Source organism: Cnephaeus nilssonii (genome assembly GCF_951640355.1).
Source record: "Cnephaeus nilssonii genome assembly, chromosome: 20".
Taxonomy (NCBI): Eukaryota; Metazoa; Chordata; class Mammalia; order Chiroptera; family Vespertilionidae; genus Cnephaeus; species Cnephaeus nilssonii.
Genome location: NC_137091.1, coordinates 37,258,300 through 37,397,218, shown reverse-complemented (window position 1 = coordinate 37,397,218; position 138,919 = coordinate 37,258,300). Strand labels below are relative to the sequence as shown.

The 138,919-nt window shown below is 49.4% G+C and overlaps 7 protein-coding genes and 2 pseudogenes across 25 annotated transcripts; 6 read left to right on the top strand and 3 right to left on the bottom strand.

Moving 5' to 3' along the window:
• Positions 1-17,439: 17,439 nt before the first annotated feature.
• On the top strand, positions 17,440-20,098 carry LOC307092666 (nucleolin-like; annotated as a pseudogene). The gene is made up of 3 exons: positions 17,440-17,608; positions 18,053-18,765; positions 18,981-20,098. The product of its transcript is annotated as a nucleolin-like (transcript).
• A 1,292-nt stretch (positions 20,099-21,390) lies between these two features.
• LOC307092500 (sphingomyelin synthase-related protein 1-like) lies at positions 21,391-22,189 on the bottom strand (annotated as a pseudogene). The gene is made up of 2 exons: positions 22,007-22,189; positions 21,391-21,786 (listed from the first exon to the last, which is right to left on the bottom strand). The product of its transcript is annotated as a sphingomyelin synthase-related protein 1-like (transcript).
• A 27,545-nt stretch (positions 22,190-49,734) lies between these two features.
• On the top strand, positions 49,735-84,114 carry FBXO17 (F-box protein 17). 8 transcript variants are annotated; one of them, XM_079760087.1, is made up of 8 exons: positions 50,066-50,127; positions 70,627-70,722; positions 73,324-73,689; positions 74,234-74,345; positions 79,945-79,977; positions 80,300-80,395; positions 81,292-81,427; positions 82,695-84,114. In XM_079760087.1, the coding sequence occupies exons 3-8, from the start codon at positions 73,341-73,343 to the stop codon at positions 82,836-82,838; spliced, it is 870 nt and encodes a 289-aa protein (XP_079616213.1). In that variant the 5' UTR covers positions 50,066-50,127; positions 70,627-70,722; positions 73,324-73,340; the 3' UTR covers positions 82,839-84,114. The 8 variants fall into 8 exon arrangements, with proteins under 8 accessions (XP_079616218.1, XP_079616215.1, XP_079616213.1 ...); XM_079760085.1 differs by having other exon boundaries at positions 50,075-50,205; XM_079760086.1 differs by lacking the exon at positions 50,066-50,127 and adding an exon at positions 50,143-50,189.
• Positions 84,115-84,403: 289 nt separating this feature from the next.
• Positions 84,404-87,740, bottom strand: MRPS12 (mitochondrial ribosomal protein S12). 2 transcript variants are annotated; one of them, XM_079760094.1, is made up of 4 exons: positions 87,592-87,740; positions 87,291-87,358; positions 85,171-85,195; positions 84,427-85,140 (listed from the first exon to the last, which is right to left on the bottom strand). In XM_079760094.1, exons 2-4 carry the CDS (start codon positions 87,337-87,339, stop codon positions 84,795-84,797), a joined length of 420 nt encoding a protein of 139 aa, XP_079616220.1. In that variant the 5' UTR covers positions 87,340-87,358; positions 87,592-87,740; the 3' UTR covers positions 84,427-84,794. The 2 variants fall into 2 exon arrangements, with proteins under 2 accessions (XP_079616219.1, XP_079616220.1); XM_079760093.1 differs by having other exon boundaries at positions 84,404-85,195.
• Positions 87,741-87,882: 142 nt separating this feature from the next.
• On the top strand, positions 87,883-100,680 carry SARS2 (seryl-tRNA synthetase 2, mitochondrial; the record flags this gene model as incomplete). The annotated part of the gene is made up of 16 exons (XM_079760076.1): positions 87,883-88,149; positions 92,903-92,998; positions 94,987-95,016; positions 95,603-95,743; positions 95,824-95,878; positions 96,356-96,419; positions 96,656-96,761; positions 97,459-97,506; positions 97,749-97,857; positions 98,166-98,211; positions 98,295-98,382; positions 98,464-98,573; positions 99,261-99,354; positions 99,448-99,540; positions 99,635-99,700; positions 100,010-100,680. The coding sequence occupies 16 exons, from the start codon at positions 87,883-87,885 to the stop codon at positions 100,151-100,153; spliced, it is 1,557 nt and encodes a 518-aa protein (XP_079616202.1). The 3' UTR covers positions 100,154-100,680.
• A 1,186-nt stretch (positions 100,681-101,866) lies between these two features.
• Positions 101,867-105,011, top strand: CCER2 (coiled-coil glutamate rich protein 2). 4 transcript variants are annotated; one of them, XM_079760080.1, is made up of 6 exons: positions 101,867-102,473; positions 102,727-102,767; positions 102,904-102,991; positions 103,390-103,991; positions 104,484-104,529; positions 104,644-104,773. In XM_079760080.1, the coding sequence occupies exons 1-5, from the start codon at positions 102,410-102,412 to the stop codon at positions 104,487-104,489; spliced, it is 801 nt and encodes a 266-aa protein (XP_079616206.1). In that variant the 5' UTR covers positions 101,867-102,409; the 3' UTR covers positions 104,490-104,529; positions 104,644-104,773. The 4 variants fall into 4 exon arrangements, with proteins under 4 accessions (XP_079616206.1, XP_079616204.1, XP_079616207.1 ...); XM_079760078.1 differs by lacking the exon at positions 104,484-104,529 and having other exon boundaries at positions 104,644-105,011; XM_079760081.1 differs by lacking the exon at positions 104,484-104,529 and having other exon boundaries at positions 101,867-102,080; positions 104,644-105,009.
• Positions 105,012-111,889, bottom strand: NFKBIB (NFKB inhibitor beta). Its single transcript, XM_079760077.1, has 6 exons — positions 111,645-111,889; positions 107,676-107,781; positions 107,262-107,595; positions 106,239-106,327; positions 105,889-106,149; positions 105,012-105,218 (listed from the first exon to the last, which is right to left on the bottom strand). The coding sequence occupies exons 1-6, from the start codon at positions 111,821-111,823 to the stop codon at positions 105,123-105,125; spliced, it is 1,065 nt and encodes a 354-aa protein (XP_079616203.1). The 5' UTR covers positions 111,824-111,889; the 3' UTR covers positions 105,012-105,122.
• A 204-nt stretch (positions 111,890-112,093) lies between these two features.
• Positions 112,094-130,641, top strand: SIRT2 (sirtuin 2). Of its 3 annotated transcripts, XM_079759641.1 has the most exons (16): positions 112,094-112,558; positions 113,415-113,461; positions 116,234-116,282; positions 116,554-116,667; positions 120,188-120,229; positions 120,382-120,488; positions 120,605-120,661; positions 121,419-121,487; positions 126,037-126,166; positions 128,156-128,215; positions 128,508-128,563; positions 128,746-128,822; positions 128,905-128,956; positions 129,546-129,616; positions 129,759-129,825; positions 129,941-130,641. In XM_079759641.1, the coding sequence occupies exons 1-16, from the start codon at positions 112,543-112,545 to the stop codon at positions 130,094-130,096; spliced, it is 1,170 nt and encodes a 389-aa protein (XP_079615767.1). In that variant the 5' UTR covers positions 112,094-112,542; the 3' UTR covers positions 130,097-130,641. The 3 variants fall into 3 exon arrangements, with proteins under 3 accessions (XP_079615767.1, XP_079615768.1, XP_079615769.1); XM_079759642.1 differs by lacking the exon at positions 113,415-113,461 and having other exon boundaries at positions 112,096-112,558; positions 129,941-130,103; XM_079759643.1 differs by lacking the exons at positions 112,094-112,558; positions 113,415-113,461 and adding an exon at positions 115,712-115,775 and having other exon boundaries at positions 129,941-130,103.
• Positions 130,642-130,836: 195 nt separating this feature from the next.
• RINL (Ras and Rab interactor like) lies at positions 130,837-138,662 on the top strand (the record flags this gene model as incomplete). Of its 4 annotated transcripts, none has more annotated exons than XM_079759640.1 (12): positions 130,837-130,999; positions 132,093-132,181; positions 132,396-132,539; positions 134,145-134,247; positions 135,200-135,272; positions 135,357-135,421; positions 135,698-135,844; positions 135,928-136,326; positions 136,708-137,025; positions 137,260-137,418; positions 137,578-137,741; positions 137,824-138,662. In XM_079759640.1, 8 exons carry the CDS (start codon positions 135,229-135,231, stop codon positions 137,878-137,880), a joined length of 1,353 nt encoding a protein of 450 aa, XP_079615766.1. In that variant the 3' UTR covers positions 137,881-138,662. The 4 variants fall into 4 exon arrangements, with proteins under 4 accessions (XP_079615766.1, XP_079615765.1, XP_079615764.1 ...); XM_079759639.1 differs by having other exon boundaries at positions 130,928-130,999; positions 132,380-132,539; XM_079759638.1 differs by lacking the exon at positions 130,837-130,999 and having other exon boundaries at positions 132,045-132,181; positions 132,380-132,539; positions 137,287-137,418.
• Between the last annotated feature and the right edge of the window lie 257 nt (positions 138,663-138,919).

Genomic DNA, 138,919 nt, shown 5'->3' with positions numbered 1-138,919 from the left:
CCTACAACCAAGATCACGCTACCCAGCAAAGCTCTCTTTTAGAATTGAGGATCAGCTAAAGGGCTTCACAAACAAGAAAAAGCTAAATGAGTTCACCACCACCAAGCCAATATTACATGAAATGTTAAAGGTTATTCTTTAAGAAGAGGAAGAAGAATAGGAAGAAGGAGAGATAAAAAATATGAGCAATAAAATGGCAACAAACACATATCTATCAACAATTGAATCTAAAAATCAAAATAAACAAGAAATGTAATGAACAAAATAAACTGGTGAATAAAATAGAATCAGAGGCATGGAACAGACTGATGAATCTCTGAGGGGAATGGGGCGTGGGGAGGAATGTGAAGAGATTAACCAAAGATCTTACCTATGGACACAGACAGTAGGGTGATGAAGGCCTGGTGTGGGTTGGGAACCATGTGGAGAGGTGTAATGGGGGGTTTGGGGGATGGGGAAGGGAAACATCTGTAATACTCTCAACAATAAAGATTTTTTAAAAGTCAGTGATGAGAGAGAATCATTGATAGGCTGCCTCTTGCATGGCCCCTATGGGGATTGAGCTCACAACCCAGGCATGTGCCCTGACTGGGAATCGAACTATGACCTCCTGGTTCATAGGTCGACGCTCAACCACTGAGTCACACCAGCTGGGCCTAATGGCATTTTTTAATCCAGAGAAGGTCTTAACTTTATCATAGTCCAATTTTTCAAATTTTTCCTAAAGGATAGTTACTTTTACATAATATTTAAGAAATATTAATAGCTTTTTAAAAATTGATTTTTAAAGAGTCTCCGGAGAGGGAGAGAGAGAAACATCAATGAGAGCAAGACATCCATTGGCTGCCTCGTGCATGCCCCCTACTGGGGATGGAGCCCACAACCCAAGCATCTGCCCTGACCAGGAATGAAACCGGCAACCTTTCTATGCATGGGACAACACCCAACCAACTGAGCCACACAAACCAGGGCATAAGAAATATATCCATACCTCCAAAATATGCTGATATTCTCTTACGTTATTTTCCAAAAGCATTATCACTTTGCATGACATTTAAATTGGCAATCTATCTGGAATTGTGTATGGTGTGAGGTAGGGCTTTAAATTTCATCCAAGGAACATACATGGCTAATAAAATAAAGATAAATGAGACTACTTTCTTAAGGAAATTTCTTTTTAAAAAGTATTTTTTCATGATGAAAGTAATTTTTTTTTCTTATTACTGAAAAAATAAGAAAGTAGGAAAAGTCAAAGAGATTAATGGTCCAGGGAACTGACAAGCCTGGATTAAAATGCTGGCTTTGCCACTTCTTGGTTGGGGAACCTGGGCTGGGCCCCGCACTTCACTTAGCCTCAGTGTCTTAATACCTCAAATGGGTATAGCAGTGCCTACCTCCCAAGTGCTTGGAAAGATACAGCATGTAAAACCTGTAAAACAGGGTGGGGCCCAAAAAGAGAGCTCAATTAGTAGCAGCTACCATTATTAACAAAGGATTTCATTTAATCATTCAGTGTCCATTTACCCCTAAGCTACCTCTAGTAACAGCGAGTGCCCCTCCTTGGAGTATTGTTTTTTTCCTTAGACATAGGATCTGGGTTGAATCATGATCATACCATAGCCCAGTGTTATTTTTTACTGGACTCTTATAAACATTCTCCTATACTGGCTGCATGATAATCCATTGTGGGCATCCTTCACCCATTCTGAGAAGAGAATGGCATTAGGGACAAAAGTCAAGGCTTTGGAGCCAGATGGCCCAAGTTCAAACCCAACTCCAGTCTTTAGTAGCTCTAAGTCCTTTGCTTCTCTGTGCCTCAATTTTCCTCATCTACAAAATGGGGATAAAATACCACACTGCATACTTGATATGTTTCAGAGAGCCACTCTGAGAATTAGATGAATAAAAGGATGTAAAGATCTAAGAACAGTGCTAAAAACAGTGCTTAGTGTAAACTGAGTCTTCAAAGTCTTAATAAAAATATTTCAGGATGAAATTCATCATAAAAAGATACAATGGACTGATGGATAAATAGAGGGATGAACGGATGGGTGGAGAAAGCAGAAGTAGTAAAATGTTAATGGTAGGATCCAGGAGGTAGGTATATGTGTGTGCTCCTTGTAAAATCTTTCAGTTTTCCTGTGTGTTTGAAATTTTTCACAAAATGTTGGGGACGTGTTTAAGGAGGTCAATGTAGCTGTTGTCGTTGATGGTCATGGTGAAAACAGAGCAGCTACTGATTCCTGAGAACTTGGTGTTCGCCAGGAGCTCTGAATACGAAATGGTTCATCTAATGGCCCTGACTATCTGTACTGCAGATTTTACAAAGCCCATTTTACAGATGAGAGAACTGAGGCTCAGCAAGGCTTAGCACCATCAGACCCTTGACTTGGCAGAGGAGGAGTGTGAAAGCCAGATGAGATGAGTGGGGGAGGGACAGCTCCCATACACTTCAGGGCCAGTGACCTGGATCAACCTGGAGAATGATCCTCATTATCACAGCAGCCTTGTGGGGAGCACTCCCCGTGTGCCAGGTCACATACTAAGTGCTGTGCATGAATGATCCCACTGATATTACACCCCAGTTGTTTACCCCATTTTATAGATGAGGAAATTACCCAAGATTACACAGCTGGAATGTAGCCAAGCTGGGATGAGAACCCGGGTGTGTCCGATTTGAAAGCCTGGAATGTGGGCACTTTTAGGAAGGACTTTTCCCCAGTTTGGATCACTGTCAGCTCCACCTTCAAATCTACCGAGAATCTGCCCACTTCCCTCGTTGCCCCAGCCTCTACTCATCGTCTCCCTCTGGCCAATTTCAGCAGCCCCTCCCCAGTCACCCTGATCTAGTCCTGCCCCCAGAGTCTGTCCCCCACATGCAACCAGTGAGGCTTGCTAACACCGGAGTCAGATCATGGCCCTCCCCTGCCCTGAGCCCCCCGTGGCTCCATCTTACTCAGGGGGAAGCCTAAGTCCTCCCCACGGCCCACCCCACATGATCTGTCCCTGTCACCGTCTGTCTTTATGTCCCACTACTCACCCCCTGCTCACTCTGCTCCAGGCACAGAGGCTACTGCACTGTTTCTTGAACAGGGTGGACACATACTACTACCTCAGGGCCTTGCACTGGCTGTTCCCTCTACCTGGAATATTCTTTCCCCTGATGCATACATAGCTCTCTCCCGCCCTCCTTCAGGCTTTACCCAAACATCACTTTCTCAGTAAGGCTATTCTTAACGTTCTAATATAAAACTGCAATCCACCTCCACATACCATTCACAGTCCCCCAAGCCAGAGAGAGATCTGCAAACTTTTTCTATGAAAGACAAGATATTAAATAGTTTAGACTTTGTGAGTTATATCTGGTCTCTGCCACAGCCACTGAACTCTGTGGTTATAACACAAAACCAGCCACAGACAAGTATGTAACCCAATAAGCTTGGCTGTTTTCCAATAAAACTTTATTTATGGACACTGACATGTGAATTTCATGTACATTTTGTGTGTCATGAAATCTTTTTCTCTTGACTTCCCAAACATTAAAAAAAAACGTAAAAACCATTCTTAGCTTGGGAACTGTACAGAAACAAATGATGGCCTGGACTCGACCGGCAGGCCACAGGTTGCCGACCGCTGCCCTGAGCTTATCCTGCCCAGTATTTTCACGTGCGATCATTACCTCCCAACTGACTATACTATTTACTTATGTGTTATGTTTGTTGTCTAACTTCCCCCACTAGACTGTCAACATTAGGAAGTCAGGGAGCTGGTCTGTCTGGCACATGTAGGTGCACAATAAAGATTTGTTGAACTATTGGATGAGTCCTACAGACTACCGAAAGCATGAACCTAATCTTAACTTCCAGACCACCTGCCTGAGGTTACACAGCAGTGCCCACCCCTGAGGGCCCCACTGCTTCGGAAGGAACCCAGCTAAATGCTGGGTCCAAGCATTTGAGGTTGAGAGGAAGAGGCAAGCAGAGAACCATTTCCTCTCATCCCAACATTTGTGCTCCATGACTTCATTCTGACTGTGATGTCACATGTCAGGGGACCTGTGAGCCACCAAAGGTGAGGGGCATGCCCAGGGCACAGCTCACCTCCTGAGGGATTCCACCCTGCCTCAAATTGTCGCAGGAAGGAAAGGTGACTCACCATCTTGGATATGGAAGCTTCCTGTGACCGACCCAGGGCAGCCCCCCTGAACACTCACGGCGACAGCCAGTTAGCCACTCACTCTGTGTCAGGTACCATGAGTGTGACTGGGGATTCCATACACCTCCCCTCATACCCTCACTTTCTAGAAGAGGAAATTGAGCTCACCTACCTGAGATCACACTTAATAAGAGCTGAGATTCATCCCCAGGGCCCTGTGCCTCCAGCCTTAACCACTGGGCTCCACTGTCTCCAGTTCACCCCTCTGCCCGAGACATTGGCTATCCTCGGTTTCAGGCCTCAAGTGCAGCAGCATCTCCTAACACTGTGCAACCATGGGGTGGGAGTGATGACTCCACAAGATCCAGAATTGAGACCTGGGACAGAATATACCCTCAACAAATGAGAGCTCTCATCGGTATTTGCCCAACTATTTATTATCCCGTTGTTTGGCTACATTTTCTGTTGGAGTCGCGTTGAGGAGTCAGGGAGGATTTTATGTCACTACTAGTGGCCCGGTGCACGAATTTGTGCACATTGAAAGGAAATTAATTAGAAGAAATATTTTAATATCGCTATTTGCCCTGTCTCTATAATAGAAGTGTCAACCAAATTCACGATCAACAATGACAGATGGAAACACACGCGTGCGATTGGTGCCAGAGAGAGCTTTATATATATAGATAAACTTGCTTAATTAGACCTGCTTTCTGACTTAGCTAAACCTTTTCCAGCCCAGTGAAGCATCCCAACTTCTCTTTCAGGCAATTGTCAGCAACACAGCAATAAATATCAACATGAAGCAGGTTATTATTGTAGATCACACAGGGAGAACAAAGGGTAAAATATTTAACTGTAGCAGTGTTTGACTATATTCTGCACGGTGAGAAAACAAAGTCATTTTCAAGGTCCACCATTTCTTACTTCTTTTCAGTCGGGTCAAGTTTCTAAACTTTGTAAATCTCCATTTTCCGGCTAATGAAAAGAAAATAGGATTCTATCGAGTCTCCTATCTACCTACTCCAGGACTTCTGTGAGGATCAAATGAGATGAGGCATGGGAAAATGCTTCACAGACATTTGGTTAAAGTGTAAAACGTTTCCACCTGGTTATAAAGCAAGTCGTGTTCCTGGGCTGAAGAAACTCCAAGGAGGCTAGTCATTAGGGAGAGGAAGCCAGGCGTTGCTACGTGACGTCATTACCCGGAGCCCACAGCGACCATTTCCGGGCTGGACTGGGCTGTGGGCCACATTTTGTGCCATGGGGTCTTGGTAGCATTGGCTGCAATTTGGTGGGGTGTTGCTCCGGTGTGATGGCGGGGCCTGTGTCCCACTTGGGGGAAGCCGAATGTTGGTTTGTCAGTGCCAGGTCCGTGGTGCCGGCCAGTGCACATCACGGCAGCTCCTGCATTGAGCACCTACCCCCTGGTGGTCGGTGCGCATCATAGCAAACGGTCAGACAGTGGGAGGGACACATAGCATATTAGCCTTTTATATATATAGATGGTACATTTGGAAAAAGTAACAAATTTATGTTGGTATAATATTATTTTTTAAAGTCAGGTTTATTAAAATAATTTACAAAACACAATCCCCTTTTTTAAATGTACAGTTTGATGAGTTTTGATAAATGTATACAGTAAGTGTAATCATCAAATTCAAGATGGTATAATATTATTAATTAGACTACATACTATTTAGATTTTACCTGATTTCCACTATATGGTTGAGTTTTTAGGCTGTCCACTCTTAAATAGAAGTCACTGGGAGAGGATGAGCTGGACCATATCCAGGTCAAAATCTGGTGTCAACTTACCTTGAGAGTCTAGCAAACCCTTTCTGGCGCACTGAGTGGGCAAGGACATGAGTGAATCCTAGAAAGCACATGGCTAACCACAAATGAGAGTAGCTGTCAGGGCTGAAATGTGGGCCATGTTCTGCATGGCCAGCAGGAATGTATTCAGCTCTGTGTTTTCCACTTCTGAGAACACTCCAGCCTCCCACAAGCTCTCACAAGTGGGAGCCAAGCAGCACATTCGGTGGTGGAGAAGTGAGCATCCTCAGTGGATCCGGAGGGAGAACGGTGTCTCCATCATGGTCAGGACAAGGCAAGTAGAGAGAAGAATGTAGTTTGCCTTCCCTAGCCATTATCTCTTCAGGTTAAAAATCAAAACAGAACAGTACAATGGCGGTTGGCTTGCTGGTGATGACAGCCCTCAACATGACTGTCTGTTGAGTCACCTGGGCCTATTTGGACTGGTTGACCTCTAACCTTGATACCCAGCTGGCACACTGGAATTTCCATCACCCTGGGGACTCCCCTCACTTCTGTGCTGTGTTGGGAACCCCAGTCCTTCCTCTTTCTTGGTGATGCTGTCATTTTGGTGGGGCACATCCTTTAGCTTCTTAAGGAAGGTTTCTCAGGAGGTCAGTTTTTGAGAGTTTGCACATCGGAAAATGTCGTCAACTTCCTTGATTGATGGTCTGGCTGGCTAAGGAATTCAGGAACAGAAAGAAATTTCCTTCAGAATTTTGAAGGCATTGCTCTCCTTGTCTTCTTCTTGAAAGCTCTAAACCCATTCTGTTTTTTGATCCTTTGTTGTTGTTGATAATGATGATGATGATCTGTCACCTTCTCCCCAACACACATCCCAAAGCTTGTTAAATCTTTTTGTCCCCAGAATTCTGAATTTTTACTGTGATATGTCCTGGGAAGGGTCTATTTTTATCAACTCAGGTGGACACAAGAAAGAGACAGATAGAAGCAGGGAGACCAATGAGGAGGCTGCTGAGATGATACAGGCAGGAGGCAACAATGGACAGAACCAAGTATGGCGAGAGGATGGAGGTGGTGAAATGTGATCAGACTTTGAGTAGATTTTGAAGGTGGAATTGACAGAATTTGATGTCAGATTGGATAGAGAATGGAAGAGAAACAAAAGAATAAAAGACAACCCCAAGGTTTTTGGCATGAGCAACTGGAAGGATGAGTCGCCTTTCACTAAGGGCAGAGAGAAAAGATTTGGGCAAGAAAATCAGGAATTCGGTTTTCAATGTGTTCATCTGGAGATGCCTATTAGTCATCCAAATGAGGATGCCAAACAGGCAGTTGGATGAGGAGTCTGGAGTGGAGGGGAGAGATCAGGCTGGGGAGAGAAATTTAAAAGTCAAGAGCTTACCAATGGTATTTAAGGCCATGAGACTATCCGTGAGCACCAATGGGAAGAGGTCAGGACCAAGAACCAAGTCTTAAGAGACTGAGAAGGTGAAATAGGAATTTTTAGGGGTGAAATAGGCAGATTTAGGGAATGTTTAAATTAAGGGGGTCCATGGAAAAACACAGGGCTACAGAGTTGCAAAAGGGCACATTTCCATATGACAAGGGAGCAGGGAGCCAGCAGAAGTTACATTCCCATAAGATAAGGGAACTGGGAGTAGCCAAAGGTCTGTATTTACAAAGTAAAGAAGGAGGGCCTCACATGTCTCCTGTGAGGTTTTACCTTTGAGCTCAGGAGTTACTATAGTGACCAAATCAAAGGGGAACAGTGGCCAATCAGAGGGGATATCGAGGCACAAAAACTGCAGTCTTTATAAACCAGGGAAAAAGGAACTCGGTGGGACGCTTCCCCCTCCCCATGCGGGAGTCTGTGTTGAGATTTATTTTCCCTCCCCATGTGGGAGTCTGTACTTGTTCTTCAATAAACTTCCACCTTTGCTATACCATCTTCCGTCCGTGGTTTCATTCTTTGACTCCGACAGACAAAGAATCAGGGGAAGCCCAGGGGAACACCACGTGTTTCAGTCCAAAAATCCCGTATCAAAGGAACATCCAACAGGCGTACTATTCTGAAAGCCAAACAAAAAAAAGAAGGATGGATTGCTCAACCATGCCATATGCTGCTTGTGGCCCAGCCAGTGTGGCTCAGTGGTTGAGCATCGACCTATGAACCAGAAGGTCACAGTTTGATTCCCAGTCAGGGCCCATGCTAGGGTTGCGGGCTGGATCCCAGTGTGGGGCACGCAGGAGGCAGCCGATCAATGATTCTCTGTCATATTTTTAAAAATGCTGCTGATGGACCAAGGTGATTGAAAGAATTGAACTCTGGATTTAGCAACACAGAGGTCATTGGTGACAGTGAGGAACTATTGGTAGATTTGTTTTTCATGACTTCACATCATGCTGTGTTGGGAGAACCATGACTTATGTAACCAATTCCCTACTGAGAGAAATTTAGGTTGTTCCCTATCTTTTGCTGTTTCAGAGTATTGTAATGACGAACCTCATGCACGTGTCTTTTTGTACTCTGCATGTGCCATTCTCCTACACATGAATTTCTGGGTCAGAGAGTAGGTGCATTTCTAATGCTGTCGCAAGCTGTCTACCAGTTGACCCTCTCACCAACAATGTGTGCTCTTTCCCACCCCACCCCCCACGGGATCTTGCCAATACAGGCGTTGCCAACCTTTTTGTGCTTACCAATTTGTTTTATTAAACAATGATATCTCAGTATTGTTTCAATCTGTATTTACTTTACTTCACGTCATGTCTTTTATCTTCTCATATAGTGAAGAGCCGCATTTATTTCCTTTTCCAGGAACTATCTGTTCATATTCTCTGTGCATTTTTCCCCCCATGGAATTGTGCCTTCTTGATTGTGGGAAATTTATATACATATTAGAAAAATTGGCCCTTAGTGTGTGATATAATTTATATTCTCCCCATTTTGGTAGTATTAATTCTGAATTGATCAAATTTAGACTTTCTCTATAAAAGATGAAGATTTAGCCATGGCTTGTGTGACTCGGTTGGGCGTCACCCGGTTCACCAGGAGGTTGCCAGTCCAAATCCTGGTCAAGGGCACGTGCCCAGGTTGCAGGCCCCATGCCCAGTAGGGGGAGTACAGGAGGCAGCTGATCAATGTTTCTCTCTCACATTAATGTTTCTCTCGCTCCCTCTCCCATCCTCTCTCTAAAAGTCAATAAAATATTCTTTAAAGAAAAAAAAGATCAAGGTTTAAATTTCTTAGCCCACCCCCCTTTCTCTCCCTCCCCTGTAATTCCTGTTATGAGAACTTAAGCTACCGCATTTAATTATCTTGGAAACACAAGCTCCTCATCGGCAGGCTTCTTGGGTAAAGCTGGAGTAATGTGGTCACATTCAATAATGTCGTCATCATTGTAGAAGAATCAGGAATCATCAAGAAGACTATGTGACAGGCACCATTTGAAACCTTTGCCCTGAGTGGGTATTATGTAAAAAGATTGCGGATCAGCCAAAACCGGTTTGGCTCAGTGGATGGAGCGTCGGCCTGCGGACTGAAGGGTCCCAGGTTTGATTCCGGTCAAGGGCATGTACCTTGGTTGCGGGCACATCCCCAGTGGGGGGAGTGCAGGAGGCAGCTGATCGATGTTTCTAGCTCTCTGTCCTTCTCCCTTCCTCTCTGTAAAAAATCAATAAAATATATTAAAAAAAAAAAAGATTGCTGATCATTTTGAACATCCAGTGACTCCTATTTTAGAGTGTGGTCTCCAAACTTCCTTGCTTACGGTTCAGAATCAGAAAAGTATTTACATGACAACTCAGCACACACGCATCTCTGCATCTATTACTGAGCTGAAAGTTTTATGTATCTTATGCAGGATGCCCAGCCCAGCATTGTCCACAGCAGTGCTGGCGGAGGCAGGCTGTTCTGTTCTTTCTCACTTTTGTGTTAAGTGCCGGTTCAAATCCACTTCATTAACTTCAAGGCCTTAGCAGCCCCAGAGCCTCCTTTCTATAACAAATACGTATTTTAAAATGTTTCTATTCACATATTTCAAAAATTTATGTTTTGTATTCCATTTGAGTGAGGTATAATTTACATTACTATGACAATGAAATACACCCCCTATAAATATGCAGTTGGATGAGTTTTGACAATTGTATACCACCCAGTCAAGGTAGAGGACATTTCTATCACCCCAGAAAGTTTTGTGCCCCTTTATTGTCAGTCCTCTCATCACCCACCCTCACACCCGGGGATAACAGCTGTCCTGATATTTATCGTCATAGATTAGTGTTATAATAAATGTTTTTATAGGCTCTTTTTACTACACTGTAATGAAATTTATGGATAATGTAACCTACCCACATACAAAAAAATTTACTCAAGATAATGTTCTCATTGCAATACAAAGGAAGAATAAGAGTAAAGTTATTTGTAATACAATTATGAAAGGCTCAGTCTGATTAAACTGCAAAACATAATTATGGCGTTTAGGGTCTGTACTAGGGGCAGAATCTTCGAGAATGCTATCTGGAGTACCTACCACAAATGAAAACAGACCCAGGCACACTGTATTTGATTCAAAGAACAAAACGGTAAACAATGCACAAACCTTCCTTGGTTTCTTTAATCCTCAGCTGAGGACATTTTTTCCCATTGATTTTTAGAGAGAATAGAAGGGAGGGAGGGAAGGGGGAGAGAGAGAAACATGGCCGTGAGACACATTGATTGGTTGCCTCCCGGAGCCGATGTGGGGTGGGGGATGGGGGTGGGGCTGGGATTGAACCTGCAACCAAGGTATTTGCCCTTGACTGGTAATCAAACCCAAGACCCTTTGGTCCCCAGGCCAACGCTCCAACCACTGAGCAACTGGCTAAAGATTAAACCCCCCTTTGTTTTAACCAGTATTTGCATTCTAGAAAATTGTAAATGTTGTTGATGAGTAAAATGGAGCTCAGTACTGAGTCTGGGTAACTAGAAATAGGTTATTTACCTCCAATGTCTCATGGGACTGACTATCTGGGACACTATGGGCCACCTCGTGGGACATTTGGCCTCCTCGTGCTCTCCCTAATCCCTGTAACAAAAACCCAAGCACCCCTGGGGAGCAGCAGCCACTCCAGGAATGGGTCTCTCTACCACCATTCCTAAAGCATTGCTGTAGAAAAGAGCCTCATTATTTCGGGGGTCCTGGGTTCAAATGTTGGGCTGCCTGGGCTTTGTGCTGTGGAGGAGCAGGAAGGTAGAGAGCAGCCAGTTAGCCAGCGAAGCCCCTGATTTCCTGTCTCCCTCCCACGTCCCACCTGGCCTCACCTTGCTCGTCCTGCAGGCCCATTTCTGTAGGCCGTGGCCCAGGGTCCCCTCTCACCGTTCCAGAGGCAGTGGCTTCCCAAACAAGTTCCTTCCTCGCGAAATTTGTTGACATGTCTATCCCTTTGCCTGGTCTTCCTTTCCCTTTGGGGATTTGCCCTCTTTGATTCCAAGGCCTTTCAGTGGAATCCCCGGATGTTCTCAGCATGTGGACTGCAAGTCCCTGAGCCAAGGCCAGCCCACAGTCATGTTACTCTGACCCAGACGGTGGGCCCTAGTGCAGTGGCCAACTTGAAAGGAGACATTTGAAGCAGAAACACAAGGACTTAAGAACTCCACCACTTAGTAGCTGGGTGACTTTGGGCGCATCTCTTAACTCCTCTGGACCTCCATTTCCTCAAATAAAAAAATGAGGGTAATGGCCAGCCAGTGTGGCTTGATCCCCAGTGCTCACGTTGGGGGCTTGATCCCCAGTGCGGGGCATGCAGGAGGCAGCCGATCAATGATTTCTATCTCATCATTGGTGTGTTTAGCTCTCCCTCTCCTTCTCCCTCTCCACTTCTCTCTGAAATCAATAAAAATATTTTTTAAAATGAGGATCATGAAAATACTTGTGCAGAAAAGAATTAACTCAGCACACCTGAGTTGCTCAAATCCTGCACATTCTCAAGAAGGGCCTGTTGTCATGACTGGGCCTTGGCCAGCACCTGGGAATTAGGCTCTCTAAATGTCCTGATAAGTGTCTTGCATGCTTGGGTCTTAAACCACACCAACCATCTGTCTAGATAGTTTGTGCAAACAAGGTCCTTTGTGGTTGAACACCTGCTTTCCTTCTGGGGATCTGGAGTTCCAGTTGCTGTGGCCAGGCACTCGAGCCCTGTGTGCCTGAGTGGCAGACCACGGCAACAACTCTGGACTCCTGGGTCCCCAGGCAGACAGCACTTTGCATGTGTTGCCACACGCCATTGCTGAGGGACTTGTGTACATCCAGTGTGACTGCATTGGGAAAGGACTCTTGAAAGCTTGTGCCTGGTTTCTTTTGAATTTCTCCCCCTTTTCCCCTTTGCTGATTTTACTTTGGACCCTTTTACTGTAACAACCTATAACAAACTGTGCACCTAACGAATGACCAAACCCAAAGGTGGTCTTGGAGAGCCCCAACATGATGCCCAAGATGATCTGGGATGAGGCAAAAGGAAATCCAATTCCAAAAGGCTCTGAAGATAAGGACATCAACCCTCAGAACTAGGAGGGTTGAGACAGGGCTACACCCGGTTAGTGCAGTGGCTCAGTGATGGCAGCAAGGGGCATCTCTGGCCATTTTTCTCTTTCCTCCCCCTCAGCATGGTGGCATCCATCCTGGGACCAGCCTCCTCGTTGTCCCAAGATGACTCCAGTGCTTCTTGCGTGACTGTATCTTCACTCAACTCTGCCACATGCACACGGAAAAGTACATAACTATACAGCATAAATGAATTACTATAGTGCAGACACCCATGTAACCACCAAGAAATAGAGTATTGCCTTATCCCAAAGTCCCCCTCATCATGCCCCTCCCAATCTCAGAACCCCTCCAACTCAAGGGGGTGTATATACCTCAGTTTTTATCAAGCAGGAGGAACTCCCCAAAGCCCACCCCCTTCATTCTTCCCACAGACCTGGACATCCCAACCTCAAATGAAAACAATTCCCTGAGAATATTGCTGACTGGTACCTGAAAAAAATGGGGCTCTCTAAGGCAGGGGTAAGGGGCTTGGCTGTGGGGCGGGCAACATGTCCATTAGTTCAGCAGGGAGATCCACGATCAATAGAAACTTTGAGCATCAAGTGGAGTCCCATCTCTTCTGAACACCCCCCTCCCCCCAGTGGGTTTCCAGCCCTGCCTTGGGTCAGTAGAATCCATTGTCACAATGGGTGTTTTGACTGACAAAACCTTTTTTACTAAAAAGTTTCAAACATACAGAAAAATGAGAGAGTAGTATTATAAACACCACCTATTACCTCCATCTAGATTTAATAATAATTATTGTTTTTTAAATATATTTTATTGATTTTTCACAGAGAGGAAGGGAGAGGGACAGAGAGCTAGAAACATCGATGAGAGAGAAACATCGACCAGCTGCCTCCTGCACACCCCCCACCGGGGGATGTGCCCGCAACCAATGTACATGCCCTTGACCGGAATCGAACCTGGGACCTTCCAGTCCGCAGACCGATGCTCTATCCACTGAGCCAAACCGGTTTCGGCTAGATTTAATAATTATTAATAATTTGCCCTGTTTGCTTTGTTCTTGTTTTTTTGTTTTTGTTTTTGTTTTTTGTTTTTTTCTGAGCCATTTGAGAGTAAGTTGCAGATATGATGACTGTTCACCCTAAATACTTAAGCACACATCTAAGAATCGGGTCATTCTCTGACTCGAGTACTGCCATCATCCCACCTAAGTCCATATTACCTTCTACTTGGTCCATCTCAAATTTCCCTAATGGCCTCAAGATTGTCTTTTATACTGGGTTTTATTTCCCTTACCTCCCTCCCTCCATCCCCCTTCCTTTCTAAGTTTTCCCAATCACCATTCAATCAAGATTCAGACATGGCCTTGGTTGTCATGTGCCAGTATTCCCTTTGAGTTTAGAACAGTTTCCCACATAGACATACATTTATTTATGTTCTCTGATGGTGACTTTTTGAAAAAGTCCAGGATGGGTGCTCTTTACATTGTCCCACATTCCAATTATTTCCTCCTGGAGTCACCTAACTTGTCTCTCTATCCTCCCTTATTGATTTCAAGCACTCAAAACATTGTATATGCCTTATCTCATTGAGTGCTCACAGCAGAGGAAATATGTTTCCTTATTAGTCATTTCCACTTTACAGATGAGGAAACTGAGGTCAGAGAGATTAAGTAGTTTGCTCATATCACATAACTAGTCAGTGGTAAAGCCTGGACCTGAACTCTGGTGTCTTGCATTCCACAGCTTAACCCAGTACTCCATAGCCACCACCCCCACCCCCAGGCTTCCACGGGCATTAAGAAACATGACTGTGAGCATTACCTGCAGGTGCTACTTCACCAGAAGTTTTCTGAGTTGCAGCTGACTTTGAATCATCCTATATAATAAAGAGGTAATATGTAAATTAACCATCACTCCAACACACAAGATGGCTGCCCCATGTGGTCCAAGATGGCCACCCCTATGTGGACACAAGATGGCCGGCACAAGATGACCAGCAGGGGAGGGCAGTTGTGGGCAATCAGGCCAGCAGGGGAGGACAGTTGGGGGTGACCAGGCCTGAAGTGGAGGGAAGTTAGGGGTGACCGGGCCAGCAGGGGAGGGCAGTTGGGGGCAACCAGGCCTGCAGGGGAGAGAAGTTAGGGGTGACCAGGCCTGCAGGGGAGGGCAGTTGGGGGCGACCAGGCCTGAGAGGAGGACAGTTAGGGACAATCGTGTCAGCAGGGGAGCAGTTAGGCGTCGATCAGGCTGACAGGGGAGTGGTTAGGAGGTGATCAGGCTGGCAGGCAGAAGTGGTTAGGGGCAATCAGGCAGGCAGGCAGGCAAGCAGTTGGGAGCCAGAAGTCCTGGATTGTCCTAAACCGTCAGTCAGACATCCCTCGAGGGATCCCATATTGGAGAGGGTGCCGGCTGGGCTGAGGGACACCCCCCTCTGTGCACAAATTTCATGCACTGGGCCTCTAGTCTATATATTAAAGAGCCAAGGTCCTAACTACCATTACTACCGAAGGCTCAACCAGGCCGGAAGTCAGTGCTGCATTGCCATGGGGACCCAGCACTGACTGGGGCCACTGTAGGTGCCCCAACCCAGCACTGACTGCCTAGGGGGCTGTGGATCAGGCCCGGAGAGAAGCCTGCAGAGAGAGAGAGAGGCAGAGTCTGATCTGTAGCCTCTGTGGCAGCCGTTGATCAGAACTTGCCTCTCTTTCTCTCCCCGCCTGGCCAACAGCCAAGCCTCCATTTCTCTCCAGGCCTCCATGGGGGCTGCTAAGCAGCCCCGCCTTTCTGATCAGGTCCCATTGATAGGCCCAGAGACGCTGACCAGCATAGAAACTGACCAGTCAGAACCAAATCTGGGTCAACTGTGAGGAGCCAATGGCTGCCTAGGAGACGAAGCTTTTGATGCTGACTGGCATAGAAACTGACCAATCAGAACCAAATTGACCGACAGGGGAAGGCATTTGGGGCAAGATTAGGCTGGCCAGGGAGGGCAGTTAGGGGCGATCAGGCCAGGCAGAGGCAATTAGGGGCGATCAGGCAGGCAGGCAGGTGAGTAGTTAGGAGCCAGCAGTCCCAGATTATGAAAGGGGTGTCCAACTGCTGGTTGGACATCCCTTAAGGGGTCCCCAATTGGAGTGGGTGCAGGCTGGGCTGAGGGATCCCCCATGCACAAATTTTGTGCACTGGACCTCTAGTCTATAATAATAGAAGTGTAATATGCTAATTAGACAAGATTGCTTCCGGATGAAGCTGGGGCTGTGAGGGAAGCCCAGGTTCCGGGTGCCAGAGGGAAGCTGGTGCTGGCAGCAGGGGGAAGGAAGACCTACTCTTGCACATCAGGCCTTTAGTGTAAATATAATCTCTTTGATGCTTCTCACAGAGATGTCTGGCTGGTTGGTGACCACTATAAACCCTCATTTGGGCCAGCTAGGTGTTGGACACCCATACATATGAAGAGAAGACCCAAGAAAGAAAGAGGGTAAATCTCTGCACTGTTTCCCCAGGTGGTAGCCCCAGTTTGTGTCCAAACCACACAAATTGGGGCTATCACCTGGGGAAACATAGTGCAGAGTTTCTCTAAGGCCAAGTGTCCCAAACCTCAGTAGATCAGGTACCATTTGGGGTTTTTAGCCATATTTGAGGACTACTTCAACTATTATTTACTTACTCTTCTTCTTTAAATCAATTTTAGACTTAATTTAGTTAAAGGGTAACTTTATATCACTCCTTAACTTTTTTTATTTGAAAAAAATAAATGTTCCCTTTTTTGTATCACCTAAGATCTCACTAGTGTGTTCCACTCTTTGGGAGATGCTGTTCTGGGAGGAAATAGGTGACAATTTCCAGAGAGATTGTTTTGTTGAAGGTGGGAAACTGGCCTAGAGATATAGAAGAGAAGACAGGAATGATTGTCTGGGTGTCTGAGGAGAGGTAATAAAGTCAGAGAACCTCCGGGGTTGGAGACAGAAGAGTTTGCTGCTGTGTTAAAGGTACTGGGGAGATGGGGTACCAGGCGCCTCTGAGCACTTTTGAACAACAACATCCTGGTTACCCATCAATCAGACTGTTGGACTGGGCTTCCCAGACACCTGTAGCATGGGGTGGTGAAAGAGGCCTGTCTGGGAGAATACGCCCGTAGGTGGCTTAGAGTGGGCCAGGGGCCAAATAAAAACACTAGTAAAAACAGCTCATGTTCAGAACTCTCAGAACCCACCAGTGTTTCAGGGAAAATGTTTACAAATACGCACACTCACTCATACTTGTACACCCACGTACACACACAACTTCCATCAATGAATGCTTTGGGCTGCAAATAAACATACAGAGATCTGATGGTCTGTCCAGATGCTCAGTGATGTCATTGGCAGCCCAGGTTTGTGTTCCCTACTCTGCGGCCCCTAGCTTCAGCTTCATCCTCACATTGTTGTTGGAAGGCTGCCAACACCAATACAACATGACTCCTTGTTTGAGTTCAGCAGGAGAGAGGGAGAAAGACAGACAAGGAGAGAGAGAGAGAGAGAGAGAGAGAGAGAGAGAGAGAGAGAGAGAGAGAACCTTGTCTTCCTGAGGGACCTTCCCCCAAGAGTGAGAAGGATGCTGCTCAGGTGTTCAGAAGAAGCAATTAGTAATGACACTGATTAACACTTACCTGGCACTTTCTGTGCTATAGGCTCTGTTCTTAGCCTTTTCATGCACCCTATCTCATCAACTCTAAGATACCTTGCTTATAAGAGGCATCTTAGAAAAAACACAGCTAATTAGCCCTGGCTGGGTAGTTCACTTGGTTAGAACATCATCCCGATACCCCAAGGTTGCATGTTCAATCCCCAGTCAGGGCACATACAAGACTCAACCAATGAAGTCTCGAGCTCTAGCTGGTAGCGAAACGTACGCACTCCGGTTCTTCAATACCAGTGGCCGCCATCGACTCCCTTTGATTCCTCTGGGCACACACTCCACCGCCATAAGCCACCGTCATGGTGAAGCTCACAAAGGCTGGTAAAAATCAAGGTGACCCCAAGAAAATGGCTCCTCCTCCAAAGGAGGTAGAAGATAGTGAAGATGAGGAAATGTCAGATGAAGAAGATGAAAGCAGTGGAGAAGAGGTTATCATTCCTCAGAAAAAAGGCAAGAAGGCTACCACAGGTACATCTACACAATGGAATTCTACACTGCTGTAAAAATCCATTTGTAACAGCATGGATGGAACTGGAGAGCATTATGCTAAGCGAAATAAGCCAGTCAGAGAAAGATAAATATCACATGATCTCACTCATTTGTGGAATATAATGAACAACATAAACTGATGAACAAAAATAGAATCAGAGACATAGAAGCATTGAACAGACTGTACGACCTATGAGGGAAGGCGGGAGGTGAGGGGTAAGAGATCAACCAAAGGACTTGTATGCATGCATATGAGCAAAACCAATGGACACAGACAGTAGGGGTGGGGGGGAGGGCTTGTGCTTGGGGGTGGGGTGGCCGGGGAGAGGTCAATGTGGGGGGGGGGGGGGGAAAGGAGACTCATCTAATACTTTAAACAATAAAGAATTTAAATTTAAAAAAAAAAGGCTACCACAACTCCAGGAATGAAAGTGATGGTTTCCCCAACAAAAGAGATTGCAGTTGCCATACCAGGCAAGAAAGCGGTTGTCACCCCTGGCAAAAGGCAGTGGCTGTGCCAACCCTTGGCAAAAAGGCAGTAATTACAGCCAAAGCGTTAGCAACCTCTGGTAAGAAGGGAGCAGCCACTCAGTCAAGGGAGCAAAGCACGGCAAGAATGCCAAGAAGGAAGACAGTGATGAGGAAGATGATGATGACAGTGAAGAGGAGGAGGACGACGAGGAGGAGGATGAGGATGAAGATGAGGATGAATTTGAGCCAGCAGTGATGAAAGCTATTGCTGCTGCTCCTGCCTCAGATAATGAGGAGGAGGATGAAGATGGTGATGAAGATGAGGATGAAGAAGAAGATGACTCTGAAGAAGAACCTATGGAGATTGCACCAGCCAAAGGCAAGAAAGCTCCCGTAAAAGCTGTTCCTGTGAAGGCTAAGAGCACAGCTGAGGATGAAGATGAAGAGGAGGAAGATGAAGTTGATGAAGACGATAATGAGGAAGAGGAAGAGGAAGAGCTTTCAAAGAAGCACCTGGAAAACGAAAGAAGGAAATGGCCAAACAGAAAGCTGCTCCTGAGGCCAAGAAACAGAAAGTGGGAGCCACAGAACCAACTACGGCTTTCAGTCTCTTGGTTGGAAACCTGAACTTCAGCAAGACTGCTCCTGATTAAAAACGGGTGTCAGTGCCGAAGCCGGTTTGGCTTAGAGGATAGAGCATCAGACTGCAGACTGAAAGGTCCCAGGTTCGATTCCGGTCAAGGGCATGTACCTTGGTTGCGGGCACATCCCCAGTAGGGGGTGTGCAAGAGGCAGCTGATCGATGTTTCTAACTCTCTATCCCTCTCTCTTCTTCTCTGTAAAAAATCAATAAAATATTTTTTTTTTAAATGGGTATCAGTGATGTTTTTGCTAAAAATATCTTGCTGCTGTGGATGTCAGAATTGGTGTGTCCAGGAAGTTTGGCCATGTGGGTTTTGAATCTGCTGAGGACCTGGAAAAAGCCTTAGAACTCACTGTTTTAAAAGTGTTTGGCAGTGAAATTAAACTAGAAAAACCAAAGGGAAAAGACAGTAAAAAAGATTGAGATGCAAGAACACTTTTGGCAAAAAAAAAAAAAAAAATCTGCCTTATATGGTCAAGTTGCTCAGGATGAATTAGAAGAAGTGTTTGAAGATGCTATGGGCATCAGATTAATCAGCAAGGATGGGAAGAGTAAAGGGATTACTTATATTGAATCTAAGACAGAAGCTGACACAAGGAAAACCTTGGAAGAAAAGCAGGGAACAGAAATAGATGGGCGATCCATTTCTCTGTACTATGCTGAGAGAAAGGTCAAAATCAAGACCACGGAAGTGGAAAGAACAGCACTTGGAGTGGTGAATCAAAAACTCTGGTTTTAAGCAACCTTTCCTACAGTGCAACAGAAGACATTCTTCAGGAAGTATTTGAGAAGGCAACTTTTATCCAAGTGCCCCAGAGCCAAAATGGCACATCCAAAGGGTATGCATTTATAGAATTTGCTTCATTTGAAGATGCTAAAGAAGCTTTAAATTCCTGAAATAAAAGAGAAATCGAGGGCAGAGCAATCAGGCTGGAATTGCCATGACCCAGAGGATCACCTAATGCAAGCCAGCCATCCAAAACTCTGTTTGCCAAAGGTCTGTCTGAGGAGACTACGGAAGAGACGTTGAAGGAGTCATTTGATGGCTCTGCCCGGGCCAGGATAGTCACTGACGGGGAGATGGGCTCTTCCAAAGGGTTTGGTTTTGTAGACTCCAACAGTGAGGAAGGTGCCAAAGCCGCCAAAGAGGCATGGAAGATGGTGAAATTGATGGAAACCAAGTTACTTGGGACTGGGCCAAGCCTAAGGGTGAAGGTGGCTTTGGGGGTCATGGTGGAGGCAGAGGAGGCCGAGGTGGATTTGGTGGCAGAGGCTGGGGAGGTTTTGGCAATCGAGGAGGCAGAGGAGGAGGAGGAGACCATAAGCCACAAGGAAAGAAGACGAAGTTTGAATAGTTTCTTCTATCTCTGTCTTTCCCTCTTCCATTTGAAAGAAAGGACTCTGGTGTTTTCACTCTGTTAGCTGATCAATGACAGAGCCTTCTAAGGACATTCCAAGATGGTATCCAGTCCTGTGGTCTACTTGGAAATCCATTTAGGTAACATTTCAAAGGAGATACCCTGTTGGTTTTGTCTGGATATTCGTATAAACGTTTTAAAGAGATGAGTGGTAGAGCTAACCCTTATCAGTAAGTTTTGAATTTATATTGTTTCTTCCCATGTACAAAACTATTTTTTTCCCTACAAATAGTTTTCTTGTGTCTGTGTTGGGGTATAAAGGAAAGCAGAATGTTTTATCATAATTTTGCTTCAGCAGCTACGGGACAAATTAAAAGTCCTAAACTCTGGGGGGTAAAAAAAAAAGAATCAACTAATGAATGCTTAAATAAATGGGACAACAAATTGATATTTCTCACACTCTCTCTCCCTCCCTCTCTCTCTCTCTCTCTCTCTCTCTCTCTCTCTCTCTCTCTCTCTCTCTCTTTCTTCTTCTTCTTCTTCTTCTTCTTCTTCTTCTTCTTCTTCTTCTTCTCCTCCTCCTCCTCCTCCTCCTCCTCCTCCTCCTCCTCCTCCTCCTCCTTCTTCTTCTTCTTCTTCTTCTTCTTCTTCTTCTTCTTCTTCTTCTTCTTCTTCTTCTTCTGTCTCTGTAAAATCAATCAATAAAACTTTTTTTTTAATTTGTGATAATCCCAATTTATTTGGTGATACAGGAGACCTCCCCATATTTTTGGAAAAGCAGAACCCTGGTCATCATTTAAAAAAATAAAAGTAGCCAAATTTCATTTATTACAAATATTGTAGAAAACCCTTTAAAATCTGAAGTGCCCAGGGAGCTATAATATAGTTATAGAAAAATAAATTAAATAGTGGTCTCTCTCACTCATCTAGGATTAAGGTCTGGTTTACTCTAAGAGAAAGAGGTAATTTCAAAGCATATCTTTCTATACTATCAGATAAAGCAAATGAAAAGTATATATCAATCAAAAGAACAACAACAGTTATTATAAATACTAGAGGCCCTATGCAAGAAATTCGTGCAGGAGTAGGCCTTCACAGCCCCAGCCTGGCGGCTGCCTTGGCCCTCGCAACCCCAGCTTCATCCAGAAGGCCGTCCAGAAGGATGTCCAGACGTTCATTCCACTGTTCGGCCATTCGGTCGATTTGCATATTGCGCTTTTATTATTATAGATGCTCTTATCATTGCTATTATAGAATTAGTCTACAAATTTGGCAACTAGAAACAAAAATTACCTGTCTAAGAATACATCTGGGAGTGGTGGATAGGTCTGCATGTCAGGCACTAGCTCATGTCAGGCACTAGCTCATGAAAGATGTAAATCCAAATACTATAAAAACATATATACAACTCAGTATGGTCTCCCAGTACTCTGGCTCCGATCCTCTAACAGAATGTTTGTTTTTACCCTTCATGTACTGGTACTGATCAGAATTCAAACCAGCGATGGGTCCAGCACCGTCGTGTGAAGGCTCCCCATTACAGAGCCACTCTGCGCTCTGAGGAACGCTGACGAAAGGGGTCGTGGAACTCACGGGACCGTCACTGTTGTATCCCATCTCTTCTAAAACATCGATATGTACTTCCTGCAATTTTCACACAGAAAGCATTAACCTTTTAATGTCCCCTAAGACCAGTGATGGCAAACCTATGACACGCGTGTCAGCACTTACACGCGTAGCCATTTCTGATGACATGCGGCCGCATGCCGAGGATGAAACATTTGCTGCTCCTGAGGATGAAACATTTGCGAAATAATGTTTTTTCCTCAAAGTGACACACTACCTGAGTTATGCTCAGTTTTTTGGCGAAGTTTGACACACCAAGCTCAAAAGGTTGCCCATCACTGCCTAAGACTTTGATTTCCAGAGGAGGAGACCGGTGATCATATTCAGGCAATGTTAGCAACATGATTCCATCAAGTCAGTGCTTATTGCCTAATATGTCCACATATTCAAAGAAGCCTTCAGCCAAACAGCTACATGCCTGGTTGTCCAGTAGCAAATGCAGAGTTGATTAGGACCAGCCATTTCCTCCTCCACTGTCCTGGGTTCCAGCGAAGGGATGGTGGCTCAGAGCAAACCGGAGTCATACAGAGAGAAACTGAGTGGGGTGGCTTTGGGAACAGGGCTAGAGGGGGACACCCACCACTGTCCCTGTGCTGAACCCCTCTCCCACATTGCCCACTGATGCCAAATGCCATCTTTTCCTGGGTCGAGCACTCTACTCCATTAGGCATCAGTCCAATGAAAATGTTTTTAAAGATTTAAAAAAACAAAACAGGGCTAATTAAACCAAAACAGAGCATCTATTTTAACACCTATCCTAATCCCTTAGATCAATGAAATACCTTAAGTTAGATCATTTACTCCTCACCACAACCCTAACAGGTAGGTAGCATTCGCTCCCCCAATTTTTTACATGGGAGAACTGAGGTCACAGAGACTGACTAGCATGAATAACCAGCTGGCCCCCAGGAAGAAAGATGTAGAGGCAGGCTTTGAACAGGCAGTCTGGCTGCAGACGACTAGTTCTAAGCTACGCACCCCTGCCTCTTGCTTCCAATGAAGCCAGTTGAGAAGTCGACTCAGAAATCACAGACAGAGATTCAAAGTTCTGCTTGTTGGTAAGGCTTAAGCGGGTGATCACAGTGGGCTTCCCAACCCCCCAAAATTGAACTTACTCTCTGAAATGGAAGCTTCTCTCTGGCAGGATTAGAAGCACAAGGGTGAGCTCCAATGAGCCATCCTTCCTCCTCCCGGGGAAATCGTGAAGGGCAGAAACAAGCTGGAGCCGTTCTTCCTCTGCTTCTCCCTCCTGGTGAGAGGAATGGGAAACCTCTCCCTTATTTGTTTGGGAACATGATGAGTGTTACCTTGCAAAGTGCAAGGGAGGGGAAAATCTTTTCTTTTACCCACCTGAGGTTCTCCAGCTGGGGCCCTGTAAATTACACTGGCCAAATACAGACTAACAAGAGTAAAATGAATGGAAGTGTTGGGATTTTGGGCCAGTGATGCGGGCTGTGAAAGAATTCACAACCGGGAGAAGAGATCAGATGTAGATAGAGGGAGTTTGTTTTACTTTCCCCAGAGGGAGAGGGCCAGTGCATTGCTAATCAGTAGGAAAGCAAAGAACAAAAAACTGCTCCCCCTTTTAAAATTTTGGCTGCTGTTAACAAGGAAAGTAAGGGGATTTGGGGGCTGAAATTGAGCAGACATCAGGGGGTTGTAGTTTGTTAATTCTTCGGGAGACAATCCGGGCAAATGTCCTAGGGAATTGTCTTATCAGAATTTTCCAAAGCCTGTAAAATATTCTTAGAGCAAAAGTTATGAAGAGTTCAAAAGAGTCTTGTTTGAAGAGGAGCAGGGAAGGGAACTTTCTACTAATTATCCCTGGGTTGTAAACCAACAGGAAGGAGGTATACGCAAGAATGTAGCCTTGAGAGTAACTTACCTTGTCTTGCAGTTTGAACAGAGGGGCTGTTTGAATCAGAGGCGCTAAAACAATCTTGGGATTTAATTTCCAGGTGCTTCTCATAAACTGTGGAAGGCTACAGCAAAGGGAAAGAAAGGCCCTTTTTCCATTCTAACAAGAAGTTTCGTAACACGTGCATCACACGTGCACACGGATGTACCCATTGCTGAGTAAGCCAAAGGAGTAGTTACAACTCAAGTTACTATATCATCCAGGCTAAAACAAAGGAAAAAGAGTTTGGAGCTTTGGGGGAGAGGGAGGCAAGTTAAGGGAAGTTGTCCGGGAAAAGTTTGGTAAAAAAAGGTTGTTTAATAAGGTCTGTTATACAGCTTGAGGTCCTGTATTCTTCATTGATGAGAGCTGTTAAGAGTCCTCCTGTTCCTGGTAAGGATAGGGAAACCTACAAGTGAAAATTTCCTTTATAAATGTATATTTTCTTTTGTTGACCTAAATAATAAAATAATCAGTTACTTTACCAGCAAAAACTGATTTATTCAGGAACAGTAAAGAATTACATTTTGGGACATGCAAGCTGTGGCAAAACCATAGGCAAGTCTGGAGAACAAAGGAGACTAATGTTCTTCTATGGAGGAAAGGAGGGAGATGGGAAGGTTGGTACAAACAATGAGTCCATTGGAGGAACTGGGAGTTTGAAGTATAGTGGCTTTTTGGTGGCTGAGTGTGACAGTCTCCCATTGACTGCGCTGCTTCCTGACAAGGAGAAAATCTTCCTCCTGCCTGGGGTAGCAAAGTAGAAAACAGCTTCCTGTTAGATATGCAAGGTAAGTCTTTTCCTGTTTGTGATCATTGATCATGAGTGGTAGGGCATGAGAGCTTCTCTTCTGGCCTCCCAACTCTATCTTAGCAAGGTTTTCCTTATTAAATTTTACACTTTACAAAAGGAAAACTTGTGCCCTGTTTTATTTATTTTTTAAAAAAAATGTATTTTCATTGATTTCAGAGAGGAAGGGAGAGATAGAAACATCAAGGACAAGAGAGAATCATCCACTGGCTGCTTCCTGGTTGTGCCCTGTTTTAGAGCTTCTCCTGTGTCTGCTGGTTCTCAATGGCATATTTTGGGGTGGCATATTCTGGTGCCTCTCAAACGGCAGGTCAAAGAAGAGATCAGCTGCCTTAGTAGATGAATCTACATGTTGTGTAGACTGTCTTTTAGAGAAAATCTAAGATCTCAGTCCACATGATAGATTCCTGTGTTTTCTTCATCGTGGACCAATACTATGATCCCCTCAAGAGTATGTCATCAGAACCTTTGCAGACAGCTCTAAAAACAGTGGCGAAAAATAAATAAATAAAAATAAGTAAATAAAAAATGAAAACAGGTGCTAATCTATGACTTGATTGCCAACTCAGCAGCCCACACTATTTCCCAACAGTGTAAGGTTCTACCAGACCAACTGGCCCCATGATTTATGGTCCTAACAGAAATCCATTGTCTTTTACTTCCTTCTTTCATGGCTGTCAATCTACACCTCTCAAGGAATGGGAATGTGGCAGTCATCCAACTTGTAGGTGTCCCTTGTCATTCCTTCCATGTCGTTCTAGTAAACCACAAAGCCTTTGAGATCTGTGATCCCTTTTTTCTACGTTTTCTAATGCCTTGACCATCTCCTGTAGTCACAGCTGGGCCTGGCAGGGGAACCGTGGACACCTTGGCCTCCAGGGGCTGGCCAGCCCAGGTCCCCTCTCTGGAGCCCCAACCCGAAGAAGGACTGGACCTGGGCCAACTGCCACCTATAAGAAATAGGCCTCTGTGATCCATCTTTAATATAGTCAACTTCTAGAGAAGACTAACAGCGTGTGGCTGGAGGGTTGCCAAAGAAGGAGCACACGAGACCAAAGTGGTAAGGGATTATAAGTTTATTAGGTCATCTGGATAGCAGATGGGTTGAGTCCCAAAATGGCACCAGCCCCCGAAGATGGGGAGTCAGAGGTTTTTAAAGGACTCTGGGTGGGTTTTTTTCTGGGTAGAGAATTTTCTGGGCAGGTCTGGATCCTGGGAAGGTCCTGATGAGGGGGAATATAAGACAATTGGGGGGGCTAGCAATCTGAATCTGTGCCAGTAACCAGCATTCTGATGCACATTCTTGCTAGTATAATTAAGCCCCATTCTTATCTGTAAAGCTTGTCCAGCCTTGCAGAACCTGTGTCCAAGCATAATCCCATTTTACAGAGGCCATAAACCATGAACCATACACAACCCACGGAGGGGTTGGCAGCCCGGGGCCAGCCAAGTCAGGCCTTTGGGTGTAATCTCACTTCCCCCACCCCAACCCACGGGGGTGCTGCAAAGCCCACGAAAGTCTGGTCCATATTTGGGGGACAAAGAAACTAAGGGGATAAAAGGAAAGCTTCCTCCATATTCATCACTCGGGCTTTGGAGAATGACTCCCCTGAGTCACCGCACTAGTGCATTTGCAAATAAAGAGTTTTTCCTGAATCTTCCGAGTACCTGCTGTGTGTTTTCTGGTCACCTGGTAATTTCTGAAACACGGAGGGAAAGGATAGTGGTCTTAGCAAGGGAAATGTAGTCCAAGTGAAAGGGAATGTCCGTTGTGAAGTGGTCTAAAGGTCAGTTCCCAGGGGAGGGGCATCAATTCAATTCTTTGATCAAATCTAACATTCTAGCCTTTTTGTTTTATGGAATAGGGACGAAGGTCATATCTTTCATAGTTACTTCCTGCTGAAGGGGGACATAGAGATCACAGGGGGATGGACTTTGATTGTAGCCGGCTGGAACACTGTATAGATTCCTCATGGTTGGAGCGAGGGGTTGCAGCAGCATGATTTCTCCGAGAGACTGGTTGGTGAAAGCTCAGAAAGCAGTCCTGAAGGAAAGATGCAAAATGGCGCAGAATACATGGGCCAAAAATGAGGATGGGGAATAAGAATGTTAATGGTCCTATGAAGGGAGGTAGCCAGGTATACCAATTTATATTCTTTAACCAGTAGTCCCATGAATTTTCAAAATATATTAGAGCAGTGGTTAAGCCCCCTATGCCAGTTCTAACCCCTGCTGTGATGCCAAGGGTTATAAGGAGAGGGATTATCTGGACTGCCCTTTTGTGTCAGATATGGTGGCTTACAGGGACAGGTAAAGGCTGGTTATTGGGGGCTACACTTACATTGGGTGAGAGAGAGATGAGAGTACAGGTTCTTGTGCAGTTGGTCAGTATGTGTTTTCCCCACAGAGGAAGAAAAATCCCTGATCATGGAGACAAGCTAAAAGGTGTAGGGAGAAGAGGTGGACTAAGAGGTATAAGGTTCCTTTTCCCGGTTCTATGCTCCAAACCCAGAGGTGCTACCAATAAGGGGTGACAGATGAGTGAGTGCTTGAGATTCTATTACAGTGAAAGTGGGCAGGAACTCTAGGATGGGCTCTCATCCAAGGGCAAAGGGAAAAGGAAGGAAAGGAGCAGTTGAAGACTTGGGACTGGATGGTTGGATAAGAAGTAAAACAGACCAGCTGTAGAAAATAACCATTGGCTTCTGGGGAGACCTGGCAGTCAACCCGTTGGGACCAATGGTTGTTTGGTAGTTCTAGATTAACTATGGTGTTGCAAGCTGATGATGGGAGATGGCCTATTGCTATACTGCCCTGTGACCTTGTAAAGCATAAAGGGGCTTGGGTGATTAGTGGGGTGTGTGGTGTGATAGGACCTGTGACCGGGAAGGAGGAAGGAGCTACCTTAGTAAGAAATAGAATATAAGTACGGAAAAGAAGGGAGGCTTGATTCGCTTGGGCTGTAGGATAATTACCTGAAAGGGTGTCTGCCTTTTCAAGAAATATAGTTCCTTTTTCTTTTTTATAAGCTAGAGTGATTGTTGCCTGATTCCATCTCTTGATTGGTATAGGGATGATGGTATATGCCGAAAAGGAGAGGGAAGACAGTTCCAGTAATTCCTGGCTAAGGTTGGATTGGTCTGGTTTAGAAGAGAATTGGTAAGGTTAAGTGTTCGTTCGAGATGAGTGGAGGTGAGAAAGTTTCTTACAGGTGTAGGAGAGGAGGGTTGGGATAGGATGAGAAGGAAAGTTAATCCCCATTTCCAGGGTCAGGATTATCCCAAGGGGGGAAAGGGTATGTTCAGGATCTAGAAAGAAGGAAATCTCATCCCATGGGTAATTGAAGTCCTCTTGTAGAAGGGAGTCCCATAGAAATGTGAGAATCCTGTTGCAAAGGGAGAGGGGACAGTAGCTAGGACCTGGAGGATTTGTACTGGAAGAGGAGGTAGGCTTTCAAGGAGGTCAGGGTCGGTATGATCAGTACATAGGGGGCACGTGCAGGGATGCTCACTCATCCGTCCTCTTCTTCTGGGATGTAGGTAAGATGGAGTCTGGTGGGCCCGATCTGGTGGCTGTAATACTTAGGGGACTCCGGCTCATGTGATGGAGGTGTTTTGGGGATGGGTTTTAATCTGGAAAGATGGAACCATGGGGTATGCCCCAATAGTTTAGCTGCAATTGGGGTAGTTAGGAGTATCTGATAAGGGCCTTGCCATCGGGGCTGTGAATTATTTGATGGATGGATTTCCTTTAGGAGGACCCAGTGCCCTGGCTGTAGAGGAGTAGGGGGTGTCTCCCATAAAAGGTTTTGGGAGGACCTAATCAGCATGTTCTCCCAGTAATTGTTGGACGAGATTTAAAATGGGAACATAGTCTCCTAGAGGGGTCTCTGTGGAAGGGAAGTTCCCTAATAAGAAGGGCCTTTCATACATTAGTTCAAAGGGACTAAGAAAAGAGGGTGCATGGGGCGGGGGGGGGGGGGAGGGGGCGTGGTGTAGAGATGAGAGAGTAGTCCAAGCTTATTTGGATTCAAGAATTAATTTAGTTAGGTGAGACTGAATTAAGGACTTTGCCTTTTCTACCTTGCCTGAAGATTGGGGCCCGGTAGGGGGGGGGGGGGGTGTAAGTTCCACTGGATGTTCAGAGCGTAGGAGACCCATTGAGTTATTTGAGATATGAAAGCTGGTCCATTATCTGATTGTAATGGGGTGGGGAGGCCAAATCTGGGAAGGAAATGCTGAATGAGAGTTTGTGTGACCTCAGAGGACTTTTCAGATGTAGTGAGGAATCCTTCTACCCAGCCTGAGAAGGTGTCTATGAGTGTTAAGAGATCTTTGGTTCTTTTAATAGGGGGCATGTGAGTGAAGTCAATTTGCCAGTCTTGTCCAGGGATTTGGCCCCTTGCCTGATGAGTGGGAAAAGAAGGAGGTCTAACCTGTCCTTGGGGAGACACTGAGGAACAAGTAGAACAGGTTTTGGTGATACCTTGCAGAAGGGAGGCTAGGCTAGGACATGTGATGAGGGGTTTTAGGAGCTGTAAAAGTGGTCTGTGTCCTATATATATAGGGACTTGTGACTAGCCTGTAAGATATCACAGGCCTGTCCCTGAGGAAGGATATATTTTCCCTAAAATTTTAACGATGGATCTTCTTGAGTGGCCCCAAGAGCTAATGGGGACTGACGTTCCTCTGGAGTGTATTAGGGTGTTATATGAGGTATAGCTAAGAGTTGGGGAGATGGAGGCTTCCTCTGAGCCACTGCCTTGGCTTCCTGCGATCACCTCTGTCTGGGAGAAAGCCACCCCAAGTTCCTGCCCTGATGCCAGACAATCCAGTTTCTCCTCGTATGTGTCTGGGTCCCCCAGAGATTTGCCCTGGCACTGGAGCTCAGAAGAAGCAAGACCTTGTACATTCAGTTCATGTGCTGGCCCTTTAAGAGGATCACCTGGGTCTCCAGCAGTCTCTGTGTCTCTCAGCCCCAATCCCTGCTGGTTTTTACCTCCAGTTGTTATGGGGACTTCTTTTCCCAGCTCTGGGAGCCCAGGCTTCTCACAGGCAGCCTCCACAGAGACAATCTCCCTCTCAATTTAAAAATGCCACTCGTGGGTGTAGGACCAGCTCCGTTCCCTGCCTCCGCCCCTCCTACCAGTCTCAGTGTGCTTTTTCTTTACTTCTCCAGTTGTATAACTTCATTCAGCCAGCTTTTGGGTGGTTCTGGATGATGGTTGTTCTGTATTTTAGTTGTGATTTTGATGTGGTTATGAGAGGCGCAAGTACAGGCATTTACCTACGCTGCCATCTTGGTTCTCCCAATTATTTCCCTGTAATTGTGAATTTCTCCCTTTATGTCCATTGATATTTGCTTTATATATTTAGGTGCTCCTTTGTTGGGTGTTTTGATATTCCAATTGTTATAGTCTCTCTAGTATTGACCTCTTTATAATTATGTAATATCTATCTTTGTCTTTTCTTTTTTTTACATTTTTTGTTTTAAAGTCTATTTTGTCTGAGTGTTGCTACTCCAATTTTCTTTTCTATTTGCCTGGAATATCCTTTTCTATCCCTTCACTTTCTGTCTTTCAATTTGAAGTTAGTCTCTTATAAGCAGCATATAGATGTGTCATGTTTTTACATACATCCAGCCATTCTAATGTATCTTTATTAGAACATTTAGTCCATTTACATTTAAAGTAATTATTAAATATGTGCTTATTGCCATGTTGTTAATTATGTTTTGGTTGTTTTTGTAGTACTTCTCTGTTTCTTTCTTCTCTTGATCGCTTGCCTTGTGATTTGCTGGTTTTTGTGTTTTTGTGAGCTTCTTTCGCTTTACTCTTTGTGTATCTTTTATACATTTTTGATCTATGGTTACTATGAGTTTTATGGATGTCATTCTCTATCTATAGCAGCCTATTTTAAGCTGATAGGTGTTTAAGTTTTAATATATTCTAAAAGGATTGCATTTTTATTCCTCCTTCCATGCTTTATGCTATTGATGTCATATTTTATTTATTTTTAAATGTATATTTTTATTGATTTCAGAGAGGAAGGGAAAGGGAGAGAGAGATAGAAATGTCAATGATGAGAGAAAATTATTGATCGGCTGCCTCCTGCACACCCCACACTAGGGATGGAGCTTGCAACCTGGGCATGTGCCTTGACAGGAAATAGAACTGTGACCTCTTGGTTCATAGGCCAACACTCAACCACTGAGCCACGCTGGCCAGGCTCAGGTTTCTTTTATATGTAACTAGTTGTTTCCCTCTTGCCACCTTCAAAATTGTCTCTAACTTTTGCAATTTTAATTACAATAGGTCCTGGTGTGGGTCATCTTGTTTGGAACTTTCTGTTCTTTCTGGATCTCAATGTCTGTCTCCTTTCCCACATTATTTCTTCAAATAAAGTTTCTGTACCATTTTTTCCCCTCCTTCTTGGATTCCTATTATATGAATGCTTGTGTGTTTGTTCCAGCGGTCCCTGAAACTATCCTCTTTTTTAAGCTTGTTTGTTTTTGTTTTTGTTTTTTTTTTTTGTTCTGATTAGTTGATTTCCATAGTCTTATCTTCCAGGTTGCTGACCTGTTCTTCTGTATTAACTCATCTGCAGTTAATTCCTTCTAATGTATTTTTCATTTCACTTATTGCATTGTGAAATTTTGATGTGCAAAATTAGATTATGCAATCTAACTTTTTGTCAAAGTTTTAAGTTCCTCTATTCCACTTTTAAGCTTGGTGAGGAGCCTTATGATTTTCTTTGAATTCTTTATCTGGCAAATTACTTATCTCTATTTCCTTAGGTGTTGTTTTTTTTGAGACTTTTCTTGCTTCTTTATTTGAAAAAATATTCTTCTATCTTTTCATTTTGTTTTACTTTTTGTTGTTGTTGTTGTTGTTGTTGTTGTTGTTGTTGTTGTTAATCCTCACCCAAGAATATTTTTCCATTGATTTTTAGGGAGAGTAGAAGAGAGAGGGAAAGACAGAGAGAAACATCGATGTGAGAGAAACACATTAATTGGTTGCCCCCTGCACGAGCCTGGACCAAGACCCAGGCCCAGGGAGGAGCCTGTTACCAACGTTCCCTTGACCAGAATCAAACCTGGGACACTTTGGTCTGCAAGCTGACACTCTATTCACTGAGCCAAACCAGCTAGGGCTTGTTTGACTTTCTATGTTTGTTTATATTAATTAGACAAAGAGATATCTCTTCCAGTCTTGAAAAAGTGGCCTGATATAGAAACAACCACTGTGTAGGCTTTATGCCAGGTGGTTTTGACTGGCTAGTAGGAGCTGAACAGGTGCCTAAGGCATCCAGGGCAATAGTCCACCCAGCTGGGGGGCTCCAGGTGTAGAGGTCAGGTGTATGTAGTAATGCCCTGTTAATCCTGCTTATTTCCTTTGTTTGAAAGCGAAAGGCTTTTTGGTAAGGTAGCTGGGAATGTGCTGTGGTGATCTTGCAGATAGATCAAAGCACCCTGGTAGAGCTCTCACTTTTCCTGTTGAAATAGAGGGGGACATAAACAATGGTGCTCACAAGCTCCTCCGGCCCAGAGAGTTACCGAAGCTCCCTGAGGGCTCCCGTGGCTTCTCTATTTGGTCAGAAGCTGTCCACGCAGCCCTCAGTTGGCTCACAGGAGTAGTTTTCTCTATATGCATGTGTATTTGAGTTTGCTCATGGGAGGGGATGAGTTCAGTGCCCTCTTGCGACACTGGCAACCTGGACTTCCCTACCAAATGTACTTTTGAAGATATAATTTCCCTCCCCCCCACCTTATTCATAAATATGTTCACTCTAAATTTTTAATTTAGTCATTGTTGGTCAAACTATTGTAACATTTGTGTTGTTTTGTGCACCATTTGATTGTAATAAGCAATGATCTCCCAATTTTGCTGCCTCCCTCCCAGGAATTTTTAAAAGTTCAGCAGCTCCGGTCATACTTCATACCAATTAAATCAGAGTGCCTGAGAATAAGAACCAGGCATCAATATCTGTGAGAAGTTTAGAGCCAACTACAAAGTTAGAGGGCACAATCCCCAAGAACCTCCTTACTTCTAGCACTATAAGTTTGAGGGATTCCCAAAACCACCCTCAATTCAGTGATTTGCTAGAAGAACTCACAGAACTCATTGAAAACTATTATCTGCCCGGCTGGTGTGGGTCAGTGGTTGAGCGTCAATCCATGAACCAGGAAATCACTGTTAGATTCCTGGTCAAGGCACATGCCCAGGTTGTGGGCTCCATCCCCAGTAGGGAGCATGCAGGAGGCAGCCAATCAATGATTCTCTTTCATCATTCATGTTTCTATCTCTCTCTACCTCTCCCTTCCTTTCTGAAATCAATTTTTTTTTAATTTTTAATAAAGGAGTTCACCAGTTCAGTTCCTGGTTGGGGTACATGCCTGGGTTACGGCCATGATCCCCTGTAGGGGGCATGCAGGAGGCAGCTGATCAATGTTTCTCTCTCATTGATATTTCTATCTCCCTAGCCTTCTCCCTTCCTTTCTCTCTGAAATCAATAAAAACATATTTTTAAAAAACAAAACTATTATCTGATTCACAGTACACGTGGAATATTGCCAACCAGGGAAGTCCCCTGAGCTTCAGTGTCCAGAGTTTTCATTAGGGCTTCATCACACAGTTAATCTCAGTCTCCAGGTCCAATGATGCTGCATGATCTAGAACCTTCACTCTAAGTCACACTGGTCTCTCTTGGGTGGCCACCCCAACCAAACCGCATTGGTAGACTATCCAGTATGACCTAAGGTCCGCAGGCAAACAAATATGTTCCTATCAGGCAGAAAAATTCCAAGGCCCACAGATTATTTCCCCGAATCTGAAGGCAAAGGCCAGACCTTGGGCTCAGGCTAAATTCTTTTCCACACATTATCCTTTAAACATTCTAAGATGATTCCATTTTACAGCAGAGTTTGGGAACCACTAGTGGGTAATAATTCAACCCAAAAGAAAATAATGTTAACACTTAGAGCTTTATGGTCACAGGACAAGTTTTAAATTTCTGTTTATTTTTGTGGTTGGCTCAGCAGTATGAAAGGGTAATTGATAAGTCTTCTGAACATAAAAATCTATTCATGTTACATTAGGACAAAATTCTATGGGAGTATGGGCATCTAATTCTAAGAAGCAGAGTGATGTGAAATCTCTCTGAAAGAAGGCAGTTGCTCCTGTATTTTTACAGCCCATTACTCTTAAGTTTCTAAGTTTTAACTTCTAACATCAGAAGTGCCAATGCAGCCTTGGCTGGTGCTGCTCAGTGGACAGAACGGCAGCCTGCACTGAAGGGTCACATGTTCAATTCCCGGTTAAGGGAACGTACTTGGGTTGCAGGTTAGATCCCCAGCCTCTGTTGAGGCATGTGTAGGAGGCAATCAATTAATGTGTCTCTCTCAAATCAATGTTTTTCTCTCTCTCTCCTCCCCCACCCCCTTCTTTCAAGTCTCTCTCTAAAAAAAAAAAAAAAATCAAGGGAAAAAATATCCCTGGACCCACTCAGTGTGGCTCAGTGGTTGAACATCAGCCTATGAACCAGGAGGTCACGGTTTGATTCCCCATCAGGACACATGCCCAGGTTTGGGGACTCAATCCCCAGTGGGGAGCGTGCAGGAGGCAGCCGATCAATGATTCTCTCTCATCATTGATATTTCTATTTTTCCCTCTCCCTTCCTCTCTGAAATCAACAAAAATAATTTTTTAAAAATATCCTTAGGTGGGGATTAACAAAAACAACAAAGTGCCAACACAATTGTCATAAAGTGAACACATTCACGTTACCAGCCCCCTGGTTGGGAACAGAATGTTGCCAGCAAAAACCCCACCCCAGCACGCCTCATGCCCCTTTCCCAATACTACCCACCCAACCATTGATTCGTTTTTGTCCATTTTTATACTTTATGCATACATGCATACACATATATCTGTATCTGGCTCCTCTCATCAATAGCATGTTTGTAGAGTCATCTATGATTGTATGCAGCTGTGCTTGGTTTCATTGCTATATAGTATTGCATTATGTGAACATACCATAATTTATCCATTAATCATGGATGGGCATTGCACTTTTTTAATGTTGCTGGGTCTTTATCACCAATTCATTTAGATTCCCCTGGATCCTTTTAAATGACTGAAAATTATGTTTAAAACATCAACATTGTACACATTGGAAATGACATCTTTTGCCACCATTTAAACATAGAATGAAAAATTTAAATTGTCACCTTAACAGTGTGGGAGGAGGTACCTGGGAAAGCACTGCTCTAGGTCATTGCTTCTGAATGAATGTGCATGCCTCTAGGGAGCCTGTGGATGCAGAGTCTGATTTATTGGGTATGCTGTGGGGCCAGGCTCTCAGGCGATACTGAGGGTGCTAGTCTGAGGATCACATTTAGGATTTGTACACACGGCAAACCCATTCGGTGCAGGCAGATACCCAAAGAGATGGAGGGGGTAACTCCAGCTTTTAAGGCCCCCCTCCGCCGACAGGTGGGCAGCTTGACCCCACAGTAGCTGTATATATCAAATCCCTGTCCAACTTGTGGATGCCGCCCAGACCATCCTGGCTGAATTATCTGATATACCTTATCCCATCTGGTGGTGTAACTACAATGCCTGCCATCAGGGAGTCTTTCACAGGGTGTAGGCCTGTCATGGTTCTCTATTGCTGCCTAAGAAATCACCCCAAAACTTCGTGGCTTAACATCAACAGCAGTCACTCTATTACCTCTCCGGGTTTCTACGCGGAGGGCTCTACTGGGTGCTCCTGGTTCCAGTTGCTCTTGTGGTTGCATGCAGGTAATGGCTGGAGCTGAAGGGCAGGCCAGGGTGTGTGTGTGTGTGTGTGTGTGTGTGTGTGTGTGTGTGTGTGTGTAGCAGTTGGTAACTGGCCCAGCATCCCTCTGCCTTTGGCCTCCGGGCTGCACTGTGGGATGTCTGCTGGGGCGGGTTAGGGCTTCCTCATGGCCCGGCCCCAGGGCACTCACACTGCTTACTGTGGCTCAGGGTTCCACCAGGAGGGTCCAGAGCCACCTGCGGAAGCTGCTTGCCTTTTCTGACCTGGCCTTGGAAGTCACTTGGCGCAAGTCACCGGCATGATTCCTGCCGCACTCTTGGTTACAAGCAGACCCACTCAAATTCAAGGGGGTGGGGATTAGAGACACCACTGGATGAGTGCCAAGATTCTAGAACAACTTGCGGAACTGGAGGCGCTGTTGCAGCGTCTGTAGAAAACGCCATCAGCCGGAAGGACCCAAACTCAACTTCTGAGGACAGGGCCTTGGCACAGCCGTGCTGATCTCTTCCTCTACCTCCAGGTCACCCGTGTCTCAGACACTCCGGCCGCTTGTGGGCTGGAGCCCATGTGATTGTGTGGTCTCTCCCTCCTAGTCAAAGGCACTCCTTGCACAACAACCCAACTCTGCCTCCAGGAGCTGAGACCATTGGGCTTGCACCTCCCTGGCATCCTGAGAACTCCGGGGTCCAGTCAAGGGTCCTGCTATACACTGTCTTCAAGTTCTGGAAACTACTAGAAAAAGTTCCACCCTAGCCAGTTTGGCTCAGAGGATAGATCATCGGTCTGTGGACTGAAGGGTCCCAGGTTCGATTCTTGTCAAGGGCGCATGCCTGGGTTGCAGGCTCGATCCCCAGTAGGGGAGTGCAGGAGGCAGCTGATCAATGACTCTCTCTTATCATTGGTGTTCTATCTCTTTCTTTCTCTTTCTCTCTCTCTCCCTCCCTTCTTCTCTAAAATCAATAAAAATATATTTAAAAAGGAAAAGTTCCTCCGTCAGATCTACCTAGTGCTGCTGCTCTGCTACAGTAGCTGTACTACTGAGGGGAGACTCACGGGGGAGCACAGGGGAGTGCTGGTCCCCGAGAGGGCTCCTCGTCACCCCTCCTAGGCCCTCTGGTTCAGCCCCAGTCCCTTGGCCCACCTCCTGTTTCAAGGACTTCATTGGTCCCTTCAGGGAAGCCCTCTGCTCATCTCGGAACTGGAATCTCATCCCAGGGCTGAGTGGTGAACTTAACCTCTTGAGGCTGGAACTGGGTCTCCCAAATTAAAGCCAACTGCCTCAAAAATGTATGGTCCTGCCCACTCCAGTTTCTCTGAAAAACGAGGTAGTTCCCTAAACTCAACTCTGATCCTCAAGGACCCCTGCGTTTGTGCAGTGTATAAAATTATTATTTTTATTTTATTTTATTTTATTTTATTTTATTTTATTTTATTTTATTTTATTTTATTTTATTTTATTTTACAGAGAGGAAGGGAGAGAGATAGAGAGTCAGAAACATCGATCAGCTGCCTCCTGCACACCACCTACTGGGGATGTGCCCACAACCAAGGTACATGCCCCTGACCGGAATCGAACCTGGGACCCTTCAGTCCGCAGGCCGATGCTCTATCCACTGAACCACACCAGTTAGGGCTAAAATTATTTTATTTTGACATTTTTTCAACCGTGAGGGAATAATATATCAGCAACATCTAACTGCCAACCATATGTAATTTTATTATTTTGCCAAAAGTGCCTCATCTTTTTTTTTTCTTTTTTTTTTTTATAGTTTCACTGATTTCAGAGGGAAAGGGAGAGGGAGAGAGAGAACCATTGATTGGCTGCCTCCTGCACGCTCCCCTGCTGGGGATGGAGCCTGCAACCCAGGCTCATGCTCTGACAGGGAATCGAACCATGACCTCCTGGTAAATAGGTTGATGCTCAACCACTGAGCCACACCGACGAAGCAACTCAGATCTTTTTAGTAGAAACAGTGTTACTGCCTTCGTTACTAGATGGTTCAGAGTAACAAGCTGCCCCTTGAAGAGGGGGAATTCTAAAGAAACCACCAGTAGAAGGTGTTTTACAGTAGGAACAATGGAAGGGTTAGAACAGTATTTCCCGAGCCATAAGGAAATTATCGATTCCGACCAAGATTGTCAATCATGGTTCAAGCCTCAGGCAGATGGTGGCCATGGGGGCAGTGCCACAGTGACACAACACTTGGAACTTTCTAATCATTGCGCCGGGCAATGGCAGGGTCAGGCTGTCCTCACCCCGATCCGGGGACATGGCTAGCCTCACTGGTGCACCAGTGAGGTGTTCTGGGTGTCCTGATGGGATGCCAATGAAGTCTCCTACTGCTTTCTTTCTTTTTAAATAAAGGTGTTTTTTTGTTTGTTTGTTTGTTTGTTTTTAATTTCTTTATTGATTAAGGTATCACATATTTGTCCTCATCCCCCCATTCCCATCCCACACCCCTCCCCACACATGCCCCCACCCCCCTGTTGTCCTTAACCACTGGTTAGGCTCATATAAAGGTTTTTTTTTTAATATATATTTTATTGATTTTTTACAGAGAGGAAGAGAGAGGGAGAGAGAGTTAGAAACATTGATGAGAGAGAAACATCAATCAGCTGCCTCCTGCACATCCCCCTGCCCGCAACCAAGGTACATGCCCTTGACCGGAATCGAACCTGGGACCCTTCAGTCCGCAGGCCAACGCTCTATACACTGAGCCAAACCGGTTTCGGCATCCTACTGCTTTCGATGTATTCCTCCCTGAACTGCCTTGTGGGACAGGCCTGCCCTCAAACCCCACCCTGCAGTACATGGGAGAAGGGAGGGAGAGGAGAGGGAGGGGAGAGGGAGAGGGGAGGGAAAGGGGAGGGAGAGGGGAGGGGAGAGGGAGAGGGGAGGGAGAGGGGAGGGAGGGCAGGCCAACGCCAGCAAAGCAGCAGCCAGACACACCCAGAGGTGGCGAGTTTTGCCGGTTTCATCAAAAGGGGATTGTGACAGGTTGAAACATACCTAAGTCATGACCATATGTGGTATGTGGTCCTGCAGTAGATCCTGGTTTGTGGTTTGCACAATTCAGCACTAGAGGGCACTTTGGGGTCAACTGGGGAAATTTAGATATGAGGAATGTGGGACTAACATTTATAGGAAGGGAAAGGTGGAAACCCTGGAAAAAAACAGCAGTATATTTTTTGGCATGTTATTGTATATATACATATGTGTGTGTGTATAGATATGTCAAAATTAAATTATACTGCTTTATATTTATATTTATATTTATATTTATATTTATATTTATATTTATATCCTGGATCACCTTCTGCATACATGGATTAAAGACAATGAACATTAGGACTTGTGTGCATGCATATGAGCCTAACCAGCGGTTAAGGACAACAGGGGAGTGGGGGCATCTGTGGGGAGGAGTGTGGGATGGGAATGGGGGGATGAGGACAAATATGTGATACCTTAATCAATAAAGAAATTTTAAAAAAACAATTAGAAAGATACCCCAACTTTTCAGCACCATGAGCAAGGTAAAGGAAATTCACAAGTCTGAAATATACTAGCCCAGAAATTTCCTTTTTGTATACCTTCTACACAGTTATTTTCCATAGTTTTTTATAATATTGCCCTTACTCTAAGCTAAAAGATTTGAACAAAACATACCTTTATCAATGATTTTTAACATTTTTTTTGAAACACAAATAAAGGCAATATTTTAAGAGGTACCAGGAACACTCTTAGAAAGGGTGTAACATCCACTGCCTTTGGCTTGAAGTGATGATGTTCTTGTCACTATGTCCTCCTACATGATGAACACTTGGAGAAAATAGGCCAGATTTTATTCCAGCGTCTTTAACAGTAGTGTTGACAATATTTTGTAACCATATTATGCATGGAAATTTCTTAGCAAATTTTTATTAAACACCAAAGACCTATCGTATCATGCATCATCTTCAGTGTGAAATATATACATACAACCTGAAACACCCATTTTAAGGGTACAATTTGATGAGTTTGACAAATGGATATGCCCTGTAACCACTATAACAATTACGATATAGAGTATTTCTTTTACAGCTGAGAATTTTCCTCTGCCCCTTCCTAATCACCCCATGGTCTCTCAGCCCCAGGGAACTTCTAAATTGCTATCACTTTAGAAGTAATTTGATTTTTTAGAGTTGTACATGAGTAGAAATATGCAGTGTGTACCCGTTTATGTCTGGGGACTTATGATGTTTTTAAGAATCAGCTATGATGTCATTATCTTTTTATCAGTTTGTTTCTTTTTAATTCTCAGAACTATCTCTTTCTATAAATACACCACTATTTGTTTACTCATTCATCTATAATGGGTATTGGCTTATTTCAGTTTTTATCTAATGCAAATACAGCTTCTATGAACATTCAAAAAAAATAAATAAAGACAATGAACATTAGTTTGCAGTTGCTCCCTACGTATATGTTCAGAAGAATAAGAATGTGAACTAAGATGTTGCAAAATCACTGCATTGGTGATCTCTGGATGGTGGTGGTTTTTGTATTTACTGCTTCTGCTTATCTGTATCTCATTTCCTATTATGTGTGTATAGAAATACAAAAATACAATTTTACAGCAACCCAGACATTTTCCTTTAATAAATCGGTGGTACAAATAAGAAAAAACACGCACAATGTTACAGATAAATAAAACATCCTCCCCTTCTAGAAATAAGCACATTTAGAGGGCATGTTTGCTGACAGGGTTTGTGTCTGTTTTATTTTGTTGTGAAGAAGAGTCTTATAACCTCCATGTATCGATTACTCAGCCACATTAATCAAGTCGGGGCCAGTCCTTAGTCCACACCCCCATTGATTCTCTTTCATGTTATTTCAAAATTTCGTATTTTGAAACAATCTCAAACCTACCAAGAGGTGGTAGGTATAGGTATGGCACAAAGAGCTTCTTTCCCCGTAACATTTAGTGTATTTCCACCTCGATGTGCCATTAACATCACAGCCAAGTTCTTTAATGTGTATTTCTGCAGATGAGGACATTTTGCTACAGAGCTACATACAGCCCACAAAATCATGATAACCACGTGGATTCAAGAACCGCCCGTGCAGGAGAGGGTTCGTGCAGGCGGCTCTTGGCAGGCAGGTGGGAAGTTCAGCTTCGGAAGTCTCCTCACCCGTCCTGACTGATGCGGAGGGTTCCCTGTGCCGAGCAGGCGGTCTGCACACACTGCCTCCAGTGTGGGGACTATTGCTCACTGCTGCTATGAATGTTCTCATACGTGCTTCTGGGGTCATGGGCAGAGTGTCTCTAGAGCAGGGTTTCTCAGCACTATTGGCATCCTGGCCTGGATAAACCTTGGCTATGATGGGCTGTCCTGGGGACTGTAGCATGTTTAGCAGCATCCCTGGCCTCTATGCACTAAATGCCAGTAGCATCCCTCCCCCCAGTTGTGACCACCGAGAGTGTCTCCAGATACTGCCCAATCCTCTCACTTGAGAACCAATGCCTTAGGCCAGTGATGGCGAACCTATGACCCGCGTGTCAGCACCGACACGCGTAGCCATTTCTGATGACACGCGGCCGCTGAGGCGGCCGCATGCCGAGGATGAAACATTTGCTGCTCCTGAGGATGAAACATTTGCGAAATAATGTTTTTTCCTCAAAGTGACACACTACCCGAGTTATGCTCAGTTTTTTGGCGAAGTTTGACACACCAAGCTCAAAAGGTTGCCCATCACTGCCCTAGGCAAACCACTTAATTTCTAAGAGCTTCTCCTCTACATAATGATGCCAGTAACTCTATTTACTTGTTATACCGTATCTACACAGTGTACTGTTAGAATCGACAGCAGCCCTAGCTGCTTTGGCTCAGTGGATAGAGCATCGGCCTGAGGACTGAAGGGTCTGAGTTTGATGCTGATCAAGGTCACATGCCCGGGTTCCAGGCTCGATCCCCAGTGGGGGCGTGCAGGAGGCAGCCCATCAATGATTCTCTCCCATCATTGATGTTTCTATCTCTCTCTCCTCCTCACTTCATCTCTGAAATCAATAAAAATAAAAAATATAAAAGAGACAGCAGGCCCCAAATGGAATCCTTATGCTAATCTCATGTCACCAAATCAAGACTTAATTCCTAACTTAATTGCAATTTCAGCCTCTCCCAAGAATGCAATCTTTAACCAGTCCGTCTAGAATGACTTGTCAGCACTAGTGAAATAATCCATCTGATAGAGCACTTCCATCCCCAAAGGAAGGTTGATCTTGCCACAAACAATCCATTCTTTGCTAGAGAATTCCTTATTCTGCCTCCTTCTGCCTATAAAAATCTTCTATTTTGTACAGTTCCTGGGAGCTCCAAACTACCTGCTGGATGGGATGCTGCCTGGTTCATGAATTGTTGAATAAAGTCCGTTAAAGTTCCTCAGTTGAATTTTGTTTTGGGCTATATCTACCCATAAGTTAATCTGAGTGTTAATATGTGTGATGTGCTCAGAACAAGGCCTGGCACTGAGCACAACTGTTAGTGGTGGTGGTGGTGGTGGTTGTTATATGTGAAGTAGAGGCACATGTTTAGTGCTAAGAAGCTTCCATATCTCCTCGCAGGCATCTTGAATTGGTTCCCCTCTTTGAGCCTGTTCTTCATGTGAAAATGATGATGTTTGCCTGGCTGGTGTGGCTCAGTGGTTGAGTGTCAACCTATGAACCAAGAGGTCCCTGGTTTAATTCCTGGTCAAGGGCACATGCTCGATTGAGGACTCAATCCCCTGTAGGGAGTGTGCAGGAGGCAGCCGATCAATGATTCTCTCTCATCATTGATGTTTCTATCTCTCTCTCCTTCTCCCTTTCTATCTGAAATCAATAAAAATATATTTTTTTAAAAAGATTGTAAAGTCAGCCCTAGCTGGTTTTTCTCAGTGGTTAGAGCATCAGCCCTCAGACTGAAGGGTCCCGGGTTCTATTCTGCTCAAGGGCACATACCTTGGTTGTAGGCTCGATTCCTGGCCCAGTAGGGGGCGTGCAGGAGGCAGCTGATCGATGTTTCTCTCTCATCGATGTTTCTAACTCTCTATCCCTCTCCCTTCCTCTCTGTAAAAAATCAATAAAATAAAATAATTAAAAAAAAGAAGCAACAAACGAATACATAAATAAGTGGGACAACAAATCAATGTTTCTCTCTCTCTCTCTCTCTCTCTCTCTCTCTCTCTCTCTCTCTGTCAAATCAATTTTAAAAATACAATAAAGCCCTAGCTGGGGCCTAAATTGGTTGGAGCCTGGTCCCATACACCACAAGGTCCTGGGTTCAATGCCCCGGGACATGTACAGGAGTCAACCAATTGATGTTTTTCTCTTTCTCTCTAAAGCCAATAAATAAACATATCCTCAAAAAAAAAAAAGAAATTTTAAAAATTGGTTTATCAGAGTACACTGTACATAGATCAGGTAAATATGGCTGCACGATATTCTGTCTCCTTACATGTGTAGTGATTGTCATGGAAAGGGTATTCTTTGCTCAAATTAGGGCTACAGCATTTAGGAAGACATTGTGCCTTGAAGTTCCCAGCACCTGCCCAGGAAGAACTGATGCCACGCCTCTCCAAACCACTTCCTCAGGCCATCTTCAGGAAAAGACCCCTTAACCAGTCACTCAGATCTTGGCCTTGTCCTGGCTCCTCTCTCTTCCTCTCTGTCGCACCACATCCAATCCCACAGCAACTCCTATTTCTTTCCTTAAAAATATATGCAGAATCTGCCCCACTTCTGCTGCCACGGAGTTCTGGTCCCAGGCAGGATCCCCTCTCATCCTGGCTGACTTGCTTAGCTCCACAAGAGCAGGACCGAGCGAGGAAGAGAGCCTGGCACGTAGTAGGTGCTGCACGCAGTAGGGCTGACTCTATCTGAGCAAAACTGTCCCAGTGGAGGACCTGAACTGCCTCCCTGGGTTCCTGTCTGTGCAGGTGAAAGGGGCAGGTCTGGGTCTCAGCCCCTCCCACACCACCACCAGCAGAACCTGTAATCTGATCCCCCCCCCCCCCCCAGTGGCCCCTCACAGCCCCTCCTCCAGGACACAGGGCCTCCTCTGGGGTATTTAAGAAGTTGAGCCCAGCTCCCCTACACCTGCTGCCCAGGCTGGTCAGTTCCAGGCTTGCTGTACCCTGCCGGATTTCCACTGACACAGTCCATCCCAGGGACAATCTCCAGACCCCCGATGCCCCAGGGACTGTCTGAGACCTCCTTGCTCCTCGTTGGGTCACAGCCTGACTTCAGCCCGGCTGGGAGCAGAGGCAAAGGGGTGAGGCGCGGAGCCATGGACACACTGGGCGTCATTGAACAGTCTCCAGGGGTTGTGGGCAGGCCAGGCGGCAAGACCCAAGGAAGAAGGCAGAACAGAGCTGCGCAGTCCACAGACCAGCTGACGCCAAGCCAGCTGTGAGCCAGCCGGGTAGTCCCGCAGGCTTCCTCTGATTTCACTGGCTGTGAAAGGGTACACCGGTGAGGTAATGCTTCCCCAGACCTGGGACTCGGGCCAGACGACTGAGATATTGTAGCCGTGAAGCCCCTTTGTCATGGTAGCTATTGTAAAAGGACTCTTGTTTCATAACTAGAAAGTCAGAGCTCCCTTCCAATCCCAAACCCCAGGCCAAGAATTAACCTCGCCTCACTGGTAAAATTCTCCTAGAGAGTGTCTTTGGAGGCCCAGTTGTAAGAGAGAAAGGCATACAATTAAATAGAGAGAGAAAGTCAACCAAACCCACAAAAGAATTAATATTTTTGTGTTATATTTAAGACATTTGGGATATTGGTATGTAAAGCACTATTTGCAATGTTTAAGAAAATTTGGCAAAGGAGAAAATGTGACAAATTTGTTCATCCTTACCTCGGGTTACAAAAAAAAATAAAAAATAAAAAAACCTCTGCAAGAACATGTCAGAATGGAGGCAAAAGCTGGGGTAGCTGAGGGCAGTGGTGGAAGAGTAATTAGCCCTGGACACCTTTTTCATATTTAAAATTTTTTTTAATATTATAATCGATTTTTAGAGAGAAAGAAACATTGATGTAACATGGATTGGCTCCCTCTCGCTCGCCCTCCTCCAAGGATCGAGCCCAAAACCCTGGCACACGCTCTGACTGGGAATCAAACTCTTCAATGTACAGGACAACACCCAACCAACTGAGCCACACCAGCCAGGGCCATCATACTTTTACATTTTTATCCAATGTATATATAGTATCTGATTCAAAATAAATACAGAGAGAAATTTAAAACACTGAAAGCTAAACAGGACATATCTGTGATATAAGCTGGAGGCTGCCGGGCCCTGACTTCTGCATTGCCAATTTGACCCTCACTCAGTATAAAAGATTAAACAGAGGGCCGGAGACCGTGGGATACCAGGACACAGGCTTTATTGGAGATCACCCTGCCGGGACGTCTTCCAGAAGGGAAAAGGGACAGGCCGGGGGTGAGAGCACCTTTTGAGGGGAGGAAGGAGGGGACGGGGCTTAGGGTACTCAGCCCACGCTGATTGGTGGTTTCACGTGAGGTACATGGTTAGGGGCCTAGGGATTTAGGAATTGGGGGCTTAGGGTATACGGCAGGTGCTGATTGGTAGTTCAATGTACAGTCCATATAAGGTGTTCAGGAATGTCCGGCTGCAGGTGGAGTTTACGTCATGCTCCGTCCATCAGTTGGGGGAAGGGAGGATCTATCATTCCAGGCTTTTGCTAATATTAAAAAAAATTGAGAGTCCGGGCAGGGTCAGGGGATGAAGGTCCGTCTTCCATAGCTACTTCCTGCTGAGAGGGGGCGTCGTTAGGGGCGTCTACCCGGGGTCTCAATTATTCTGGTGTTAGGTTCTGAATTCAGGGCCAGATAGATCTCTCCCACCTTCTGGTTGGTGAAGGCCTGCATTCTGTTCTGCAAGAAACTAGTGAAACAACGCATGAGACATGGGCCTAAGAGCAAAATTAAGAGTATAGATACCAGTGGGCCTAATAGTGGGAGGAGCCATGGAGTAAGTGATCCAAAAATGGCGTACCCCCCTTCTAGCTGGTTGTGTCGTCTTTGGTCAATCCTGTCCCGGAGGGATTTAATGTGATCTTTGACAATTGCAGGTGGAGTTTACGTCATGCTCCGTCCATCAGTTGGGGGAAGGGAGGATCTATCACAGTAAGGAAACTGACAACAGCCAGACAACAACGTGTCTCACCTCGGGTCTCTCAGGAATCAGAGCTGTCACCAGAAGATAAAGTCTGACCCCAGAGCCCACGGTCTTAGCAACCTAGAAGACACACACTCTCATTTGTATACAATAATGGAATAAAAAAGGGGAATCCGCTGATAATGGCAAAGAGGTTGGGGAGGAGACAGCCTTAAGTTTCCTATTGCTACTGTAACAAATTACCATAAACTCAATGGCTTAAAACATCAAAATTACTCTTTTACTGTCCAAAACCAGTTTCACTGGGCTAAAGCCAAGGTGCTGGCAGGGTTGGGTTTCCGTCGGAGTTGCTGAGTGGAGAATCCAAGTCCTGGCCCTTTTTCAGCTTCTAGTGGCCACCTTTATTCTCTGCCCTGCATCACACTGCCCTCTGACTGCCCTCGCCTGGCTCCCTCTCTGAGGACCATGTGAGTATATTCAGGGCCCACCCAGATAATCCAGGACAACCTCCCCATCTCGATTTCCTTAACTCGATACATCTGCAACGTCCCTTTTGCCCTGTGAGGTCACATTCACAGGTTCCAAGGAATAGGCCCTGGATATCTTTGGGGGATGATTATTCAGCTCACTAGAGACCATCCACACTTGAGAGATTCCCACACATTTCTGGCAGACAAACCTACCAGAGGCTTGGGGACGTGAACCAGAGGAGGTCACTGCATTCAGGAGAGGACTACAGGGAAGGGGAGCCCAGCACCACCTGTGTTGCAGGGAGCTTCCTGCACCCTTTCTCTCCCGTTGCCCAGGGCCCCTGCCACTCAACATTCACACGCAGGAAACAAGGACCACTGGGCGGTTCCCTAAAGAGACCCAGCTCTCCGACAGCACGAGGTGGTAACAGGGTGGGCACTGGCTTCTGAAAAAAGCCAGTCCTATTCTGGCACTGTGGAGGGAGGGAGGAGCAGCCAGAAGGGCGGGGCGGGGTGGGGGGGGGGGGGAGGCTGGCCTCTCACCCACCGACATGCGAAGCCAGACTGTGGGCAAGCCCACACCCAGGCACAACGCTCCCATTCATGCTCCAACTCAGGGCAGAAGCCTGGAGGGAAAACAGTCCAACGTTTATACCGGGAACCACACCCCCATCACCTACAGCCTTGTCTGTCATTTGTGAACGGCAAGAAGCAAGCCAGGAGCACCGGACGGGAGAAGAAAACCAGCACTGAGCACTGAGCAAGCGTGCACCCAAAGTAAATGGCCAATTCAGGGCCCAGTTAAGGTGCATGGAGTGTATTTGGTTGTTATGTCTCCGTGGTCTCTCTTTTTTTTCATATAGTGACTTTTTTGAGAAGTCCTGGCTAGTTATTTTGGGTATATCCCCCATTTTCAAAGTCTGATTGTTTCCTCATTCTTAAGTGGAGATTTAACTTAAAAAAAAATGTGCATAGGCAATTTTGTGTACTTCCTATAGTATCATATCAAGAGACACTTGATATCAGGTTGTCCCACTATTGGGGATACTGTTTGACCACTTAGTTAAGAAGAGGGTATCTGCCCTAGCCAGTTTTGCTCAGTGGCTAGAGCATCAGCCTATGGACTGGAGGGTCCCAGGTTCGATTCCGGTCAAGGGCACCTGCCTGGGTTCTGGGCTCAATCCCCAGTGGGGGCGTGTAGATGTTTCTATTTCTCTCTCCCTTTACCTTCCTCTCTGAAATCAATAAAAATATATTTTTTTTAAAAAGAAGAAGAAGGTGTCTGCCAGAAAACACCCTCTTACACACACCAGGTAGGTACATCTGTTCCCTTGGTAATGAAGAAGTCGTCTGCTGAGTGTTAATCAAATGGTTTTAGCATCCTTTCACAATCCAGTTATTTCTTTTATTGGGACCCCTGTGTTTTTCCTAATTTATCTGTAATGCACAGGTATTATTTGTTAAAATAGATTGTTTAGTGCCTGTGAACCTACAGACTCTATGTAGTCTGTTTCACAGCAGGTGCTTAATAATAAATACTATCAATTTTTTAAAAAATCATCGCACTGGCAGGCATACAATCTCTTATCCACAAACACAACGTTTCTTCATAAATTAGACCCCCAAACTCTTTAAGCAGTAAGACCTGACTGAACTGATCTCAGGTTATTTATAACTAAGTGTGTTTTCCTCTCTACACATGCTTTGAAGCAGAAGTATCATGTGATAATGAAGTGCTACCGGCCCTGCTGGGAATATTGAAACGTTCTAAAATTAAAAGAAAAACAGAATCAAACCATCTATCCCTAAGCCTTTCAGATAAGGCACTGTGTGTGAATCTGTACTAAAAACCTGACTAAAAACAGTAATTTTACAACCTGCAGTAGAAAATGCTTCAAAGGGCAGTTGGTACAATGAGAAGTACCGGTGAGAGATGGCAGCGTAGGTCAACGCCTGTACTCGCCGCCTCCCACAACCACATCAAAATTACAACCAAAATACAGAACAACCATCATCCAGAACCGCTGGAAAGCTGGCTGAATACAAGGCCTACAGTAGAAAAGTAAAGAAGAAAGCACTCTGAGACTGGAAGTTGGGGTGGAGGCGCGGAACTGGCTGGACCGACACCCATGTGTGATGCTTTTGTAATCGGGAGGGAGATTGTCTCTGCAGAGGCCGCCTGTGAGAAGCAAGGTGGGGGTGGGGGGTGGAAGAGGGACATCTGTAATACTCTCAATAGTAAAGATTTAAAAAAAAGAGAGAGAGGTACCATTTACTGGCAGATGCAAGATATCATGCCCTCCTCGCCATGGCGCTGTGATGCCTTGTTTAGGGTATTAAGGAAGGGAACCTGAGGACTTCCTGCTCAAATCCTTTCTTGTGGTGTGACCCACAAAGCAAGCGACTTGCACTGGGTCCATAGAGTATCTCTGAGCCTCAGTTTCCCAGGAGAGGCGTTTGTGAGGTCATTTGGCACAGTGCCTGATGTGAAGGTGTGCTGGGGGAACTGGCTGGCAATGATTTACTAAGTGTGAGAGGCCTGGCATGCAGAAGACTTGGCTCTGGAATGTCTAAGATCAGTCCCTTGAGGTCCCTTGATCAATCTAGGGCAATCAGAATGAACTTCAAAGGCCCAAGGGCAGAGGTAGGATGTGTGGTGCCCTGGCCAGTGTGGCTTAGTTGGTTGGGCATCTTCCCATGCACAGAAAGGTTTGATTCTGGGTCGGGGCACATGCCCAGGGTTGCTGGGTTGATCCCAAGTGGAGGAAGTGCAGTGGACAGCCAATTGATGTTTCACTCTCACATCCATGTCTCTCTGTCTCTCTCTCTCTCTCCCTTCCTCTCTACAAAAATCAATAAAAATTTTTTTAAAAAAAATAAAGTAGGACAGGTGGTTTAAAGGTTCAATTTAAGAACAGGTCTGGGCTTTTTTTTAAATTTAATCACAATATTCGGTTTATTATAAAAGAATATAACTCGGTAACAGACAGATGCATAGTGCAAGGTTTGGGGAAAGGACTCAGAACTTCCATAACTGCTCTAAGCACACCACTCTCCCCACATCTCCATGTGTTCACCAATCCAGAAGCTTTCCAAATCCTGTTCTTTTCAAGGAGGGTTTCTTATATAGTCACGACTGATTAAATCATTGCCCATTGTTTCACCTCCAGTTCCTCTCCCCTCCTCTGAAGTTAGCTTGGGGAGTGGATGGGACTGAAGGTTCCAACCCTCTCATCACTTGGTTGAGCCCCCAAGAAATCAGCCCCCAAACTTAGGTTACCTGAGGTCTTCCCAAATGTCATGTCATTAACACAACAAAAGATGCCTTTATTGCTATCAGCAGGAGCTCTGTGCCCGGAATGGGAGATGAAGACCAAATATATATATTTTTATTACAAATTGTATCATCGTGGGCATCCTGTAAATGGTAATGACTATTAATGGTACCTTTCAAGGACTGCTTTCTAAAAAGGGCAACCCGTATTAGAACTGTGGGCTTCTGTGGAATACTTGGAAGCCATTGATAAAGATTTTATTTGTCCTAAGTAATTATATCACAGGCTGGAGTCATGGGCCTATCAGGTCATGCCCAGAAAATGACAGCTTTTCAGTGTGGGAAAAGATAACCACTCTGCTGATCCAGAAGCAGTTACAATGTTTAAAAAGTAGTCGTTTCATATTGCATCTCTCAAATAACGGTTCGATTTTCACAGCCGAAGAGGAAGGTCCAAGTTCTCCACTGGGGGCGCGGGGTTCTGAGACTCTCCGCGGGGGAGACCCTGAAGATACTCGTGGACGGGAACTTCGGTCCCAGTGTTTTCATGGGCCCGGGTCGGAGTCGCGGACAGGTGGTGGGACAGATGTTCTGAAGGTTTGAATGGCGGCGGCGGCCGTGGGCGGGAGGCTGGACAGAGGAGGATTTGGGGGGAAGGGCGGCCCGGACCACTCCCGCGGCGGGGTGCTCCGGGAGGTGGGACTCTCGCAGAGGAGTGCGCCGGGCGCCCGAACCGCCGGGGACCCCTTGGGGAAGGTGTCAGCTCCCCAAGGGCCGGGCCCCCAAACCCGGAGCGGCGGGGCTGGGTCCCGCGCCCGCCTGCCCTCCCCACCGCAGCTGCGCCGCCTGAGCCCGCCCCGCCGCCGCTCCCGCCCGCCGCCGGGTCTCAGAGCCGCCGGCCCCCGGCGCCGACCTCCGCCAGCCACCCACCCCCGGAGAGGACCGCCTGCCCACCCCGCCGGCCGGGCCTCCGGGGCGGCGCCGACCCCGGTGAGCCCCCCGACTGCCTCCCGGAGCTCCGTGGGGAAGGGGATCTCCGAGCGGGCCGCCAGGTCAGCGCCGGGACAGGTAGGGACCCCGGTCGGACCCGTCTCCACGCAGACGGGGCGCCCCGGGAAGCACTTCCGCCCAGGCCCCGGGGCCTCCGGGAGCCCGTGCCCCCGCTGTCGCCGCTCGCTGGTGCCCCGTCCCGCCCAGGGCCCCACCGCGCCCGCCGCAGCGCCCCGGGTCGCTTTGGTTCCGGAGCGGGCCCTCCGGAGCCCCGGTCCCTGCACCCCGCGGCCGCCGAGGCCCCGTGACGTCAGTCCCGGCCCAGACGCCCGGCCCACTCGGCTCCGGCCGCGGGAAGCCCACGGCTTTGGGCCGCCTGGGGCTCCCCTTCCGGCGCGGCCCCGCGCACCCGGGCCGGAGCCCGACGGGGCCGCAGCGTGTCCCCAGCCGCCGCCCCTCCACGCAGCCGCGTTCCTCGTTCGGCGTGTTTTTCACGCCACGTGTTGTTCTGTCGACTTCAGACCGCGTTTGTTTACCCCTGACGGAAAGACTGCCGTGTTACGAGCCTACTTTTAAAATAAATCCAACTTTTTCTAATGCCCCAGTAACACACAGTAACAAAGCTTGGCATGAAAATAAGTTCCTTAAAAAGCTCCCCCCAGCCCTGACCGGTTTGGCTCAGTGGATAGAGCGTTGGCCTGTGGACTGAAGGGTCCCGGGTTCGATTCCGGTCAAGGGCATGTACCTTGGTTGCGGGCACATCCCCAGTGGGGGGGTGTGCAGGAGGCAACTGATCGATGTTTCTAACTCTCTCTCCCTCTCCCTTCCTCTCTGTAAGAAAATCAATAAAATATTTTTTTTAAAAAAAAAAAGCTCCCCACAGCCAATTAATATTTTTTAAAATTAAATTACTTTTCAAAAATGGCAAAATTAGCTTGTGATCCGTGGTGCATCGCTTTAAACCCTTTTCAGCTTTTTATTTCTCTGGGAGCTATTTCCAAATCTCTAAAGCAAATTCTTGGATTATTTCTTATTTATCAACTTTTAGACGATAGCCACTAATCCCTTGCTAAAAATAGATGGGACAGCTTTCATCCCTCACAGCGTCTTCCCCCTCTATATCACAGCATTCTTTTAGTTTCTCTGTTGGCCACTTTTGTGACAAACTTAATTTTTTAAACTGGTATTTCTTGTTCCATTAAATATATATATAGGATCTGTTGGCTTCCATTTTTATGAGGCCTGGCTAAGGAGTCTGCTTAAAAAAATACTTTTTCATAAAAATATTTTTTTCAAATAAAATTTTTATATTTACTTAAATACTATTTTTTTTTAATTTCTTTATTGATTAAGGTATCACATATTTGTCCTCGTCCCCCCATTCCCATCCCACACCCCTCCCCACACATGCCCTCACCCCCCTAAATACTATTTTTTATTCAGTCAATTTAGACATATGGTTCACAAACCGAAGTGAGTCTGCCTTTTTTTTTTTTCCTATGATAAGAATAATAGAATCTCTTTAGGAAAAAATGGAAAAGGCAGGGCAGTGTTTCAGATTAAAAGGAATTAAGGAGACAAAACCATCCCAACACTGTGTGAGGCCCGGACCTTATTAGGAAGAAGCAAAACCTTGGGACCACGGGGAAAATGGTCCATGGGCTGACGATTAGCAGGCAGAATGCATTTCCCTTGTTGTTGTTAAATGGGATCACAGTGTAGACCAGTGATGGCGAACCTCTAACACGCGTGTCAGCACTGACACGCGTAGCCATTTCTGATGACACGCGGCCGCTGAGGCGGCCGCATGCCGAGGATGAAACATTTGTGAAATAATGTTTTTTTCCTCAAAGTGACACACTACCCGAGTTATGCTCAGTTTTTTGGCGAAGTTTGACACACCAAGCTCAAAAGGTTGCCCATCACTGGTGTAGACTTATAGAAAGCCCTTATTCTTTTTTAGAAGATGCATGCGGAAGTATTTCAGAGTTCATCAAAAGAGAGAGAGAAAGCAAATAGGACAAAATGGATGTTCACATACGATGAAATTTTTATGGTAAAAATTTGGGGAACATAAAGACAATTTAGAAACTAAGAAAGAAATGAAGGTATGTGCACAGTGGCACAGACCCAGCCCTCCACACCAAGCTCCAAATCCTGATTCTGCCACCGGCTTGGACCTTGGATCTGTTGAGTCCCTCTTCCAAGCCTCAGTTTCCCCAACTGAAAAATAGTGTCTACCTCTTGGGGGGGTGCGCAGTTAACAGTAGCTGTTTGTATTTTGTGAAGGCTTTTCCTTAACTACCATAGTCTGCTCCCCTGCTACTAACTGCTGTCACCATCCTGCCTGCTGTGGGGCTCTTCCCTCTTTTTCCTAGAGGTGGATGTTTTTATTGATTTGAGAGACAGAGGAAGGGAGAGGGAGAGAGAAACATCCATGTGAGATAGAAACACCAAACATCCATCAGCTGCCTCCTGCACACCCGCTACTGAGGATCGAGCCTAAAACCCTGGCATGTGCCCTCACCAGGAATCGAACAGATGACCTTTTGGTGCATGGGATGTCGCTCAACCAACTGAGCCACGCCACCCAGGGCATTTTTCCTTTTTAAAATTCCTCAGATGACTGTGCTCTGCTCTGTCTTATCCCATTCCTTCCTAAGCATGCCTCCCCTTCCTCGGGCCCACGTTCCTCTCATCAAGGCTGCAGTGGCTGCCGGATCCCTCACACCGCGCCGCAGGACTGCAGTCCCATCGCTGGACTTGAACTGCTAATCATAGTAACAGGGTCACAGCGGCAGCGAACGTTTGTCGAGGGCCAGACCTTGATCTTCATTACACACGATGTTCATTACCTTCAAATTAGAATATAACAAAAAGCCGAAGTCACTTTGCCTCCACTTCACCCACACTGTGGCCCAAAGGGCAGCTGGGTAATGAGAGGGTAATGACAGTGAAATGACAGAGAAACAGAGAGACATTCCAAACCACCTATTACTGTCTGCTCTGAAAGATGGCACTTAACCCACTGCATCTTTCCCTGCCTCATCATTCCACCCATTTTTAATAATTGTACTTTTTTTTTAGATAACTTCTTATTGACCTTTGTAACTACATTTTATGCTTCACTGTCTGATTTTCTTCTTATTCTGGCAGCTTTTGATTCCCATGGCGATATAACGTAGGTGAGCCTTGCCTCTTGGCGGCCCCTCCCCCCACCTCTCATTCCCAGTCTTGTTGGTTATGCAGTTGCTTGCACATTGTCAAGACTGATAACATCTACTGTCTGCTCTGTTACCATATGTAAGTCTTACATGCTTTTTTAAAAATATACAGTCGGTCCTCGGGTTCTGTCGGAGATCTGTTCCTACGGCGCGACGTAACGTGATTTTCGCCGTAAGTCGGAACCCCCCTACAGAAGCACCTACGTCACTCACATGGAGCACATACACAGCAGTCATGAAGTGACACAGTAAAAATATTTAAAAGAAAGGTAACGATTCCTGACCTTTACTTGTGGTAAATAAATAATAAAAAACATAAAGCACATATGTACATACATTGAAATGGAACTTTTTTTTTTTATAAATAAATGGGAGATGGTGATGTAACCACGAAACGATGTAAGTCAAGTCCAACGTAACCTGAGAACTGCCTGTATTTTTATTGATTTCAGAGAGGAAGGGAGTGGGAGACAGAAACACCAATGATGAGAGAGAATCATTGATCAGCTGCCTCCTGCATGCTCCACCCGCAACCCAGGCATGTGCCCTGACCAGGAATCGGACCGTGACCTCCTGGTTCATAGGTCGATGCTCAACCACTGAGCCACACTGCCCAGGCCTATATGCTTTAACTGTATAAAATTTGCAGGGGTTTTTTTGGACAGCTTTATTGAGGTGTAATTTACATCCCATAAAATCCAGCCCTTTTAGGTGTACATTTTAAGTAATTTTCAGTGAATTTTCAGATTTGTACTGCCACCACCACAGTTTTGGAGCATTTCTATCACCTCCAAAATACCCCTTGTGCCTAATTGTGGTCACTCTCAGTTCCCATGCCCAGCCCCAAGCAACTACTGATCTGCCTCCTGTATCTTTAGATATGTCTTTTCTGGACATCTTAATATATAAAAAGCCAGGGGCCATCACAACTGAAACAACCAGATGGACGACCGAACACAGGCTGACAAGGCTGGCAGGGGGGTTAGTGAGGGATGACCAAACAACTGAACAGCAGGCTGCGTGGGGTGACCAGGCCGGTGAGGGGGGGGGCAGTGAGGGACAACCAAATGACTGAACAGCAGGCTGTGTGGGGTGACAAGGCCAATGGGGAAGAGCAGTTGGGGGTGACCAGGCTGGCAGGGGGGCATTTGGGGGCAACCATGCTGGTGGGGGGGCATTTAGGGACAACCAGGTGAGCAGGGGGGGAGTTGGGGGCAACCATGCTGGTGGGGGGGGCATTTAGGGACAACCAGGTGAGCAGGGGGGGAGTTGGGGGCAACCATGCTGGTGGGGGGGGCATTTAGGGACAACCAGGTGAGCAGGGGGGGAGTTGGGGGCAACCAGGTCAGCAGGGGGCAGTGAGGGGTGACCAGGCCAGCAGGGGGGCAGTTATGGGCAACCAGGCTGGAAGGAGTGTCATTTGGGGGCAACCATGCTGGCAGGGGGGGGTCAGTAAGGGGTGACCATGTCACCAGGGGGGGCAGTTAGGAGCAACCAGGCTGGCAGAGGGGGGCAGTTAGGGGCGACTAGGCCAGCCGAGGTGGGCAATTAGGGGCAATCAGGCCAGCAGGCAGAGGCGGTTAGGGGTGATCAGGTCAGGCTGGCAGGGGGGTGGATAGGGGCGATCAGGCAGGCAGGTGAGCGGTTACAAGCCCTGTGCATGAATTTCATGCACCAGGCCTCTAGTTTCATGTAAATACATCATACAGTATGAGGCTTCTTTAACAGCATATATCCTGTTTTGAGGTTCATTCATATTGTAGCATGTAGCAGTGCTTTATTCCTTGTATTACTCAGCAGTAATATTCCATTGTATGGGTGGACTCCAGCTTACTTACCCACTCACTAGTTGATGGACAGTGTGGATTGTTTCCAGATTTACAATGCTTCAGTCAAGTCTGTTTGGATATGCTTACGTTTCTCTTGGGTAGGTAGATAGTCTAGTAGCAGAATTGCTGGGTTTCAATATAAGTTTATGTTTAACTTTTTTTTTTTTTAACATTCAACTTTTAAAGGAACTGCCCGTTTTACGAAGTGGCTATACCATTTTATGTTCCTGCCAGCAATGTGTGCGGGTCCGGGTTCTCCGTGTCCTCACCAACCTTTTGAACATTAGCCATTCTAAGTAGGCATGAAGGCGTGTCTCATATTTTTAAAATATATTTTTATTGATTTCAGAGAGATACAGAAATATCAGTGATGAGAGAGAACCATCGATCGGGTGCCTCCTGTGCACTCCACTCTGGGGATCGAGCCTGCAACCTAGGCCTGTGCCCTGACCGGGAATCGAACCGTGATCTCTTGGTGCATAGGTGCCACACTGGCTGGGCTGGTGTCTCATTTTTATTTTAATTAGCTTTTCCTTAATGACTAATGATGTTGAGCATCTTTTCATGTGTTTATTAATCATTTGTATATCTTCATTGGTGAAATGTCTGTTCAAATTCTTAGTCCATTTTTAATTGGTTTGTTTGTCTTATTGAATTTTAAGTGCTCTTTATATATTCTAGATACAAGTCCTTTCTCAGATATATGATTTGCAAATATTTTCTGCCAACCCATAGCTCATCTTTTCATTTTCTTAAAAGTGTCTTTTGAAGTGCAGAAGTTTTCAATTTTGATGATGTTTATTTATTTTTAAAAAATATATATTTTATTGATTTTTTTTACAGAGAGGAAGGGAGAGGGATAGAGAGTTAGAAACATCGATGAGAGAGAAACATCGATCAGCTGCCTCTTGCACACCCCCTACTGGGGATGTGCCCGTAACCAAGGTACATGCCCTTGACCGGAATCAAACCTGGGACCCTTGAGTCCGCAGGCCGACGCTCTATCCACTGAGCCAAACCGGTTTCGGCCAATTTTGATGATGTTTAATTAAATTTTTTTTTAAACATATTTTATTGATTTTTTACAGAGAGGAAGAGAGAGGGATAGAGAGTCAGAAACATCGATGAGAGAGAAACATCAATCAGCTGCCTCCTGCACACCCCTTACTGGGGATGTGCCTGCAACCAAGGTACATGCCCTTGACCGGAATCGAACCTGGGACCCTTGAGTCCGCAGGCCGATGCTCTATCCACTGAGCCAAACCGGTTTCGGCGATGTTTAATTAATCCATGTTTTTCTTTTATTAATTACTAGAGGCCCGTTGCACGAAATTTGTGCAAGGGGCTTGGCCCCTGCTGCTGCTGTGGCTGCCTCTGCCTTGGCCCCCACCACCCTGGCTTCGTCCTGAAGGACGTCCAATGTAATTAGCATATTACGCTTTTATTATTAAAGATACTTTTCGTGTTGTATCTAAGAAATCTTTGTCTAACCCAAGATCATAAGATTTTCTCCTGTTCTCTCCTAAAACCTTTAAAGAGTTTTAACTTATATTTAGGTCTATGAACTTTTTTTTTTTTTTTTTAGTTTCAGAGAGGAAGGGAGAGGGAGAGAGAGATACAAACATCAATGATGAGAGAGAATCATTGATCGCCAGCCTCCTGCACACCCCACACTGGGGATCGAGCCCGCAACCCAGGCCTGTGCCCTCTCCAGGAATCAAACCGTGACCTCCTGATTCATAGGTCAGTGCTCAACCATTGAGCCATGCCAGCTGAGCTATGAATCATTTTTTAAAAATATGTTTTTAGCCCTAGCCAGTATGGCTCAGTGGATAAAGTGTCAGCCTGTAGACCAAAGGATCAGGGGTTCGATTCCAGTCAAGGTCACGTACCTTGGTTTCAGGCTCTTCCCTGGCCCAGACCCTGGTGGGGTCTCATGCAGGAGGCAACCAATCGATGTGTTTCTCTCATATCGATGTTTCTCTCTGTCTTCCACTCCCCCTAAAAATCAATGGAAAAAATATCCTTGGGTGAGGATTAACAAAAACAAACAAAAAAACATATGTTTTTATTGATTTTTTTTTTAGAGAAAGAGAGGAAGGGAGAGAGAGAGAGAGAAACATAAATCAGCTGTCTCCCGTATGCACCCATACAGGGGATCAAACCCAAAACCTTGGCATGTGTACTGACCGAGAATCAAATCAGTGACCTTTCAGTTTGTTACAGAATTTACCAGGCAACCAGAAAAATACGCAGGAGTATCGGAGGCACAGGAAAAACCATTTATTTCCAGACATTTCACAGGGGCCGGTACAGGACTCAGGGGAGACTGTTTCTCTCAAATCCTGAGTCCCCCAATACGGAGGAAGCTTTCCTTTTATACCCCTTTGGTTTCTTCGTCCCCCAAATATGGATCATACTTCCGGACCTTTCGCGGGCTTTGCAAAAAGGCCCAGGTGTTGGGGCCTTGAGACCACAACCAAAGACCTGGCGCCAGCACTGATAACTTCATCTGGGGGTGGTTTATGGCCTCTCTAAAATGGGAGTAGTACTTAGGCAAACAAGTCTTGCAGGACCAGATAATTAAAGGGGCAGTGACTAGACTATAGGCTAACAAGAATGTGCATTAGGTTAATGGCTCCGATTCAGATTGCTAGCCCCCTAAAAATGTCTCATTTTCCCGAAACATCAAGTTCACGGGATAACACTCAACCGAGCCACACCAGCCAGGGCTATGAATCATTTTGAATTGATATTTGTGTTTGGTGTGAGGTAAAGGCCTCAATTCATCTTTTCGCATATAGATTTCCTAGGACTATTGAAAAGACGGTATTTATGCTAAGAGGCTATTGATAAATGTCCTTGTCACGCACACACACAAAATTTCTTAGTTTTTGTTTTTTCCTGAAATTTCTCATAGCTTTAATTTTATCATCCCTGCCCCCCTTTTGAGAGAAGCATTTTTTCTGTTTCTAATGCATCCAATCTATTTCTTGGAATTTATTTTCTTCCTGAAGGTATTCTTCCTCTTCTAGTATCTTGTTCTTGTTTTGAGTATCTTCTCAAATCTAAGTGTACCCAGGACCAGCTCCATGATCTGCAGGGCCCACCCCCACTGCCCACCAGGCCTTCACCACCCTATTGTCTGTGTCCTTGGGTTATGCATATATGCATATAAGGTCTTTGATCTCTTCCCACCCACCCACCCTCCCCCGCCTTCCCTCTGAGGAAGGGAGACTGAGGTTCTGCAGTCTGTTCTGTTCTTCTGTGTCTCTGGATCTATTTCGTACATCAGTTTTTTTTGTTTGTTTGTTTGTTTGTTAGATTCCACATATGAGTGAGATCATGTGATACTTGTCTCTCTATGATTAGCTTATTTAGCTTAGCATAATACTCTCCAGATCCCTCCAGGCTGTCGCAAGGGTAAGAGATCCTTCCTTTTTACTGCTTCATAGTATTCCATGGTGTAAATGTACCACAGCTATTTTATCCACCCATCTGCTGATGGGCACTTGGGCTGTTTCCAGATCTTAGCTATTGTAAATTGTGCTGCTATGAACATAGGGGTGCATACATTCTTTCTGATTGGTGTTGTGGGTTTCTTAGGATATATTCCTAGAAATGGGGTCACTGGGTCAAATGGCAGTTCCACATTGAATTTTTTGAGGAAACTCCATACTGTTTTCCATAATGACTGCACCAGTCTGCATTCCCACCAGCAATGTACTAGGGTTTCCTTTTCTCCATATCCTTGCCAACGCTTGTCATTTGTTGATTTGTTGATGGTAGCCATTCTGACAGGTGTGAGGTGATACTTCATTGTTTTAATTTGCACCTCTCTGATGATCAGTGACTTTGAACATTTTTCCATATGTCCCTTAGCCATCTGTATGTTGACTTTGGAGAAGTGTCTAATTAGGTCCTTTGCCCATTTTTTAATTGGATTGTTTGTCTTCCTTTTGTTAAGTTGTATGAGTTCCTTATATATTTTGGATATTAACCCTTTATCAGATGAATCATTGCCAAATATGTTCTCCCTTACAGTGGGCTCCCTTTTCATTTGGTTGCTGTGCAGAAGCTTTTTATTCTGATGTAGTGCCATTTGTTTATTTTCTCCTTAGTTTCCTTTGTCCCAGAAGATGTATCTGTGAACATATTGCTGCAAGAGATGTCTGAGATTTTGCTGCCTATGGTTTCTTCTAGGATTTTTATGGTTTCACAACTTACATGACCCATGTGCAGTTGCGAAGAATGTATATTCTGTAGCTTTGGGGTAAAATGTTCTATATATGTCAAATAAATCCATCTGATACAGTTTGTCTTTAGAGTGGCTCTTTGCTTGTTAATTTTTGTCTGGGAGATCTATCCTGTGAAGTCAGTGGGGTGTTAAAGTCCCCTACTATGACTGTGTTGTTGTCAATCTCTCCCTTAAAGTCCTTGGAAGTTTTTTTATATATATTTAGGTGCTCCTATATTGGGTGCATATATGTTTACCAGGGTTATATCCTCTGGTTTTATCGATCCCTGTAGTATTATGTAGTGACCTTTGTTGTCTCTCGTGATGGCCTTCATTTTGAAGTCTATTTTGTCAGATATGAGTATTGCTACCCCAGCTTCTTTTTCGTTTCTATTTCCTTGCAAAAAATTTTTTCCATCCCTTAACTCTCTTCCTGTGTGAGTCTTTTGTTCTGAGGTGGGTCTCTTGTAGATAGCATACAGTTGGGTCATGTCTTTGTATCCATTCATCTACCCTATTTCTTTAGATTGGAGCATTTTTATCCATTTACATTTAAGGTTATTATTAATAGGTACTTATTTATTGCCATTTTAATTCTGTATGCCTAGGTTTCTCTATTTCTTCTCATTACAGCAGTCCCTTCAACATTGCTTATAATGCTGGCTTGGTGGTGATGTACTCCTTTAGCCTTTTTTTTTTTTTTTCTGGAAAGCTCTTTATTTCACCATCTACTTTGAATGATAACCTTGTTGGAGATAGCCTTTCCCCCAGGCCAATGCCACCTTGATAGCAAAGGTCTATAGGAGAAAGCTGTCCTCTGCAGCGTGAGGGAATGACTCGGCACAGGTAACTGGGGTGGCTGCCCTTCCAGCTCCAACCCCAGGGCCCCCAACCCTGGACTGTCCTCACACAGCTCCAGTCCACTCTGCCCTCCCACGGCTGGAGCCCAAGGTAAATGGCTGCACAGGAAATCTTGTGGGTTGGCCCTTTAAGAGGATGCCTGCATTTCTAGCCGTCTCTGGCTGGCAGGCAGCAACCCTACGGCTTCTCACAGCCAGATGTTCTGTGTGCACCTTTCTCGGTTCTGGTTCTCTGGGGTGGTGAGCCCAGCTTGAGGATTAGACCCCAGAATTCTCATTGGGAACCCCCCAAAGCTGAGATATCCCTCTGGGACTTCAGCTGCTGTCTGTGGGAGCCCAGCCACCCCTTTTGCGTCTTCGCTCTTCCTACCAGTCTCTGTGCGGTCTCCACTTTCCGTCCTGGGTTATCAGGGTTCTCTCCAGCTAGTCTTCAGTTGACTTTTCAGGGTGTTTCTTTTTATCTACTTTAGTTGTAATTCCAGTTTGACCCTGGGAGAGTCAGTGTAGCTTCCACATACTCCGCAGCGATTTTTATTCTTCCCCACTTCTATGAATTTTAACTCATTTTTTATGTAGCCATTACCACAATCAGGATACATAAATATTCCATCACTTCAAAAAAAAAGCTCCCTTTACAATTATACCCACCCTTCACATCTTCCAACTACTGATCTGTTCTCCATCCCTATAGTTGGTCTTTTCTAAAATGTCATATAACTAAGATCATTATGCCTCTTCAGGTTGGGGGACATTTTAAAGTCACTGCTGTGAGATTTGGGCTGTTACCAATCTAGCCCTGCTTCCTCCCGGGCTTCTTGCTGCAGTCGAAGGGATGACTGAGACTCTGTTTGGAGACAGCACTTGTTAGCACAGAGAGAATAAGTCTTCGCTGGTGTGCTCCATGCAATTTCTCTCGACAACAATCATCTCATATTTTCCCTGTGTGTGAATGTGTGGCAGAGGATGAGGAGCCATCAGGCACAGTTTTTTCAAAGATGGACTAACCTCTGTCCTCACTCTGCCCTCTCCTGACCTGTATGCCTACCCCAGCCCAGGCCCCTTGAACCTCTGACTCTGGGTTCAGGGCCTCTAGGAGTCCTTGAGGCTCCCCTCCTCCCCTCCTTGAGTTCTGGCCTAGCCCCACACTCGTCTGCTCTCTGTTTTTCAAAAATATACCGACGTTTCCTTTTGTGTTAATGTTCTTCTTCCTGTTCACTTTGCTGTTTAATTTCTTTGCTGTACATAGAGAAATACCCTTTGAGAGGGAGCGCAGACTGCCCAGATCCAGGCCCCGCTCCGCTTCCGACTGCTGTGTGAGCTCCCGTGAGTCATTGCACCTCTCTGGGTCTCGGTTGCTTCCCGGTGTGAAGGCCACTGGGATAATGCAGAAGTCACAACGCAGCCACCCTCGTCTGTTCCTGGGACTGCAGATGTCTTATCTGGCCCATACTGGGCTTTAACTTTTTAAATGCATTTCTAACATTTAAAAATGGGGTGATTTCAATAGAAACTGGGATTTACAGTTTCTTTTGAAAAACTGGAAGATGTGGCCAAACGGGGCCCGCCTTCCTACCTTGTGAGCATTGGCACAGCCTCCAGGTGGACTGTTCTCTCCCATTTGCCAGAGCCTCCGCCACTCCCTGTTCCTCCCACCTCGTCGCCTCATTTAGAATAGTGCCTGTCCTTTTTTTTAAAAAAAAAAAAAATATGTTTTATTGATTTTTTACAGAGAGGAAGGGAGAGGGATAGAGAGTCAGAGACATCGATGAGAGAGAAACATCCATCAGCTGCCTCCTGCACACCCCGAACTGGGGATGTGCCCGCAACCAAGGTCCATGCCCTTGACCGGAATCGAACCTGGGACATTTCAGTCGGCAGGCCGACGCTCTATCTGCTGAGCCAAACCGGTTTCAGCAGTGCCTGTGTCTGGTAGGCATTTGAACTTGGGATTCCTGGGATACTGATGTGAGAGCATCCAGCACAGGACCAGGCACTTTGAGCTGTTGTTATGGTGAGACTAGCTGGGGACGGTGGTGGGAGTGGAGGCTCAGATCCAGGCCTTGCTCCGATTACCAGGCCCTGCCACCCCAGGGTCGCAGTCACTCAGAAGGGGGCTGCCTTTTTAAAATCTGCCCACAGGCTCATGGAGACCGGTATAGGCCCTGATTATCAGGAGCTCCTTTTGCCTTCTTGAAGGTGAAGCCACACTGACTCTTGGAACACACAAATAATTCTAAAGAGCAAAGGATTTCAATCTCACTGAATGATTTTTATGTAGCCATTTGTTGCAGGATAGAAACAGCCCGGGCACTACAGTTCAAGAGCAAAGAGTTAAAATGAATGAGGGAGAATGTCAGGTAGAGGAACACCTCCCAGAGGTATGAAAAGGAAGCCATTCTGTCTAAAATTAAAAAGATTGACAAGCCCTAACAGGTTTGGCTCAGTGGATAGAGCGTCGGCCTGCGGACTCAAGGGTCCCGGGCTCGATTCCCGTCAAGGGCATGTACCTTGGTTGTGGGCACATCCCCAGTAGGGGGTGTGCAAGAGGCAGCTGATCGATGTTTCTCTCTCATCGATGTTTCTAACTCTCTATCCCTCTCTCTTCTTCTCTATGAAAAATCAATAAAATAAAAAATATATATATTAAAAAAAAAAGATTGACAATACCAAGTGCTGACAAGGGCAACTCTCATACATTGACAACGAGAATGCAAATGGCACAGTCAGGCTGAAAAAAAAACTATTAGGGTTTTTTTGATGTGATCCAAGAATTCCACTCCCAGGGATTTTCTCATGAGAAAAGAAAACATGTGTCCACACAGATAAGCACTTGTGCATGAGTGTTCATAGCAGTTTTATTCATAATCCCCCCAAACTGGAAACAACCCAAATGCCCATCATGGTGAGTGGATAAACAGGCTGGTTTATCTGTTCATTGGAATATTAATTACTCAGCCATAAAAAGGAGTGACTACTGACTGATACGTGCAACAATGTGGATGAATCATGCAGACATTATGGTGAAGGAAAGAAGACAGGAAGCGTATACTATATTTGTCAGGTCCAGTCAGGAGCCTGAACCCACACAGTCATTTGAAGAGAGAATGCTAAATATACATTATGCATTATAGCAGGGGATTGGAGTAAGAGGGATTGGCTACTAAGAAATAAAGGGAATGCTAAAGAAAACAAACAGCAGATAGAAGGAGCAGTCGCTAACCCTAAGAGCTAAGATAGAGAACTCGATGACATCCCAGGATCCTGATCTCACAGGAAAACCCTTGGCCTTGACTCACTAAAGGGCAAAGGAGTCTCTGTGGTGCTGCACTTGTGGAACCTGCTGGAATCCACCCTCTGGAACTTACCAGAAGTCAGTTCTCCAGGGCGCTAGAGAAAACAGTTCACAAAGAAGTGTCTCACCAGAGGCACTCGGCTAGGAAACTGCCTGAGGTGGGTGCCTGAGGAAGGTGCTGGCTGCCAGCCACTGGAGAAGCAGGAACACTGTGGGATTGGGCTGGAGAAGCCGCCTGCCCTGGGGAACCGTGTCTGGAAGTTAGAAGCAAAGCCCTTTCCTCTTGCAGCATCTCCCTAGCTCCCTCTACTGGAAAAAGTTAACATTACGTCCGTCCGCAAAGGAAAAAGATTGAAAGGGCCAAACTCCAGTTTTAGCAACTGGCAATACTGTGAGGCCGTAAATCGATAACTAGCACACCATATGATTCCATTTATGTGAAATTCTAGAAAAGAAAATAGAATTTATAGTGACAGAAAGCAGATTGGTAGTTGCCTTGGAGTGGGGGTTGGAGTTGACGGTGAAGGAGCAGCCCTTTTGTGGTGACAGAAATGTCTCTAGTCACGTGTATCCAGCTGTTCAAACTCAAATCCATACACTTCCAAGGTGTGCCTTTTACTGGATGTAAATTATACACCAGTAAAGGTAATTTCCTTCTTTAAGGTACCCATTTTGTAAACAGGACTCCTGTCCAAATATATGGAAAGACATGCACATGCGCACACACACAGCAGAAATGCACCCCAAATCCCACCACTTGCACTGGTGAATATGTCTCCAGGGGGTATTGCTGGGCATTGCCTTGGTGGCTTGCTCACTTATTCTCCCTCAGGAGTTCAAGTTCAACATGGGTGAACTTGACAAAGTTTAGGTACTGACTTCCCTCTCCCATTTCCCTGTCCCCACGATGAATCCATGGAGGGCGTCTCACCATAGGTTCCTTTTTTTTGTTTTGTTTTGTTTTTGTTAATTCTTACCTGAGGATATTTTTCCATTGATTTTTAGAGAGAGTGGAAGAGAGAAAAACAGAGAGAGAAACGTCAGTGTGAGAGAAACACATCGATTGGTTGCCTTCTGCACGAGCCCTGACCAGGGCCCGGGCCAGGGGAGGAACTTGCAACCAAGGCACGTGTCCTTGATCAGAACTGAACCTGGGACCCTTTGGTCCACAGGCCAACACTATCCGCTGAGCTAAACTGGCTAGGGCGGTTCCTAATTATTTTAGATGATCAAATCCTCAAACTAAGAGCTAAAACTTATTCATTGTTTTATTACCATCGGGTTTTATTCCTTGAGTCCTGGGCAGGTTTAGGCACATTTGTCCATTTCACTGCTCCTATCAACCCTTTGAGGTAGGGCAATATTATTCCTGTATTACAGACAAGACTTGGAGGTCAGCAGCATACCTACCTGAGAGACAACCTGTCCGGGAAGAGGCAGAACTGGGACTTGAACCCACATCACCTGCGTCCCTAGTGGTAGCTTCTGGCAACACCTGTCCTGCTGGGGCAGTAACCCAGGTCCTAGAAACCCTCAGATGCTGCCCGCCCTCTGCCGAAGGGCCCTAGTAGGCTTTAGAACATTGAATCTTTGCCAGTTGGATCTTTTAACCCCCATGATTTTATCATGAAAATTGTCAAGCACACAGAAAGTTGAAATAATTATACAGTGAACAAACACTCCTAAGGGAGGGGAGACAATGATAATGCCAGTGAGTACTTTTTAGTTTTCCAAATTTGTAAAACAAAATAAAAAGTTAGTGAAATGACATTTTAAGTACTAAAATGTATAAATACCACATCAAGTAAAAACACATTGATAGCCGAAACCGGTTTGGCTCAGTGGGTAGAGCGTCGGCCTGCGGACTCAAGGGTCCCAGGTTTGATTCCGGTCAAGGGCATGTACCTTGGTTGCGGGCACATCCCCATAGGGGTTGTGCAAGAGGCAGCTGATTGGTGTTTCTCTCTCATCGATGTTTCTAACTCTCTATCCCTCTCTCTTCCTCTCTGTAAAAAATCAATAAAATATATATTTTTAAAAAAACACATTGATAAATATCTGAGTTACATATAAGTTATTCTATAACAGCTGATCAAATTAATAAAATACTTAAAAATTGATTGAAATAAAGTTGCAAAACTTAATAAAATTAAGTGAAAGCAATCCTGTAAAATGAAAGTTTAATGAATTATGAGCCTTGAAAATTAAATTGTATTAATTGTATAAAAGTGTATACTCTGGGAAAAGTATCGTCTAGCTGGAGAGACCAGGTGGAGGTGGAAAAATATAGTCTCCGCCCTAGCTGGTTTGGCTCAGTGGATAGAGCGTCGGCCTGCAGACTGAAGGGTCCCAGGTTCGATTCCGGTCAAGGACACGTGCCCGGGTTGCGGGCTCGATCCCTGGTGGGGAGCATGCCGGAGGCAGCCATTGATGTTTCTCTCATCATCAATATTTCTCTCTCTCCCTTCTTCTCTGAAATAAATAAAAATATATTTTAAAAAATAAAATATATATAGTCTCCCTACCCCAGGCGTTAGACAAAGGACTGAGTAAGCCTTCAGGTGACACAGCCCCAGGCTCTGCCCGAGGGCAACTGCATGGCAGCCCTTAGAACGGCTTAGCTGAGCTCATCAATCCCCAGAGCCTTAAAAAATAAAAAAATGGTTATTGTGAGTATCACCACGAGCAAAGAAACAAACCGTGTCGACGGTGTCTTCACTGAGTCATGGGTTATTTTTGTGCACAGTTTCCCAGTCACCATAAAAAGGTCTCTGGCCCTGCACGACTTGAGCAACTGCTGAGAAGAGAAATAAGGGAACTCTAACGAGTTTACAGCAGTTTCTTTTTTAGTTGGTAACTTCGGGGGAGAGGCTTTCGGACATCTTTTGTTCCTTTCCATGGGCTACCTCGTTGTATTATCATTCTTAGTAAACTTTTATAGGACGTGTACAAATGGACGGTCTGATGAATTTTATAAATGAGTGCGCACACATAGCCCGCCCCCTGATTGTACCTCTGCCCAGTTTGACACTTGAATGGTGCCTGGAGTGCTCTTTTTTTTTTTTTTTTTTTTTTTTTACATCTTTTTCTTTTCTTCTTGTTTTTTGTTAATCCTCACCTGTGGATATTTCTCTCTCTGTGTTGATTTTCAGAGAGAGTGGAAGGGAGGGGGAGGGACAGAGAGAAACAATGTGAGAGGGGCACATTGGATGGTTGTCTCCCACACGTGCCCGGACCAGGGCCAGGGATCGAGCCCTTGACTGGAATCAAACCCAGGACCCTTCAGTCCTCAGGCCGATGCTCTGTCCACTGACACACGCTACAACATGGATGGACCTTGAGGACATCATGCGAAAAGAAATAGGCCTCTTACAAAAGAACAAATACTGTATGATTCGTCTTATAGTTACAGGAGGCAAAAGGGAAGGGGTAATGGGGAGTTAGTGTTTCAAAAGATGAAAAGAATCCTGGAGATGGATGATGATGATGGTAGCACAGATTATAAATGAATTTAATACCACTGAACTGTTCATTTAAAGATGGTCAAGATGCTAAATTTTATGTTATGTGAACTTTACAATTTTTTTTTCCTTTTTACAACATATATATATGTTTGTTGTTTTGTTTTTTGTTTTTTTTTTCAGAGAGAAACATCAATGATGAGAATCATTGATCGGCTGCCTCCTGCACGCCCTGCACTGGGGATCCAGCCTGCACCCCAGGCATGTTCCCTGACTGGGAATCGAACCGTAACCTCCTGGTTCATAGGTCAGCAGTGCTCAACCACTGAGCCACACCAGCCAGGCTACCACAATTTTTTAAATGGAGGGGGGAAAGATAGAATTAGCCCCCCGTGGCTGGTGTGGCTCAGTTGGTTGAGCGTCATCAGTGCACCAAGAGGTTGTGGATTCAATTCCCGGGTCAGGGTAAATGCCCAAGTTGTGGGCTTGATCCCCAGTCGGGGGTAAGCAGGAGGCAGCCAATTGATGTTTGTTTATCTCTCATCATCTCCCTTCCTCTCTCTAAAATCCATAAAAGCATTTAAAAACAAGAATTAGTTCCATGGAACAGGCAACAGGTAAAAACAATAAAAAAAGATTTCTGATTATAACAAAAAAACATGCTATTCTTGAGTTACATTTACCAGGCTCCAAAGAGGTAATTTTTTTTTTCTTGTCCCAAATCACAAAGATGGTAAGTGGATAGAACCAGGATTTGAACCCAGTTTGGTGCACGTCTACAGTCGGGCACCCTCTGTTTCTTATTGGGGACTCCTGGCATCGGGGCAGTCCAGCCCTTTGTGGGAGTACCCGTCCCATGCAGTGCAGGTTACTGCGCATTGTTCCGGTGACATTAATTTGTTAATCCTCACTCAAGGACATTTTTCCCATGGGTTTTTAGAGAGAGTGGAAGGGAGGGAGAAAGAGAGAGAAACATTGATGTGAGAGAGACACATCAGTTGGTTGCCTCCCACACATACCTGACCAGGGCGGGGATCAAACCTGCAACCCAGGCACCTGCCCTGGACAAGAGAATCGAACCTGTGACCCTTCGGGGTGCAGGCTGACACTCTAACCACTAAGCACCAGCCAGGGCTCTTTTTAAGTATGGTGAGTTGGCTTGGCTCAGCTAAGCAGTTCTCAGGGGCAGTTGCCATCAGACAGTGATGGGAGCTGGGTCATCTGAAAACTGAGTCCTGTGTCTAACACCTGGGATGGGAAGCCAGCTATCTGAGGCTCTCCAGACACTTCCCTCTCTTCACATGGTCTCTCCAGTATGGTGACTTCAGGGCAACCAATCCTAAGTGGTGAGCCAGGCAGCGGTAGGCTGGAGCGGCTCGCACTGGCTCGTGGATTTTGGGTAACTCTTCTCCCCGCACCGTTCAGGGACTTCACGTTGGCGGCTGGCAGGGAGCCGTGGTCAGTTGTAGTTTTCCCGCAGAAACCAGCAAACGTACAAACTTAGACTTCTTTTCCCCTTAGAGAGCCCGTTAACGGTTTAGCAGCACACCGCTGCACTCAGGCGGGCTCCGAGGCACACGTCCTGGCAGGCAGAGGCAGAATCTGTCACAGGACCGTCTTGGAAACCCCTGAGCAATGTCATTTCTGCGGCCACCAAGGCCGGCCCAAGTCAAGGGGAAGGGTGTGGACTCCACTTACCACTGGAGAACGGTCAAGTCCGGGAAGAGCGTGTTAGGTAGGATGTGTTGTTATCGCCGTTTTGGGGGAGATACCGTCTGCTATAGAGTCGTGGGTCTCTGGAAACAATACCGTGGCATCTCCCAGTCACTGACGACAAATAAGATAACCTCCCCACCCCTTAGTATGCCCCCAAACACTAGGCAGCAGGCGGTGCCGTGCCTTACGTGCCCCATTTGACCCAGCCAGTGGCTGGCATCAGCCATATGGATATGGTGGCTGCAAGGCACCTCGCGGCTCTCAGCAGAGCATCCCAAACAAGAGTTTCCTATGCCCAGGCTCATACGGGACATCACGTGAAGGCCCTGGCTCCTGCCCTCCTGGGAGGGGCTACCCAGCTCTGGAATCCTCCCAGTGCTCAGTGATGCTAAGGAACACCCACCCAGGGAGCCAGCTGCACTCGGGTGAATCTCACATCCGGCGGGCAAGCTGGTGGACTTGCTTGTCAATTGCAGCTGATTCTTAAGGCAGCTAAAGACCACCTGGCGCAAAGCACTCTAGTTACTCAAGCCTGTCTCCCCAACTGAGTCACTCGGGGGTCCAGAGGTGTCAGGCTTCTTGCCATGTCCACAGACCCCTTGCCTGAGACAGGCTTATTTCTTAAAAGATCTTAATCATTTTATCTGAAAATCTAACAGCTGACAGGAATCAAGCACTTACTGGCATTGGGTAACAGAACAAGCATTAGATCATCGCAGCCTCCTCCCCCAGGGCAACCTCCAAGGATCGTTTTGGCCATTAAAACAAGATGATGGGACTCAGTGAGATGATCCAGCTTAAATGTCACAGTGGCTTAATAAGGGCCCAATAAATGTCACCAGATGAAAATATCATCACTAAATGGTTGCTCATCATCTTTTTATGATGTGTAATAATAATCGTAGCTAACATAATTTAGTGCTTAATATTAAATTACTGGAGGCCCGGTGCACAAAAATTCGTGCACTGGGGAGGTCCCTCAGACCAGCCTGCTCCCTCTCACAGTCCGGGAGCCCTCAGGGGATGTCCTACTGACGGCTTAGACTCGCTCCCCATGGGGAGCGGGCCTAAGCCGCAGTCTGGCCTCCCTCTGTGGGAGGCGACCGCAGATCAGGGGAGGGCGACACCTCCATCACACCTCTGCTGCAGCCACTGCTGGCCACCGCCGCGGCTGCCTGAGCCTCAGCCCTTGCAGCCACCGTAGCTTGCCTGAGCCTCAGGCAGCCACTGTCCGGAAGACAGCTGCTGTAATTATCATATTACCCTTTTATTAGTATAGATTATCACTGTTACTTATGAGACCCCAGTGGTTTTACTTAAGCACGTTACAAATATTACCCCATTCCCCATTTTGTTATCACCGCAACCCTAAGAAGTAGGTGCTATTAACATCCCCATTTTCAAAAGAGGAAACTGAGGCACATGGAGATTAAGTGACGTACCCTTGGTCATGCAACTGACAGGAAGCATAGCTGGGACTCAAACCCAGACACAAGGCTTTATTATTATTATTATTGATTTGAGAGATAGAGAGGGAGAAACGTCGAATTGTTGTTCTATTTGTTTATGCATTAATTGGTTGTTTCTTGTATGTACCTTGATGGGATCGAACCCACCACCTTGGTGGATCAGAATGATGCTCAAACCAACTCAGTTACCCGACCAGTGTCAGGCGCAAGGCCTTTATTATTAGACCGTTCTGTCCCTGATGGGGAAGTGAAATGACTCTCTGACTATGTCTTCAGCTAATCACTGAATTCCTGTTAAATAAAGGTGTTTCGCCTCACTGTGCCTCAGTTTCCTCATCTGTGTAGTGGGTTATTAATGTGATGACTCATTCATGCATTTAATATCTTTATTGAACATGTATTATGTGTTAGGCACTGGTGTGGACACTGGCATGCAGTATGCAAAGGAATCAACAGTTCTGCCTTCATAGTGATTACAGTATCTACAGACGGAGACAGACAAGGAAGGTAATCAAGTAGATTATACATACTTAGGTGTGGAGTGTGTTAGAAGGTGGTAAGAGCTTGAGAGAAGTATAAAGTAAGGAAAAGGGGAGGGAGAGTATGTGATTGGTCACGAGGCTCTGAAATTATAAATAAGGTGGACAGAAAGGTCTCATGGAGAAGTTGCCATTGGCGCACAAACTTGAAATCAATACAGAGGTGAGCAAAAATCCTCTAGATCCATTTGGAGGAAACAGCCCATGCCAAGGCCCTGAGGTGTGGAGGCTGGTGTGACTGGGCAGTGAGTGAGGGCCAGGGGAGGGCAGGGGCGTAGGCGGGCAGATCACATGGGGCCTTGTGGGCCACAGGGAGGAGTTTGCCTTTATCCTGAGTGAGCCACGGGAGGGACCGGAGCCTGTATTCTCACCTGACCGGCTGCTTGTGGGGAACCAACAATTGGGAAAGAAGCAGGGAGAGATGGTCCAAGTGAGCAGTGATGAGAATGGATGAAATCTCTAAGGGAGTGAGTGTTCATGGAGAACAGAGGAGACTCAAGGGCAGGACCTTGACTTTGCAAGATTAGAGGGAGGCTGACGAGGAACCCCCAGGCAGATGGGAAGTGGCCCACCAAGTGTAGGGGGAGTAAAGAGTGCTATGGGCTCAGCACCCAGCGGGTCACTAGTGACCTTGACATTTCAGGGTGGTGGAGAGTCACAGAGCCTGATTATAGGAGGTGTAAGAGAACAGGAGTAGAAAATATGGAGACGGCAAGTGTAGACAATTTTTTGAGAAGTTTTATTATAAAGAGGAGCAAATAAATGGGGCCATAATTGGAAGGGGTCGTAGGGTCAAGAGAGGGTTTGTTTTCAGATGAGAGAGATGACCCTGTGTGGGCGGACAGGAAGGTCCAGCGCAGAGGGGAACTGAACATGCGGCAGAAAGGGACAGCTGTGAGACCACGGCCTGGAGTGGGTAGACATACACAAGGGCAGACACTGTGGGCCCAGGGCAGGCCGGTGGTGGATGGGGCAGTGCAGGCCTGTGGAAGTTTGCCTCTCATCATCACTTTTTATTTCTGCAAAATAAGAAGCAAGGAGAGAGTGAAGAGAGTGATGGGATAGGAGATGGGAAAAGGTATGAAATAGTTATCTATAGGAAGTGGATAAGAGAAACATAATCTTATTGCCAGGCAGCTTTAGGGGTTTGAGGGTCAAGTTCATCGGTTTGAAGTGTGACCAGCCAGTGTAGTTGTGTATTATTCTTTAACCTCTTTAAACTATGTGGGTACAGGCACAGGGTTGGTGGAGGGCTAAATTTAAACAGGGTCACGTGTAAGAGGAAGCCAGAGGAGGAAGGGTGTATGCAAAGAATGTTTTTGTTTGTTTGTTTGTTTTAATATATTTGTATTGATTTCAGAGAGGAAGGGAGAGGGAGAGAGAGATTAAAACATCAATGGTGAGAGAGAATCATTGATCAGCTGCCTCCTGCATGCCCCCCACTGGGGATCAAGCCAGCAACCCAGGCATGTGCCCTTGACCAGAATCGAACCCGGGCCCTCCAGTCGTCAGGCTGACACTCTATCCACTGAGCCAAACTGGCCAGGGCTGCAAAGAATGTTTTTAATGATTAATCAAGTAATGTAAATGACTAGGAAAAACTGAGGACTTGAGGAGTGAGGGGAAGTGAAACGGAGGTAGGCACCTAGGATGGGAGATGACAGTGGTTTGGAAGGATTGTGGGGATTTGAGACTCTGGAGGCAAAGAGCTGGAAGGAGAGCTGATGGGAGTAGAGAGATGCCTGAGACTGAAATTCTAAAGAGGCTGCCATGGAGACAAGGTCTCAGAGTGACCACGGGAGGGAGGGGCTGAGAGGATGGCAGGTCTGAGAGGCAGGGGTGGTAGAAGGAAGGATCACCTCCCTGGATATGGAAGTCACCAAGAATGAAGTTGGGAGCAGGGGGAGTGGCAGTGAACCTGAAGCTAAAATCATGGAGAAGTGAGGAATAGTGATCTGGGCCAGCAGATGGTTTCCAAGGAGGGTACCATCTACTCCGATGAAAAGACTCATAGCTGGGGACGTTGGGGAAGAGAGCGTTGTCTGGAAGCAGCACCAAGGAGCAAGGAGATTTACGCACTAGGAAGGGCCACAGGAGAGGTGGGTTTTGGTTAGAGCAAGAAGGTGACAAGAATGTTCAGTGAAGAGATTGACAGTTCATGAATGCCAAAGGCCTGAGGAGTTGGGACAGGTCGCCGGATGGGATGGAAATGGTTTCATCCTAGGTGGTTTCTCTAGCCCGTCTTCAGTATGCTGATGGCCATTTATAGAAAGTGCTTATGTATACAAGTGCGCAGGCCAGGCCTGGAAGCCGTGGTTAGCAGTCCTGGTGGAGTCACGGTCTGTCTGGCCAACGGTCTTTTGGCCAAGAGGGAAAGCCCTTCACCCTCCAGAGCCGGGTGGTAGGGACTAAGTGCCCGGTTTTCGCTGCCTGGCAGTCCCCCTGTCGTCCATTAAAGCTGGGGGGGGGGGCGGGGGGAGGTCACGATCAAGCCGCAGGGACCATGCGCACTGGGAGACGTGGAAGGAGGCCAGACTGCCCTGACCTGCCAATTCCTCTCAACCTGCAGGATTCCAGCCGCCAGAGATGGGCGCCCGGCCCTCGCGCAGGCGGACGCCCGCGGACCCGCCCATAGCCTTGGACGCGCTGCCCCCAGAGCTGCTGGTGCAGGTGCTGAGCCACCTGCCGCCGCGCACCTTGGTGATGCGCTGCCGTTCCGTGTGCCGCGCGTGGCGCGACGTGGTGGACGGGCCCACAGTGTGGCTGCTGCAGTTGGCTCGCGACCGCAGCGCCGAGGGCCGCGCACTCTATGCGGTTGCCCAGCGCTTCCCGCCCAATCGCGAGGACGAGGAGGAGTTCCCGCTGTGCGCCCTGGCGCGCTACTGCCTGCGAGCGCCTCTCCGCCGAAACCTCATCTTCAACTCCTGCGGAGAGCGTGGGTACCGGGGGCGGGGCCGGTGGAGCCGCGGGAAATGTGGGGTGGGGACCGCAGTGAGGTGGTGAGTGGGCGTGGCTGGAGCTAAAGAGACGGGGGCGGGGCCAGGGCAGGGAGTCGGGGGCGGGGCCTAGGGAGGCCCTTTGGAAACTGGGTGGGCGAGGCCAGGGTGGGGCTGGGGAAGGGACGGACTGGAGGGGAGGAGCCAGAGGCTGTGGGCAGTGGAGGGAGACGAAATGGAAGGGTGAGGAAAGCAGAAGGAACCAGGGGGCCGGGCCGGGCACCACGCAGTGCTGGGCCTGTAGACTCCGTCGGTGCTGCTGGAGAGGAGTCGGGGGAGGGCTGGGGAGACGCCGATGGGCGTTGGTGGGGGCGGAGCTTGCCTAGAAACGTGAGGCCTCTCTGAAAGACGTGGGGAGGAGGACGTCAGCGAGTGGGCGGGACCCAGCAGGGGCGGGGGGGCCGGGGTGAAGGAGCCCAGGGCGGGGCCAGGAGAGAAGCCAGCTGGCAGGCTCATCCCTCTCTTCACTATTGCATCCCGCAGAGGGCTTCAGAGGCTGGGAGGTGGAACACGGCGGGAATGGCTGGGCCGTGGAAAAGAACCTGACACTGGTGCCGGGGGCTCCTTCCCAGACCTGTTTCGTGACTTCTTTCGAGTGAGTGGCCCTTCCCTGGGGCAAGGGCTTCAAGAAGGGTGGGTCCGGACCCTACCCACCGGCTCCATCCTCACCCGCTTTCACCCTCCCCTCAACAAGTATTTGTTGAGGGCCTGCTATGTACCAGGCACTGTTTTCTTTTTTCTTCTTTCTGTTTTTTGTTTTTAAAGATTTTTAAATTTATTTTTAGAGAGATAGGGAAAGGGAGAGGAGAGAAACATTGATGTGCGGAAAGCATAGATCCGCTGCCTCCTGCACGCCCTGCACCAGGAATTTTGCCTGAAAACCTGGCATGTTGCCTGACCAGGAATCGAACCAGCAACCCTTTGGTGCAGGGGAGGATGCCCAAATGAGCCATACCGGCCAGGGTTCAGGCACTGTTTTATATGTCAAGATACAAGAAAAATTCAGAAAGATAAGGGAACTGCTGTGTTTTCATTTGCATTTTAGATGTAGGATGGGGGGAGACATTAAACACATCCTATCCTATATAATAAAAGCCTAATATGCTAAGTGTCCAGCTGTCCAGTCGGCCATTCAACCAATCAAAGTGTAATATGCTAATGATATGCTAAGACAGCTCAACTGCTCTCTATGATGTGCACTGACCACCAGGGGGTAGACGCTCCAACCAGTAGGTTAGCTTGCTGCTGGGTCCAGCAGTTTGGGACTCAGCAAGACGGTCCGGACACGCCCTGGAGCCCTCCTGCGGTCCCTCCTTGGCTGGCCAACCTCCCATGTCCCTCCCCGACCCTGATCATGCACTGGTGGGGTACCTGGGCCTGGCCTGTACCCTCTCACAATCTGGGACCCCTCAGGGGATGTAGGAGAGCTGCTTTCAGCCTGATCCCACTCAACGCAGGAGCTGCCCCCTGGTGATCAGTGCGCTCCCACAGTGGGAGCGCCGCTCAGCCAGAAGCCGGGCTCACAGCTGGTGAGCACAGAGGCAGTGGTGGGAGCCTCTCCCACCTCCACGGCAGTCGGACATTCCCCGAGGGCTCCCAGACTGCAAGAGGGCACAGGCCGGGCTGAGGGACCTCCCCCCGCCCCCTAGTGCACGAATTCTGTGCACCAGGCCTCTAGTAAAGGATAAAATAACAACACAACAATCAGATGCTTTACATATAACTCTAATCCTGGCAACAACTGTGCAACATAGATGGTGTTGTTATCCCCACATTATAATGGGAAACTAACACACATAGGTAACCAACATCCAGTAAATGGTGGAGCTGGGATTTGAACTCAGGTTCCAGAGCTTCTGGTTGTGATAAATGCCATGAAGACATCAGAACAGTCTGATAGGTTGGTTGATTCTCTATCCTCATATTCCATACCTATTTCCTGGTCCCCTATTCCCATAGTCAACTAGTCTCACATGGCATTATCCAGCTTTCTAGTAGCTGACAGTATATTAGGGGTGAAGTAATATCTCATTGCTGTTTTAATTTTAATTTGCATGTTTCAATTTACTAATAATTAAGGATCTCTTCATACGCTTATTAGCTTTTTGGATTCCCTCTTTTGTAAATTTGCCTGCTCATATTTTCTTTTAGGGCTGATGCCTTACTTTTTTATATATATACTAGAGGCCCAGTGCATGAAATTTATGCATGGGGGGGGGAGTCCCTCAGCCCAGCTTGCACCCTTTCCAATCCGGGACCCCTTGGGGGATGTCCGACTGCCTAAACTGGTGGTCGGACAACCTTCTCACAATCCTGGACCACTTGCTCCTGATTGCTCACCTGCCTACCTGCCTGACTGGTTGCCCCTAACTGCCCCCTGCTGCCGGCCAGGTTGCCCCTAACTGCCCCCTCCCTGCTGGCCTGGTCGCTCCTAACTGCCCCCCGCTGCCAACCTGGTTGCCCCCAACTGCCCACCCCCCTGCTGGCCTAGTCACCCCTCACTGCCCCCCGCTGCCAACCTAATTGCCTCCAACTGCCCCCCTGCTGGCCTGGTCGCCCCACACAGCCTGCTTGTTCAGTCGTTTGGTCGTCCCTCACTAACCTCCCTGCAGGTCTGGTCATAGGCAGCCATCCTGTGAGGGCATGAGGGTTAATTTGCATATTACCTCTTTATTATATAGGACTAGAGGCCCGGCGCACAAAATTCGTGCCTGGGTACGGTGCCTAGGCCTGGCCTGCGATCAGGGCCATCTTCCCCAGCTGCCCACAGCCGGCCCCTCCCCCCACCGCCACCCACTCCCGGTTCCCCGTTCGCCATCCGGTGATCGCTGCCTGATGGCCGGGGGAAGGGACCAAGACATGGTCAGTGCGCCTCATAGTGACTGGTCCAGAGGTTGTTCTGGTCATTCTGCTATTAAGGTCAATTTGCATATTACCCTTTTATTATATAGGACTAGAGGCCCGGTACATGAAAATTCATGCACTGGAGGGGGAGGTCCCTCAGCCTGACCTGCCCCCTCTCTCAGTCTGGGAGCCCTCAGGGGCAGGAGGCGACCTGGCGATCAGGGGAAGGTGACGGCCCATCACACCTCTGCTGCTGCCACTGCCTGCAGTGCAAGCCTCGGCCAGCCCTGGTTACCTGAGCCTCAGGCAGCCCTGGGCAGCTGGGCAGCTGCCATCTGAGGCTTGCCTACGCCTCGGGCCAGCCCTTGGTAGCTGGGGGGCTAAGGGCGGGTCTGACCGCACCGCGCACCTGCCACCCCCCCCCCCGGTGGGGCTGAAAGGACTGGGGGACTCCAGCAGGGTTGAGGGGACTGGGTGCTGCCATCTTGTGGATGTGGGCGCCGCCATCTTTGTGACAACATGATGGTCAATTTGCATATTCCCTCTTTATTAGATAGTACTAGGGGGCCAGTGCACGAATTCGTGCACCTTGAAAGGAACTGTGGGCCGCAAGGCTGCCCATCCTCCACGCCTCCGCCCGGCCCCTCCCTCTACGGTCCCCAGTCCCCTGTCTACCAGCAGCCCTGCTCTGGCTGCCACCGCTTCCACACGCTGACGGTGCTGGCCCCGCTCACACCCACTGATGGCACAGGGCGATTGGGGCTAGTGCCAGCAGTGGGTGCTAGCAGGGCCGGCACCATCAGTGGGTGAACGGCGACTGCTGCCCCAATTGCTCCTCAGGAACAGGGAGAGGTGGAGAAGCCCTCAGGGGCGATCAGGGGTGGCAGCTGCTGACGGCACCAAGTGATGGCACCAAGTGATCGGGACTGGCGCCAGGCACCAGAAGTGGGTGCAAGTGGTGGCTCCAGCACCAGCTGCAGGTGCGAGCAGGGCCAGTGCTGGCAGTGGGTGTGAGCAGGGCCAGAACCAGCAGCAGGTGCGAGCACCAGGCATGACCACGGTGCGCGGGAACAAAGAATTTTCAGTAACCACCAGAGGCTCGCCCCGATGACAGTGACTGGCACCCTGCCCTGGTCTGGTGCCCCCACTCACCAACTCCACCATCCCACTGCAGACAATGCCCGCCATGTTCCGCACACGCCCCTTGGTGGTCAGTGCACATCATAGCAGCTAATTGTTCGGTTGTTCCGGTTGTTCTGCCATTTGGTCTATTTGCATATTAGCCTTTTATTATACAGGATATATTTTTATTGATTTCAGAGACAAAGGGAGAGGAAGAGATAGAAACATCAATGATGAGAGAGAATCATTGATTGGCTGCCTCCTGCATGCCCCACACTGGGGATTAAGCTGGCAACCTGGGTATGTGCCCTGACAGGGAATGAAACCATGATTCCTGGTTCATATGTCAACCCTTAACCACTGAGCCACACTGGCTAGGCTGATGTCTTATTCTTGTTAATATATAAGAACTAGAGGCCTGGTGCACGAATTCGTGAATGGGTGGGGTCCCTTGGCCTCGCTGGCGATCAGGGCTGATTGGGGCAGGCTGGCTGGGGGGAGGGACCGCGGGAGGTTGACCGGCCGGCCGCAGGAGGTTGGCTGTAGGAGCACACTGACCACCAGGGGGCAGCTCCTGCATTGAGCATCTGCCCCCTGGTGGTCAGTGCACGTCATAGCTACCGGCCGGTCGTCGGGTCATAATGGTAGCTTAGGCTTTAGATATAGACTAGAGGCCTGGTGCACGAAGTTCGTGCACGGGGGGGGGATGTTCGACTGCCGGTTTAGGCCCAGGATCGGGCCTAAACCAGCAGTCAGACATCCCTCCCATAATCCAGGACTGCTGGTTCCTAACCGCTCACCTGCCTGCCTGCCTGATCGCCCGTAACTGCCCCCCCTGCCGGCCTGATTGCCCCTCACTGCCCCCCTCTGCCGGCCTGGTCGCCCCTCACTGGCCCCAACCACTGCCAGCCTTGTCGCCCCTCACTGCCCCCCCCCTGCTGGCCTGGTCACCCCTCACTGTACCCCCCTGCCAGCCTGGTCGCCCCACGCAGCCTGCTGTTTGGTCGTTGTGTGAGGGCATCCTGACCAATTTGCATATTACCCTTTTACTAGTATAGATTCCTTGTATGTTCTAGATGTCTGTTTCTTGTCCATCCTGGACATCGCAGAAATCTCCCATTCTACCGTCTGTATTAACTTGTGCCCATGGTGTTCTCTGTTGTTATTTTCATATGATCAAACTCATCTCTCCCTTTTTTCCTTTAGAGTTTGTTTTTGAAATTTTGTTTAAAAAAATCCTTTCCTATCCTTAAATTCTAACAATATTCTTATATTCTTTTTAAAATTAAATCTTTATTGTTGAAAGTATTATATATGCTCCCTTTTTTCCCCCATTGACCCCTTCTAACCCACCCCTGCCCCCTGCCCCAGACTTTTCCCCACCCTATTGTTATATTCTCTTCTAGTAAACTCTTAGTTTTATCTTTCACATTTAGACCTTTAATCCACCTTTGAATGTGGTGTTAGTTAAGGACCTAGTCCCCCCCTCCATATACTGATCCCATTTCCCCAACACCATCTACTAAAAAACCATCCCTTCCCCATGGAATGGCAGTGCTGCCTCTATCATTTATGAAATTCCCATACAAACTTCGGTTTATCCCCGAGCACAGTTCTTCCACCAATATGACACTATTTCTATATTGTGGCATCCTGTCTAATAAAAGGGTAATATGAAAATTAACCATCACTCCATCACAAAGATGATGGCGCCCATAGCAGCCGGGGTGCTGGATGCTGGCAGTGTCGCTCTGACGACGAACCCCAGCATCCTGCGCACCCCAGCCCATGGAGAGAGGGAGGGCAGGTGGGCAGGCCTCTGGCCAGATGCCAGCTGGGGCACGGGACACTGGCGTCGTTGCAGGCCGGGCTGAGAGACACCACCACCACCACCACCCCCCGTGCACGATTTTCGTGCACTGGGCCTCTAGTATTCAAATGATGGAAAAAAGACTATTTACGAAGGTGTAGGCAGACCACAAGTTATAACCCATGACCCCAGGCTAGTAACAGTAGAGAGAAGGGTCATTCCCACCCCTAGGGCTGACAGGGTTAAAGGCAGGAAGCAGTTACTGAAACAGGGCAGAGAAGGCTGTGAGGAGAGGGCACTCTGGAGCTGTGCCCTGTCACTGACAGACACAACAGTCCCAGGTGATCCCTTGGGAGGGAGCCAGGAGGATAAAGATCCTGATTTTATTCTCTTCTCTCACTTCTGTTTTCTGCTGGAGCTTCCCAGTGACTGACCCAACAGGAAAGAGAGGGTAAGGGAGACCAGTCCATACATCAACACAACCTTAGACCTTGGGCCCCCACACTTTAGAGACCCCAGAATTCCCTGCTCAATGTGGGCCTCCCTTTGTACTCATGTCCAGGTTCCCACAAATATTAGGGGCAGGTCCGCATCTGGCCAGCCTCCTGGAGCTCAGGGCAGGGTGGAAAATGGTGGAGGGATGCGAGCGGCCAGTGGGGCTGCCCGGCCCATCATACATCTTGTCTAGAGAACAAACCCCGAGGGGCTGCTTTGACAGCGTTGTCAGAGGCTGTGACTGTCAGCTCCACACCCCCACCATCTCCCCTTCCCAGATGGTGCTTCAAGCGGCAGCTTGTGGACTTGGTGATGGAGGGGGTGTGGCAGGAGCTGCTGGACAGCGCCCAGATTGAGATCTGTGTGGCTGACTGGTGAGTGAAGAATGGCAACCTGCCCCCAGAACCCATGGTGGCGGCAGCAGTTCTGCAAGAGGTTCGTTTCATGCCCCCATCGATGCCACGGGCCGGCCACTGCTGCGGTGCCCCCTCATAGTGAGACTGGCAGGGGAAGTGATGTTCTCATGGTTGCTGAGCCAGGGAGGGGCAGAGCCCTGGTGAGCCCAGAGCCCCCACTCTGCACTCTCCCCCACCTTCTTCCCAGCAGGCCTGGGGTTGGCCTGGGAGCCACTGACTGGCTGGGTCTGATCTAAAACGTATCTCCCCTCACCCACCCAACTCCATCACCTGCAGCTCTGCCCTGACCCCCAGGGCTTGTGGACACTGAGGCTTCAGGAAAGTGGGGAGCATTGTGCCATGAAAACAGGCTCAGAAAGGGCAGAGCTGGGCCAGAGGCACTGGCTGGCTTCAGAACCTGTGGGCCTACGATAAGAGCCTCTTCTCCACAGCACCCAGGTTCCTTCCCGAAGCTCTCGGACTCCTCTTCCCTCCATCTCTCACTTCTCCATAGAAAACCCAATTTCTTCCCTGGAGTTCTGACTCATCCTAAGAATATCCAGATTTCTGCTCCCTCTGGCTCCTCTCCAGAAATACTGGGGGCTACTCCTCTCCTAGGTTATAATTTCTCCCCAGAGCATCAAACACCCCCCACACACACCTGAGCAAAGGTCTACAGAATCCACCCCAGGAGTGCCCAGGCTCCACCTTAAAGTACCCAGGCGCTTCCCCCCAGAATCCCAGGCTGACACCTCTACATATGGGGTGTGGGGGTGTGCAACCCGTATCAAAGTGCAGGGAGGCCCAACCCTCAGCCTCCCAACCCCGAGCCTGGGTGGATGGCGGAGGCATCAAAGCTCACCCCCACCTGGCAGGTGGGGCGCCCGAGAGAATTGCGGCTGCATCTACCGGCTCCGGGTCCGCCTTCTGGACGTGTATGAAAATGAAGTGGTCAAGTTCTCGGCCTCACCCAACCCGGTCCTTCAGTGGACTGAGAGAGGCTACCGACAGGTGAGTCCAGGCATACCTAACTTTGCACTGCTCACATTCCCTTCTCAGCTTGCCTTCCTGCTGGATGTCTGTAATAGTAACAACTAACAATCCTTGAGCCATTATTACATCCCAGGCCCTGTTCCAAGAGTCTTCCCTATTAATTCATTTCATTAATACAGCCTAAGTTTTCAACATATATTTATTGAGCACCTACTGTGTGCTGATCTAGGCGCTGGGAATGCAGTGATGAATCAGTTATTGCTTTCTCCCCATTCTAGAAGTGAGGAAACTAAGGCACAGGAGGTCAAGTGACTAGCCCCAAGTCACACTAAAGTGTGCAGGGTCTGATTCAAGCCCAGAATGACACCGAAGCCTGTGCTGTCAAAATCATCACATCTCAGTTATCCAAGTAGACTTTCAGGTGGTCATTTCCACTCCTGATCTCCCACCATCCAACAGACTCAACATCCAGAAGGATCCCAATAGAGTGAGTCAGATCACCACCTCCCCTGATTGTAACCCTCCCATGGCTACATCTCAGAGTAAAAGCCAAAGTCCTGTCTTGCTGCTATTGAAGGAAATGAGTACAGATCCATGCTACAACATGGATGAATCTTGGAAACAGTATATTAAGTGAAAGTGGCTGGGTGCAAAAGGCCACATAATGTATGATTGCATTTATATGAAATATCCAGAACAAAAAAAGCAATAGAGACAGAAAACAGATTAGTGGTTGCCAGGGTCTAGGGGTAGGGAGGAATTAGAAGTAACGGCTAATAGATAAGAGGTCCCCCCCCCCCCCCACTGGGGTGAGGGAATCCCAGAATTAGACGGTGGTAATGGTTGCCTAACATCATGAATGTACTAAAAAACCGCTGAATTGTAGTTTAAAACAGTTGTTAGGTGAATTTTACCTCCTTGACCCCATTTCCTAATTCTCCCCTCACTGTGCTCGAATCACACTCCGGGCCTTTGCAGACTGGTCCTGTCTGGAACACTCTCCCTCCAGATCACCACAGGTGTCTGCTCAAATGTCACCTCAGTGGGCCTTTGCTTACTCACTTTACACCCTGCCCCCCTGCCGAATTCCCTCTGTTCCTTACCCCATCCACCTTCAGTGTCTGGGTCCCCTGCTAGATGGTCAGCTCCATCAGAGCAGGGTCTTTGTGTTGCTTTCCTCACTGCTGTATCCCCAGAGCAACTACTTGATTTGAGGGAGTATCTGATCAGTTGTTGGAGGAAGAGCCCACAAGTCCTCACCCTCTTGGTCTCCTTCCCCATGCAGGTCTCCCACGTCTTCACCAACTTTGGCAAAGGCATCCGATACGTGTCTTTTGAGCAGTATGGGAGAGACACACGCTCCTGGGTGGGACACTATGGCGCCCTCGTGACGCACTCCAGCGTGAGAGTCAGGATCCGCTTGTCCTAGTGGCTAGCCCACCAGCCTGATCAGGCCTCTTAGGACCTACTGCCACCTGCCCGACATCATTGCCAATCCAGGGCAGCTTTGCAGCCAGGAGCTGGGGATCCCCGCCAGCCTCCAGCAAGCCTCATGTGCTCCTGCTTCAGAATGGCGGCCCACATGCTGCTCAAGAAACCAGGTGTCCAACTGGGCTGTTCACAGCTTCCTGAGTCAGGGGGTTCAGGGAATAACTGAGACTTTTAATTAATTTGCCTGCAAATTGTTTTCTCATGTGTGGATGTCAGCTGATGGACTGAGTCAAAAAACAAAGGCCGGAACAGGATTGCTGAGGGTGAAAGCTGCTGAAACCTGGGACGGGGACTCGTTGGCATGGCTCCAGGGTACGCTGATTGCTAGCGGGGAGCAGAGGCGTCAGAAAAGCCTGCCCTTGAGGGGACCAACAGGGACATCGATGGAACCCTTTCTGCTGTTTTGGGGAGTCTGGGATTCCGCTGTGGGGCCTGTGCAACCTTGTTCAGCACTGCCCCATCAGCACCTTCTTTGGGCTAGACTGGCAGTTTCTTACAGAATCTGAGACCAGGTCTGTGCTGTGCCCCTCACCCACACCTCCTGCCCCTGCCTCAGGGACAGCTTGGCTCCTGTAAGGCAACGCCTTCCTTTTCTCCGTTCAAGCCCACCTGCCTACAAACTCCAGGAGCAAGGAGCGCCGTGAGTAGTTAAGTGACATGGAGTCCTGTCCCGACTCCTCTCGTGCCTCCCACTCTTTCCCTATGTGGGCAAAGCCACCAAACTAACTCAATAAAATTGGTGCTATATGTGAGGTGATAGGGGACTTGTCTGTAATCAATGCACTTATATGCCCCCCTCTGATCCTAAAAGGCCTTGTGGGATGTTCTCAGTTGGGAGAACTTTAGGTGTACTGTGCTGGAAACGGAGGCAGCTCTGATGCCAGTCCTCAGCGGTTCTCCCAACAGCTCTCAGGCAGGCACCATTATCAATGCCATTTAGTCCAGGAGGAAACCGGCTCGGAGTTTAATGACCTGCCCAAGGTCACCTGGCCAGTACGTAGGGGAGGCAGAACTTGCACCCGAGTTGGGCTCCAGGGCCCAAGGACAGAAGCACAGCTCCCAATCTTAAAATCGAACATGGCCAACCATATGATCAGGTGAGGGCAGTATCACTTTCAGGACCATTTCCCAAGGGATGAAAACAAGTCCGGAGGTGCTGGGGGGACAAATAAACCCAAAGGCACCGAACTAAGAGGTCAAGGTGTGATTTGAACCCAGGGGTGTGATTCTGAGAAGAACACAGAAGAGAAGCTCCCATGTAGGCAGCAGTGCCCTCCCGTCCCCATTCAATCCTTTCTCAGCACTTCCATCACCCCCATCACAATGACGGCCATTCTCAGGAGGAAGCTTGAGGGCAGGCCTTTCCTTGCCCAGGCACCGGGCCTGCAGGAAGGGGAACTGGGTCTCAGTACTACCACCAGACCCCAAACCTTAAAACAGAGTAGCCATCTACACGTGCTTTGTTCATCGTGTCTAATCTTCACCAAACCCTACAAAGGGGATGCTCTGAGTAGAGGAGGAAACAGAGGCCCAGAGGGCATGCCAGCTGCCAAGACCACACAGAGGGTGAATACCAGGCAAGGTGTACACGTCCAGCCAGAGTCTCTGTGTTTATTGCAACCCCTTCTCCTCAGATGGAATAGTGTACTGTCCCAGCAGAAGCCTCTCGCACCAGCACTCTACACACGGACACCAAGGATGTCCGCAAAGGGGCACCTTTTCTAATTCACACCCAGGAGCCCTATGGGCTACTGATGGTCCTGATGGAAGGAGCCAGGATGTGAACCAGGGCCAGCTGCTTCTAGAACTAGCCTCGCTTCCCAAGGATACTGCCGGAACCCAGAGACAAAGGTTCTTGTTCTACGTAAACCCCAGCCCACCACGCCCCTGGCGGTCACTTCTTCTTCTGCACGTGGCCACAGTCGTACTTGCCACGCACAACCTTGAGCTTGACACCGGGCAGGTCCTGGGTGCGCCCGCCTTGTACAAGCACAATGTGGTGCTCCTGCAGGGTGTGGCCCTCTCCCGGGATAAAGCAGACGGCCTCTCGGCCTGTGCTGAGCCGCACGCGGCAGCACTTGCGGTTGGCTGAGTTGGGCTTCTTGGGTTTCCGAATGAATGTGCGCAGGACCACGCCCTTCAGCTGCGGCCGGCCTTCGGTGGGACCCAGCTTTGGAGGCGGCCACTTCGGAGGCCCCCGACGGTGCATCTGATTCAGGGTGGCCATGGGGCGGGTGGCCATGGGGCGGGTGGCCATGGGGCGGGTGGCCCAGAGCTGGGGGACCTGGGCTAGGCCTGGAAAGACACAACCCGGGAGGGCAGAGTGGGGTTATCATCCCAATGAACAAATAACAGTATCAGCAACTCAATTCTGGGGTTCTAGACACTGTTCCAAGCCCTTTATAAGATGCCTGTTTACATCTTGGGGAACTCAGAGATAACAGTAACAACAAACCTTTATTAAGTAACCACCATGTGTCAGGTTCTCTTTTAAGCATTTTACATGAATTAACTCATTTTATTCTGCAAGAAAGGTATTGATTGTAATGCTGTTTAAAGAGAATAATAGCCCTAGCTGGTTTGGCTCAGTGGATAGAGCATCAGCCTGCAGACTGAAGGGTCCCAGGTTCAATTCCAGTCAAAGGCACATGCCCGAGTTTTGGGCTTGATCCCCAGTAGGGGGTGTGCAGAAGGCAACCGATTAATGGTTCCCTCTCATCATTGGTATTTCTCTCTCTCTCCCTTCCTCTCTGAAATCAATAAAAATAAAAATATTTTTTAAAAAAGAGAATAATAAAAGCAAGCAGGCTCATAATGCTCGAATCTTGTTCTATGCATCACACCTACATTACCTCATGCCATTCCCACGGCAACACTAGGGGGCATTCCAGGAAGGTGTCACTCCTCCTCCAGTCACACCCATCTGCCCTGTGAGCAGATCCTGTCAGCTGAACTTTCAAACACACCCTTTCTCCTCCACTACACCCACCCCTGTCCTGTCCACCCTCTTCTCCTCCCAGGTCTTCCACTCCCACTATCTGCTCCAACATGCAGGCAGAGGGACCCCGTGCCACCTGGATCAGAGCCCTCCTGTGGGGCCCTCTCACTCAGGGTCAGAGTCCAAGTCCTCCCACAAGGCCTGACAGGGTCTGCCCCTGGTCTTCCCTTACCTCATCTCACTCACCCCCTGGCTCACCCAGCTGCAGCCTGTGTCCCCAAACACATCAACAGAAAGGAGACCAGTGTAGCTGCACTGTAATAAGCGGAAAGGCAGGTGGGGGACAGAATCTATTTCCAAGACAAACCCATAGGATTTGCTCATGGGTAAAATGTAGGATGCAAGACTCAGAGAGAACTGAATTCTCTTCAACAAACATTTACTGAGCACCTACTGTTTCTTGTCCCCAACAATGGAGACACAGTAGTGACTGAGACAGCCCTGGATCATGTCCTCTTAAGAGTTCCCAGCCCAGGATTTGAGGTCCCTTCTTTCCCCCGTCACTAGCATGGATGCCCTTTCACACCCAATTTCACCCCTCCACATCAAAGGCAGGTCCTGGCCCTACTGTCCATCTCCACCTCTCCTTTGTCTCAAGTTACAGCACAATCTTCAAAGGGGATGAAACATCCCTAGAAGTCTCTTCCTCGTGATGTGCCCTTCTGCAAGACTGGTAAGGCTCAGTTAGTTGGGTGTGGTCCCATGAACCAAAAGGTTGCCGGTTCGATTCCTGGTCAGAGCACATGCCTGGGTTTTGGGCTTGATCCCGGGTAGGTGGCATGCAGGAGGCAGCCGATCAAATGTTACACTCTCACATAGATGTTCCTCTCTCTCTAAAAATAAAAAAATAAGACTCCTCGCCATTCAGTGTCTCCATGTCCTTCATGATCATGTCTCCCTCCTGAACACCGTGTGTGAGAGGTTATCATGCAACCTGCATGTCAAGCTATCCCCGATTCCCCAGGCAGGGTGCAGGCCTGTCTTGCACAGCCTTGTGATCCTTGGTAAGTGGCAAATAGAAGGTGCTTACTAAAGGTTTGCATAGTGAATAAGTGGATGAAATACCTCACAAAGGGCCTTGAGAAGCGTTTAATATTTAAGAGTGTAAGTTCATACATATATAGCATCCCTCTCGGTGCCTGGCCCATACAAGGCTCTTGAAAAGTATCAGCTGAATGAATGAGTTAAACGCCTTGCTAAGAAGTCTAAACCACGGGTGGTATTTAGTAAGTACAGTGGTTACTGAAGATATAATTGACCCAAACTCCCGCTACTCACCTGACACATAGGAGCCCTTAACGCAACTTACTGCTCACATCTTGCTTTTGCACCCGAGCTCCGCCAAAACCCACCGTACAACCCTCGACTCTGTCGCCCAAGACCCCCACTTACTGTAACTCAGGGACATGTTGAGGCCCCGGAGAAGGCCGGACCACGACATCCCGCCGTCTGGAGCGTCCCTGTGTTAGGGGATAAGAGACTCAGGCACGAGGAGGGAAGGGACCGCAGTCGGGCGAGCACCCAAATTCCCCCCTTCCCGCTCCCGGGACCTTCTGGTTAAACTAGAGAATTTCCTCCGACGCCTCGCTCTGGGTAGGCTCTAGGGGGCCCGGCCGTCCCCGCCCGCATGCTGGAGTAGAGGGGAAACAGGAGAGAACCGGGGAAGTTTGGAGGACCCCTGGATTTCACCGACCTCACCGACCCCTGCAGGGCCCACCGACACGCTGAACACTTCCGGCGGTGAGCCCGGCAGCCCGGCCGGTTCCGCCTCTCACACTGGAGGGGCGGGGCAAAGACTGCGATTGGGCAACGGCAGAGTCAATCTCGGTCAACGTCTCCCATTGGACCGCTTTGGAGAGTCGGAAGAGGGTGACCTCTCCCGAGGTCTGCGTGACTCGTCCGCTGGAGGACGGCTGCTTCGCAATTGGTCTACACGCGGAGTGGGCGGGACGAAGGGCGTGTGTCTCCTTGTCCCCTGGTCAAGATGGCTGCGTCCGTAGCGCGGCGCTGGTGGCCTTTGGTGGCCCGCCGAGGGCTCCGGCCCCGGGGAGGTTGTGTCTGCAGCCAGAGGCCAAGGAGAAGTTTCGCCACCGAGAGACGAGAGCGGAACCTCTTGTACGAGCACGCACGCGAGGGCTACAGCGCGCTCCCTCAGCTGGACCTGGAGCCGCTGTGCACGCGCCCGGAGGAAGCCGCGCGCACCCTGGAGCACCGCAAGGGGGCGCTGCGGCCGGAGGACCTGCCGGCGATCGTGAGTGCGCTTGCGCGGGCCAGCGTCGAGGCCAGAGCGCTTTGCCTATTGGCTGTTCACTTTGCCGACGAATGGGCTTGCGAGACACTCTCCAGCAGGGGGCGGTCTTGTCGCTTCAAGTTTAGTTCTTTTCCACGTGTCTTGCTAGGACCTCACCCAGGTCCACCGAGCGCTTAGGCCCCACTCCCTAGACGCCCATCATGGGCCTGTTCCATAAGGCGTGCTGGGTATCTCCTCTGCGCTAGGAACTGTGTGCCAGTGCCCTCTGTGCCTCCACCTCATGCCAGGCTTATCCGAAGGCTAAATCCAATCCAACTAGAACCGGCTGAGGTGTGGAGGATGGTGGGGACCCCAAATCCTTGCAGCCCTCTCTTGGACTCTCCTACTATCCTTTTCTAAGTGCTTTGTACATATTAAACCTAATTTAAGTTTTACAACAACCCTGTGAAGTAGGTGCCATAAGGCTCAGAGAAGTCAATTAACTTGCCCAAAATCATGTAGCTGGTGACAAGTGGGAATTTGAACCTATGCTGTTGGGTTCCAGAAGCCAGTGTTAACTACCCCACGATGCTTACTCATGGAGCAAGACAATTTGAGTTCACAGTCTAGTGAAAGAGAGAGATTTAACATACAATTAAAAACATATCATTAATCTCTGGTAAGTGCTGTAAAGACAGGGTAGGGGAGCGGAAGGGACATAAGTAATACTTTCAACAATAAAAATTTTATAAAAACAAGAGTAGAGGACACAGTTCTCGGAGGGCTTCTCAGAGGAGGTGGCATTAAGCAAACATCTGTGGAATGAGTGAGGTCAGCCAGGGGAACGGGAGAAGAGTGTCCCCAGGGGAGGGATCAGCACGACTAAAGCTTAGAGGTAAGACAAAATATCCATTTGGTGGGCATGTAGATAATTTAGGGTCTTTCACACTTTGTGGCCGAGAGTAAGAAACACATTTCACATCCTGATCTAGTCCACACGCCCCAAGATGAAACCAGTTTTACTAACAATTCTTGCTCTTACTATGTATGATACATTCTTATGTTTTACTAGAGGCCTGGTGCATGAAAATTCATGCACTGGAGAGGGGGGTCCCTCAGCCCGGCCTGCCCCCTCTCACAGCCCGGGAGCCCTCAGGGGTGGGAGGTGACCTGGCAATCAGGGGAAGGTGACGCTCCCATCACACCTCTCCTGCTGCCACTGCCAGCCCTGGTTACCTGAGCCTCGGGTGGCCCTGGGCAGCCGCCATACAAAGCTTGCCTGCGCCTCAGGCCGGCCCTGGGCGGCTGTGGGGACTGGGGGTCTACAGAGGCAGGCACCCCGGCGGGGCTGAAGGTACTGGGCGCCGCCATCTTGTGGCTGTGGGCACCGCCATCTTTGAGGGTGGGGCAGCCAATTAGCATATTCCCTCCTTATTGGCTGTGGGCTCTGCCATCTTTGAGGGCGGGGCAGCCAATTAGCATATTCCCTCCTTATTGGCTGTGGGCGCCACCATCTTTGCAACAGTGTGAGGGTCGATTGGCATATTCCCTCTTTATTAGATAGGATTATATTCTATTTAATTTTAAAAGTCCTGCCTTAGATACCCATTAGAATGGCTATTATTTTAAAAAAGCAGAAAATAACAAGTGTTGGCAAGGATACAGTCACTATAGAAAAACAGTCTGGAAGTTCCTCCAAAAATTAAACATAGAGTAACTATATGATCCAGCAATTCCACTTCTGGGTATATACCCCAAAGAATTGAAAGCAGGGACTTGAACAGATATTGGCACACTCATGTTCATGGCAGCATTATTCACAACAGCCAAAATGTGGAAAGCACCCAAGTGTCCATTGATAGATGAATGGATAAACAAAATGTGGTGTGAGTGTGTGTGTGTGTGTGTGTGTGTGTGTGTACACAGGGTGTCCTAAAAAAATGTATATATACTTTACAGCTGATAGCTCAATTGAGATTTAACCCATTGGAATTAGTAATTATTCAAAGTGTGTGTATACATTTTTGGGGGACACCCTATACATATAAATATTGTTCAACCTTAAAAAGGAAGTTCTGACATATGTTATATCATGGATGAACTTTTAAAATTATTTTTTAAAATATATTTTTATTGATTTCAGAGAGGAAGGGAGAAGGAGAGAGAGATAGAAACATCAATGATGAGAAAGAATCATTGATTGGCTGCCTCCTGCATGTCCCCCGCTACTGGGGATCGAGCCCGCAACCCAGGCATGTGCCCTTGGCCGGAATCAAACCTGGGACCCTTCAGTCTGCAGGCTGGCACTCTATTCACTCAGCCAAACTGGCTAGGGTTTGGATGAACTTTTTTTAAAAAATGTTTTTATTTATTTTAGAGAGAAATAGAAACATCGATCTGCATGCCCCCTACTGGGGATTGAGCCCTGCAACCCAGGCATGTGCCCCAGCAACCTCCTGGTGTACAGGAGAACGCTCAGTCCACTGTGCCACACCGGCCATGCTCATGGATGAGCCTTGAGGACATTATGTTAAGTGAAAAAATCCACTCGCAAAAAGACATTGGGTTACGTCGGACTCGACATAACGCCATTTCGTGGTTATGTCGCCATCTTCCATTTATTTATTAAAAAAAAAAAAAAAAAAGTTCTGCCCTAACCGGTTTGGCTTAGTGGATAGAGCATCAGCCTGCGGACTGAAAGGTCCCAGGTTCGATTCCGGTCAAGGGCATGTACCTTGGTTGCGGGCACATCCCCAGTAGGAGGTGTGCAGGAGGCAGCTGATTGATGTTTCTCTCTCATTGATGTTTCTTACTCTCTATCCCTCTCCCTTCCTCTCTGTAAAAAAAAAAAAATCAATAAAATATATATTTTTTAAAAGTTCCGTCATTTCTGTCCTCCCCATCCCCCCTCTCCCGGACACCCCAGATCCTGTCATACGTGCATGATGCTTTTTTTTTTTTTTTTTTTTTTTTTTTTTTTGATGAGGGATTACAAATTTATTCGATCATCCGCACATCAGGTGGCTGAGCCTGGATGGCTCCAGCATCCCAGTGACGGGAGTCAGTGGTTTTTAGGTTTTTAAAAAACTTTTGGCAGGTTTTTTCTGGGCTGAGAATTCTCTGTGCAGGTCCAGATTCTGGGAAGTCCGGAGGGGAGAGATAATGGTCTTAGCAAGTGGAAAGTGCTCTAAGCAAGTGGAATGTCCATTGTGAAGTGGCCTAAAGGTCAGTTCCCAGGGGAGGGGGTATTGATTCAATTATTTGATCAGACCTAACATATATTATTTCAAATTAGTATTCTGGGTTTCTTAGTATAAATACCCAGAAGTGGAATTGCTGGTGCATTATGCTTTTTATTATTTATTTGCCACAAGTAAAGGTCAGGAATTGTTATCTTTCTTTTAAACTTTTTTTACTGTTTCACTTCATTACTGCTGTGTATGTGCTCCATGTGAGTGACGTAGGTAAAAATCGCGTTACGTCGCGCCGTAGGAACGGATCTCCGACGTAACCCGAGGACCTACTGTATGTGACCCCACTTATCTAAGTTACTTAGAGTGGTCAGATTCATAGAGACAGAAAGTAGAAGGGTGGTTGCCCGGGGCTGGGGGAGGGGAGAGTGGGAGTTTGTGTCTCACGGGTGCACAGTTTCCGTTTGGGAAGGTGAAAAAGTTCTGGAGGTGGGTAGGGGTCATGGTAACACAACAGTGTGAATGCACTTTGTGTCACTGAACTGCATACTTAAAAAATGACTGAAATGGTAAATTTGGCGTATATTTACCACATCCCAAAGCTTGAAAAAAAACACACACTTCCTTAGGGCATAGACTGCGGCCTGGTGTGGTTTGTTCCTGGGGACGGCAGGGCTGGGTTACTTTCGGGCGAAGAGGAGCTGTGTGAGGACTCTGGCGGGATTGCGGGGACAAGGGGGAGCCTGAAGGCTGGGAGGCTCACACAGGGTCCTCATTGGAAATGACAGGATCTGGGGTGGCTGGGAGAGGGGGGTGGGGAGGACAGGTTTGATGGGTGTTCACAAGCCCTGGTGCCTGGCCTCGGGGCGGGGGTGGCATCCGGGAGGAGGCCCAGGGCTTTGGGAGGGAGGGTGGGAGTTGGTGGGGCTGTCCCGAAGGAGGAGGAGCAGATCTGGGGTGACGCTTTTCCGAGAGCCATCTTGCACCTGGTGAGCGTGAAGTGTCCAGGGCACATCCAGGAGGAGCCACTAAAGGAGTAGCGACCCAACCTGTGCCCCGCTGTCCCCTTCAGGTTTCCGGCCGGGGCACAGGGCAGTGTCCGTACCATTTTGTTGAAAGGAAACTGCAACCAGAGAGGACAAAGGAGTTTGCCGAGGTCCCGGGCTCCCAGAGGGCCTCCCCAGCGATATGTGTGCCCAAGAAGGGGGCGCTGGTCTCCCTTGCCCTCCTGACCCCCGTGCTGGAGGCTGCAGGGTTAGCTGCTGCGGCGGCCCCTAGGATAGAGGCTCTTCTGCTCCCACAGGGGAGTCGAGAGTGGAGAGCTGGCGGGGGCCTCAGCTCCACGTCCCTCGGTGCCAGGGGCTTTCCTCTCCCTGTTCTGTGTCCCTTAGGATGTTGTGCTGTTCAGCTGTTCAGCCCTCCTTATGGTCCATCATCCAGTCCCCGGGGATTGAGAAAGGGAACGTCAGGAAGTCCTAGTATGAAGGGAAGGAGGGGAGAATGGCTGCCCCGGACAGTGAGGGTCCCGGTGGGGCAGAGGACAGTGGCTGCTTCACCTCTTTCTCTGCTGTGTTCACCCCCAGATCGCGACATGGCAGGAGCTGAGGCAGCTGCGGGAACAGATCCGGAGCCTGGAGGAGGAGAAGGGGGCCGTGGCGGAGGCAGTGCAGGCCCTGCTGGTAAGCAGGGGGGTCCTAGGCGGGTGGGGGTGGGGGGCAGGATGCCACTGGCTGTTTTTTGTGGGGTTTTTTTTAATATATTTTATTGATTTTTTACAGAGAGGAAGGGAGAGAGAGAGAGAGAGCTAAAAACATTGATGAGAGAGAAACATCAATCAGCTGCTTCCTGCACACCCCCTACTGGGGATGTGCCCGCAACCAAGGTACATGCCCTTGACCAGAATCGAACCGGGGACCCTTGAGTCCACAGGCCAAAGCTCTATCCACTGAGCCAAACCGGTTAGGGCGCCACTGGCTGTTTTTAATGAGAAACCAAATTTAAGGAACTTGAAGGATGTGGACATTCATTACCTCACATAACGAGCCGTCCAGGGCCAGGCATCCCTGGGGTTGATAAGTTGGTGGCTCCCCCAGCATCCCCAACCCAGGTTCCTTCCCTCTCTCTCTCCCGTGACTCCGCTGTGGTGATTTGACCTCAGTTTCCCCTCTCACAGTTCCAAGGTGGTTGTTGTAGGACAGTGTCTATTCCAGGGACGCTGCCAGAGGCTGAAAATGGGGCTTCTCTGGCTTGAGTGCCTTTTCCAAGAGCAGGGAGACCTTTCTCTGGGGCCCAGACATCCCACGCCCACCCATCAGCAGCAAGAGGCAACCTCCGCTGGACCCGTATTCCCTGAACTCCAGGCAGCCTGGGAGGGCAGACTGAGTCAGGGGTCCGTGGGGAAGGAGGAAGGAGGGCAGGTGAGTTTGGATTAGACAGCCAACAGCATCTGCCACAGCGGGCTGAAAAATAGTCATACAAACAACAGCAGGCATTTATATACCAGTCACTCTGTGCCAGGCACTGTTCTAGATGCTTCCCTTACTCTACATTCTCACAACACTGAGACCGGGACAGCACAAACCCACTTCTACAGCTGAGGAGGCTGAGGCCTCAGGAGGGTAAAGCATGCCTCCGTCTCACAGCCAGGAAGCGGGAGAGGCAGGATTCGCATCCAGGCATTGGGCTGCTTTTCAGCGCTCTGTTTGAAGGCCTCTCGTAACACTGATTACTTCTCCCAGGGACCTACTGTGTGTGTGCTGGGCCCTGGGCCACAAGCATCACAGGAGGCAGCCTGGGAAAACAGCACAATGGATCTCAGTTAATGGTCAGTGAGTGCCAGAGCATCTTCTCAGGGAGGCCATGCACCAGCCTGCTGGGAGGTCCTGTTATCATCCCATTTCACAGATGGGAATGCCGAGGCTCAGAGAGGGAACGAGAAATGCCCAGAGGCACACAGCGGGTCAGCACCCAGCATTCAGACCCAGGTCTGTCTGATTCCCTCTGTTGCTCAGCATCATAGAGGCTTGGGGTATCAAAGGCCCTTGGTCGCAGGCCTCCAATACACACTCACAGACTGTCTTTCTGATCCTCAGTTTTCTCATCTACAAAACAGGGTCACGGCCCTAGCCAGTTTGAATGTCGGCCCGTGGACTAAAGGGTCCCGGATTCGATTCTGGTCAAGGGCACATACCTTGGTTGCAGGCTCCATCCCCAGCGCCGGTCAGGTGCCTGTGGGAGGCAGCCAATCAATGTGTCTCTCACATCCATGTTTCTCTCCCTCTTCCTTCCACACTTTAAAAATCAATGGAAAAAATATCGTCAGGTGAGGATTAACAAAAAAAACAAAAACAAAAACAGGATCACGTTGATGCCAACTTCGTGGAGTAGGTTGTGAAGAACTAGGATCATGTGAGAGCCCTCTGCATGGCGCCAGGCATGAGGCAGCGCTCAATAAATGGGGTTGCAGGTGTGATTATTATTGTTATTTTGCCTCTTCACAGCTTTACTGAGAGAAACTGAGGCACAGTCAAGGAGGGGCCCAGCCAGGCATTGACAGAGCAACAATTCAGATCCCCTGGCCTGTTTGACCTTTCACCCCTTCCCCCGCCCCCGATCCTCCCCCCCTCAACTTCATCAAACCAATCACCCTGTCTGTCTTTCCTACCAGGTGAACCAAGGCAACAAGCAAGTGCAGCAGGTACCACGGGGGGTTGGCGTCCTGTCCCAGGTGGGGGGTGGGCAGTTCATATAGCAGTCATGATTCCTCCATTGTATGTGACAACTCAAACAGGATTAAGGAAGAAAAAAAAAAAAAGGCTCTTCTGATTCATGAAACTAAAAAGCAAACGTCAGGTACAGCTGGGTCTAGGTCCTGGCTCCGTATTTGGTTCTACTTCCCTCTTATTCCCAGATCAGCGTTCTCCCCTAGGGGGACGGGAGGCAGGGTCGGGTACAAAAAGAACCTCTTCCCTTATAGCTCCAGCCGTAGTCCTGGGGCTGATTCTCGTACGTGTGGTTTGTGTCAGGTGCCTGTCTTTGAGCCAGTCACTGTGGCCAAGGCAGTGAAATGTTCAGTAATCCAGGCCTGGGTCATGTCCCCACGGATGTGCAATGTGAAGGTGAAGGGAGAAGGGAGGTTCCCTAAAGGAAATCGAGGATATTGAGCCAAAAGCGGAGGCAGCAAATTGCCTACCACAGAGGTTCTGCCAGCCAGGGTCCGGGTCAGACTGGTAGAGGGACTCCCCAGCCCTGGCCTGGGCTGACCCTCCGCGCCCTGCCCCCAGGACCCGCAGTACCAGAGCCTGCGGGCACGGGGCCGGGAGATCCGGAAGCAGCTCGTGCTCCTGTACCCCAAGGAGGCCCAGCTTGAGGAGCAGTTCTACCTGCGGGCGCTGAGGCTGCCCAACCAGACCCACCCGGATGTGGTAAGGCCTGTGCTGGGCAGCAGGGAGGCCGGGGCCTGCCGAGTGCCCCCTTTGTGGTGATGGCCTCTGTCTCCCTACAGCCCGTCGGGGACGAGAGCCACGCCCGAGTGCTACACGTGGTCGGAGACAAGCCAGGTGGGCCACACTCCGGCCCGGGCCCCCCAGGCTGGGGCGGGGCTTCTGGGGCTGGGGCTGTGCTGGCCTCCTCTTCCTCAGCTGCAGCCCTTCACCTCGTCGGGTCCTCTCACCCCGTGTCTGTGTGTGCCTGCCCCTGTCTCTGTCCAACTGTCTGGCTTTGGCCCCATCTCTCGTGGGCTTTTCCTCTCTGGCTCTCTGGCGCTCTCTCTGATTCTCTCCCTCTCTCTCTGATTCTCTCCCCCTTTCACCTAGTGTTTCCTTCTCTTTCCCTTCTCTCTTCCTCTCCTTTTCTGATCCTGCCTTCCATCTCTGTCTGGCTCCCATCTCTGCATCCATCTTCATCTTCCTTCCTCTCTCCTTTTCTCTCCCTTTCTGTCTTACTGCCTTCCCTCCCCGCCATTTTTCCAATCTTTCTCTCTGTCCCATCTCGCTGCCTCTCCCCGTCTTAGCCCATTGCTTTTCTTCCACATCCAGCCTTCTCCTTCCAGCCCCGGGGCCACCTGGAAATCGCCGAGAAGCTTGACATCATCCGTCAGAAGTGAGCATCCCCTCCCAGCCCTCCCCACTCCCAACAGCTGGCCGCCGGCTCTGCCTCCCCCAGCCCCGTCCTGGATGTGGAGCCACCGGGGCCGCACCCCTCATGAATGTTTGATGCCCAGGTCCCCGTTTGGCATCTGGGCCTCTGCCCCTGGGCAGTCAGTCTTTTTCCCCCAACACCCCAGCCTCCGAGCCCTGGTCCACACGCCCCCGCCTGTCTGCCCATCTGTCTCCCAGGCGCCTGTCTCACGTGTCTGGCCACCGCTCCTATTACCTGCGCGGGGCTGGAGCCCTCCTGCAGCATGGCCTGGTCAACTTCACCCTCAGCAAGCTCATCCAGCGGGTATGGTCCCAGGATGAGAGGGCTGCCTGGAGGGGGTGGCATGGAAGCTGAGCTCAGAAGGCTCAAGGCAGTTGAGGAGGGGGTGTGACCGCTGTTCCACTTACTGTTTTCCGAACGTCACATGTATCGCTGACACGTTTAATTCTGTGACAACTTTCTGAGGTGGGTGCTAATATTCTCCCCACTTCAGAGATTGAGAAATGGAGGTCTGGAAGTAAGTAGCTGAAGGCTTTATAGCTAGCATGTAGGCTCAAGGAGAGAGCCTACATTTGTAACCACTGCACTTGCTGCCTGCCTGTCTGCCTGCCTGCCGTGTACACAGTGTATTGAAAACATGGCGTCCATTGACACTGGAGAGGGGTCGGCCGGGGTTTGATGCAGGGGCATTGGCCATGGCAAGGGACTTGGGCATCACCTGGGGAGCCACGGACGGCTTTAGCAGGGGAGGGAACGATTGAACTATGTGATCTGAGTGTGGGAACCATGAAGCGCCACCAGAGGGTCCCAGTGACAGGGACACCAGGGCCGGGGCCAGCTCAGCCCACTGCTCAGCCTTCCTCCGTTTCCTCTGAAGTGGAACGGACTTCCGAGTGACAAGGGAGTGCCGGTGGCCCATCTGCGGTGCCCCTTCAGGCCTGAGCTTGGGCCCTGGGAGGGGTCTTGGCTGTGCTACTCACCCCTTTCCTTCCCCACGCAGGGCTTCACCCCCATGACAGTGCCGGACCTTCTCCGAGGAGCTGTGTTTGTGAGTGAGGGCTCTGCTGCCCATGCCGAGCTGTGTATCAGGCCCCGCTCTGGGGACCCCGGGCAGAGGCCAGCCCGTCTCCCCTGAGGAAACTGCCCTGGGGCTGGCTTGAGGGGGTCAGGATGGGCCAGGGAGGCCAGGGTGATTCCAGATTCTTCTAGGGGAGGAGCAGGGGTTGTGACTGCAAAATGGAGGAGGCCGTGGTTAGCTGTCCCCTGACCTCTGTGGCTTGGCCTCCTCAGGAAGGCTGTGGGATGACACCTAATGCCAACCCATCCCAGATTTACAACATTGACCCCTCCCGCTTTGAAGACCTCAACCTGGCCGGGACAGCAGAGGTGGGGCTTGCAGGTGAGCACCTGCCTGGGGCAAGGGTGGTGAGCACCCCTCCAGTGTCCTCGGAGCAGGAGCAGTTGTAAGGCGGCAACTTGGAGTATTCTGGGGGTGGCGGCTGCCTGCCCAGGATATCCTGGCAACCCCAGGGCCAACATATGACAGCTGTGCAGGTTGTTTACCGCCTAACAGCACAGTGAGGGTCCAGCCACATGCCAGACATGAGGTTGTGTCTGCCAGAGGGGATACCTTTTGTAATCCTACAAAAGTTTCCTGTGGATGGAGGGTGGCCCTGGCTGACCCACCCTGTCCCCCTCTCCTCCCAGGCTACTTCATGGACCACTCTGTGGCCTTCAGGGACCTGCCAATCAGGTGATGCCCAGTTCCTGTAGACCGTGTCCCCACCTGTGGTGTTCCCTCTCCCTTCCCTGACCCCACCACCCCTGCTCCCCCAGGATGGTCTGTTCCAGTACCTGCTACCGAGCAGAAACACACACAGGGAAGGAGCCATGGGGGCTATATCGAGTGCACCACTTCACCAAGGTTGGCATAGCAGGGACTTTGAGGGGGGTCACCCCAACAGCCATGGGTCTCCTGACTCCTTTGCTCCCTGCTCTGCGCCAGGTGGAGATGTTTGGGGTGACAGGCCCTGGGCTGGAGCAGAGCTCGCAGCTGCTGGAGGAGTTTCTGTCCCTGCAGATGGAGATCTTGACAGAGCTGGGCTTGCACTTCCGGTGCGGACAGGGGTGGGGCTGAGGTGGCGGGGAGAAGGGAGGTAGATGCTGGGCTGGTGCTCCCGCCATTCTGAAAACCCTCTCCACTTCTCCCCCTGCCCCCTTTTCCCTGTGTAGGCTCTCTGTCTGCCTATCAGTCTCTGAAGTCCTGACTAGGGTTATGGGATTGTAGCCATAGCATAAGCAGCACAGGGTGCTCCAGGGGCAAGACCCAGGCCCCTTCCCTCCTGTTGCTCCCCATCCCTAAGGTGCTGCCTCTCGTGCAGTCCCAGGCGGCTTCTCGCCACCAGTGAGAAGGGGGGACATGCCCCTTGCCTTTAAGATGTTGGAAGCCTACTTGCCCTCTCACCGTCAGTCACACCTAGCTTTCAAAAGACGCTGAAAAACACCGACTATTTTTCTGGGGTGACCCATTACAAAAATTTGGGGTGCTATTATTACAGACAGTGGGGACTGGCCGTGGTGAGCAGCCTGGAGACACGGCCACATGCCCGTTCTCCTCCCTGGTCTTCTCTCCCATCAGCTCCTTCCTGCCTCCTGCATCACCTCCTCCATCACCACCCACTGCCACTGTCTCCCTCTTTTACTTCCATTGCCCACTCTCAGCTGCCTTCTCTTCCATTGCCTCCATTTTTCTCCCTCCTCCTCTCACCCTGACCTTCGCCTTGCCTTTCTCCATGGCTGCAGGGTCCTGGACATGCCCACCCAGGAACTGGGCCTTCCCGCCTACCGCAAGTTCGACATCGAGGCCTGGATGCCAGGCCGGGGCAGCTTTGGCGAGGTGAGCCCCCGTCCCAGTGGGGACGCAGGGTGGAAAGGAGATGACACCAGCCCTCACAGCTGATCCCTCAGCTCGCCCCACCCCCCTGTCCAGGTCACCAGTGCTTCTAACTGCACAGACTTCCAGAGCCGCCGCCTCCACATCATGTTCCAGACAGAGGCTGGGGAGCTGCAGTTTGCCCACACGGTGAGCACCCGCCTCCACTCCCAACCATCCACACCACCTGAACCCCCCCTGGGGCCCGCCAGCAGGCCTCAGCCTGAGCGTGTCTCTCTCCCAGGTGAACGCCACCGCCTGTGCTGTCCCCCGCCTTCTCATCGCCCTCCTGGAGAGCAATCAGCAGAAGGTGAGGGGGCCCCGGCCAGTGTGGCTCAGTGGGTTGGGCATCATCCTGGGCACTGAAAGGTTGCTGGTTCGATCCCTGGTCAGGGCACATGCCCAGATTGTGGGCTCAGTCCCTGGTAGGGAGCATGCAGGAGGCAGCTGATGGATGTTTCCCACTCGCATTGGTGTTTTTCCTTTTCCTTTCCTCTCTCTATAAACATCAGTAAGGAAATCTTAAAAAAATAAAATAAAAATGGTGAATTGTACCCAAAAGGGCAGGGGGTGGAGGGCTAGTGCAGTGGCAGCATCCTAAGGCCTGCTTTGTCCCCAGGACGGCTCGGTCCTCATTCCCTCTGCCCTCCAGCCCTACCTTGGCACCGATCGGATCACAGCCCCCACCCACGTGCCTCTCCAGTATATTGGGCCCAACCAGCGCCAGAAGCCCAGGCTCCCGGGCCAGCCTGCCTTGAACTGAGGACTCATCCTCATCAGCCACCTGGGTTGTCGCTGCTCGCTGGCTGAGGGGACCCTGGACCCCGAGACGTGTCCTGAGCCTGCCCTGACATCTGCATTCCTCATCAGCTCCACGCCTGGGCCTGTGGACTCCAGGGTCCACCTCTCCTTCCCGGCTGCCTCAGAATCAGTGACCTTGTTGTCCTTGGGGGTCCCAATGGGAAGCAGGACATCTGGGGGCTTGACGGATCTAGGGATGGGATAAGAAGAGAGGCCTCGCCTGGCCGGCGTGGCTCAGCGGTTGAGCGTGGACCTAGGAACCAGGAGGTCACAGGTTCGATTCCCGGTCGAGGGCACATGCCCAGGTTGCAGGCTGGATCCCCAGTGTGGGGCGTGCAGGAGGCAGCCGATCCAGGATGCTCTCTCCTCATGGATGTTTCTCCCTCCCTCCCTTCCTCTCTGAAATCAAGAAGAGAGGCCTCCACCCCTTCTTTCTTCCCTGCCCCCTTAGTGCTTAGCACAAGGTCCCTAATAAATGGTCAGAACAGTGGTCTTTATGGATCTGTGAGCACGGGAGACGGCCCTGGCCAACTTGTGTGGGGTGGGGGGCAATTGCTCAGAAGTGCTAAATTATCAGAGGGGCCATGGCTGGACATATCCAGCAACTCCTAGGGCACATGGACAGTGCTGGATTTGAACCCAGGCCCACCGTTCAGTAGCTTGGGACCACCAGGGGAGCTGGAGGATGCTGAGGCCTCTCCCCCAGTGGGATAGTGACCCCTCTCCCTGACCCATTTCTACCTCACCTCTCAGCCCCCCGCTCCAGGCAGAGGGCCAGTAGGCAGCATCGATGGTGAAACCAAATTTGCTCTTCCCCTGGGTGTGCCCGCTGCCGCATTTGGAGCCATTTTCCCAGCTCCCCTGGCCCCATCCTCCCCCTGTAGGTCATCCTCGATTCCTCTTCCATCCACATCTGCAGACCTGGGCCGTTGCACCTTGGGAATGTTTCCAGAGCCCGCCCTCTCTCATCCCAGCCCCTCCATGGTCCTGTCCACCGCTGTCTCCCATTTGGAGAGTCATGTAGCCTCTTTGGTGTCTCCCTGCTCCTGGTCCCACACATACAGCCAGAGCACCCCTGTGACACGGGCATCGGGGCTTGTGCCCCCTGCCCAGAGCCCGCCTGTGGCTCCAGCTCAGGAAAGGCCACAAGACCCCACTTCAACCCTCCCTCTCTTCCTTCCTTCCTTACATAACGTGATCCTTTGAGTATTGTCCGTCACCCCTTCTCAATGCCTGCGCCAAGAGGGCAAGACGGCGTGCCAGTTCCTTCACTGCAGCAGCCTCATTGGGCATGTAGTAGGTGCTCAATAAAATTGACAGGATTGCCGAAACCAGTTTGGCTCAGTGGATAGAGCGTCGGCCTGCGGACTGAAAAGTCCCAGGCTCGATTCCGGTCAAGGGCATGTACCTTGGTTTTGGGCACATCCCCAGTAGGGGTTGTGCAAGAGGCAGCTGATCGATGTTTCTCTCTCATTGATGTTTCTAACTCTCTATCCCTCTCTCTTCCTCTCTGTAAAAAATTAATAAAATATTTTTTTTTTAAAAATGACAGGATTGCAGGTGCTCCAACCTGAGTAGTTCCCAGTACCCAGAACTGCCTAAGTCAGCGGTCACCAACCAGTGGGCCGCCAACCACTGGTGGCCCGTGAGGTCCGAAAGGTTGGCGACCGCTGGCCTCAATGATCTTACACACACATTCATCCATCTGATCCTCACCGCCAAGCCTCGCCTGGGGAACAGGTTGTCACCGACCCTGTTTTACAAAGGAATTGTCCAAGGACTCAGGGCTGGGAGCTGTGGAGCTGGGCGTCAGGCAGAGCCAGTCACCACCTCGGGGGTAGGTAGGCTGTGAGACCCACTCTCCAGAGGAGGAAACAGGCCAAGAAAAGGTAAGCGTTGGCTGAGGTTGGTCAGTAAGTGGCGGCTGCTTCAAACCCAGGCCCACCTTTCAACGAGGCCTTTTGCTTGTCAGACCTTCTCTGGGGAAACCTCCCTATCCCCATGCTGGTTCTGTGCCAGAAGCAGGAGGGGCAAGGGTGCAGGGTGTGGGTCCCCATGAATAATTGAGGGTCTCAGGCAGGTCGGCGCCCCGCAGCTGTTGTTCCGCCTGCAGCGGGAGGGGGCAGTGGTGACGTCACTTTCTCCCTGGGGGGGGCGGTGTACGGGTTATAAGGAGCTGCCACCCTAGCGCCGAGGACCCTGATTGGGGAGCACCACCATGCAGCGCCACGGAAGGCCCTCCGTGCTGCTATTGCTGCCGCTGTCCCTGCTGCTGGGGGCGTGTGAGTGCAAGAAACCGGGGAGGAGGCACCTCGGGGGGCCAGGCCGGGGAGCAGGGTGACTGGGGGCTGGCACAGTACACCCAGCGGGTCGGATGAGAAACTTCATGGGCCCAGCTGTCCGGTGGGGACAGTACATCGGACAGGTGGCTGGGGAGGGGACTGGGGATCAGGGCGCCCTTGGAGCTGGGATCAGCACCAGGGACAGCTCAGGGGGGGCGGTCCCAAGCCCAGTTCCCATCTCCTTCCTCCACAGCCACCGCTGCTCCTCTGGCATCAAGACCCTCCAAAGAGGAGGTAAGGAGTGTGACCGCTTATCCTGCCTCATCTCCCTGGAGCCCTGGCCCTCCCTGCCCAGCTTCCTCCACATCACCTCCCCTCCAGCTGCTCTCCTTACCCCCATCTGCTCTCCCCTCTGACCCTTCACCCCCAGCTGACCCGCTGTCTGGCAGAGGTGGTCACAGAAATGCTGACTCTGGGTCAGGCCCAGCGCGGCCCCTGCATGGCTCTCCTCCACAAAGGTAAGGAGGACCCAGGCTCCAGTTCCTCTGGGAGCCCCACCCCCCAGAGCTCTGCCCCGGGCTGCCTGGAGGGTGTTCTCTTATCCCAGGGCCTCCCTTGCCTCCTCCACTCACCTCCCTCTGAAGCCTCTTCCTTCTGCTTGGGCTCAATTTCTGGCGGGCAGAGGAGGTGGTGGTGCAGCAAGACCTCATGCCCCTCCCTTCTCCCAAAGTGTCCAGCCTGGTCCCCAGCCCACCCTTGGGGCTCCTTACAGAGGAATAGGAGGCGGGCAGAGAATGTCCCTGGGCCCTGACCCTCCTCTCCCAGTTCTGGGCAGTCCCCCTGTGGACCTCAGGAGGGCCCCAGACTCCTCCAGCTGTTTCCCAACTGGCTGCAGTGTCCTTTCTCTTCCCTCCAGAGATGTGTGAGACAGAGCCCTACAGCTGTGTGTCCTCTGAGGAGAAAGGCCTGCTGGTGAGTGATTTCAAGAAGCGGGAGGCTGGGAAGATGAGGTCCAGCCAGGAAGTGAGGGATGAGGAAGAGGAGGAGGCAGCAGAGAAGACCCACAAGTCTGAGGTGCGGGAACAGGCCATGCACGAGCATCTCCACAGCCGGCTCCACCAGGAAGAGGACCGTGAGGAGGCACAGGAGGAGGAGGAGGAGGAGAAGGAGGAGGAGGAGGAGGAGGAGAAGGAGAAGGAGGAGGAGAAGGAGGAGAATGAGAAGGAGGAAAAGAAAAAAAGGGGGCCCATGGAGACCTTCGAAGGCCTGTGGAAGCGGTGGCAAGAGGATGGAGGGGACCCCCAGAAGCGGGTGGCAGAGCAGGCCAGTGACGAGGAGACGGCCCAGTTCAAGGCCAAGGAGAAGGGCGTGCACGTGCTGGGCGGGGGCAGCAGCCTGTGGCAGGGGGCCAAGGGCAGGGGAAGAGAGAGGCACAAGGACTCGCTGTACCACCACCACCGCCGCCAGCCAGAAACCGAGTCCAAGCAGGAGGAGAAGGAAGAGGCTTTGGAGAGGGAGGTGAGTAGAGGGGGCAATGGGGAGCCGGGTGGAACACACGTCAGTGGAGTTCCTACCAAACACCTACCAGTGTTGGGCCTTAAATAGCAAGTTCCACCATAAATGGGTCACAGTGACCAGGACTGACACCAGGACGAGGTAGCAACATCCAAGAAGGGCCTTGACTTGACCAAGAAGGCTTCCATTCTGATTACAGTAACCCAGATGGCCACCATTAGTGCACAGAGCGTCTGAGTTAGCCACCACTGTTAGTCCCTGCCGAGCAAATTGGCCACATGAAAAGGCTGCTGTGCCTGGTTCACTGAATAAGGGGATGAATATATTGCTGGGTCATCGAAAGTAAGATGCTTCCATGACTGATGGCAGGAACCAACATGGCCGTCCCCCCACATGGGTCATGGCATCCCAGCTGGGTACGCTTGTGAGTCCTGGGTCTGCTGCTGTTGGCTGTGTCAGCCACCACAGACCTCACTGGTCACGTTCCTCTTCCAGGGTTAGAGCAACCACTGTGGCACCATCACAGCCCGTGATGACTGAGGTGACTGCTGCTGGCTGCCATTGTGCGAGCTGCCATGGCCCACATTCATGGGCAACCCCTGATGTGGCCTGCCTTTGGAGGTGAGCGCTGATCACCCATTTCTGATCCCACCAGGAGCAGGATGTGGAGCGGCTGGAGCACGTGAGAGAGGAGCTGAAGAAGGCAGCGGAGATGCTGGGGGAGGAGCTCAGGAGGGAGGGCTGACTCGACCTCCTGTCCTCCTTCCTGGCACACCCTATGGCTTAGGACTAGTGACCCCGAAAACCCCCACCTCATCTGGCGCCCCTGCCTCTCCCCAACCTGCAGGAGTGGGAGAAGGGTGTGCCTTGGAAACTGGCCTGAGGGGCCAAGTCTTCGCTGAATAAGGGGGTGGGTTTAGACCGACTCAGGAAACGCTCTGCCACCCCACGAAACCCACTCCAACCCTTCTGAGTGAATAAAGCACAAAGAAAACCACCACGCCTTACTGTGTAGCCCTCAATTGTGGAGGGATAGAGCCCAGGGGTAAACTGGAGGACTGGGAAGGCAATAGTCAATCTAGTCTCTGATTGTCAGAACTAGGATTTTATTTCATTAGAAATTCTATTAACAAGTCAGATGGGGTCATCAGGGAGAGGTTTTGAAGCTGGGGTAGGAGGTAGCCAGTTTGTGCTCCGGCCACTGTGGACCACGATGTCGTCGTATTCATCCTGGGGGCAGAGGAGGCCAGGCAGAGGGGCTCAGATGGCTGCCACCTTGCCCGCTGCCCAATTTCTCCCACCCGCCGCCCTAAGATCTGGTCTTGCCTTGAAACCCACGTTTCCCCAATCACAGTTCAGCTTCCCTGCTTAGTTCTCCATCCACCATTTTCAAGGTCACCTGTGTTCTCCCGCTCCTGCTGGAGCTGTAGCCCAGTTGCTTCTCCAGTTCTTCAGCAGCCACGGCCACTGAGGTCTCCCTCCTCCACCCCTTCCCTCTGCCTTTACCCAGATTCCTCAGCTCCCACCATGCAACCTCACCCTGCCCAAGGGTTCTCCCAAGCAGCAGCCTCACTGCTGCCAGAGTTCTCCAACTCCTGCTCCACAACATCACTCCCCTCACTGCTGCCTACCTACCAGTCACTACAACTGAGGTCTTTTCTCTGCCTCTGCCTGAGTTCTCCCTCTGCCAGTGCCTTAATTTCTCAACCACCACAGCCCGAGTTCTCCCTGCAACCCCTGTCCAGGTCACCTGCACCATGTGCACTCCTGCCCGAGTTCTCAAATCGCAGCCGCCCACGGTCAGTCTCAAGGCGCTGCTTAATTTCTCTTGTCCCCCTTCCCACCTGCCCATCTACCCTGAGCCCCCAGCTGAGCCACCCGGTCGTTCCTCCTGACTCACGCCCTCATCCCCGCTGTCACTGTCGCTACTGCTGCTGCAGGGCTCAGGCTTGTCGTCCTCATCCTCGGGTTCAGGGGCTCCGTGTGCACGGAGGAGGCGGGCGAGGACGGGGTTGGGCCGGAGCATGGCGCTGCCCAGCGGGGTGCGGCCACCGTACATGCGGGCAGCAGGGTCAGCACCTGCCTTCAGGAGAAGCTCCAGCACATCAGCTGCTTGGGCCTCCACTGCCAAGTGCAGGGGGCTCCGGCCACACGTGGGCTCCTGAAGGGTACGGCAGAGAGGTCAGAGGGGGCCCTCCCCCACTCTGGGACAACCCCAACCTGCCACACCTTCTCCCGAGGGAGGCTCACCAGTTTGTTTAGGTCGGCTCCGGCCTCCCAGAGCAGTCGGACCATCTCTGCATCTTTGTGGATGACGGCCACGTGGAGTGGGGTGTGGCCTGGGGACAGAGTGATGTTAGACTATGGGGCTGAGGGATCCGGGCCCCCAGTGCCACAGTCTCGGGGGAGGGCTTTGTGGCCTGAGGGTGACCGAGTCTGGGGTCTGGCTCCTGAATTCCTGGGTGTGTCAAAGAGGCATCTGCTTTGCAAGTGCCTAAGTCCCAGGGGAACTGGGACTGGCTGGCAGTGCCAATACCTAGGTTGTGGGCCTGTGGCTGAAGAGCCTGGGGCTCCGGGCAGGAGGCCTGGATCTTGGGACCAGAAGACCCGAGTCTCTGGTCTTACTTCACAAAGAACCTGGAACTCAAATTCCTGGGTCCTGAGTGGTGGAAGGACCTGTGAGCTTGGGGGACTGGGGTTGACCCTGAACACTGACTGGGTCCTGGATGACCTCAGTCGCTTATTGAAGGGGCCAGTCCCGGGTAGTTGGGCTTAGAGATGGGAGAGCTGAGACTCTGACACCAGGGCCCTGGTAGACAGTCTTTTTCCCCATGAGAACTGGCTGAAGAGGGCTGTGCCACTCCGGTGTCAGTCTTTTGGAGCCTGGGCTACCAGATTCACAGAGGGCCTGAGCCTTGAGTTCCCTTATCCTAGGTGGGCTGGGACCCACGGTTGGGGGTAGGGAGAAGTCCAGGATGTGTTGTGCCTGGTGAGTTGTGCCTTCCGGCTGGGGAGGCTGGGCCCAACCACTGGATTTGGCCTAATAGCTCTAGGCCTGTGGGTTCCTAGTGATCTGGAGCCTCCAGGTAGGGGTTCTGGGTCCCACACAGCCAATTCTCAATAATCTGGGGCCAGGGCAGGCGTCTCTGGTCCCAATGCCTGGGTCCCTGAAGCCTCAGTATTAGTTCCCAAGGGGCCGGGTATTGAGTCAGGAGAGCTGAGCCCAAAGCCAGGTGCTGTCACCTGGACCTCCTCAGTACTGCGGACCCTCACCTTCATAGTTTTCCGCCTCTAGCTGCAGCTTCCAGTCCTCGTTCTCGTCCTCCTCCTTCTCCAAGTCGGGTTTGGGGTTCAACGCAACAGCAGTGTGGTCAGTGCCGGGGGTGTCACGGTCAGGGTCCTGAGCGAGGTAGATATGGGGGGCTTCCCTAGGGTGCTGGGGGCGGGGCTGGAGCAGCACTTGAGCACAGGCGTGTGCCCCCATGCGGCAGGCCAGGTGCAGCGCTGTGTGGCCCCCACGCTCTGCCACGTGCACCCCAGAGCCCGCCGTATACAATTTCTCCACCGTGGATGCCTCCCCCAGGATGGCTGCCAGGTGCAGGGCTGTCTGCAGGAGCAGAGCGCAAGTGTTAGAAGTCACACTGAGAATCCTGGCCCCAAGCCCTACACTGTCTTCCAGTGGCTCACCTGGCCCAGGTCATTCTGCAGGTCCAGGTACTCAGTACCAGCTGCAAAGCCTAGGAGGAAGTCCAGGAAGGGCTCATGCTGATGAATCACTGCCAAGTGCAGTGCCCTGAGAATAAGGACAGGGGTCAGAAGGCACAGGTCAAGTACTCTTGCATTCACTCATTCGGTAAACTATGTGCTAGCCATTATGACCACAGTTCTAGAATCAGATGTCAGGAATCTGAGAGGGTCAGGTCTGAGTTAATGAAGAAAATGTATTTAATCAATATTTATTAAGGAGGACTTCTGCCTCCTCTCAAACATGGACCAGATTTCCCTCCCATATGAATCAACGAACAAATCAGACAAAACATCCTATATAATAAAGAGGTAATATGCAAATTGACCCTCACACCCTCGCACTAGGTGGCCGGCAGGGGAGGGCAGTTGGGGGTGACCGGGCCGGCAAGGGAGGGCAGTTGGGGGCGACCAACTTTTATATATATAAAATATAGTACTGGAAGTCATAGCCCCAGCAATCAAACAAGAAGAAGAAATAAAAGGCATCCAAATCAGAAAGGAGGAGTAAAACTGTCATTATTTGCAGATGGCATATTGCACATAGAAAATCCTAAAGATTCCACCGAAAAACTACTAGATTTAATCAATGAATTCAGCAATGCAGCAGGATACAAAATCAACACCCAAAAATAGATGGTTTTTTTAATACACCAATAATGAATTCTCAGAAAAAGAAACTAAACAAACGATACCATTTACCATTGCATCAAAAAAGTTAAAATACTTAGGAATAAACTTAACCAAGGAAGCAAAAGACCTGTTCTCGGAAAACTACAGGACATTGAAAAAAGAGATAGAAGAAGATATAAACACTGTATGGGAGAACATATTTGGCAATGAAATATCTGATAAAGGGTTAATATCCAAAATATATAAGGAACTCATACAACTTAACAAAAGGAAGACAGACAATCCAATTAAAAAATGGGCAAAGGACCTAAATAGACACTTCTCCAAAGTGGACATACAGATGGCCAAGAGACATGAAAAAGGACTCAAAGTCACTGATCATCGGAGAGGTGCAAATTAAAACAACAATGAGGCATCAGCTCACCTCTGTCAGAATGGCTACTACCATCAATAAATCAATAAATGACAAGTTCTGGCGAGGATGTGGATAAAAGAGAACCCTAGTGCACTGCTGGTGGGAACGCAGACTGGTGCAGTCATTATGGAAAACAGTATGGAGTTTCCTCAAAAAATTAAATATGGAACTGCCATTTGACCCAGTGATCCCACTTCTAGTAATATATCTTAAGAAACCCAAAATACCAGTCAGAGAGAATGTATGCGCCCCTATGTTCATAACAGCACAATTTACAATAGCTAAGATCTGGAAACAGCCCAAGTGCCCATGAGTAGATGAGTGGATAAAAAAGCTGTGGTACATTTATACCATGGAATACTATGAAGCAGTAAAAAAGAATGTCTTACTCTTTAAGCATAGAGGGACCTGGAGAGTATCATGCTGAGTGAAATAAGTCAGTCAGAGAAAGACAAGTATCACATGATCTCACTCATAAGTGGAACCTAAGGAACAAAATAAACTGATGAACAGAGCTGATCCAGAGACAAGGAAGCATGGAACAGAGTGCAGGAAATCAACCAAGGACTTTGCATGCAGATATGCATGGCCCATGGACACAGACAATAGGCTGGTGAGGGCCTGGGGTGGGGGTGGGGTGGCCTGTAGGGGGCCAGTGGGGACAAAAGGGGACATATGTAATACTTGCAACAATAAATAATTATTTTTTTAAAAAAGGAAAATAACATCAAATGGAATTTCGATCTGTACAAAGGACTAAAAATAGTAACACTAGGGGTCAGCAGATACGATTTTTTTCTTAGTATGTAAGATTCTTTCAAAGATAATGTTTTAAAATAAATTTTTTATTGATTTCAGAGAGAAAAGGAGAGGGAGAGAGAGAGAGAGAAACATCAATGATGAGAGAGAATCATTGATCAGCTGCCTCTTGCACGCCCCCTCCTGCGGATCAAGCCCGCAACCCAGGTATGTGCCCTTAACCAGAATTGAACCCGGGACCCTTCAGTGCGCAGGCCGACACTCTATCCATTGAGCCAAACCAGCCAGGGCTCAAAGATAATTTTTTTAAATAGTTGACTATTTAAGCAAAAATAATAACAATGTATGGTGGAGTTTATAAGACATGTAAATAAAATGTATGACCACAATAGCACCCCAGCCCAGCAGGAGGGAGTATTTTAATATCAAAGTAGATTTCAGAGCAACAAATAGAGAGGGTTATTTCATAATGAGAAAGAGAATGAATCAAGAGGACAGAATTATAAACATTTGTGTCCTTGATAATAGTGTCCAATTACAAGCAGCAAAACCTGATAGAAATACAAGGAGAAATAGACAAATCCACAATTCTTATTAGAGATTTCAATAAGTTTCTCTCAATAATTTGATAGAACAACTAGACAGCAATCATCATCAAGGACATAGTGGAATGGAACACTATACCCAACAACAGCAGAATATACATTCTTTTCAAGTGCACACAATATTCTGAACCATAAAACAAGTCAATAAATTTAAAAGGACTCAAGTCATACAAAGTCTATTACCAGTCTACAATAGAATTAAATTAAAAATCAGTAAAAGAAAGGTATCTGGAAAGTCTTCCAAATATCTGGAAACTAAATAACATACTTCTCAATAATCCACTGACCAAAGAAGAAAGCAAAAGAGAAATTATAAAGTATATTGAATTTAATAAAAGTCAAAACACAACATATCAGAATTTGTGAGATACTGTTAAAGCAGTGCTTGAGGAAATTTATAGCACACAACACCTATAACAGAGAAGAAGAAAGGTCTGAAATCAGTGACCTCCTTAAGAAACTAGAAAAATAAAAATAAATCAAACCCAAAGTTAAGAGGAAGAAAGGAAATAATGAAAGTCAGAACAGAGATCAATAAAACAGAAAGCCAAAGAAAAGAGAAAATTAATGAAGCCAACTGGGTTCTTTGAGAGAAGATCAGTGTTTATTGAGTGCCACCTATGGGTTAGGTTCTGTTCAGTCGCTGAGGACATAGCAGAAAACAACACACAAAAACCCCAGGTACAATCCCTCACTTGGGCCTTTCCAACATTGTTTTTTTCTTTTGTTCTACCCTCTTACCCGGAATGCCCTCCCCAAATAATCATGTTTCATTATCCTGCTTGATTTTTCTCCAAAGAACTTACTATACTCTGGCATTCCATTTTTCTGTCTTTTTCATTTTTGTCATTTTTTGTCTTTCTTTTCTTTTCTCTCTCTTACTTTATGTCTTTCTGTGTCTTTTTCCTCTCTCCTCTTTTTTCCTCCCTTCCTTCTGTCTGTGTAACCCCCTCTCTCCAATGTATACTCCACAACGCATACGTTTTTGTTTGCTTTCTTCACTGCCTTATCACCAGCACCAAAACGGCCTGAAACGTGGTTGTGTTTGATAGATATTTGCTTGATGAATTCCCTGCTATCATGGAACTTACTAATTTTCCCTTTGAATGTGAGATGTGAAGATTAGCGCTCAGAAGGTGGGATCTTAGTCAAAGGTCAAGTAATTATTTCGGATATCAAGGTCTAACGCTCATAAATGAGGAGCGAAGGATCAAAAATCATAAATATCTGTGGAGGTTAGAGGTCAGGAGGTGCCTGCCTGAGCTACTAATAAGGGTCTCAGGGCTGGGGTCAGGAAGGTCAAGTCCGGTTTTGGGATCACTGGAAAGGCATGTGGAATTCTGAGAACCAGTGTTCGGTAAAGGAGGGCAGAAATTATGGGTTAGGATCAGTTGGGTAGGAAACTGACTTTATAAAGAGATTAGGACTTGTGGGTTAGAGGTCAGGAAGTCAAGCATCAGAGTCAGATTTAGAAGGGAGGGCAGCCCAAGATTCACTCACGTGTCCCCATCCTCAGTTACGTAGCCAAAGACCAGGGGCGCCCACGACAGCCCCGGGCCCAGCTCCGCGCCCAATCCCGGTCCTCCGGGGGGCGCTGCATCTGGACCCAGGGAGCCCAGGCCACTGTCGCACCACTCGTCGGCATCCGCAGCTTTCCCCAAGCACGCGACCCCGGCCATGGCCCTCCAAGCCTCAGGGGCCCCGTGGCCGCGGGCCAGTCGCTGGGCTCTGCCTGGAGCTCCGGCGCTTCCGCCCTGCAGGGAATTCCCCAACACTCCCCCGGATCCATCCAATCAGCGACGGCTAAACCGCTCACGCTCCGCCCCGTATCGCTCCATGGCCAATCAGAGTTTCCATGTAGACTACGCTCTCTACCGGTTCCCACATTTTCCAGGCGCCCTTTGTCAACATGGCTACCCTGTCAGCGCAGGGCACTTTGGGACTCGTAGTCAGGACCTCGCTTGTTTGTTCTTTTTATTATTTGTTGTTGTTGTTGTTGTTGTTGTTGTTAATCCTTACCCAAGAATAGTTTTCCATTGATTTTTAGAGAGAATGAAAGAGAGAGGGGAAGACAGAGAGAGAGCGATGTGAGAGAAACACATTGACTGGTTGCCTCCGGCACACGGCCTGGCGGGGAGGAACGTGCCCTTGACCGGAATGGAACCCGGGACCCTTCGGTCTGCAGGCCCAGGCTCTATCCACTGAGCCAAACCGGCGAGGGCTCGTTTGTTTATTCTTGCCTAAGAAGGGCGCGCCGGGGGTTGTGGGGAAGCCTGTATGCGGCCTCGCTGGCTGCTGGGAGTTGTAGTCCTCTGTTCTGTCGCTGTCCCTACTGTTTCCGTTGCCGTCACGGGGCCGAGCAGTCGGTGACAGCCCCGAGGGCCCCCGCCCCACGCTAATGGCCGAGCCGGACCGTGAGTCGGGGCCTTGGTGGGAGGGTCGGGCAGGGCAGGGCCGCGCCGGGGCCGGCCTGAGATCTGCAGGCCCCCGGGCCGAGGGCGGGCGGGGTGGGGCCGGAGATAGGGGCTGTTTGGGGAGGAGTGGGGTTCTGGGGCCGTTGCTAAGTTATCTATATGGCTAGGTTGGTGGGTTTCTGGGTCGCGAGGTTTTAAGGGTCCGTTTGCTTTGTCTTCCAAGTTACTAATCTTCGGGTGTTTCTCGCACCTTGGTTGCCAAGGACCCTCGTTGCTAAAGACTTAGGTTGTTGCTGTCCCGGTTGCTAAGGGTACCTGGTTGTTAGGGGGGAATTGTAAGATGCTAGGGGACCCCTGGTGTTCCCTCCTATCTCTTCCCTCTAGTTCCTGTGCCCCGCCACCACCCCAAAACAAACCATTCTCACCGCACCTCCTCTCACTTCCAGTCCGAGTATCTCTTACCTTTTCTCTTCCTTTCTAAACTTACCACTGTTTGTAAACCTAACCCTACACACACACACACACACACACACACACACACACACACACACTATTATGTCCGTCCTAATTCCTCCTAAGGTGTCCTCCATGCCCTGAATCCTTTACTTTCTCCTCCCTCTACTAAGTCTTCATGTCTCAGCTCCTTTGTCCCTCACTAACCACCTCTCCTCCCAGCACTCTCCACTCTGCGTTTCCCCACCCTCTCCCTCCCTCTACTGCATTTTTACCTCCACCCCCGTACACCAGTATAGCTAGTTTGGTGGGTCTTCTTGCCCCAGACCCCTGCTTGAAGCCCTTCATAACTCCTTAATCATCCCCCCCACTGTAACCACATCTGCTCCCCCTCCTCCCCCAGCCTCTGACCCTCTGGAGACCCAGGCAGGGAAGGTGCAGGAGGCTCAGGTGAGATGGGGGAAGGGTGGAGGGAAGGAGAGAGATGGACTTGTTCCCACACCCCACTCCCCTGGGGGGAGGTGACAGAAGGGAGAGTTACCCCAGGGCCCTCAGCTCATAGCCCCATTCCCTCGCCCCCACCTCCCAGTTCAGCTTCCTGGGGAATGGTGGTTTCTGAGGGCTATCAGAGAAGGGTGTGCAGCCTCAACCCCAGGCCTGCACTCCTGAACTTTTCTCTTTCCTTGTTCCCCACCCCCCAGTCCCTTCTGAACCTCATTTATGCTGCTCCTGGAAGAGACAGGCATCCCACTTGGTCCCTGAACTCATGGACCTATTGGACACGTGACTAGAAAGTGACCCTACAGGGTGATTATGAAAATAGCTCGGGGCACTGTGGGAGCCCAAGGAAACTTTGTGGGGTCACAAATATTCCAGGCAGTCCCTTCTCTGGAGGGGCTAGTCTAGGAGTCAGATTGAGGTGGACACATTTGCAGTGAAGAGTGACTTTGAATTTTCTTAGGCAAGGTGAGAAATGGTGTTCCACACAGAGGGTGCAGCTAGTGCAAAGACCCGGCAGCCTGGAAGAGGGTTATGTGTTCAGTAGGTGGTGACCGGGGGTGGGCAGCTAATTGTATGCATGGCTGGCATTTATTGAGTACTTCAGCGGGGTAACTCTGCTTAGTGCTTTATGGGCATCATCTCATTTCATCTTCCCAGCATTCCTGTGGGAGTCGAGGCCTATTGTGGCCATTTTACAGACGAGGACTTTGAGGCATAGTTGTTAAGTATCCTGTTCCTCTGTCCCTCAGCCAGAAGAGCTGGGAAGGGTTTGCAAGCCACAGCACGCTCACACTGCCTTCCAGATGCTTCGGTGAGAGGTAGACACAGAGGCCTGAACGCCCTGCGAACACCTCTAGCTCCCACATGCTGGGCAGGGCCCTTGAGTCCTTCCACAGAGCCTCACTGTCTGCAGGCTTCCATCCCCACCCCCAGCAGCCAAATGGCTGCCAGTTGTAGGCAATGCAGAAGCCGTGATCAGAGCACCTCGCAGGTGCACGGCAGAGGAAGCACAAGGGCTTCCTGTCAGCCCAGGGCTTCTCCCTCGCCTGGCTCCCAAAGTAGGGCCATTGTCAGAGAAAGGGGTTTAATGTTTAAAAGGATCCTCAGTCTCAAAGAGAGAGATTCGAGGGCTTAAATTACAGCATTGTCCATAATGGGGCAAAACTTGGAACAGCCCAAGTGGCTCTCAGTAGACAGGTTAAGTGAACTATGGGCCTCCTTACAATGCAACACTATGCAGCTGCTTAGAAGAATGAGGTGGGTCTCTAGTATCTTGTTCTGCAGAAGGTGCAAGGTGCAGCATTGTGCTATGATATGACCAAGCTCTGAGAAAATGATGAGTTTCACGTTCAGAGTGATAGGGGGAAGGGGTTTCAAGCAGGAGAGTGAGTTGGTCAGAATTGTTTTCACCATTGCAGGGCCCGGCCCTGGTCTAGCACACAGGTATTCCTTCTTTCAGTGGAGCTCCTGCCGGGTGCCAGACCCTATTCTTGGTGCTGACATCCAGGAGTGAACACGAAAAACCCCTGCCTTGTGGAGCTGACATCATGGTGGGCCTTGTAGATGTTGGTGATGAGATTATCAGACTGGAAGACACCAAAGAGAAGGGCCGGTGAAGTGGAGGGGAGGGGGCCAGCCCAGACAGGCCATCACATGGAGGGTAGTGGGTAGATCCGAGGTGGAGACTGAGGCTGGGAGCCTAGGTAGGGGGCTGGGACAGAGCCCCCAAGGGAAGAGGACGGGCTGGACCAGGTGGAGCACTGAAGAGGGGACACATTATGGCAGGAGGGCAGGGGAGGACGGCTGGATGCCTCTGGCAAACTGGGAGATGGAGGCCAGGAAGAGGAACAGGTTTGGGGAAGATGCTGAGGCCAGTGTGGGACACAGTGGGAGTGAGGAGCCTTGGGTCTCTCAGAGACAGGCATCCAGGAGGCCAAGGGAACCTTGGATCAGAGAGGTGGCATCATCAGTGACTGGACCAAGGCCATTGGCATGGATGAGGCAGGTATCGCAGGGAAGGTGGAGAGAGAAAGCAGGCAAGGCCCAGGATCTGCAGTTTGGGAGCCTGGCTAAGGGGAGGCGTGGATAAGGAAATGGAGGGGTTGGAAAGGCAGTAACTGGGGTTTCCAGCAGTAACTGGGGTTTCCAGCAGTAACTGGGGTCTCCAGCAGTAACTGGGGTCTCCAGCAGGAGGGCTGATGACCAGAGGGTGAGGACCGAAGTGTTTTCACTGGCATTATTACATCATTATGGAGTGACTTTGGTGAGGAGGGCTGCAGGGGTGCTGGGAGGGGGCGGCAGGTGCATGCTACAGGGGACAAGAGGGGATGCAAGGGGAGAATGTGGATTTGGCACATGAAAAAGCAATAGTCAGAGCTGTCTAAGCACCTCGCATAGATTAACACATTTCATCTCACAATAGCCCACTGAGGTAGCTGTCCTCTGACATCCATCTCCAAGATGAGGAGCTCTGAGACTCAGAAAAGCAAAGTCACTCATATGAGATTATACTCCTTGGGAGAGACAGGCCATGTCCCCAGTGCAGGCACCCTGACCCAGAGCCCACACACTGGCCCCCAGAGCTGTCCCTGCACCACAGCCCCTCACTTCCTTGGGCCCATATCCCAACCCAGAGCCTTTCCCAAAACTGGGGTGTCACCCCACCCCCCACTTCCTAATCCCACTTCTTGGGCCCGGCCACCCTACCCCCACCCCTTTCAGGACTCAGATTCAGACACTGAGGAAGGAGCAGCTGGTGGAGAAGCGGAGAGTGAGTATCTTCCTCAGGAGCCTCATTCTGCGGGGGCTGAGGTGGGGGCGGTTTAGGGCAGGGGTCTGGGTGATACCCCTCACCTCCATCAGGGATGACATTCAGGTATGTAGTAATGGGTGCAGAGCCAACGCCTGGGGCCCCCTGGCTGGATCCAGCATGGAGCCTTGAGTTGGGGGAAGGCAGGGGATCCCTGAGCTGGGGCAGGGTGCTCTGGGCCTCTGTGCACCCAGGCTGAGTGCCCACTGCTGTCTCTCTTCTTCTTGGCCAGTGGACTTCCTGCGGAATTTATTCTCCCAGACGCTGGGCCTAGGCTCCCAGAAGGAGCGTCTGCTGGACAACCTGACCCTGGAAGGGGTGGCCCACTACATGCTGAGTGAGCGCTGTAAGTCCTTCCCCTCCTGCACTGGGCCACGCCCCCCTCCTGGCCCCAAGTGACTTCTCAGCCCCCGGCTACTGGAACTATTCACAACTGTTGTCTGCAAGTAACAAGAAACCCAATTCAAACTGGTTTATACCAAAAAAGGAGTCTGTTCAACCCTTAACTAAAATCCAGCTTGAAGCATGGCCTGGGTCCAGGGGCTTCCATGTTGTCAAAAATCGTCACCCTCTCTGGCACCGGTTCTTCTGTGTTGGGGTAAAGGTAGCTCCTGGCAGCTCCACATGCAAGTTCCACCGGCCTCGCAGCTCCCACTGAAGAGAGCCTCTTTCTCCCAGTGGTTCAAACCAGGGGTCCTCAAACGTTTTAAACAGGGGGCCAGCTCACTGTCCCTCAGACCGTTGGAGGGCCGGACTATAGTTTAAAAAAACTATGAACAAATTCCTATACACACTGCACATATCTTATTTTGAAGTAAAAAAACAAAATGTCAAAAACACCCGCATGTGGCCCGCGGGCCGTAGTTTGAGGACACCTGGTTCAAGCAAAAGAGCAGAGATTGGCTTCAGTTGGTGCAGGTTGGGTCACGTTCTTACACCAAACTAATCGCCAGGTCTCTGATTGAGACAGAGGGTCACAGACCTGGGTCACATCTCCGTCGCTGAACTAATGACTGCACTCTGATTGGCCAGGCCTGTTTGATAGAATGAAGATGATAATAGTCTTTCCTTATAGAGTTATTACGTGTTTAAAAAATAATAAAAATGTAAATGCCTGTGATAGGACATGGAGTATAGCAAGAGCTGTGTAAGTCTTTCCTATGATTATTAAATATTACAGGAAGCTTCTTTCAGCTGTGGTGTGTAAGTGCCTCTTTACTGGGTCACCATGTAGTTTATATTTCTTGCTATGAGTTGAGGTCACCCGAGTCTGAGAAACCAAGCCCTCGGCAGTCCTCAACTAGAACAATCAACCCTTTGAGGGTCCTGAACAGACCTTTGTTGAGGACATCTTCTCCAGTCTCCCTGTCTTCCAGCTGCTGCCGGCTCCCTCCTCGGGTAGCCAGGCTGCCACCCTGAGCCTCCCTCTCCTGGATAGGCCAGGCAGCTGGCTATGGCCAGCTTCTGGCTCGGGTGGGTGGGCAGTGTGGCTACAGTGTTCCTCCGTCCTCCTGCACCTGGATTTTAGGATAATGGGCCTATGAGGGGATAATAATAAATAATAACAGTTAATTGAGTCCTCACTGTTTGCCGAGTGCTGGGCCAAGCACTTGACAGGCTTCCTCTCATTTGATTTTCACATCATTATGCCTGTGAGGTCATTACTGGAGTGATCTGGACAGAGGAGGAAACTGAGGCACAGAGAGGTGTGACTTGGTGCAGGGTCACACAGCTAGTTAGAGGCAGAGTCAAGACTCGACCCCAGGCCCTGTGAATCCAGAGCACAGGCTCCTCCCCCCATCGCCCCACCCCCACCCCCGCTGCTGTCCTTTGGACAGGATACCCCAGAGGTGCCTGGTTCACAGGGCTTCACTTGTGTCTGCCCATCAGCTGATGAGCAGATGCCAGAGCTGCATGGCAGGGCTGCCTGCCAGCCAGTAGCTAAAGAGGCAACTGGGCTATTGTGAAACGATTCGACCCCTGTCATGTCTTTCTATCTTTTTTTTCTGAAAGCTGGTAAATATAGGGGAACAAAGTGCTTATAGGTATACGAATCATGGATCTCAAGAAATGTAATACAATTGACTCAAGAGTAATAGCAAACATATACACAGGTTAACCCTTGAACAACACAGGTTTGAAATGCATGGGTCCACATATATGCAGATTTTTCTCAATAAATACTATACATGTATTTCCTCTTCCTTATGATTTTCTTAATAATTTTCTTTTCTCTAGCATACTTTTTTATAAGAATACAGTATGTAGCCCTAACCGGTTTGGCTCAGTGGATAAAGCATCGGCCTGTGGACTCAGGGGTCCCAGGTTCGATTCCGGTCAAGGGCGTGTACCTTAGTTGCAGGCACATACCCAGTAGGGAGTGTGCAGGAGGCAGCTGATCGATGTTTCTCTCTCATCGATGTTTCTAACTCTCTATCCCTCTCAAAAAATCAATAAAATATATATATTTTTAAAAAGAATACAGTATGTAATACATGTAGCATACAAATATGTATTAATTGACTCTTTATGTTATAGGTAAGGATTCCGGTCAACAGTAGACTATTAGTAATTAAGTTTTAGGGGAGTCAAAAGTTATACATGGATTTTCAACATGCTGGGATGGGGGTGGGGTCATCTCTATTAAACCCCCACATTGTTCAAGGGTCAACTGTATAGTGTTTGCCCAAAGAGTAAATTCATTCTCTCAACAGCCCTGTGAAGTCAGTACTGTAAATATGCCCATTTAACAGCAGGAAACTGAAGTCAGAGTAGGGATCTGAACTGAGACGCCCTGCTGGTGAGCAGGAGAGCCAGGATTTGAGTCTGTCATCCACTCTCCTGTTCATCAGGTCTGAGAGTGGCAAATCTTTGGTCTTCACCTGGAAATTGCCAGACTAATGTGTGTTTGATTACAGAGGAAAGAAATGTGTATAATATGGTAGAAATAGGTGGATTCAGGATTGTGTCCAAAAGATGAGGTCCTGCCAGAGATTTTTACAATAACCAATAACTCTTCTGGGAGGAACCCTCAACCCTAGCCTCCTCATTAAGATCTAATTTTGGCCCTAGCTGGTTTGGCTCAGTGGATAGTGCGTCAGCCTGCGGACTGAAGGGTCCCGGGTTTGATTCCAGTCAAGGGCACATGCCTGGGTTGCAGGCTCAATCCCCAGTAGGGAGTGTGCAGAAGGAGCCAATCAATGATTCTCTCTCATCACTGGTGTTTCTATATCTCTCTCCCTCTCTTTCGCCTCTGAAATCAATAACAATATACATATTTTTTAAAAAGATCTAGTTTTGTCTCACCCAGCTGGTGTGGCTCAGTGGTTGACCATTGACCCATGAACCAGGAGGTCACCACATTCGATTCCCGATCAGGGAAGATGCCTGGGTTGCAGGCTCGATCCCAATAGGGGGCATGTAAGAAGCAACCAACCAATCGATGTTTCTCATTGATGTTTCTATCTCTCTATCCTTCTCCCTTCCTCTCTCTCTAAAATCAATAAAAACATATTTTTAAAAAAGATCTAGGTGTGTCTAGGTCTAGTTAGGGGCAGAAGCTTCTCTACAAGTGGCCTTTTCTCGACTAAGTTGGTATAATTTCAAACAGATTCTCTGTCCCCATACTGGCTCTTCCACCAGTCAACTGTGTGACTGCTTCCCTGCTCTGAGCCTTGGTTTCCTCATCTGTAAAATGGGGATATTAACACCACCTGCCTCAAGATGGTTGGGAGGACCATTCATGCATCTGAAATGTTTGCCCCAGGGCCTGGGACCAAGGGAACAGTGTCAAAGGCTGTGATAGATGGTGTTATTTTGGGGCCAAGCAAACCATGTCATATGATGCATAAACCCCTCTCTTCCAGGTCGCAGGGTCATCTGTTTGGTGGGAGCTGGAATCTCCACGGGTAAGTGCCCCCTCCCCCTGGTTTGGGGGAGCCCCTTCCAGGGGCCGGTTGGGGGGGGGGGAGCCATGTCTAGGCCCTCATTTGGAAGGGTCACTGTGGTATAGATGGGGCCCAAGTCCCTGATGGATTGCTCCCTGCCCCTCCTCCCCCAGCCGCGGGCATCCCTGACTTCCGCTCCCCATCCACGGGCCTCTATGCCAACCTGCAAAAGTACCATCTTCCCTATCCAGAGGCCATCTTTGAGATTGGCTACTTCAAGGTATGTGCAGGGAGGTTGTCTGCAATGACGGGAACAGGGGATGGAATGGGGTCATCTGCTCTCCTGTCACCAGGGGCATCTGGGTGCCCACCTGCCTTTCACTCTCTCTCCCACAGAAACATCCAGAGCCCTTCTTTGCCCTCGCCAAGGAACTCTATCCTGGCCAATTCAAGGTGAGCTCTTTTTTGCCAGGGAGGACAGGAAAGGTTGGTGGGCAGCAGGCATGGGAAGGGCCACTTGGGCAAATACAAACTGGTCATTGAGTACATGGGCGCTGACTCCTGACCCCTCATTCCCTGCTCTTTGTTGTTGTTGTTAATCTTTACCTGAGGATATGTTTCCATTGACTTTTAGAGAGAGGAGAAGGGGGGGGGGGGGGAGAGACTGAGAGAAACATCCATGTGAGAGAAACACGTTGATTGGTTGCCTCTCACATGAGCTCTGACCAGGGCTGGGGATTGAGCTGGCAACTGAGGTATGTGCCCTTGACCTGATTGAACCTGGGACCCTTCAGTCCACAGGCCAAGACTCTATCCACTAAGCCAAACCAGCGAGGGCTCCCTGCTCTTTTGATCTTGAGCCTCAGTTTTTCCATTTGTAAAATGAAGCTGATAATATTGAAAAGGGTTGTTGTGAAGCTTAAATGAGTTACCAATATGTACAAAAGCCCAGTCTCTGGAGACAGGCTGCTTTTGTACAAACCCCAACTCTAAACTTGGCAGCTGTGCGACTTTGGCAAGATAACCAGCCTCCATGTGCTAAAGTTTCCTCATCTGTGAAATGGGGATAATGATGGTCTGTGCCTCACAAGGTTGATGGGATGATTCCATGAGATAAAACAGGCACAGGGCCCAGAACCGTGAGCGGCACGTGGCGATGTGGGGAGCCTTCTCTGTTACTGTCGTCATTGTTGTGATTGCTCCCCTCCAGCCGACCCTGTGTCACTACTTCATCCGCCTGTTGAAGGAGAAAGGCCTGCTCCTGCGCTGCTACACTCAGGTAGGCGGGACTGTGGGCGTCCTGGGAGGAGGAGGGAGGCTGCCTGCGACCTGGTGCCTCAGTGGTAAGAGCTCAGGCCCTGCCGCTGTGTCCTGTGACCGGCCAGAACAGCTACACACTCTCAGGCCTGTGGTGACATGGCAGGGAACTCCTCTTCTCTGAGCCATCCCACATGTACTGAGAAAGGTCCGTGTGCCTGAGGGGAGGGGACACCATTTACACCATAGATTTCATAGATTTTCCAGCAGATGATCCCAGAATGACTGGATCTAACAAAATCTGTACACTATGTCAGTATCCTAGTGGGCAGATGTAGTGTCTTAAGAAAGGGGCATCTTTTTATAATTTGCACAAAAGCCTCATATGTGCTATGGGTTCCTGGTTCATACATGTCAGGTGTTGAGCCTAGGGCCTCAGCCTGGGGTACTCAGGCAAGGATGGCTCACCTTGTTGGCTCCTGGACTTCTGGGATCTCACACCCCTAGCAGTAAAAAATGTGTAGGCCTCTACCTTTGTTTTATGGTTATGTGTTGAAATTGCATGATATCATGCATGCTATAAATTATACTATACCTCAGAACCCCAAATTATAAAATAGAGAACACATGAATATAAATAGGTATTCTAATATTTCCTTCCTGCACCTGGCAATTTGGAGCCCGCAGCCTCAGAAACTGCCACCAGGGGGAGGATGAGTTCTTTTAGGCCCAGATTTTGCTAATGGGGTGCAGGTGCTCCTGCCTAGAGCTGGTAGTGCGATGGGGAAGGGGACAGTCACCTCCTAGGAGTAGCCCCGGCTCAAGATAAACCTGACCTTTCTTCCCAGAGAGTCAGCTTTATCCACGGGATGTGGCTCAGACATGATGCAGTGGCTCATCTGAGCCAGCGCCCTCCGTGCGTAATTTATGGACTCCTCACCTTGGCCTTCTAGCGTCCCTGTTTGTCAGCTTCTGTCACAAATGTTTACTGAGTGTCAACCGAGAGCCAGGCCCTGCTGGCAGCAAACAGCAGACTCCCTGCCTTCCTGAAGCTGACGTTAATGTGGGGAGAGACCATGGACAAGATGCATGAGTAGTTTATGTACTGGGGCAGAGGAGAGCTCTGTGGAGGAGGTTTAAGCAGAAAGGGAAATCTGAACCTCTGTGTGTGGAGGGCGGAGTGTTGTTGTAAACAAGGTATCAGGAAGGCCTCACTGAGACACTTAAACAGCGACCTAAGGGAAGGAACCATGGGGTTATTTGGGGGGACTGCGTTCCAGGCAAGGGAACAGCCAGTGCGAGATCCTGAGGGAGACCACATTGGATGTGTTCAAGAAGCTGGATCTGAGTAAGCGAAGAAGACAGTAGTAGGAGAGAATGGAGGAGATGAGGTCAGGGAGGTGCCAGGGGCCTCAGGCCTGAGCAAGATGGTGCCACAGGCGGGCTCTGAGCAAAGCAGGGATGAGATCCGTGTCCCTCTGGCTGCCTGTAGGAGCTAGACTGTGGGCGCAGAGGGGAGGGGTTTACAGAGACCAGGGAGGAGGCTGCTGTGATGGCTTAAGCAGGAGAGGACGGAGGCTGGGCCAGGTGGGGGCTGTCAAGGGGAGAAGGGGCAGGTTATGAATCCATTTTGAACTTGAACCAACAGGACTTGTTGATGGATTGGATGTGAAATGATTCATGAGAGAGAGGAGTCAAGGATGACTGGCCAGCTCTCAGCCTGGGCACTGCTGCTTTTTACTGAGATGGTGGGAGGTTGTGGGGGTGGGGGCAGAAGAGGAGTTTGCTTTGAGGCCTATTGAGGTTGAGATGCCACGTGTGGATATGGACAGATGGTTGGACACGGGAGTCTAGACTCAAGCCGGAGGGGCAGCGTATAAACAATGTTTAAACTCACCAGACAGGATGAGATCACAGGGTTCCAGCATGAGAAGCCCAGGCCCAGGACAAAGTGCCCATCAGAGCTGCTCAGCGGGCTCACTTCCCAGCTCTGCAGAGGCAAACGTGCCTGCCCTTGACCCTGGAAGTATGGCAGCTGCCTCCTGCTTTTACACGAGAGCCAACATGAGTACATTCTGGGGTCACAGTGTACTCTGCAGGCATTCCCCTCCAGTTGCAATATTTAATGCATGGAATTTAACTATACATAATATTCAAAATGGCATACTACCTAAAATAGATAAAGGTGGGGGAAAAATCTTTCCATTCTCACATTTCATGAAACCATTTTTTTTTTTTTTCAAACTTAACACCCTCTTCCTTGATCTCAGCCACTGTTTGAGTCACTGACCCAGTTTCCTGGAACACATGGTCTTCGCTTCTTTCTGAATTGTGATGACGCAGCAATTCTGAAGCGACGTATCATGCAGTTTTTATCTAAAGGCACAAGTATCCACTCAAATGTGAGAACAATTGCCCTGTGCACCTAAGTCACTTGATCGCCACAGCAACACATTCTTTGAAACATTGGCATTTGCACTATACATAGGGTTTGGACTTGTCTTTCTTCCTTTCAACCATTTTATTTGCCTCTCTCTTTTTTTTTAAATATATTTTATTGATTTTTTTTTTACAGAGAGGAAGAGAGAGGGATAGAGAGTTAGAAACATCGATGAGAGAGAAACATCGATCAGCTGCCTCTTGCACACCCCCTACTGGGGATGTGCCCGCAACCAAGGTACATGCCCTTGACCGGAATCGAACCTGGGACCTTTCAGTCTGTAGGCCCACGCTCTATTCACTGAGCCAAACCGGTTTCGGCTATTTGCCTCTCTTCATTTCTCTTTCCCTGGGCAGCTGAAAGAAGGAAATCCTTTGTCAGCACAATGCATTGGTCTCCCACCTCAGCTCGCATTTTGGTAACGCACAGCCATACTTGTGCATTCTTTTTATTACAAGTATTTATTTAAGCCAAACATATGATGGAAGCAAGATCTCAAATGTTCCCTGAACTTAGCTTTCTTTCACCTTACCCCTTGTCTGAAAGACTCTTCCATATCCACACCCACACAGCAGCTTCATGCTTTTTAAAAGCTGCCATTGGTGATATGTCTAACAGGGACACAATGTTTTAAAACAAAAAGGGAACCAAGGTTTAAAAATCAGATTTCAGGTGAAAATCCTAAAAATTGGGAAGAGCTGCATCCTGGGTGGCTTTCCCTGGGAGAAGAGCTGGCTGGAGTTGAGTGGCCACTGCCCCCCTTGCCCAGGGCACGCCTCCTCTCCATGGCCAGTTCCTGCCAGGCCCCGGGGCCACGTGCAGGTGCTATGTATCATCTCAGGTTCAGGGCTTGTCCTTTGGGACAGAATTTCCTTGGGCCCAGCCCCAGCTTCCCTCCTGCAGGCCACTGACGTTGGCTCTTTCGTGTGGCTCATTCTGTGGCAAGCAGATACACAAATTCAAATTTTTTTTTTTCACATCCTGTACACGCTGCCTTTGTGCTTTTTTTTTTTTTTGCCTTTTAACATAGTGGCGAGATCATTTCCTATCCATACATACAGGTTGGCCTCGTTCTTTGTTTTTGTTTCTTGATTATACATGGCGTCAAAGAATAACAGGCATTCAGGCAATTCTGCACGCTATTGAGTTATTTGCACACACACTGCTTATGCACAAGGGAGTCAATAGTAGGCTGAATCAAGTAACAAAGGCAAACTGGGATTCCCAGTAGAGGGGGAGGGAGAAAGCTGCAGAGAATCTGGGGACAGTGATTCTTGTCTGCATGTTTTGGGGGTAAGCTGATTTCTGGCAGGGAGGGGAGAGAGCAGTTGGGGCCATCTGCCCTTGAAAGGAACCTTTCAGTTGTCCATGGCATCTCCAGGAAACCTTGTGGGCTCAGCTGTGGGCCACACGTGACGGGCCGTCTCTGGAACATCTGCCAGTGTCCTCGGTCGGCACCGACCTCACAGGCAAATGAAAGCTGCTCCAGGGATGAGAGCACAAATGTGTATGTGGGAGAGAATGTCTTTGGTGAATAAGGAAAGTTTCTTTGTCTTAAAGGAATACAGTTAAGGTTCTATCCGTGAAACAGACCGGTCAGAAACCTGGCTGCTAAATTGGGAAAGTGTGATTAAAACCACATAGCCCCGCTGAGTTTTTTATTTCTGTTACTGCTTGGCCAGGGCTGCCACATAGAGCTGTGCAGTTTGGGTCCCGCACAAGAACGCCACGTCTGAGGGGGCTCCGTTTACAATGGGAACGTTGTACATCCTTTCAACAGGTTTCTAGTAGGTGGCACTAAGGTGTGTGGTTCCAACAGAACAAATGATCGGAAAAAGGGAAGCAAAGTGGCCTGAATTTGTAGAAATGCCATATGGGCTAGTGGTGGCCGTGGGCCTGGGCTCATACACATTTGAGTTTGGACCCGGGCCTGTAAGCATCTATGACTTTTACCCTTTCAGTGGCACCATCAGAACAAACAGAATTTTTTAGACACACCCTGCCCCTTGCTTTCCCTACCTTCTCTCTCCCTGTCCCACTGGTTTCTCTTGGCTACAACTCCCTGCTCTGCCTTCTGCTCCTGAAGTGTGGGGTTCACTCCTGACCCTCTTCCCTCCATCTCTCAACCCAGAACATAGACACCCTGGAGCGAGTGGCAGGGCTGGAGCCTGAGGACCTAGTGGAGGCCCATGGCACCTTCTACACATCGCACTGCATCAGCCCCCTCTGCCGGCAGGAGTACACACTCAGCTGGATGAAAGGTGAGGGGCTGAAGGTCATCCCTAAGGGCAGGCCTTCGGCCCGCTGCCCACTGCTCAGCTCCAGAGACAGGGCCTCCCCCAGTGGGCACCTGTTCTGCCCTGCACAGCTCTGTGGCTCTTTCTAGTAGATAATGGCAGCCTCCAAAGATTTGAGGTGACAATGAGGTTCATTGCTCCCACACTACCTCACAGCCAGGTTATGGATGCAAACTCCAGATCCGGGTCAGCCGCACACAGGGACATGTAGCAGAGCCCCCAAATGGTCACACCGCCTGTTCCCGTGACGTCATGAAACCCTAGCTCTTTGCCCTTTGAGGGGCTCTGACCCTAGTGCACATGAGGTGCTCATCAAGGCAGCTGGAACTAAGTTCTCAGAAGAGCAGAAAGTCCAATAGAACTCTCTGAGATGAGGGAAACCTCCCATCTCTGCACTGTCCAGTATGGCAGCCGCTGGCTTCACGTGAGTGCTGAACACTGAAATGTGGCTAGTGAGACCAAGGAACTAAATTTTAAATTTTATTCATTTAAATGTAAAAAGCCATATCTGCTATGATGACCATATGGGACAGCACTTGTACGAGAAACACAGGACTCAATTAGCCCATGAATTCAGGCGAGCAGAATCTATGGAGTGTGAAGCCGAACACAGGCCTGGTCAGGGTTGAAGACTGGGGCTGCCCCTAGAAGTGCAGATTACAGGGCTTGCTAAAGTCATAGTCCCCATTCACGTTAGGGTAGAGGGTCCAAAAAAAAGGAGGAAAAATTTTCAGCCAACCCACATTTCTTGAATACAGCAAGAGCCTATTTCTGACATCCACTGTGTGAATTAAGAAGTCACTTATTTCACCCATGAAAACCCACTTCTGCCATTCTTCATGCTGACTTCACAAAGCCTCTGGTGTCCAGAGGAGATAAGGACAACACTTGTAGTAGGCCCCTGATAAAATGCCAGCTGACCATCCTTGGGGTGAGGAGGCCTGGACAGCCCAGCTACAATGCAGCTGGGGATGATATACAATTAACATTATCCCGTTATGTTCACTTACAGCAATATCTCATGCAGCACCCACAAAATAGGATATTGTCAATGCAGAAATGTTTTAAGATAAATGACAGACATTAAAACAGTTCTCTAAATATTTGCCAAAGAAATGAATGAATAGTTGAATGAACGAGCTAGGATTCTATGGGTTGCAAGTGACAGAATGCTTTTCAAGTTTTCTTAATAAGCAATAAGGAGACAGACCAGCGTGGCTCAGTGGTTGAGTGTCGACCTATGAACCAGGAGGTTGCTGGCTCGATTCCCAGTCAGGGCACATGCCTGAGTTGTGGGCTCAATCCCCACTGTGGGGTGTGCAGAAGGCAACCAGTCAATGATTCTCTCTCATCATTGATGCTTCTGTCTCTCCCTCTCCCTCTCTGAAATCAATAAAAATATACTAAAAAAAATAATAATAATAAGCAATAAGGAGCATGATAGTCACAGTATGGTGTGTGGGGGAGTCCGTCACAGAACCCAAGTGTGCCTAAAGATTTCTCCCCATCCCAGGATCATCTGCATATTCTTCCCTCTTGTTCTGCCACCAGGCCTGGGACCACCAGGCCTCTCTGACCCAGGAGGAAATAGGGCTGCCCTCAAAGACCCACAGACAGAACTTCACTCTTGACTCCAGTTTCCCCAGGTCGGGAGTTGGGGAGTCCAGTGTCCCCTGTTAGGAGCAAGTGTCTGCTCATTTGTTGACTCTCATTCAGTAGCTAAGCCTGTTGCTGGGAGCCACCCTTGGACTCCTGGGGCATGGGGGAGGAGAGGGGCAGTTCTCTGAGAAGGGGGGTCCCTTCTGAGCAGGGCCGATACCCAGGAGGTTCCCTGGTGACTGAGGTGTGTTTGTGTGGACGGTGAAGAAAGGGGCAGGGGAGGTGGCAGGGCAGGCTGCAGCCCCAGCCCAGAGCCTCTCACCTCCTTCTCCTGTTCCCCTTCTCCACACCCAGAGAAGATCTTCTCCGAGGTGACTCCCAAGTGTGAGAACTGTCAGAGCGTGGTGAAGCCTGGTGAGCCTTGGGGCCAGGGGCCAACCGAGGGAGATTTGGACTGCCCCAAATCTAATGCCGACTTGGAAACACCCCACCCCACTAACCCCTTCCCAAGAAGGCCATAGTCGCCATCCACCCACCTGTCCCCCGCTCTCCAGGGAGAGGGCTCTATACCCTGGCCTGTCCCTGCTGCTCTACACCCCACCCAACCCTAAGGTCTGCCTTCTGCTCCTTCCTGTACTCTGCCTCCCCCTGTTCACTGTCTTTTTCTGTCCTGTGTTGTCTGTCTGTCCATCCGTTTCCACCTCAGATATCGTCTTCTTTGGTGAGAACCTCCCAGCGCGTTTCTTCTCCTGCATTCAGTCAGTAAGTGTCTCCATCACCACCCTGTGCTCAGCCCACGGGGACAGCCTGGACCCTGCCCTGGGGAGGGTCCCTTCCTCAGCTAGCTGGATGTGGGCTTGCAGTGGGGACTGGGGCGGGGAGGGAGGGGCTCGGCCTCAGCTGAGGGTGGGACCCTCATGGCCATGGCCACTCCCCCTTCACAGGACTTCCTGAAGGTGGACCTGCTCATCATCATGGGCACCTCCCTGCAGGTGCAGCCCTTTGCATCCCTCATCAGCAAGTAGGTTGGGGTTTGGGCTGAGGGGTGCTGGGGATAGGGGAGCCAGGACAGGTCCTCACTACTCGGTTCGCCATCCTCCCAGGGCACCCCTCTCTACCCCACGCCTGCTCATCAACAAGGAAAAAACGGGCCAGGTGAGTCGGCTTTTATTCACATCTTCTCGTTCTTCCCTGCCTGCTTGATCCTCACATGGGTCCCCCTTCCTTCCCACTGGCTGCCTCGGAATGATGGGACGGGTCTCTAGGGAACCCAGTAGCTCAGACCCCTCAGCTCTGGACCAGGTTTTCCAGAATCCAGAGGGATTAAGTTCTGGGCTGCCCTGACTCTAAAATCCCACAGGCTCTGGGTCATTCAGAACCCTTTTGAGCAAGTGACATAACCCCAACTCAACGCAACTGAAGCCAAAACACTTCCTGGGACTGAAGTGTCAGGGCAGCTGGAGCCAGGGCCTTCTCAGTGTCCTCAGAGTCACCAGCTTTGGGCTCCTCTTGGAGGGTAATGTTTCTTCCAACAGGCAAAACATGCCACGTGCCAGACGCTGTTGTAAGCATTTTCCCTGGGTTAACCCACCGACAGTACAGCCCTAGGAGTGGGTTCGATGATCATCCCCACTACAGATAAGGAAACTGAGATTCCGAGAAGCCAGGTCACTTAAGCAAAGTCACAGAGCTGGGGTGCAAACCCAGTGCTCTTATCTCTCCTCATACTTCCTCTTCCCTGCAGACTGACCCCTTCCTGGGAATGATGATGGGCCTCGGGGGAGGCATGGACTTTGACTCCAAGAAGGCCTACAGGTAAGGCCTGGATCTGCTGTGGGGGGTGGAGCCTTCGAGGGACAGGTCCAAGGTGGGGGGAGGGCATGAAGGCACACAGACGGGGCAGAGCTAGCAGGGGCCTGGGGCAAGCCTGGGAGATCTGATTCTCACTCACCCACAGGGATGTGGCCTGGCTGGGTGACTGCGACCAGGGCTGCCTGGCGCTTGCCGACCTCCTCGGATGGAAGGTGAGGAGCCTGGGCCACCCCAGCCCTCCCTGAGCCCAGTCCCTAGACCCCTGCCCCACGGGTCCTCTGACCCCATGAGGTGACCTCTGACTCCTGGAAACATTGTCCCCTGCAGAAGGAGCTAGAAGACCTTGTCCGGAAGGAGCATGCCAGCATTGACGCTCAGTCAGGGTCTGGGAGCCCCAACCCCTCCACGTCAGCCTCCCCCAGGAAGTCCCCATCTCCCCCCAAGGAGGAGGCCAGGACCACAGAGGGGGAGAAACCCCAGTGACACCTGCGCCTCCCAGGCAGGATACCCGGCTCCTTCGGGGCAGTTGAGCCCCAACCAGCCCTGGTCCTCCCTAACTTGCAGCTTTTGTCTGGGGAGCTCAGAGCATTCCCTCAGTCTCATAACCACTCCCTCCTAAAACTGGGGTCCCAGCCCCCCTGACCCTGGCAAATCTCTAACATCTCCTGGGGCTGAGGCATGAGCCGCCCATCTCTAACAGCCCGAAGCCTCTAACCACCCCAGGGGCAAGGATCAACCTCCCTAATGTCTAACTGCTCCCTGGGAGACCGAGGGGCCTCCAGATGTCTAACTGTCCCAGGACAGGGCGTAGGGCCCACATGCTCTAACTGCTCCCAGGGGCCTGTGGCCAAGGAGACAAATTTAACATAACTCATCAAATGGGGGGATCTGAGCCTGCAGACCTCCACCTCCCTGCCTCCAGTTCCCAACGTGGGTGCTGGGCTGCCTTCACTCAGGACCCGGTTCCCATGCGGAATGGGCAGATGATGTTGCCTATTGGAGACAAATTAAAAACAAAAACTAACTGTCAGCTGTCTGGCCTCGCTGTTGCTTTCTGTGGGCTCGCAGGGAAGCAGCTGAGGGAGGGGGTGAGATCTTGGGCCACTTACGGAAACCATGACATCTACAGGCTCTTGTGAGAAATAGAGCGAGGGGTGCCAAGAGGCTCTTACCCCTGGACTTCCAATCATCAGGATTCCGTCCTCCAAAGCCCTGTTACCTGAGGCCTAAGGCCCCAGAAAGAGGCAGGAAGGTCAATTTCAGATACCCCCCCCCCCCAGCCCCGCCTCTTCCCTCTCCACCGCCCCCCCTCCAGCCAGCTCAGCTTCCTCTCTGTGAAGAAACACTTTCACTTCCTGTTCCTTCAGGCCTCCCCTCGGAGAACAGGTAGGGGCCCCCAGGGACCCAGCAGCTGGCATTATCATCTCCCCCCCCCGATCCCCCCCACCCCGTGCCTCCTTTGGTATTATTAAACAGCTCCCCATCCTGCTCTGCCCAGCACCAACCACCTCCTCCTCCCCGTCTCCTGGGACCCAGGTGAGCATCTGCCTCCTTCCCCCACCCCTCTTGCCTGCTCCTCCCTGGACAGGGCACCTGCTCTGGTTCCCCCTTCCTAACACCCTGGACTTCTGGTCAGCGGGCTGATTGATTTGTTAAGCTGTTTATTATCCATCTTCTCTACCCACCCCAAGAAGATGGATGCCCCCTGAGAGCAGGCCTATTCTGTCCCCAGGCCACAGGCACCTATTTCTGGGCCTGTACTCAATATTTGTGGGATGCATGGGTGCCTGGATGCATGGACCCAGGTTTCCTATTCCTGGGAGTGCTACAGGGGAAATGTTCAAAAATGCCCACCTCAACTGGTAACCTCAACTAGTAACCCACTCTAGGACTCTGTACCTGCTTAAGAGTTGGGGTTCGATGGACAGATAGAGGGATGGCTATGTGAGAAAGCAAAGATTAAAATAATGGCAGAATCTAGGTAGTGGGCATATGAGAGTTCCCTATAAATTCTTATCCGTTTTTTTGTGTTTTTTTTAATGTTTGAAGTTTTTCATTAAAAAAAATAATAATGGGGCAATATTTGAGGGCCCCTCTGTGGTCTGGGTAGGGAGGAGGAGGGGAAATTGTATAACTTTTGTCTCATGGAGCCTACTGAGCACTGGGTTTTGGCTAGGCTTGTTACTCAGCTGGTCCACATTCACACGGCTGCACTAGATATTAAAACCTGAAATATTTCCCTACCATTTGGTAAATGCTTGTCATTTTGAGTCCTCTCCCTCTCCCCCCACCCCAAGACACACTGACCTTCCTCCGGGCATGCCCAGAGCACACCACCACCCAGTGGTGAAAGAATTCACACCTGGCACAGCAAGGAGCCGTAGGTCCATTCGGATTGGTCAGGGTCTCTGCCACGTTGGTTGTAAATATTATGAACATAACCCCTGAACTAGAGCAGCCTTATCTTCCTCCCTGCCAGAGGCCAGGCCATGGTTTGCCGGCCTCCCACATCCTGAGGATGGCCCAGCCAGAGGACCAAGCCTTGGCAGGCCCCACCAATGGGGAGAGGTGAGCACTGCTGGGCCTGGGGTACCCATCTCCTGCCCCTGGATTCAGAAACCCCTCCCATCCAATTGGTGTCCCCCGCAGGACCCCTCACCCCATCTCTGACCCCTCACCCCTAGGCTTTCCTTTCCTACCTTTGATCCCACCTGGGTCCAACTGCCCATCTCTGACCCCTGGTCTCCTGGACCCTGCACTTCCCAGACTGGTCCCATCACAGGAGAATGGGGCAGGAGAGACCTGCTTAGGGGTTCTCAGGGCCCCAGAGCCCCTTCTTCGACTGCAGAGGACCTGGGGAGTGTGGCAGATCCCAGAGCTGGATGCCCAGGCTGCAGAAGCCCTTTTGGAGCTGTGGCCACCCGGGGTGAGTACTCATAGCTGGAGACCCTTTCTGACCCTCTCAGGACACCGTGGATCAGTTAGGACTCCGCTGGTCGCTAGTGACATACACAAACAGGCCAAACCAAAAAGGCTACTTATTGATTCAAATGACTGAAAACCCCAGAATCTCAGGAACGCCTGGATCCTGAGTATCAGACAACTTATACAGTTCTCTTCATCCTATTTCTTGGCTTTGCTTTAAACTGTGGGGAGTTCTGAATGTTTTGGGCTGTAAGTAACAAATGCTCATTCTATAATAGTTTAAACAAATAGGCATTTATATTTCTTTTTTTTAATATATTTTTATTGATTTCAGAGAGGAAGGGAGAGCTAGAAACATCAATGATGAGAGCGAATCATTGATCGGCTGCCTCCTGGACGCCCCACACTGGGGATCAAGCCTGCAACTTGGGCATGTGCCTTGAACTCCTGGTTCATAGGTTGATGCTCAACCACTGAGCCATGCCGGCCAGCTATTTCTTTTTGTTATTGTTGCAATTTTGTTTTATTAATCTTCACTTGAGGATATTTTTTTTCCATTGATTTTTAGAGAGAGTGAAAGGGAGGGATGGAGAGAGAGAGAGAGAGAGAGAGAGAGAGAGAGAGAGAGAGAGAGAGAAAGAAACATCTATGTGAGAGAGACACAGTGATTGATTGCCTCCTGCACACGACCCAACCGGGGATCTAACTCACAGCCTAGGTATGCACCCTTGACTTGGAATCGAACCCACGACACTTCGGTGTGTGCACTGATGCTCTAACCATCCAGGACAGCGTTTATCTTTCTAACACAACCAGAAAGGCAACTGCTGGCTCTAGTTCAGCAGCTTAAGTGGCATCTAACTATTATTCATCTTCTATGGCTGTGCATATTAATGCCCTGAACAAAGTTGGGGGTCTGCAAGGAATAGGGGATAGATTTGGATAAGACAACTAACGGGTCTCCCATAGCTTCCTCCTTGAGGGAGCTCTCTCCTTATGGTGTCTGAGATGGCTGTCCCTAGCGCAGCACCACATCGCAACAGATTAGCAACGCCATTGTAAAAAGAGGCTTCTTGCCCTGGCCAGTGTGACTAAGTCGGTTGGGTGTTGCCAATGCTGGTTTGATTCCAGATTAGGGCACATGCCCAGGTGGCAGGCTTGATCCCCAAGTGGGGGAGGTGGGGTGGGAAGAGGGGTTAATGTTACACTCCCGCATCAGTTTCTCTCTATCTCTCTCTCTCCCTCTCTCTTCCTCTCTGTAAAAATCAATGAACTATTTAAATAAAAATTAAAAGGCCTCTTCCCAAAGAGCTTCAGCAAAATTCCTGCGGAAGATTCCCATTGGCTGAGCTTGGGTCACATGCCCATCTCTGAACTACTCACAGTGGTCAGAGAGCACTGTCATCCTATTAGCTAGCTCAGATCACGGACCCACTGTGAGAACTTGTGGGGAGTCAGCCCACCCACACTGACTGAGAAGGAGTGGGGTTCTTTAGAAGAAACTTGGAGTGTGGAGCCCTAAATGAGGGAAATAGATGCTAGGCAGGCAGAAGTAACACATCTGCACAAATCCTCTTCATGCTGACCTTTGTCTCCTCCCCCACAGAGTTTTCTGGTCACAGGACATGAACCCAGCCAGGTCCTGGTGTTGAGGACAGGACCTTCACCAGGGGAAGTCAGCACCTACCAGATCCAGAAGCTTCCTGGAGGTGAGGTGCCTACCCCCGAGTTTATAGTCAATAGCAATAGCAAATTTATCATCAAGAATGGTCAACTTTACTTCCAAAGCATCTCCCAAATCTTCCCAGTCCTCTCTGCCTTCATCACCCTAGTCCGAGCCATCATCACCTTTTTCTCAGACAATTTCAGTAGCCTCCTCTCTGGTATCCCCCTGCCTACCCTTTCCTTCCTGCAATCCATTCTGGGCACAGCAGCCAAAGTAGCATTTCTGTCAATCAGATGTTATACATTTCTGCCTTAAACTCTTAAAGGATATGCACTATCCTTAGTTAAATATTTAAACTCCTCCTCATGGCTTAGAAGGTGTTTCAGTAGCCAACCTGCCCACCTCTCCAGCTGCCGCCCTTCATTCACTCTGCTCCAGCCACACTGTACTCTTCTCTGTTCCTTGAGCACTCCTAGCCTCAGGGCCTTTGCATTTGTTTGCCCCAAATTAATGCTCTTCCTTGAATGATTGATTTAGTTTCCATCCTTCAGCCCTCTGTGGAAATGTAACCTTCCTTGACCACCACAGTTAAGATAGCCCTAGTAATTGTCAATTACTCTATTTTGTCTATAGCATTCAATACAATATACTTCACTTACCTTTATTTTTCTACTCATATATTTTCTGTCTTCCTCTACTGAAAGGTAAGCCATAGGAAGGCAGTGATTATGTCTGCTTTTTGACAACTGTATCTCCAGTATTTGGGAATGAAGAGGTGTTCAAGACATACTTATATGTCTAATGAATGAATATTTGGTGGCATAAGTGGGATGCAAGCCTAAAGACACAGGAAAATATGGGGACTCCAAGGAGCAGAAATTCCCCTGTTCTGAAGGTTCTTGGGGGTTCAGGACTTGGAAAGAGAGAGTCCCAGGGAAGAGGAGGCTGCCACCCCTCATGTTTTCTAACTTGTCCCTCCTGGCCCGCTCCCCTAGGTGTGTCTCTGGAATCCTCTCACCTCTGCATGCCAGACCTTCCCCGTCTCCTGGCCTTCCTGTCAGCCAGCAGGTACAAGTCCCATCAAAAGGGCTGAGGGGGATCCTTCCCTAAGACACCTTACCCACATTGTAGCTCCTACTTTTCTTTCCTCAGGGATGTTTTGCCCAGAACACTGCTCTTGCCCCCTCCCGCTCTAGGGTCTGGGGAACAACACACAGGTGAGGCATGGTTCTCCAAGGGAGGGAGAGACCAGCTTTCTGCCTAGTTGGTCCCGGAGGATGGCAATTGGCAGACCAACTACTAGGTTTGAGGGAGGGTAAGGAAGGGCGTCTGAGAGAGCTGGAGGTGGGACTCCTGGGCCTGAATAAGGTTGAGCCAAGGCCCAAACCACAGCTCTTTCAGTAATAAGGCTGGGAACTAAGTCTCCTGGTGCACTGAAGGGACCAGGGCAGGCCCTTTGACATCTGGGACACCTCACTTCTGCTGGCCGTCAGATACTCTGCAGAATGGCAGTGTCCAACTCAACCCCTCCGAGAGGATGATCTCTGTGGTGAACAAGCTCTACCTGGAGACCCACAGAGGGCAAGGGATGCTATCTCCCCCAGAGACAGCTCCAGAAACGACCCAGAGAAGTGATCCAGGTGAGCCGGGCAGGGCGCGGGGTCCTGGAGATGAGGAAGCTGCTGCTGCTGTTCCGTGGGACCAGCCCTGTTTTCACATGCAGCCCCCAGGAACAGCGCCCCTCATCGGGTCTCTTGGGTGGAAGGCCCGCTCAGCCCAGAAGCACACCCTCCTGGGCCAGCTCTGGCCAGCCTGGGGGAGGAGGAGGAGGAGGACGACGACCAAGAAGAAGAAGGACCTGAGGATGTGCTTACTAGTCATGTCCAGGCTCTGGCCAGGGCCCGGAGCAGCTATGTGGCCAAGCAGTTCCGAGGCCTTCAGGCACGCCTCACATCAGAAGCTGAGGGCCCCCACAGGCCTGGGGACCCCGCCATGGAGCTGCTCCAGGATGTGCGGCACCTCCTTATTGACCTCCAGGATCATTTAGCAAAGGACCCCAATGTCAGGGCTATCTTTGGAAGCAGAGGGCCTGGGGTCCCCCAGAAGAACAAGGAGGATCTTGGTAATAGGAGGACTGGGAGGGAATTTATAGCCACTCCCTGAGCCCACATCGTTCATATATGTGCCATCCCTTGGCCCTACATATGTGTTCACACCCAAGTTCTTCCTCTCTATCCCTGTGCAACCTGCTTCCTTTTCCACTCACGCGCCCTTTCCTATGGGTAGTGCCACCTATTCTCCATCTCACACAGGTGTGACAGCCACGATTCCCTCTCCCACATGCGTATTCACACCCAGCCTTCCTCTTCCACATGTGTTCATACCCATGTCTACACTTGTGGGTGGCAGAAGTTAGGGAGGGGTGGCGGTAGGCCAGGGTGGGTGGGTGGAGCGAGCGGGTTGGTGTGGGTCAGCTCCTCTTCCCTCACTCCGCCCCTCGCAGGCCCCGCGGTGGAGGCGGCCTTGTGCCGGGCAGTCCTGGCACCACTGAAGCCGGCCTTGTGGACACGACTCCGCACGCTCAGGGCCCCAGAGCTGAGGCGACTGCGGAGGCAACAAATAGCCTTGCGGGCGGGGGCGGGGCCTCCCGGAGCTCAGGGGGCGGGGCCTGAGGGACAGGGCCCCGCCCCCACCCTGAGGAGTCGCATCCACTCCCGCCTCCAGCACCTCCACGCGGCCTATGCCCCACGCCGCAAGGTGGCGCTGCTGCTGGCGATGTGCAGTGACATCTACGAGGGCCTGGCTTCGGGCAAGAAAGAAGGTAAAGGAGGAGGAGTCTGCGCCTCCCTGGATGTGGGCCGCCCTGGAGGGTTGTAGGAGCCATTTAGGAGGTGCCTGTGTGCACGTCCAGGGGCGAGGTGGCATGCTCTATGGGAGGTGTCTATGCAGGCCTGGAGATTGGGTAAGAGGCGTTTACACCCCAAGCAAGGTGAGGGGCAGCCAGCGCTCACTGTCCTGGGGATCGGATGCAAGGGGCCTGCACATCCCCGTCCAGCTCAGGGCCTGCCCTTGGCGTCCCCAGAGCCCCTGGGCGCCGACGCCTTCCTGCCGGCGCTGACTGAGGAGCTTATCTGGAGTCCGGACATCGGGGAGACACAGCTGGACGTGGAGTTTCTTATGGAGCTCCTGGATCCTGAAGAGCTACTGGGAGAAGGTGAGCCCCCGTCCCCAGACCTCAGGACCCAACGGGGGGGGGGGGGGCACCCCAAACAGCCTCACCCTGCAACAGGAGGAAAAGCTGGCAAACGGCAGGGGCCTTCGGGCCACCAGGAAAGCCGGGAGAGCTGCACCAACCCCTTCTTCTTGCCCCCAGTTGGTTACTACCTGACCACGTGGTTTGGGGCCCTGCACCACATAGCCCACTATCAGCCCGAAGCTGGACGCGCGCCCCAGGAGCTCAGTTCCGAGGCCAGTGCCTCTCTGTGCCAGTGGCATCGCAGGCGAACGCTGCAGGGGCAGGGCCACTCCAGAGCCCAGGTGACCGCTGGGTTGGACTGCGGGTAGAGGGGGGGACTGGCCCAATTGCCTTTCTGATCCAGGTTCCTGCCTGTCCCCCCAGCCTGATCTGCCCTTTGAGGAACCCTGGGAAATACTGACTGTGCCAAGAGACCGATGATGAATAGGGATCTCAAACCTTTCTGCTCTTCAAGCAAGATGCAGAGGCACCTGTTGTTTAGGAGCAGCAAGGAAGAGGCGGTCCCAGGAAAAGGGAAGAGCCTACCTTGGGGCTTTGCATTGGCTGTTCCTGCGTCCTGGGATGCCCTTCCCTAATATCCTCACTGTTCCTTCCCTCCCTCCCTTCAGCTCTTGAGGAGGCAGATTTCACAGTCTCAGTGAGGTTCCCTCAGACACAACTGTCTGCAACTATAACTCCTCTCCCTTGACCTCCCTGTGGAAGGCAGAATAAGGCACCCCCCTCCTCCAATGTCCTCTTCCTAGTCCCCTGGATCTGTGACTATGTTACTTTCCATGGTAAAATAGATGTTATAGATGTGATTAAAGATATTAAGGTGGCAAGTTATCCTGGAATCTAGTGGGTCCTATATAATCACATGGGTCCTTATAAGAGGGAGGCAGGAGGGTTCAGAGTCCGAGGAAGAGATGCGATGATGCAAGCAGAGGTTGGAGTGAAGGCCAGGAGCTGAAGAAGGCAGGCACCCTCTAGAAGTTGAAAAAGACCAAGAGTGGATGTTCCCCTGGAACCTCCAGCAGGAACTCAGCCTTTGATTTTAGACCCGTAAGCTCTATTTTGGACTTCTGACCTTCAGAACTGCAAGATAATAAATTGGTGTGGATTTTGTTAAGCCACTAAGTTTGTGGTAATTTGTTACAGCATCCGCAGGAAACTAATACATCCTACCCTGATCTGGAATCAAACCATGACCTCCTGGTTCATAGGTCGACGCTCAACGACTGGGTTGCCGGCTCGATCCCCAGTAGGGGGCGTGCAGGAGGCAGCCGATCAATGATTCATCATTGATGTTTTTATCTCTCTCTCCCTCTCCCTTCCTCTCTGAAATCAATAATATATATATATATATATATATATATATATATATATATATATATATATATATATATATTTTAAAGGGAAGGTAAATGGGAGGCAGTCAGATTCTATATGTCTTCGTTAAAAAGTATTCTGGATCTTTTCT

Coding starts and splice junctions, on each gene's coding strand:
- FBXO17 (XM_079760089.1), top strand. CDS start 73,341: ATGGGCGCCCGGCCCTCGCGCAGGCGGACGCCCGCGGACCCGCCCATA. Junction 74,346..79,944: donor TGTTTCGTGACTTCTTTCGA/GTGAGTGGCCCT, acceptor TTTCTGCTGGAG/CTTCCCAGTGACTGACCCAA. Junction 79,978..80,299: donor GACCCAACAGGAAAGAGAGG/GTAAGGGAGACC, acceptor TCCCCTTCCCAG/ATGGTGCTTCAAGCGGCAGC.
- MRPS12 (XM_079760093.1), bottom strand. CDS start 87,339: ATGTCGTGGTCCGGCCTTCTCCGGGGCCTCAACATGTCCCTGAGTTAC. Junction 85,196..87,290: donor CAACATGTCCCTGAGTTACA/GTAAGTGGGGGT, acceptor GTGTCTTTCCAG/GCCTAGCCCAGGTCCCCCAG.
- CCER2 (XM_079760078.1), top strand. CDS start 102,410: ATGCAGCGCCACGGAAGGCCCTCCGTGCTGCTATTGCTGCCGCTGTCC. Junction 102,768..102,903: donor CAAGACCCTCCAAAGAGGAG/GTAAGGAGTGTG, acceptor CTTCACCCCCAG/CTGACCCGCTGTCTGGCAGA. Junction 103,992..104,643: donor AAGAGGCTTTGGAGAGGGAG/GTGAGTAGAGGG, acceptor TGATCCCACCAG/GAGCAGGATGTGGAGCGGCT.
- NFKBIB (XM_079760077.1), bottom strand. CDS start 111,823: ATGGCCGGGGTCGCGTGCTTGGGGAAAGCTGCGGATGCCGACGAGTGG. Junction 107,596..107,675: donor TGCAGAATGACCTGGGCCAG/GTGAGCCACTGG, acceptor CTGCTCCTGCAG/ACAGCCCTGCACCTGGCAGC. Junction 106,328..107,261: donor AGAGGCGGAAAACTATGAAG/GTGAGGGTCCGC, acceptor CTCTGTCCCCAG/GCCACACCCCACTCCACGTG.
- SIRT2 (XM_079759641.1), top strand. Junction 120,662..121,418: donor TCTATCCTGGCCAATTCAAG/GTGAGCTCTTTT, acceptor GCTCCCCTCCAG/CCGACCCTGTGTCACTACTT. Junction 128,823..128,904: donor TTTGCATCCCTCATCAGCAA/GTAGGTTGGGGT, acceptor CCATCCTCCCAG/GGCACCCCTCTCTACCCCAC.